Source organism: Pteronotus mesoamericanus, unplaced genomic scaffold (genome assembly GCF_021234165.1).
Source record: "Pteronotus mesoamericanus isolate MK-2021 breed Mesoamerican mustached bat unplaced genomic scaffold, CSHL_Meso_final scaffold_1186, whole genome shotgun sequence".
Taxonomy (NCBI): domain Eukaryota; kingdom Metazoa; phylum Chordata; class Mammalia; order Chiroptera; family Mormoopidae; genus Pteronotus; species Pteronotus mesoamericanus.
The window spans coordinates 12,411,601-12,555,779 of record NW_026555302.1 but is presented as its reverse complement, the minus strand read 5'-3'; the positions used below and the strand labels follow the sequence as shown (position 1 = coordinate 12,555,779).

General features: G+C 46.4%; 1 protein-coding gene across 4 annotated transcripts; it reads left to right on the top strand.

The window, feature by feature from the left end:
• The first annotated feature begins 34,763 nt into the window (after nucleotides 1-34,763).
• PRRX1 (paired related homeobox 1) lies at nucleotides 34,764-107,267 on the top strand. 4 transcript variants are annotated; one of them, XM_054587787.1, is made up of 5 exons: nucleotides 34,764-35,021; nucleotides 85,036-85,211; nucleotides 90,427-90,608; nucleotides 94,359-94,430; nucleotides 106,933-107,267. In XM_054587787.1, the coding sequence occupies exons 1-4, from the start codon at nucleotides 34,781-34,783 to the stop codon at nucleotides 94,411-94,413; spliced, it is 654 nt and encodes a 217-aa protein (XP_054443762.1). In that variant the 5' UTR covers nucleotides 34,764-34,780; the 3' UTR covers nucleotides 94,414-94,430; nucleotides 106,933-107,267. The 4 variants fall into 4 exon arrangements, with proteins under 4 accessions (XP_054443762.1, XP_054443763.1, XP_054443764.1 ...); XM_054587788.1 differs by lacking the exon at nucleotides 106,933-107,267 and adding an exon at nucleotides 99,767-99,818; XM_054587789.1 differs by lacking the exon at nucleotides 94,359-94,430.
• The last annotated feature ends 36,912 nt before the right edge of the window (nucleotides 107,268-144,179 follow it).

The following is a 144,179-nucleotide window of genomic DNA, read 5'->3' as shown; positions in this document are numbered from 1 at the left end:
TTCTCCCTTCAGGGTGAGATATCTGATATCCATCCTGAGACCAATCATAAGGCCACACTTCCATGCAAAGAGGGGAAAAAAAAATAAGTCTTCGGGTAAAATTCTCATCTAAACTTGCAGCAGATCTCTGGCTTCCGCTGGACAATAGTGGCTCTTTTTTACCATTTCTGATTGCAAAATACGTTGAATTCCCCCACCCCAAGTTATTCCTGATAACTTGAGGACCTTCGAAGCCTAGGCCCCTCCCCCAGCTTCCCTCCCTCCCCTGCGGATCTCTGTTCCTCATTTCTGTCTCTCTGTCTAGAAGTGCTATCCAGTGACCCCTGGTGCTGATTAAAGTTTCTCAGGTGACCCCTGAATGCATTTTATTACACTGGCTGGTCATAAAACCTGCCTAAACGGCTGGCTTATCCAAACTCCTGCATCTTCTGTGGAAAACCCCACAGTCAGCCTGACCTCAGGCAGGGAAAATACAGACAAGCAAACCAGGAAAGGGCAGAGGGCATGAACACATACCTGGGAGATGCCAGGCAGAGTGGAGGGGACCGCTTAGAATGAAGACTTACACTAGCCAGGGTTCCGGAGGGAATCAGCTTAGTACCCGTGTAGGTGGGATGTGAAGATGTACAAACATAAGGAAAGAGTAGGGAGAAACACTTCGGTGTTTTGTTCTTTTCCTAAAATGATACCACAGCACCGAGATGGCTCACACGGTGATAGCTAGGCACACTTAACACATGGCGTAAGGCATCTCTGCAACCAAGAGATCCCCTAAACGAATCCCAGAAGGATATTTATTTTGCTTTTGAAAGCAGCACAAGGTGGCTAGAAGCTGTTGTGTATTTATGTATTTCTACATCGAGGTAAAAATATATGTTGCTACCCTTACATGGCTCAGGAGGAACTGGCTTGCAGTTAGGCTCGGTTTAGGTGTTCGTCTTCCTGGCTGGCACGAGCCAAAGGGAGACAAGGTCTGCGACACCCCCCATGCTCCGTGGGTGGCATTTCTGTGGCCAGGGGGAGGTAGGGCAGCGCGAGCAGCAGAGACCAAACCAGTCAGTGTTTGAAAGCAGAACGGCGCTGCTGCAAACCGGCAGGGCCAGGCCCAGCCTTTCCCTGGCGCTACAACCGAGCGTCCACGTGCACATCACATCCAGTTTTAGCGCTTGGAAATAAAACTGTTTTCAATTGCATCCCCACTGACAAAGCTGGCAAGTGAACCAGCAGGGCCAGCGCTGGCCCTGGAGCCAGAGCAGGAGGGTATGATCTGGGACCTTGCCAGGCGGTGCCGTCTCCTCAGCTCTGTAGGGCGCTCCCGGTGGCCTGGTGCGCACCAGGAGCGCCTGGCGCACAGAGGGAGGCCCTGGCGGCTGTCCGGCCCACCATGCTAGAGAGCCACGGAGGCAAGAGAAGGACACACCCTGCCCACCTCACCCTGGGCAGGTCCCTGGCCAGCGACACTGACGCGGGGCCAGACCCAGACTCTTGCCAGGAGCCCTGGGCCTCCTACTCTCCAAGTGACAGACTCTCGGGGAGCCAGGCCGTGGCCCCTTGCGGCCGGGGCCCAGGGCTCCGGTCACACTCACGGGAGCTGAACTCCTCGCTGAGGTAAAGGCAAGGGCCCAAGTGAGCCGCTGATGACTGCTGACTCAGCATCTGATGACTAAGGAGTGATTCGTGACTCTTGGAATCATTCCCTTTGTTTCTGTGTTGTTGTTTTTTAATCCTTGGAACACTTACTGTGTTATTCTTCCTTTGAATAAGGAAGAACAAGGAAACATCAATTCAGCTCCGCTGTGGAAGAGCGATGGTCCCATTTGCCTGTTTTTCCTTTTCATGTCATCACTAAGCTGAAGTCAAGCACTCCTTCAAAGACACTGTTAGCAGAAGCCGGAGAATTTGTCCAAACCTAGAATGAGCTGGCGAGTTATGCTCCATTTATTTCAGCCTTGCCCTAATTAATTCCCTCCGATCCTTCAGAGACGATAATAAATCTGATAATCAGTGACACCCAACAAGATTTTTTAATTTCTTATTCGCAGCTATTCGCTATGGTTAGAGCACAGTTTACAGATGAGGATGCTTGGAAGGAGGCGCAGAGCACATGAAGCCCGAGAAAGCCCATTACACTGGGCTTAGCAATTCACAGATAGGAACAGTTTACTTCTTACTACGACTGTGTGAAGTACATATAGCTATTCCCACTTTGCAAATGAGCACATCTAGCTCACAGCAATTAGGAGATTGCCCACGTGCCCACAGCTAGAAATAGAGTCAGGAATTTAACCCTGGGTGATCTGACCCCCTGCACTGCGTTTGGGTCCTGAGGCACACCATAACAGGCGGAGCTTAGTCTGCTTCACTGAGGCCCAGGCAGGGCACATTGAAAGAAAAGACCTCAGGCAATAAACAGCTGTACCGCATTTTGCCACGTATAATCACAACTTTTGCCCGCATTTTTGAGGAAAAAATAAGGATGCACATTATACATGGGTATTACCTGAAATACTTTGTATCTGTTCTTATGTTTTGTAATTATTTCTTACATAAAATTTCTTGTACCATAATATATTCAAAAATAAATGCTAAAATTCCTTTATAATACAAAAAACAAGTATCTAAATACAAATGAATAAATAATTGAATTAAAAATTAAAACAAAAGATTATTTTTCTGAAAGTTTGGGCCAAAAATGTGGGTACGCATTACGCATGGGAGTGCATTATATACAGCAAAATATGGCACATTTGTTTTTTTTTTTTGTTTTTACTTTCTTTAAAATTATTTTTTAACATGTTAGGTTCAGGATATACGTACATTAAACCACACTCAAGGTTATTTTTTCAATGAAGACTTCCTGGGTAAACATCCCAGCTTCTTCTGCATCTAATAAACTTATCTCTTACCCCTCCTTTTCTTGGTGGAATATAACCTTCTTTTACAGTCTAGATATTTTAGTTGATTATATATTTCTTCTTAAAAGAAATGATACATTTTTTTCTAAATAGTGGAGAGTTGAATCATTATTTTCCAAAGGCTTGTTCCATGCCTTAGACAGAGGTTCTAAGATAGGAAAGCAGGTGTCAGATGTGCCAACATACCGAATAGGCTGGAGTTCAATTTGAAGCAGGGAAACAGAGGGCTGACGGGGCCAATTCAATCGTCAGCCTTCATGGACTTGACCCAAAAGATGGTGAGTAGATAAAATTGTGGCGTGACAGAATCTAGGAAGTTAAGACATAAAATAACCCAACACAGTTCTTGGAATCTAACCTAGAAAAATAATTTTGATGAGGGAAAGATTATATGCAGAAAGATATTCACAATAGCAAAATTTTGAGAATACTTAAGTAACCTAAAATTGGACAAATAAATAATTAAATTCTTACATATGCACTGTGAAATACTACTACAGCTATTAAAAGTGGTAATATAAAGTAAATAAAAAGTCTTTACACTGTTATTACTCTAGGTGAAATGTAGATGCATATGAATAAAGATTGGAAAGGAATGCGTAGAAACTTTCAAAGTTACTTTAACAGGAGTATTAATTTAGGAATATTTTTCCCTCAGCTGTCCAAAGTTTATATGGCATTGCTTTAGGGTGTTTATTATACAATATGATGTGCACAATATAATAGCAATAATATATTTACTCGACATACACAGTGACAAGCAGTTACGTTGCTTAGAATCGTTTGGGGTTTGTCTGTCAAGTATTTCTACAGTCCCACTACTATTTTAAAATAACATTTAATTTATGCCTTTTTTATCTAACAATCTCTTGCTTTACTGTCCAACTTGTCTCATATAACCACTCCTCTCTCTTATAATTGTGATTAGCCTGATACATTTTTCCATGTCTTAAGTTCAACCTTGAGCCTAAGGCATGTCTCCTTCAGACAACAAATATTTTTTATCAAATCTGACAGTTTTTGCCTCTTGATTGGATTTAGATCATTTTTACTTAATGTATTTTTTTCTGGTAAAAAATGCTATTGTTCTTATATTTGTTCCTCTGTTAATGTGTTTTTGTGGGGGGTTGCTTGTAAGAATTTCCTGTTTGTTATTGTTTTTAAGAAATTTGATTAAAATGTTCCTTGGTGTCATTATCTTCATTTATTTGTTGTTTGTGGAATGTCTGGGCTCTTGAAGATCTGGATTTATAGTTTTCATCAAATTTGAAATTGTTTGACCATTATTTCAGCATTATTTCTTCAAATTTTTTTTCTGTTCCTCCCCTTCTGTCCTTTGGGGACCAGAATTATGTGTGCAATCAAACCACAGCTTGGCGAAGATGCATTTTATTTTATTTTTCCCCCATACCTTTTCTTTCTCTCTCTGATTCATTTTGGGTAGTTTCTATAGCTATGTCTTCAAGTTCACTGATCTGTTCCCCTGCAATGTCTAATATGCCGTTAATCCTGTCCAGTGTGTTATTTATTTTTGACATTGTAATTTTCATTTTTTGGAAGTTTGATTTGGTTCTCTTTTATACCTTCCATGTCTCTACTTAACATATTTAATCTTTCCTTTAGCTTCTTGAACATATAGGATGCAGTTATAACTGTTTTAATGTCCTTGCCTATTTATTCTGTCTCACTATCATTTGTGATTTCACTTTGTTTCTATATTATCAATCATATTGATTGCATGCTTGATATTTTTTAATTGGATGCCAGACATTGTGCATTTCACCTGTTGGTGGCTAGGCAGTTTTGTTTGTTTTTTGTATTCCTATAAATATTCTTGAGCTTTATTCTGGGACACTGTTAGATTACTTGGAAAGAGTTTAATCCTTGGGCCTTGCTTTGAAGTTTTGTTAGACTAGAACACAGGAGCATTGAGTCAGGGACTAATTTTTCCTTAACCTTGAGACAAAATCCTTCTGAGCACTATAATCAATACTCCGTGTTTTATGAGGTTTTCCCCTCTGGCTGGTGGGGCTGTTCTCTCTAATCCTTTCAGGTGGTTTTCCTTACCAGCAGGCACTGATCAGTATTTAGCTGAATACTTGAGACGAGCCCTCTGCACATGTCTAGAACTCTCTGTGCAGCTCTCTTCTCTCTGGTACCCTCTCTTCGAAATCGAGCCGTGCTTGCACCCCAGGCTCCCAGCCCTGCCTCCCCAGCTCAGGGAGACCACCGTGCTCCCAAACGCCCCCTCCTGTGCACTGACTGGGAGCTTCCTCTGGGCTGTGAGCTTGAACAACAGCAGGCTCACCTTCTTTCCCTCTCATCTCTCAAGAATCCTTCATTGCTTATGTCTGTTGTGAAAAATGATTTTTTACACATTTTCTCTGGTTTTTTAGTTGCCTCTGCAGGATGGAAATTCATTTTGATGGGATATAGCTGTCTCCACGTCCTGAACAAAATCTCATGATGGTCTAAGCTACTAGTTTGTTTGACAGTGTAGTTCCTTAAAATCTTGGAAGGCTTTCCTCTGAAAAAAATGCATCAGGCTCCTCACTTATGTCCTCAGGGCTGTGTGCTGAGAACCACAGCCTAGATCATTGTGAAGCCCAGTGTTCAGATCTCTTTGTACCTTTGCTTTCTTACCTCTACACTTGTCTTTCTCCACTGAATGGTAGGCACCTGGAGGCTTTCAAGCCTGAAGGTGAGAGATCAAAATGTGATTGCTTTGGCCAACAGGAGGTTCGATGGGACCTTTGCCCTTACATTTTCTTTTGCTGTTGTTGCTATTTCATACTTTTTGAGATGGACAAACACTCAGTTTTTCCAGCCCTGTATGATCCCAAATTTCTCTTTTTTTTTCCTGTAGTTAAAAAAGTGCTGCTTGCAAATTGGCCCATTTTTTCCCTGAGTTTATTACTGCCTTATAATGTTTTGACAGAAGCAATCAGCAATAGACAATATTTACTTCTAATTGTTATCTTTTCTAACCTCTTCTTCTATGCAAGTGGTCTGGCCGAAAGCCCAACTGACTGCAAGTGGTGGCTTTTCTTTCCTCCTCAGCCACTGAATAGCAGCAACCTCATTCTTTCTTTCCTCTGATATCAATTTTATGACTGCCTGCTTCACATGAAAACAGGGCACATAATATAGGTTTTTAACTTAGGCAATACCTCATTGCAAAATATTAATCTCTGGATTAGGCTAATGTAGCTGACATAAGAGAAAATGCCAAAATCTCAAAGGCTTAACAAAATAAGTTTAATTTTCCTCATGCAAAGTATAATATAGATTGGCAATCTTCCTTAGACTTGTAGCAATGACATCTGGAAGCTGTCACCTCCAAGATTTCCAAGGCAGGGAATGGAGAAATGCAGAATGCACATTATTTCTTAACTATTACTCACAGGCCACTGGCCAGAACTTGTCGCATGGCCCCCACCTGACTGCAGTGATAGTTGGGAAATATCGGGAGACAAAAGAAAGAAAATGGGAGAAACAAGGAAGACACAACAGTTAACTGCCACACAATGCTAATAACTCGGTACGGTACTCGTCTATTTTCTGTACAGCCACATCCTTCTGCATAGAAACGTATAGATTCATAGACACCCATATATACTCCATTTTATAAAACAATAATAAGATACCATGTGAATTCTACCTATAAAACAACTGTTTATTCTTTTCATATATCACAAGATTCTATTAGCTTATATTTTATAAGGATTTTTTGGCATCATTATCTGCAGATGAGATGGTATTTTACTTTTCCTCTTTCACACTATTTTTGTTACATTTTAATATGAAAGCCAAGCAGGCTTTGAAGTGTAAGTTTCTATGGCCTGGGATAGTAAAACCAACATTGGAAATACCTATTTTAATACGATTAGGTAAAATTAGTTATGAGTTCACCTGTTTCTGGTACTGTTTTCATGGTAAATCTTTAGTCACTTGACAATCTCTTCTGTGATAACCGATCCATTGCTCGTTTCCTGTGTCATCTTTGGTAATTTTATTTTGCTAGCAAATTATTCCCTTTTGACTTCAAATTTGTTGTTAAAAGTTGCATTAAATACTCGTTTATAATTCTTTTCATCTTCTATGAGCCTTTCAAAAATCCTCATCATTATTTTTGCTTTATTTCTTTTTTCTTTAACAGTTTTGTAAAAAAAAATCATATTGCTATTTTTTTCTTTCAAAAATAGTCTTTTTTTTTTTGGTGTCTTTTCTCATCAGTTCCTTTTTTATTTGCAGATTGGACCTTTATTTGAATTTGAGAAAAATCTTCTATTATTTCCTTTTTATTGTGTCACCTCCTTTTGTGCCTTCTTCCAGAATTCCCATCATTCATGTGCAGGCTCCTATTCTAGCCTCAGTCTTGTGTGTGTGTGTGTGTGTGTGTGTGTGTGTGTGTGTAACTTCCATAGTTTTGATGAGGGCTGTGATAAACTGTACACTCTATCCAGTTACTGCCACATGGGAAGGAAGACCCTGTGTTGCAGAGCTTCTCATTTTTTAAGAGAAGTCATAAATTCAGAATTTTATGTTGCATCTTTCCATTTCAAAATATTGATGACTTTTTTTTTTAAGTATTGCATTTATTTATTTTTAGAGAGAGGGGAAGAGAGGTAGAAAGAGTAGGAGGGAAGCATCAACGTGTGGTTGCCTCTTGCATGCCGCCCACTGGGGACCTGGCCCACAACCCAGGCATGTGCCCTGACTGGGAATCGAACCAGCAACCCTTTGATTTGCAGGCCAGAGCTCAATCCACTGACCCACACCAGCCAGGGCCAAAATATTGAGGACTGGTTAAAAAATGCAGGTGAATACGACTCCAAGTTAAGATCTCTGGAGTCAATGGGACTCTGGGTTATAGATGGTCACTTCAACGTGCAGTTTCTGCTTCCAGGAGGGAAACCATCATGCTTTCTCTTTAGACAAACTCCTGGGAGGCAAAGCCGTATTCTCTACTTGCTTTTGTATTCCCCGAGGTTCCACGTACGGCACAAGTATACAAGGACATTCAGTGTATACACGTAGTCACGGAACAAAGAGAGGCAACCCCTGGGGCCGCTGTGAGACTGAAGGATCGCTGTCCTGGCGTTTGCAGATGCAGATCTTCAGGCCGCGAAGGAAGCTGCGCGGACATGTGGAGACTGAAATGTGAGGGGGAGGAGGTGTGGTGTCTTCAAAACCAAAAAATTCCCAGAATGCCTTGCAGTGGGGGTCAGTAGGCTGTACCATTAGGAGTTTGCTACAAGACCAGAAATTTTTCAGCATCTCAACTGTTCAGCTTTTCTGTGGCAAAGAGCCGAAAAATAAATACTGCTCAATGAGGAAGACAGGAAGTTTTGTCCCAACCATGTGGATTGAAGGATTTCAGTCTAACGACCACCTAAATACAAAGCTTTGGCTGATGAGGTAGAGCCTGAGGGTGAACTCAGCAATGATTTTTCATTTTTTCCTATTTGCCATGTTTCTCTAAGAGACTTTTGTAGGGAGAGAAAAACAAAGAAATCATTGTCCTATATTTTACAGGCACGGAGTCTGAATATTATAATGCTGAAGAAATGATTGTCTGAGATGATAACTCAAACCTGATTTCAAGATTTGAAGGAGAAAGGCCAAATATCCAGGTTTTGAATTGCAAACCTACTTAATCCTAGGCTGGGCTCTGACGGTCTGTTCGCCGTAGTGCTGCCTGCACTAGCCTGAGCCCCTCCCTGAGTACAGCCTGCTCTTCGTATTCCTGGATGGCGTCAGATGTGCGGGGTTCGCAGACAGTCCCAGGCACTCTGCGTGACAGTTGTGGAGAACCCCGTGTTCCCCCCAAGGCCTGGAGAGAGAGTGCCTTACTGGGCCAAAACATTGCTGTCTAGGCTTTCCAGGCTGCTGCTATTATTCTGAAGGAAAAAAAAAAAAAAAAAAAAGACAAACCAAAACAAACATCACTCTACGGAAACTCTCCTGGACATATCATTGAACTCATCTCATTTTACTCTCTCATTTTAAATTTCTTTGTTATTAAGTTTCTCTCCCAGAGAGTTTGAAACATGAGTTTCAAAACAATTATTAACCTCAAAAAAAGGCCCACTTCGACATGATAGAAATATAGAGAGGATACTAATACTGCGCATTTATTGATAACAGGCCTACCTTCAAAGAACGGATTTGAGGTGTGCTAGTCAGAATCACTGAGAGAGACTCAATCAGCCCGCTGTCCAGGAGTCTGAGAATCCAAGTACCTAAAGAAGGCCGAGCGTGGCGATTTCCTTCAGGACTGTCACATCAGCCTACTTCCCAGGGAGAGGACACCCAAAGAGCTCACGGCTGCACTGTCTTCACAGGCTTCAGTTTGACACGGGCGATACCCTGACCGTGGAAAAGAATTGTTTGAAAACACCGCAGCTGAGTTTTTAGATTCCATACATGGTCATAAGGAAGTGAGCTCCGCAGAGTGTGACAAAGAGTGCTGGCATTACGGGACACACCACGGTGTCACTCACCCTCCCTACAGTAGCTCCACTAACTACGTACCATTATCCTCACTCCGGACGTGGGCCCTCCCGAGATTGCTCAGCCGGTGAGAGGCCAGTGAGGACCAGGCCGTGCACCCAGGCTACCTGCTTCTGAAGCATGTCCACTTTCCGTTGAACCCGAATGTCTGGCCTTCAGATGAAGTTCTATGTGGCGTGGATGAAGGGCCTGCTCGGTGGTATCTCTCAGGAGTCGGATAAAATAAAGGCTAATGAAAGCAGCTGATTCGCCAGCCTGACACAGCAGAGCATCCCACAGCCCGAAGGAAGAGGGCCTCGTACTGGAGTAACAATCGTGCCTGGACGGATGCTCTCTGCTCGGCCACTTCCGCTTACCGGTGCCATGGCGTCTGAAAGTCTGTTCTGAGTGTCCCTTCCTTATACCCTCTTCAAAAAGTAAAGTAAAAAACAAAAGATTTCTCTGGAAGACAGGAAAGGTTTATACATAAAATAAATTCACACATCAGCATTTTGTGACTATTCAAAGATGCCTTCAGTACAAGAGAGACAAAGCAGGTGACACATTTCTGGCGGGTAGACGGTGGTGGGGCTGAAAAGAATGGCGACCCCAAAATGAGAGGACTCTATTTCATCTCCTGCGCAGGCCAAATCTTAGACACAGTAGTTGGGGAGAAAAAGAAGGACAGAAAATTCTGGTGTGTTGGCGGTGAGGTAACTGAGAAGCTGGTAGTGGGTCATAATTTGCAGCCCTGTTCTGGATTTGAGGACGTCAGCCTGAAGATAATCGTAATTTTATATACTTGTGGTCACCGATGATTTGTATCATTTTGAAGGTCAGATATTGGCACTAAGGTCTTTTTTGAATTACTTGTTTTTATAATTTCCAAAATGCTATACATGAAAGATACACTTTGAAAACTGGGGGGAAGATTTCTTCCCCTCATCCTGGTGAATTTGACCTTTGAACTATCATTAAGTTTGAAGCCCAAATCATGGGTTTACCTACAACAAGTATTAGACAGCAAATTGTGCAAAACCATAGGGAAAAAAATACTTAGTAATTCTGTCTCATTGATTTTCCCCTTCCACCTAATACTAGAGAGTGTGATGTAACTAAATATAGGCTGTGCCGCAGACCCTAAAGGTTAAAGAACAAGAGCCAAATGTCAAGCACCACCCATAGATGGCACAGCACAAAGTTCCATTTTGAAACAATTTTTTTCATGGCTGCTAAAACTTTACTCTGCTATCCCTGGCCAGGTGGCTGTTGGTTAGGGCGTCGTCCCGTGCGCCAAAAGACTGGGTTCGATCCCGGGTCAGGGCACACACGTAGGTTGTGGGTTTGATCCGATGTTTCTCTCACATCGATGCTTTTCTCCCTCTCCTCCCCTTCTTCTTTCTCAAAAATCAATCAACATATCCTCGGGTGAGGATTTTTTAAAAATTTACTTTGCTTTTCAGGAAAGGCCAGCGAGCCCTGTGGCGAGGACACAAGCCTATGGGCTCGGCAGCCATCTTGTGTTTGGCTCTAAGCCAACCAGAGTGATCAATATTGTGTTCTGAAAGCACCCGCGGGCCCTTTGTCCCAGCACTCCTGCCTCTGGGAGGTGTGCCAGAAGGTTCCCGTGTGCACACATGTGCACGCGCACAGGAACAGGATGATCCAGGAAATCTAGTCACATGGAAGATCAAAAGCACAGCAGGATATTGGCACTGGTCAGCAGCGCTTCAACGTCCACGTCCAAATATGAAGGCAGCTTAAAGAGGCCGCAGATGGAAGATAAACAGAAACATGAAAAAATGGACCCAGGCAGCTGACGCGTCTCCTGTTGCCCTTTCGCCTGCCATGAGCGGCCCTGGTGTGCTGTCAGTCACTCCCTTGCGCCACTTTGAAGTCTGACTCCGTCCCTGAGTCCTACAGAGTGGATGCCAGCCTGGCCTGGTCTCACCTCTCGCAGCCTCCTGCCCTCCAGCGCTCTCACAAGTGTTTGGAACGTACTTTGGAGATGGAGGGGAATATGATCCCAGACCCAGGCCCAGACGGCCACTAGAACATGTCATGTGCCTGGCACCGAACACGATCGCATTGCCAATGTAAAACCAACTAAATGACCACAGTTCTCCCGGGAAGGAAAAAAGAAAGACCATGTGCCTGATGAGAGAACAATGAAAAGCTATCTGTGCGCACACACACACACACACAGAGGTCATCTGTCTGAAAATCAAGGCCACAGTCAGGGCTGAAAAGCATATATTCGGTGGATGGCATTAACGGAAGGACCTAATAATGAGGCACTCTCGCTACTGTTGTCCTTACAAATAAACTTTAAGGCTACCCCGAGCCAGGGAGGAAATGAATATTCAATTTAGAACTTTTTCATACATTTCATATCTGCCTCTCCCATCATGTTTGCGATTTTTACAGTCTTTGTTATGAATAGCTTCTCATCACGTTTCTATGAGGGAGCTCATCATAATTACAACCTTATGTTATGGGAGAGCAGGAAGAAGTGACTTGGCAAAGGTCATGTGGCAATGCAATGTCCTAGACAGGAAGGGAACCGATGTATCTGGAAACCATTGTGAGCTGTGCATTCCAGTGGGCCTGGCAGACAGCGAGGCTCAGGCTGCCCCGGCCAGAGCTTCGGGCTCACTCAGAAACCCGAGTGCTTGCTTGATGAGGGCGTGATGTCACCAAGAAGAAGAAATTAAACTTGAGTAATAACTTGAGCAAAATCTTATTGCAAGCAATTTCCAAAATTATTGGTGCTATCGCGAGTGCTGGGAGTAAGACAGGATAAGGATGAACTGACTTTAATACTAGGACATTTGATCTGGCATTTAAATCGCTGTAGACTTTCAGTGAGCAACATGGCCTCCACAAAATCATCACACAACTCGTGCTACAGTGGTGTCTCCTCATGGTACCACAGGGGCTGCTTCCCTGTGTTTGTGTATTTTCTGGGGAGTTCATGTGGCTGTGGACTACACAGGACATACAGTTCACATAGTTCATCTGTATGGACTATACAGAACATGGATGAACCAATACTTCTGCGCCAGGACGCCGCCTAACTGTGGCAACTAGATGTTCAAATAATTTTAGAAATGAAATATCACGAAGTCCACAATTTCTGAACAATGAATGAGCCTTTTTTCAAATCTTACCAAAACTGATAGCTGTTCTTTTCCCACCAAAAAGGTAAAGAATTAAAAACCTGCACTTTCTGTATGAGCTTTGAGATATTTAAAGTGGAGAAATTGAGAATTTTCTGTAATGAATACTAAAATTGTGATGCATGGAAATAAATATAGACCTGAAAAGGCACAGGACAAAACCTCCACTGGACAAAGAAGAAGTCTACTAAAGGCGGCTGGACAAAGAGACACATCTCCCTCGGCCGGGTCTGAACAAGGACAGGGATTACTAAGACTCCAGAGCAAGAAGAAAGCAGAGGGAAAGCTTGGGTGTTTAATGTGCTGACAGAAAAGATATACGAATCTAGGATTCTTTACTCCATGAAATGGTCCCTCAGCAGGCCCGCCCCTTCGGGGTCCTTAGAACTGAGAGTGTTTAGAATGAGGGCTTCGGATGAACAAAGACCCGGCCGCTTTCAGGAACAGTGACTCTTCACGTGGCGGGTCGTCAAAAATGAGACTAAGGAGGATGGTGCTGCATGAATCAGACGTGTCTCCTCTTCAAGGAGTCCCAGTCCCATAGCGGAGGTGAGATGGCCCTCGAACCACACCGATGACACTAATGATAGGCTGCTTACAAATCACTAATGTGAAAGCTCAGAGGCCTTCTTCTGCACCCAGAAGAAACAAACACTGTGCACCTGCTTCTCTGTCCTTACGTAAGAGAAGGGAGAGCTGTGAGTCAGTGTGTTTTGTGGTTTCTTTGGCCTCCATCTGCCCCAAAGAAAACAAACACACACACACACAGCTGTTATAGCACTTGCCTTCTGCTCCAGAAGAGGGGAAGCATGGAATAGAAATCTCGGGGGCCTGCAGACATTGTCTAATAGCTAAAAAGTGACAAACACAGCAGGTCTCTCCTGCTTCCCAGGAAGGAGGCAGTCACTCATTATAAAGGCATTTCTGCACCTGCAGCGACGGCTGCTCTCTGCTCATCTGTGCACCAGAGGCTCCCTTTGCAGAGCTGCGCGAGGACTGGAGGCAGACAACACAACAAAGATCCTGCGACCAAAAGAGAAGAGGCATCCAGGCCCAGTGGGATAGAGCCGGTTGTCCAAGGCTTGGTCCCTTTGGGGCCACAAATGCCTCTGGCTCCGAGGTGGTGAGCCAAGATGGTCGGTGCAGGTTGTTTCTAATGAAATAGAAACTGAAGATTTGGGAATTCCAGGCAGTGCCCCATTTGAATCCTCTCAAAGGGCCATGCAGCTGCCGTCCAGTATGGTGCTTGGCTGAGGTTGGCCAATGGATTTTACCTTTCCTTTGATTGCTATTTCTCATTATAGTTATTGGTAGTATTCGTCAAGGACCATGTTTAATGTTTTAACAAATCCTGCTGATTACAGAGACACGGATTATCCTTCAAACTTTCCTCTGGAAAGCTCTTGCCCTTTCTTCCTACCATAAATTAAAAAATCCAGTGGTGATTTCTAATAGAAATCGTTTCAAATGAAATGATGTTATTAGTTACAAATGCTATGAAGCATTTGAGAAACTCATTGAGTCATTGTATCCAGCCAGCTCCCATTGGTCTCTGGGGGCCAGCAATGTGTTGTGCTAAATGTGGGGAAAACAGAGATGAACAAGGGCCAATCCCTGCCCAGGGGGAGCTTCCATTCCAGTCAGGAGAAATATTCCTGTGAACTAATAAAAGCAATAGAACATAGTAGGTCCTATGATAAGAGGGTGAGCTGTGTTTCCCCAGGGCCCGAAGCTAAGGGTGGTCAACCCCACCAACCTTTCCAGAGGAAGCAGTGCTTGCACTGAGTCAGGAAATAGGATCAGATAGTTACCAGACTTCCCAGAGAATGCTCCAGACAGGAAACTGAACATACGAAGGCAGAAGCTGAAATAGCTAGATATATTCAGAGGGCTGAAGCTGGCTGCATTTGGAATAAAGGTACTTTCATGTATACATCCATTAAATTCCTTAGAACAGTGAACAAGATGTGTTCAGCCCATGCCTGCATGAAGGCTAATTGACAGTGATGGAAGCAGATTTTGTTAGTACTATGTAAATACATTTATAAGGTAATTACAAACTGTAGGTGCTTATAAAGAGAGAAAGTGATGGCAGAGATGCGGCTAGGCGAAGAGGAGGGTGGGAAGGGAAGTCAGTGCAGCGAACGGAAGGAAGTGCAGCCACAGCGCTCCGAAGGCGCTCTTCCTCTCCCTCCTGGGCACTGAGGAACCTCTGCGTGGTGTCTAAAGAGACAAATATGATCATGACAGAGTAGAGAGTTATTATCCACAGGTTAGAAACTGCTGATCTAGGCAGTGGAGAGAGGGTTGGTACAAGTGATATCAAGAAAGGAAAACTGAGAGGACGTACATTCTTATAGCTACAGAATGATTTCTTTTTATTTGCTTTATTTGACTTTTATTTATTGGTTATAATATGGGATGCATGCAATTTTGGAAGCATACCACTAAAAATTCCAAAACTTACAGGTGATGACTCAGTATTTTGTGTGCATTCTTCTAGACTCGTTTCTATGCAAATACACCGTTTAGAAATAGCTTTGCCTAATTTTTCACAAAGCACCTACGTTATCAACATTTCCCAAACTAGTATATGCCAATGACTTCATTATTTTAATAGCTGCATTGTGTTTAATCATATTAATAATTTATTTGACCATTACCCTATTATTTGTTTTTTCACACTTTTGCATTATAAAAATGTTATGAATATTCTATTAAGATCATTGTGCTCCTGATTATGTTTTAGGGAGATATTCCTCAAAGATGAATTATGATGTCAAAGCATACAATTTTTTAAAGAATACTTTAGATACAATTTGCCAAAATACTCTTTTAAAAATTGAATTCTTCTTGTACCTTTGTTGTTCTGGCTAAACTCTGAAACCATTTTTGGCAAATTGCAAAAAAGAAAGTAATTTTAATTAGGACCACATTAAATTTACTGATTAAATTAGGGCTAATGACATTTTTAACATATTGAGTATTTTTATCTGGGGACTTGTTATGTTTCTTCACATCAAAACAAAATTCTTATTTCTTTCAGTAGTGGTTTGTATTGATAGTTTGCATTTTTGTAAGCCCTGAACAATCCTTTTTCATTTTATCATTAAGTATTTGACATTTTATCACCATTATGCTTGGAGTATTTTACTTAACATCATCTATTCTGACGACATTTGAAATATAGGAAAACTATGGAACTTTTAATATTTAATTTGTAACTGGCTACCTTATTAAACTCATTAGTTCTAAGGGCCTTTTTCTATTGATTTCCTCAGGCTGTCCAGGTGGAAAAATCATATCATTTCTTAACGTTTGATAAATCTGCTTTCTCTTTTTCAATGCTGTTAAGCCATCACATAGTTCTCCTATTTAATTGTGCAGCTGGCCTTTCCTGAGCAGGCTTACACATCCTTTGCCACCGCAGGCTGCCTTCCCTGCGCAGGCTTTAATGGGAATTTCTGGAGGGTTACATCATGGGGCACGGCATTGTTCAACTACTTTAAGCTATGCATCTTTCATGTTAAACAATCACTCTCTAGACCTATTTTTACAAGTGTGATTGAGAATAGAACCTGAATTTCATCAAACGCCTCTTCAGTATCTCTTCCAGTGCTTTTTCTCTGATGAAACACAGTGATACATATCCTAAATATCAAAGCACTCATGTCTTCCTAGAACAAATCTTATTTGGTCATTGTAGCTTAGTCTTTTAATAAATATTTTAGGTTATTCAGGGTTTTTTTGTTAGGAAATCGGTGAGTACTTTGTTTTTTGTTCTGTCTCCATAAGATTTTGGTATGGAGGGTGTGCTGGCTGTCCATGTGCACAAGGACACTGGAAACATCTCCTCTTTTTCTATGTCCTGGAACAATTCAGTCTCAATTAGATGCTCCATAAAGGTTTGAATGAGTGCATACCCATAAAATTACTTGCCTCTAGTTTCTTTTGAAGCAAAAATTATTTAATACATTTCTTTGAATTTTCTTCCATGAAATTTGATCTAGTAAATATTTCTTCCTCTTCTAGGATCAATATATTTTCTCTTTATTTTCCTGAAACATTGTCTATTTATTTTTTGTCATTAACATGGAATTGTTGGATGTATTCTTTTATTTTGTTTTTACATATTTCTATCAATAATTATAACCCCTTTTGAGGGTTCCCTTTTTTTCTTAAATAAAAGTAGTTAGTGTTTTATTTTTTATTATTCAAAGACATTAATTCCTAGATTTATTTATTAACTCTCTGTTCTGAATTATCGTTTTGCTTTTATTTTTGTGGTTTATTTCTTCTGTATTCCTTAGCTATGTTAGATTTTGTTTTTCTAGCTTCTTGCTGGCAACTGACTGTCAGTCTTCCTGGCTTAGTGACAAACATATTTAAAACTATAGATTTGTTCTGAATACTTTGGTTTCATCTCCAGGTTGAACTTTATATAAAATATTATACATTATTAACATATATACTATATAATATTACATATATTATTTATCTATATTTACCTCTGGCACATAGAATGTGTTCTTTAAGTGTACCTATTATTACTACTTCATTAAACAGTGTATTTATTATTATACTCCCTACATTTTTCTTCTTGCATGGCAAAAAAAAAATCTTTGTTTCTTATTCCATGACAAATTTTTTCCTTCCTTCCATAAGGCAACCACTATTATGAATTTGATATGAATCAGTAAATTCTATTACAAATCTACCAATTCATGAATAACATGCAGTATTGTTTTGTATGTTTTTATTATGTTTATTGATTTGAGAGAGAAACATTGATGTGAGAGAGAAACATGGATTGGCTGCCTCCCATCCACACCCCAACCAGGGATCAAACCCACAGCCTAGGTGTGTGCCCTGACCCAAAATCAAACTTCCAATCTCTTTTTTTAGGGGGGTGTACAGCAGGACAATACTCCAGTCCACTGAACCACACCTGCCAGGGCTTATACGTTTTTAAAGCATATAAATGCTGCCATACTGATGTATACTTCTACATCTTTTTAGTTCAATGTGTTTTTTAAAACTATGCTAATGGACCTATGGGTTGATTGATATATTTATACATATTAATGTGGAGGAATCATTTGTTTTTAGTTGCTGTATAGTATTCTATCATGTGACTAAACCAGAGTTTATTTAATTCCTCCTTTATTAATATTTCCATCCTCTTCATTTTTCAGTCATTGGGTGTAATTTACTTTTTTGGGATATAATTGACATAACAATGTATAAGTGTTAGGTATACAATATAATAATTTGATATATGTATATATTGATAAATGTTTATCACAATAAATTTAGTTAATATCCACCACTACTATTAGGTACAACTTTTTTCTTGTGATAAGAACTTTTAGGATCAACTCTCTCAGCAACTTTCAAATGTAAAACACAGTATTGTTAACTACAGTCACCAGGCTGTTCATTAATTACACCCCCAGGACTTATTTATTGTTATAATTTACTTTGTATGTTTTTTGTTGGTATTTTATCACTGGATTTTTTCTTTTAAATAGTATATGACCGATTCTGACTTTTAATGATGAGTCTCATCCATTTGTAATATGTGAGTACTGATATACTTGGGTTTGTATTTTATATCTACCATGCTCCTCTATATTTTCTCATATTCTGCTCTCTACTGATTTTATTGAATTTTCTTAATTCTTTATTTTTTTCATAGCGGTTTTGAAATTATACATTCTATTTATATTAATTAGTGGTTAACCTCAAATTTGTAACATATAAATTTAATTTCACTTTATTTAGCAAAGTCTAAAATTAATCATTATCTATATATCCCCCTGCCAACAATGCAAGAGCCTTACAATGATTTAACTCCACACTCTTATTTTCCATGCCATTTTTTTTGTTGTTTTTTAGATTTTTGGTCAAGCTTGACTTTTAATTATACCAGTTTAGTAATTTTTTATAGTTATTCATAAAAAAATCAAAAACAGCAAAAATGAATAAACCACTTTGAGGGAAAGGCAATGGATCCAGAAATGGGAAAATTTTTACCTTAAGAGAAAATAAAGGAGGGGGAGGGCTCTCGTCAAGATGGCAGTGTCGGTAAACACGGTGCTCAAATCCTCCCACGGCTGCATCCAAATTACAACTAAATGATAGAACAACCATCATTCAGACCATCATTCTGAAATCTAACTGAATAGAAGTACAGAAGTTCTACAACTAATGATATAAAGAAGCAGCCACATTAAGACTCGTAGGAGGGGCAGAGACATGGAATGGGCTGGTCACACACAACGTGTGGTGGATAAAAATCGGGAGTGATCTCTTGAAGGCAGAGGTCCCTCTGAGGAACAAGGGGTCCCAGCCTCACATCAGGCTGCCCAGCCCAGGGTTCCAGTGTCAGGAAAAGAAGTCTCCAACACTTCTAGCTGTAAAAACCAGTAGAGATTGTGGCTGAGGGAGAGATAGGCCGCTGGAGCCCCAGATGTTCCTTCTGTAGGGCCTATGAATGGACATATCCACTAAAGGACTCACTTTCTCTGAGCTCCAGTACTGGGGCAGCAGCTCAAAAGGCACTGGGGACATACATAATGGAACTGAATTGTCTGGCATTGGAGCAAGAATGGAGGGAGGGGGGAGCAGCTTTCCCCTAGAGAGAAATACTAGCAGAGACCATTGTTCCTTCTCTAAGCCTGCCTCTCACAGAGCCGGCAGGCGGAAACCATATCTGGGTCTCCATCAACCTGGTTACACTGTAGGCTCTGCCCTGGTGATTCCCTGAGGTCCTACCCACACAAATTGCCTGCCCTCCCAAGCTGTTTTCACTGGTTTTTCCATATGAATAGCCTGTCTTGGCTCATGGAAGTTCTTAAAATCTCTCCAACAAGCAGCATCTGGCCTCAGTGTGCCCTGTACCTCTCACTAAGTGGCTCAGGCCTAGAACTAGCAGCAGCAGCCTCCAATCACAGCTTTGTCTCTCCAGGGCACCTCCAAGTCCAGCACAAGTAGCAGCTATCCGCAGATCACTCTGTACCTCAGGCCAGGTGGCCCCTGACAGGGCACAGATAGTAGCAAACCTTGGCCTGCACCTCCTGAAAAACCCCAGAGCCAGTGCATCTAATGGACAGCTTAAGACCAAGTCAAAGCTCTACCCAACCACCTCCAAAAGAAACACACTCAAGGGGAGGATTCAGCAGGTACCAGAGCCCTCCTGAAGTAAGTCCTGCTCTGTGGGGAGGGGGCTTCACAGTGATCATCCACAGTGGTCACAGCCAGTCCTTGCAGGTGATGGGCCCAGGGGTCAATCCCTCCCACTAAGGTGCCAAGAGAAATCAAAGCTCAACTACAACAGGAAGGTGTACCCACAAAGGGGCACATCTCAAGTACCAAGCTGTGCCACTGGACCCTACAGAACACCTTCTACATAAGGCCACTCTACCAAGACCGGGAGACATAGCAGCTCTACCTAATACATAGAAACAAGCACAGGGAGTCAGCCAAAATGAGGAGACAAAGAAACTAGTCCAAAATTAAAGAACAGAACAAAACTAAAAAAAAAAAAGAAAGAAAGAAAAAAAGGAACTAAACGAAAAGGAGATAAGCAATCTACAATCAAATCACTGAGTATAAGGATGCTCAGTGAACTTAGGGGAAGAGTAGATGAACTGAGTGAGAACTGCAGAAAAGACAAGGAACAAAAACAGAAATAGAAAACGTAAAAAATGATTAGTCAGAAATGAAGAATACATTAACTGAAATGAAGAATACACTACAGGGAATCAGTAGTGCATTAGATGAAGCAGAGGATCAAATGAGAGATTTGGAAGATAAGGAAGAAGAAAACACCCAGTCAGAACAGCAAAAAGACAAAAGACTAAAAAAAGAATTAGGATGGTACAGGAGCCTCTGGGACAACTTTGAGTGTGCCAATATTTGCATCACAGGGCACCAGAAGATAAGAGAGGTCAAGGAATTGAAAATCTATGTGGAAAAAAGTCAGAAAACTTCTCTCACCTGGTGAAGGAAATAAATGTACAAGTCCAGGAAGCACAGAGTCCCAAACAAGATGTACCAAAGAGGCCCACACCAAGACACATCATAATTCAAATGCCAAAAGTTAAATAAAAAGAATCTTAAAAGCAGCAAGAGAAAAACAGTTATCTATAAGGGAGCTCCCATGAGACTGTCAGCGGATCTCTCAACAGAAACTTTGCAGACCAGAAAGGATTGGTAAGAACTATTCAAAGTGATGGAAAATGAGGACCTACAATCAAGATTACTCTACCTAGCAAAGTTATCATTTAGAATTGAAAGACATATAAAGAGCTCCACAGACAAGAAAAAGCAAAAAGGAGTTTATCACTACCAAACCAGTATTACAAAAAATGTTAAAGAGTCTTCTTTAAGAAGAGGAAAAAAAGAAAAAATATGAATAATAAAACAGCAATAAATATATATGTCAAAAATTACTTTATTTTTTAACAATTACTTTATATGCAAATGGTTAAGTGCCCCAATCAAAAGACATATGGTGGCAGAACGGATAACAAAACAAGACCTTTACATGTGCTGTCTACAAGAGACTCACTTCAGATCAAAATACACATGTAAACTAAAGGGATGGGAAAAGATATTCCATAAAAATGGAAACAAACAAAAAAGAGCTGGGGTAGCAATATTTATATCAGACAAAAGAGACTTTAAAACAAAGGCTATACAACAAGAGACAAGGAAGGAACTGATAATTCCATTTCTGGATATTTATCCAAAGAAACCCAAAAACTCTAAATTGAAAAGACATATACATCCATATGTCCACTGCAGCATTATTTACAATAGCCAAGATATTGAAGCAACCTAAGCGTCCATCAATAGATGGATAAAGAAGAAGCGGTGCATATACACAATGGAATATGAGTCAATCATAAAAAAGAATGAAATGTTGCCATCTGCAACAACATAAATGAAGCTAGAGGGTATTGTGCTGAGTGAAACAAGTCAGACAGAGAAGGCAAATACCATATGATTTCACTTATATGTGGAATCTAAAAAATAAAATAAATGAACAAGCTGAACAGAAACAGACTTACAGATACAGAGAATATTTTGATGGTTACCAGATGGGAGGGAGGCTGAAGGAATGGGTGAAAATGGTGAAGGGGATATGAATTGGTAGTTACAGAGTAGTCATGGGCATGTAAAGTACAGCCTAGGGAAAATAGTCAGTACTATTGTAATGGCGATATATAATGTCAGATGCATAGTAGTTTTATTGGGGAGATCAAGTAATTATATAAATGTCTAATCACTGGGTTGTACACCTAAAACTAATATAATATTGTGTGTCAACTGTAATTGAAAAATAAAAAATTATTTAAAGTTTAAAAATATAACAAATCAATCTGAAAAAATTAAATAAGTATGTTCAAAGTATTAAAAAGTAAAAGGTTATATTATAGAAATCATTAAGCAAGAACAGGAGAGAGTAGGAGTGGGGGTAAGTGGAGGACGGGAGTATGGGGGATAAATCATAATAAAAAAATACAATAAAAATGAAGTATAAAAAAAGAACAAAAGAGAGTAAAAAAGAATCAATTAATGTATATAGCCATTGAAATAAAGTAACTCAACAGATGGTTTGAAAAATATACCAGGCCCTGCTCAGGAGAGAACTAATAAATTGGAAAAATAGATCTGAGGAACACAGTACAGAGAAATTAAGAGACAATATACAGAGAAGTTAGAAAACATAAAGGATGGAATCACCAATTCCTATACATGTTTAAAAGAAATTCCAGAAAGAGGGCACAGAGAGAATTGGGGACAGACAATTATGGTAGAGATAGTAACTAAGAATTTTCCAGAGTTGAAAAAGACATGATGAAAAACATATCTAATCCTTACTAGGTGCGTAAAACAAGCCCACATCTAGTGAGATTGAGAAAATTTAAGGCAGGAAGAAGATTTAAAAAAAAAGAAAGAACAAAAACTCTGGAAGTTATTTTTCACGGGATCTCTTCAGGGCCTCCTTTCTGGCTCTAACGCTACCTCTCCCCTGGTTTTGGGTTTGCCTACTCCATCCACCATCTTTTTCCAAAGTCTACATAATTTCCTAAATATCTTGTAATTCTTATTTTAATCATACTTAGGTTCATATATTTTTACAAATTTAAAATTTTTTCATTAGTTGTAGTTTATTTTCATCCTTATTAAAGGTAAATTTCTAACTTTAGTGTTGTATTGTCAGAAAAGACCTATTTTATTTCTGCTTTTTGGTGGCTTTCTTTTTGGTATAAACTACAGTAATAAATGGCACCTGACTGTCATAGCCACAACCAGTTTGATCCCTCTTTCTTCAACCAACCACAGAAACCAACAGAACAGTCTTTGGCTGTCTAAGACTTATTTGTCTTCTGTTAAATAATGTTACACATTCATTAACAAGTTAGTTCACTTCTGCCTGAGATACAGAGACAACTAAACTCAAAGGATATAAAACTGTGGATCTTACTGGTCAATTCTGACTTCCTCTACCCGGCCTCTTTGAGACTTGAAACCTTTCCTTGATACACTCACATGCTATCCTGGAGGAAAGCCAACGGGGTGTAAACTAGCTGAAAGACTGAGCAGCAACACCCCCAAGGAGAAAGATTTATCTTTGGGAGACCATTCAATCCCCAGATTGAAAAATAGGAAGTCTGAATGTATAACTTCCCCCTTTGCTCCATCCCCAGGAGAAGGAAGCAAAGACAGGGTCCAACATTTAATGGTAAACCCTATTTTGGGATATGGGTCCTTGGTGAGATTAGCAAAGGGATCAGTGTTCTTTTCTTCCTCATGATTTTCTTCCTCTAGTTTTTTAATTGCCTCTATAACATAGGGTGACTCAAGACAGTCAAGCAAGAGTAAAGCAGAGACTAGGAGAAGAGAAACACACTGTTGGGCTAAATTTATAGTTTCATACCATTGAATTGGCTGTTTCTTTAAATCACAGATGCACACCAACACAATACACCACTTAGCACATGCCTGATTGTCAGAAGGGACCAGATTCTAATCATGGCTGCACGACCTCCCTGTCATAATTAAGTAAACTTGCTTTCTTTATCTGAGGTTATTTTGAAGATTAAATGACATAATGCATATAAAACACTTAGCACAGTGTTTAGCACATTATAAATACTAATTAAATGATAATAATTATTATTATTACAGTTCCAAGGTGATGTAACTTTATGAGAGTTTTAGCTCTTCTAACAGCTTCAAGGATTGTCTAGTTTCCTTTCATTCACCCTGCGGGATTCCTTTGAACATTTCTTACAGGGCAGTTCTAGTGGTAACAAACTCCCTCGGCTTTTATGTCTCTGGGAGTGTCTTAATTTCCCCCTCACTCTCTCAGGGAAATCATGCTGGATATAGGACTCCTGATGACAGTTTATTTTTCTTTGAGCAATTGGAATATATCAACCTACTGCTTTCTGGCTTCCAAGTTTCTGATTTTAAAAAAATCTGCTGATAATCTTATTGAGGATTTCTTGTATGTGATGAGTCTCCTCTCTTTCTGCTTTCTAGATTCTCTCTTTGGCTTTTGAAAGTTTGAGTATAATGTTGTAGGTCTCTTTGAGCTCAGCTTAGAGTTTGCTGACTGTTGTGGACATTTACGGTCATGTCTTTTATCAAATCTGGGAAGCTTTCTGTCATGATTTCTTCAAATAGCCTCTCTGCCCCTCACTCTTTCTCTTTTCCTCTGGGACTTTACAGTACATAGGTGGTGTTCCACTGATGTTTCCTTTTCTTCAGTCTTTTTTCCTTTCTGTTCCTCACACTTGATAATTTCCATTGTCATATACTCAAAATTGCTGATTCTTCCTTTTTCCTCCTCAAATCTGCCTTTGAATCACTCTGGTGCACTTTTGTTTTAATTATTGCACTTTTCAGCTCCAGGGTTGCTTTTCAACTTTTCTATCTCTTTATTGATATTTCCATTTTGTTCACAGATCGTTTCCTTGCCTTTGTCCATGTCTTCCTTAAGTTCTTCGGCACCTTGAAGGCATGTGTTTTAACATCTTTGTCTATTTATTTCTTACTCTGAAAAGGCCATACTTTTCTGTTTCTTTGTATGCCTTGTGATTTTTTTGTTGTTGTCGAAAACTGGACATTTGAATCTAGTAACGTGGTAACTCTAGAAATTGGCTTCTCCTCCTTTCCCAGTGTTTGCTGGTTTTCATAGTTACTTTTGAATTTTGGATTGTTGCGGACTGTCCCTACTCCAAGGATCAGCCTGAGGTATAAACTTGAGGTCTTTTTGGGTCTTTTCTGAGCCCATCCCTTTCCCTGGGTGTACATGCTCACTTTCTAATTGTCCTCATATATGCAGTTCCTTTAGAATGTTCTAGTCTTTAAAGGGTCTCCAAAACAGGCGGAAAGTTTAAAATGAAGGGGGAGGTAGGGTGCTGACCATTTAAATCCCACTTCAACTTGAGGGGAGGGGCTTGCAGCAATTGAGGAAGGGTAACAATTGCCACCGGCTTCTTGACTCACCTCTGTGCAGTTAAAGCCCAGGTCGCTGGGAGCTGAAGGTTAGGGTCCTCTTTTCCCGCTCTGGCTCCCACAGGTTGTGGGTAGCTGCTCCAGAAACATGTGCACAGCTGCTTGCCATGGGGCTGAGGGTGGAGGATGGGGAGCTGCTACTGTGCTAAGAGCTAAATTGACCAAAATTAACCTCAATTGACTGTCCGAGCCTTTCCCTGGAAGTTGCAAGCCTTCAATAGACTCCAGAGTTTTGAATTAATTACATTAGACAAATTCTGCCAGTGCAATTGTTGTCTAGGTAGGAAGACAGTTTCCTGGTGCTTCCTACTCTGTTGTCTTCCCAGAATCCTCTCCCCTTCCTGTTATTTTTTCCCTCCATGCTTCAGTCTAGATAGTTTCTTCTGATCTATTTTCAAGCTCACTAATCCCCTCCTGAGCTGTGCCAAATATCCAGTTAAACCCATCTACTGTGTCCTTAAGTTGTTATATTTCGCAGTTCTAGAAATTCTACTTGATTCTTATAGTTTCAACGTTGAAATCCTCATCTTATCATTTATTACTTTGATTATGTTAGTTATTGTTATTTTTTTTAAGCCCATGTCTGCTATTCCCAATATCTGGGCCACCTATTTCTGTGGTGTATTACTTCTCTTGGTCTTATTTCTTAATATGTATGGTTTTTTTAATCAAATATTTGATATTCTGTATGAAAATTATAGTGACCCTGAATGTTACACTCCTTCGGACAGGATCCAACCTATTGCAGAAGGCAACAGAGAGGAAAGTGAGATTAATTCGATCTGGGATTGAACTCAGTCTCAGCAGTTTCAGCCTACATCTAGCTGTGCGTGCATTCTTTGGTACAGCTTTCTAGATTTCCTGATAGGAAGCCTGAAGTGTTTCTTGTGCATTCTCCTCCATGATAAGTCATGCGCTTCAATTTTGGTCTTCCTGGTCCTGTCAGGTTGTCCGAATCTCTGACTGTTTATTTACAGTATGTTATCCTTCTTATCCTTTTACCACGTATGGCTTAATCAGCAGATACCTTGAGGGGGAAACCTGGTGTAAATGTTGGTCTCATTTGTCTTCTCCTCCCTTCTCCATGAAATCTCAGTCATCCCAAGCTTTAATTTGCCCTCCTGCAGACCATACAATTGCATAAAGCTGGGCCAGGTTCTCTGCTCTTAGCGGCTGTTCTCTCCTTGTTCAGCCTCTCGCCCTCTGCCAGAATGTGGCAGATGACGTAAGGATCAAGGCGGAATGGAGGAAGCTTGGTTCACCTCAGGCGTGTGTCCTTCTCTGGAAAATGACTCGTCAAGTCCTGGTTGCCTTGGAAGCTCTCTGATATCTGGGTGGAGGAGATGCAACACTTCAGATGTTCTAGTTGCTCTTGATGCGAGCATTTCCGGTCTGCTACAAACTACTACATCATAGCCAAACAGGGAAATTCTGAGCTTTTATTGATTATTTTGTTTGCCAGGCTCTCTGTGAGATCCTTACCTGTCTTATCTTACATTCTTCAGTAGTATTTTTTTTCCCCCAAGATGCTGAGGCTCAAAAAGTGAGGCTCAGAGGGACTAAGGAACTTGCTTCAAGGTTTTAAAAGGCAGAATCAAGGAACTTACTTCAAGGCCTCTGAAGCCTCTGCTTTTTCCATGATACTTGGCTCCAAGCGGGGAATAATAGACAACATATCTAGTAGTGGTTAACGATTAATGGCGAACTCCTCCTTTATGTCATTTGATCCAAAATAACATAAAGTTGGATATCTGAGATCCTGTCTAATCATATTTAAAGGAGAAAGTGAGACACCCAACAATAGTGAATATTAGAGCAATGATTGAGTCTCACTCTTCAAATTTGGAAGGAAAACATTCGGACTGCTGGTTTAAAGGAGAAGATGCTCAAAAGAAAAATTCCAGAAAGGGGAAAGGATAAAACAGCAAGTGAGGTTATTTTTTTTTAAGCATGTCTGCTGGAGAGAGGTGGTTCTGGTGCTTTGTATGCAGAGCCGGACAGCAGGTTCACAACAAGCAAAGGTATATATTGTATAAAAGAGGTGAACGGCGGCTTAACCAAGTGTTGAAGTAATAGATGCATGATCTGCAACGTGTTGAAATAAGACATTAGTTTAGACTTTTTAAAAAATCAGGTTTCTAAATTCCATTATGTAAATCCTTCCCTCTTATCTGTAGTGATGAAAAGCAAGAGAAGAATGGCAGGAAAATATGACAACTGGAGGTAACCTAACTGCAGCTGCTCTTTTAGAGAGTCACGCCTCTGTTCTGAGTGTTTCACGTGCGTGGGCTTGCAAGTACCCTTTTGAGACAAGCAAAAAAATTGTTGCTGAAATTTGTTACTGCAATTACTATGGAGCAACACTCTAAATGAGAGATCCAGGTGACAAAAAACAGGGTTAAATAGGGTAAACGACATACCCAACCTAACAAACAGTGTAACTGGACAACAGAAGATGGAGCCAGCGTGGTCGTTTGCCAGTGACCTGGTGTTCTAGGCAAATGGAGAGCTGCGGGGAGAGAAGAGAGATGCCTGTCTAGGAAATGAGAGATTCACACGCGGACCCAGGAGAGGAAGGCAAGTGGGCAGCGGGTTGTGCTCGGCTTCAGGGCTGCGACAGCAGCCACCCAGGAGGGCTGCCCAAAGCGCCCGCCCACGGGGCTTGCCATCCCTACGCGTGAAAGCCGGTGGAGGCACCTCTGGGCTTCAAACCGGCCAACTTACCCAGGCCCAAAGCAGCTGGTCCCTACTGTTAAAATCCCATCCCACTTTTGCTGGGCCTAGAAGCAGAGCTCTGGAGATCCACGGCTGGGGGGCTGCAGAGACAGAGAGCGCCCAGCCCGTGCCCTTGGCTCGCGGAGCTCACGTGGGGCCAAGCGTCCGGCAGCGGCAGGGGCACGTTCTCTCATTCTCCGAGCGCCACACGCGAGTCCGCCGGGCTTGAGCGCCTTCTCCGCGCACCGAAGGGTCAGCGCTGGTTTGCCCAGCAGCCCTGGCCACTGCCGCTTGCCCAGAACCATTCCCGCTTCTCAGCTTCTTGGTCATATGCACATGTCCATCCCTAAAGGATTTTTCTAAACTTGGATTATAGCAAGAATTTGGCCCCCTATTCTCCTGTGGAGGCCAGAGGCACCCGTGACCTGAGCGGAAGCAGAAGAGCAGAGGAAGGAATTAACATTTGTTGCATATTGACAGTGGTCAGGCTTTGCGATTTTGTTGCCTTTCTTATCCTCCCAACAGCCAGGTGGGGTCCCTCTAAATCTGCCTGGTGAGCAAGGCCTGAGCTCCTCAGGACAGAGAAGGTACAGCACACAGTGCTTACGTACATCCTCTGAGGGCATCCTGACTACTGGTTGTCATTGTCATTATATGATGTGAACACACTCTAACATCACAGCTACACACTCACATACACTGTTTGCTGCCTAGCTATTTGCTCCAGTATTGCTGAATCTCCAGTTCCAATTCGACAAGCACTTGTTGACTATTTAGAGGACTTGCTGACTAGATACAATAGGCAAGACCTTAGGGACTACCTAGATGAGCTGGGGGTAGCGCTGGAGAGGCAGGAAGTTGGGGTAATGCTTAGGTTCCTGCAGGGAGAAGGAGGAGCATGGGGGAGGTAGGGGAGTTCAGTTTGGGACACGTTGATGTGAACGTCCTGAGCGAATGTGCGAGTCCAGCAAGAAGAGAGCTGCCTCCCTCACCGCCCCACCCCGGCCTCACTGCGTGCTAAGCACTGTGCTGAATGACTTGCATCCATTCTGAGTTAATTCTCACACAAGTGCATTGTAGGGGCCATGATTAGCCTTCTTGGAAGGATGAGTAAACGGAGGCTTAGAAAGATGAGGAACTTGCCCAGTCTGCCAAAGGTGACTCAGACTTTAGACTCATTGACACGCAGGTGGTGGTTAAACCATGAAAATGTAGGAGATTGTCTAACAACAAAAACGCTGCTTATTGGAAAGGACAGCGAGGACGAAAGCAGCAGCGATCGGAAGAATAGAGCAGGAGAAATTTCAAAAAGCGAGGGTTCAATGTCAGTTCCAGCAGAGGCATTGAGCACAATCAGGTCTGAGAGTATTCACTGCATTTGCCAACGTGTGGGTCACCGGCGTCTTTAGCTAAAGCTGGCTCAGGGGTGGGTGCAAAGTCAATGTCCAGTGGTCCGAAGAGCAGACAGCCCCATGAACTTCACTAGGACCCAACTGAATAGGACAGGCTTCCCAGCCTGTTGCAGCACGGAGCCATTACCAGCTCACTACATGGAACTGTATTTTTAGTACTATATCATTTGATTATTGCAAAATATCAAAATAATTCAATAGGGCAACACTATTGGATGGAGATAGGTGTGTGTGGAGAGCATTCACCCGTACAGAGGGGGAATGTTCCTAAAATTTCAAGAACCACAAGTGGAAGGGCAAGGAGAGTTTCTTTTCAAGTCTGGCATATGGTCTCCTCAAAAACACTGAAATATGGCAACCCTGCAGAACGTTCCTTGCATTCCGCCCTTTTCAACCATGAGGGGAAACGTGTTTCTACCCCCACAGCATGTTATGTGCACAAGGGTGGTAGTGTCTTGTTTTTGTGTCATGGAACCTATGACCTGTCACATGCGATCATCATGTCAGTTTATTAACATGTCAGAGTGCAACTCCTGGCTTCCACCTCAGAGGGGAACCTGCTTAGGGTGGGGGGGGGCATTCTGCTAGCCAGATGGGCAGAGCTCTGCCAGCTCCCAGTGCCAGGGAAAGCCTGGGCAGTAATCAATACCAAACCTGACTGGGAAGAGGACCACCCAAGGACACGTGGCTGCGAACCAAACCTCCTCCCTACCTTGGTCCGATCTCTTGGCAAGTTTCCTTCCTAGTCCCAGCTTGGTTCCTACTTACGTGGGGAGGAATCCAAAAACAGGAATTATTTTAAAGAGAGTAAGGCAGAAAGAAGGTTGGGGCGCCACCAGCAGATGCTGAAAGGGTGAGGAGGAAGAGGGTTCTGGTGAGTGACATCACCCAGGGCTTCCCATTTGTAATAAAGACTGGTCCATCGCTGGAAGTCAAAGCGGATGCCAAGGGAAGATCTTCAGGCGTTCAGAGATTCTGAGTTAGAAATGCTCTCCTTCCAGCTCTTCCCAAAAGGAAGCCCCTTGGGGAACACAAAGTAGTGATTAAGGAACTAAACAGGCCACCGTTCTCTGGGCCTCATAAGTTCTCCCAGGCCAGGCCTGACCGGGGGACAAGCACGTGACCAGCCACGGCTTCTCCTCTCTCGATGTCTCCCTGCCAGATGACCCTTCTTGAATTCTAGAGGCGCTTGGCCCTCCTGTTTTCTGCCACCAGAGCAGAGAGAACGTGGGCCCACCGGTTTCCCTCCCCTTCCGCCCCTGCAGGGAGCAGGAGCAGGGCCTGGGACGGCCGGAGGAAAGGAAGGCCGGGCGCAGGGACCCCTGGCGCCCGGAGAGGGAGCCCCGGGCCGCCTCTGAGCACCTCGGCGGGAGCCTAGGAGCTGCCGGCTCCGGGGTTCGGAGTGTGTCTTCGCCCACCGGGCCAGCTGGCCGCGGAGCCGCCTTCCGCCAGTTGCCGCGTGACTACTCCCTCCGCCCAGTCTTAAATCTTCCTGTTCATAGGGTCGCCCGATGGTTTTTGAATCACAATCCAGAATCTCAACAAATTACAAATGTTGTGTGGAAACGTAATCAGGGTGTGGAGCCAACCCACTCGGAATTGCTAATTTTAAAAATGGAAAGGAAAGGAAAGGAAAGGAAAGGAAAGGAAAGGAAAGGAAAGGAAAGGAAAGGAAAAAAAAACCCCTGCAAATCAATTCTGCAGGGTCTGCGCGTGGAGTTTCTGAGTTCTTGGGGACCCTCCCAGCGCGTCCGGAGCTCCGCCGGCCTCGCCGACTCCCTGCGGCGACCTTGGGGCTGGAGGCCGGGACGCCAGGGCCTGTCCCCGCAGCTGAGGCCTCACGGACAGCCTGGGAAAGAGGCGACTTCTGGAAGGGTTAGGGTCCCTGCCTACCGCCGAGGCCCTGGCCCACCGTGGGCACTTCTCTTGCCCTGAGCGCCCAGGGAGTGTGCCCCCAGGTCCCAGCCTCTGGGCTGGGAGGACACCCTGTCCCCAGTCACCTCCGCCCCCACCCCCCGCCAAGTCCTCAGAGTCGACTCCGTGCCCTCCGAGTGGGGACGTGGGGCGCTTGAACTTTCGTACGAGAGAAGTGGAGGGAAAACACTGGGCACAGAAATGTATATATTAGATGTGCACCTATCCGATCGACAGTTATTAGCAGCTGTGCTTTTGTTGAAACCGCTGCATCCTAGGTGGTGTTGGTAAGACCAGGCTGGTACCGGCACGGGAGTGACAAGTGGATCCCTCTGGAGAACGCGGCGCGATTTAAGTGGTGACGTCTGGTTCTGTGCGCAACTGTGCGTCTCTGACCTGAGTTCCCTGGCGCTACCTCTCGGCCACCAACCCGACTGTACACCCAGAGCAGGGCGACCTCCCCGCAACTGGGAAGGCCACTGGATCTCCAGGGGAAGAACACGCCCGGTGTCAGGAGCTCGGCTCCCTACCCAGAACTTTGTCACAAAGGGCGTTCGGTGGGTGTTGGGGGCGAAAAGAAACGTTACAACACAACCATGTGGAGGAGGGTGGAGAAGGAGGGAGAAGCGAGGGCCTGCTCGGCTTCTGGGGACAAATCCAGCGGTGCCGGTACCTCGTGCGCGCGAGGGAAGAGAGGGGCGGCCCCCTCGGCCTTCCGCCTGGGCTCATCCCGAAGGGCGCTCCGCAGGATTCAGTCGGGACCCTTGGAGCCGGTGGCACTACCACGAGTGGCGCTCGGCTCAGGTTCCGTGGTGGAAATCCCCGCGGAAGCGCCCCCCCGCGCCACGTTCCCACTCGGCGGGGCCCACCCGGTGCGCGTCCGCCTCCCACCGGCATCCCGCTCGCCGGCCCTGCGGCGGACAGATGTTTATTGCTCGGAGCCCGACCGCTGGGGAGACGCGGCGACCGGCGCGGATCCGCGCACCGCGCGCGCTGGCGGGGCTCTGGGCTCCCGGTCGGGGGTGCGAGCGAGCAGAGGTCGAGGGTGGGGGGGGGGGGGACGGCGGCAGGGGGGGTAGGGGTGGAAGGAGGAGGGGGGAGTGGGTGGACTAATGATGAAAAAGTCTCCTCCATCCCGGCTCCTTAATTAAATGCATGGAAAGAACCGAGGCGAGCACATCTGGTTTCAATCTGCAGCCCTTTGATGGCATCAAATGTTCTTTTCCCAGATCAGGGCTGGAAGTTCTGGGCTAACTATGGCCGTTTGGAGCCCAGAAACCATTTACACACACTCGGACCCTTCTCTCTCTCCAGCAGAGCCCCTCGGCTGAAGGAGAGAGAGAAAGAGAGAGAAGTCTAGTCATCGAGGGAGAGACGGGATTGTGGATGCATGTGTGTGTACGCGTTCAGAGAACATAAAACGCCACAAATAAGCACTTAATATTTTACTGACTCGTCATATAGTAACTCATTTCTAATGAGACTGTTAAAGCTGTTACCAAATTCCAGCAGGTCATGAAAAAAATCGCTCAGCACCTCCCTGTCCTCTGTCAAGTTAGGGCTCAGCAGACAGGCGACAGAGCATTATCCGTGGCCTTAGGTGGGGGCCCCGCTCCCTTCCCCCATGCCCCGCGGCACCGGCGGGTCCTGCTCCGCGCGGGAGCCTCGCCCCGAGCGCCCTGCCTGCGCCGCATCTGGGCAGCGCGACCCTCTCGCCTGGTCGTCCCCGCCCGGGGAAGCGACCTTGGCCCCACCGAAAAGGTTACGGAATTGGCCAGATTGGGGGTTTGGGGGAGGGGGGAGCAGCGGTGGGTGAAGAGGAGTGATTATGAAGGACTCCTAGAGTCCTTTCCTCCGGCTAAGTAAGCATGTAAATTTCCTACCGCCCCGGCCCGGGGATTCCTATCCGCGCGCGGAGAGACTCGCTTCCATTCCACGCCTTCCCGACCGCCCCGATCTGCCCGCGTCCGCGGACAAGCGTGGGAGACACCCATTCCGGTCGCTCCTGCGACTCGATTACGTTCTTTCACGGGCTGTCTCTGCCGAGCCCCACGCAGCCTCCCTCTGTTTTGCTCTCCCCGCGTCCCCTCTCAGGCGCCCTCCACCCCCCACCCCCAAAACTGTTAGAACAGCAGGAAACGTTAAAAAAAGAAAAAAAAATTTAAGGCAGAGGGAGAAGAAAATTTGATTGAGATTGTCGTGGATTTTCTCCAACAAGCTTCCCGGCAGCTGTTATCAAAACATGCAAATGAGATTTCCAACAGGACCTTCAACAGATCTGGAGGAGTTAACGCCGCAGCAAAATAATCAGCCCGTTTGAAGTGACTGTGGGTTTCAGTTTGTCTTTTCTCCCTGTGATACTATTGCAGGGGAATGATAATTAGACCTTTACTTAAAAACTCCGAAGGGGCTCGCGGCTTTCCCTTCCCTCCCTCTTGGCTCCCTCCTCCCTTCCCTCTCTGCCTCTCTCGCTCCCTCCCTCCCTCCCTCTCTCTCTCTCCCTCTTGCTCAGATGTTGGCAAAGGGGGTTTTCTTAATCAGACTGTTTTTGGGTCCGAGGGAAAGGAGGAAGAAGGAGATTGTGATGGAGAAAGGGGGTCTGTAGAACGTCAGGCACCGCACAAAGGCTTTGCCACGTAATTACAGACTCCTATTAAGGCGAGCGCTGCCCTCCCAGGGGTCTCCAATTTTCTTGTATTCCCTACAAAGCCTCCTCTGCATGCCAGTTTGTGCCTTTTGAAGTGCCAGAGAGCTTCTTGATCCAACTGAGAAGGAAAAGGAGTCTCGGCAAGAAGAGGGGGAGAGAGAGAAGGGAAAGGGGGGAACCCACCACCACCCTCCTCCGGACTCTTGAAGCCCTTTTTTTTTTTTCCTTTCCCCCCCCCTCCTAACGAAAAGTAAAGTGAGAATCCGGCTCTCCAGTACATCTGCAAGACATCACCCTCTCCTCCTGAAACTTTAGTCACTCCTGAGAATCCGCAGGAGTGCAGAGAGGGGGAACACGTTTTCTTGAAGATGTTTTAAAGCTGGAACAAGCCTTCTTCTGTTGGTGCTTGAACTCTTGCCTGGGAATAACTTTTTTAACCTTAAAAAAACCCACTTTGATTCTTCTCTCCCACCCCTTCTCCTCTCTTCTTGTGTTTGCCTAACTCCCCCGCCCTGCTGGCCTCCCCTCTCCTCGCTCCCCCTTACTATTATTTTTAGTGTGTGCGTGTGGACGCTTTTGGAGAGGTGGAAGGGATTTTTTTCCTCCGGACTGGAGCGGAGGGTGACTTTTTGATTTTATTTTTTGGTGTGGATTATCTCTTTGGATCGCGCCGGACTTGGCCTCAGGACGCAGCCGGGGCTGTCAAAGGCTGGTGGTGGTGGAGAACGCACTGCTCTGCACAAGGGTCCCCCGCCCTCTTTCCACTTTTTTTTTTTTTTTTTTTGGTGCTTCCCCTCCTCTCTCTCTCTCTCTCTCTCTCACTCTCTCTCTCTCTCTCTCTCTCTCTCTCTCTCTCCACTCCCCCCTCTCTCTTCCCCACTCGGCTCCTCTCCCCCCTCGCGCCCACAGCGTTTGGTGTTGATTCGAGCGGGAAGAGGGGGGTGGGTGGGATCGGAGGGGGAGACCATGACCTCCAGCTACGGGCACGTTCTGGAGCGGCAACCGGCGCTGGGCAGCCGCTTGGACAGCCCGGGCAACCTCGACACTCTGCAGGCGAAAAAGAACTTCTCCGTCAGTCACCTGCTAGACCTGGAGGAAGCCGGGGACATGGTGGCGGCGCAGGCGGACGAGAGCGTGGGCGAGGCGGGCCGGAGCCTGCTGGAGTCGCCGGGACTCACCAGCGGCAGCGACACCCCGCAGCAGGACAGTGAGTAAGGGGCGCAGGCCCCCGGGGCTGCGTGTCCCGGACCAAGGGGGGGATCTGGGCTGGGCGGCTGGAGCCCGCTCGGGGCCGAGGGGAGAAAGTAGGGGACCCGGGGAGGTGGCAGCAGTGGCCGGAAGAAGGGCCGGTCACAGACGGGAGGGGGGATGAGAAAAGGAGGGCTCCGCTGAGGGCGTCGCCGGGGCAGGCGCTGGAGGGGGACTCCGAGGCCCCGCGGTCGGGGTCAGGGACGCTGCCCGCCGCGGACTCGGGCCGAGGCCGCCTGGGCTGTCCCTCCGCCCCGGGCGAGCACGGCGGCCGGATCCCCCGTGTGGAGGCGGCCGGGCTGGGAAGGGGGGTCAGAGGCATGCAGACTCGAGGGGCCCGCCCTGTTTGGGAAGGAAGCGGGTTAAAGACGCTGAGTCAGGGCGGCGTGTGCGGGTTCGGGGACAGAGGGGACCGAGGAGGCGAAGGGCGCCGCGCACAGGAAGCGGGACCGGCACGGCTCCGGGGGCGCAGGGCTGCGGGGGCGCAGGGCGCGCGGGCTCCCGGGCCGGACGTGCGGGATGGGCTGCGCGGGGGCGCCAGGCCAGCCTCCGAGCGGCCCTCTGCCCCCTGCTGTCGCCTCCACCTGCGGGTGGGTCGGAGACCCAAGCCGAGTCAAGGGCCCGAATGACCCCTACGGGGTGAAGCCCAGCTTCCGACCCGCAAGATCCCGCGCAATAAAGATGCGCGGGGGAAGCGTGGGCTCCATTGTTGAGCCCGGTGTCACTTTGGAGGAGCTTTCCCTGTCGGCCCCAAACCTCCAGAAAACTCCACCCAGGGGCTCCCTTCGCTGTTCTCCCCGCCTGGTAGCGCGCCCCCAGGGATGTCGCCTTGAGTTATTAACCGTGCCCTCAAAACGTGACTCCAAGTGTCCCGACAGTCCCCGAGGCTGTAACCAGACCTGTCACCTCGCTCATCCCCTGCGACACGGGGTTGGATATTTCCTCCTTGGGGTCTGCAAGAGCCTGAACTTGGCTGGAACTTTTCAAAACAAGGCTGATCTCTTTCCCTGTCACTATTTGCCAAAAGCTCTTTTGTGTTTGAATTTGAAACTTGTGGAACCAGGTATTCTGTGATTAAAAAAAAACCAAAAAACAAAAACAAAAATATAGCCACTGTCAGACTCTCTGAAAGTAGACAAAGCAACCGGACCCAGAAACAGCGGGAAGCGAGGCCGGCGCTAGGGGTGGGAGCCCGGGCCGCGCCAGAGCCGGCCCTAGCCCTCTTCCTTGGTCCAGGCCTGGGCTCCCTCACTGTATTTTAACCAAAGTCAAACTGGGACCTCTTCCTCCTACCTACGTGCTGAGGCAGAGGGCGATGGGGAGTCTGGCCTAACCTGTCACTAGGGAAAGATCGACCACTCTGAGGAATTAAGACCCGGTGTCCCCAAGTGTCCCAAAGGGCTAGGCACACACCACGCCAGCAGGGGCTTTCCTGTGGAGGATACTGGTGCTTCACGCACCGGCAGCGTTGTTTGTGTGAACACTTTGAGCTCCAAGAAAATGCACTGCAAAGTAATACCATGATTTTTTTAAAAGGTTTGGGTTTTTTGTTTGTTTTTTACTAGAGAAAATTTAAACATACAAAGAGTAGGGAGAATAGTATTCCGCATTTCCATTTGCCTGTTGCCCTGCTTCACCAGTTCTGCACTCTCTGTCCTGGTGTCGCCACAGCTAGTGATCAATTGCAACATATATAACTATTCTGAGCCCTGTAGGCTGGACTCACGGCAGAAAACAGAGCCGTGAAGAAACTGCTGCGTAGGAGAGCAGGGTGGGGCAGGCGCGAACAGCCAGCCCCAGGAGCAAGCAGAGGGCACTGAAAAGCAGACCCGAGGCCCAGGCCGCAGCAAGCCCAGGGCCCAGGCAGGCTGCGGAGGGCGCAGGGCACTGCGGGGCTGCAGAGCCATTCCCCTGGTTTGGCTCCCAGTGGGCGCCACTAGAAGGGAGCTCGGGTTAGTGGTGGCCTCCTGGTGGGTGCTGAGCTAGGATGGGCCGAGGGGGCTGGCAGGGAAGCGCCCCAAGCCGAGGTGGCGGCAAGGCCCCCCGCGGATCAGGAGGCGCCCAGAGAAGGCTCCTGAAACCCAGCACTTTCGGGGCTCAGGCTTCGCTACGCATATGGCATCTGCAAGCGCGCAAGGACACGAAAAGGGCAGCAGCAGCGGGTGGAGTTGGGGGCCTTGTTCTGAGGCAAAGGGATAAGAACCGCGAGAACCTGCCTGTTTTATCACTGAGCACGACCCGAGAGTTTCAGGGGGTAAGAGGCCTAGTGGGGAGTAGACCCTGGAAAGGAAAGGGAAGCTCAGAGCCCACTCAGAGAGAGGAGGACGCTGAGGAAGGATGGTCAACAGTTATAGAAGGAGGTTAGAAGGAGGTCGCAGAATGCAGAGCTAGGTGATGGGGACAAAGTGACGGCCGCCTGCCTCTGGGAAAGTAGCCGAGAAAACACACACACACACACACACACATACACGGCCAGGGGCCTAATCTAACAGATAGTGGTTGCTTTTAGAAATAAGGTTCCCTCGTCCTTCTCCCCACCTCTGTAATGGAGAATAGGAGGGTTCAGTAAGTTGCAGGACAGCAAGTGTCCAGGAAGACTTTTGTCCTTGGTGCTAGTCCTCCAGCAGGCGTTGCCCAGGAAGCTGCGGTGGGCCTCCTATGGGCTGGCGACGCTGAGTTAGAGAAGAGCGGAGCCTCCAGACAGGGGACGCGAGCTTGGGTCTGAGCCGCCAGGGGCAGAGGCCTCCCCGAGGGCCGGGCACGCCCTGCAGCCTGCTGGGCGCCCACTCCCGAGCGGGAAAGGGAGATGGCCTCTTTTGGAGAGATAGGGGAACCTTCGGAGACAACTTTTACTCTCCCAGCTATACAGAAACATGTCCTTCCTAAATTTTATTTTGGGCTGAAATTAGTAAAACAGACTCCATTTACACCTGCAATTTTCAATCATTAATGTTGCAAATTTTCAAATGAAAACCTGGGTCAACCTTGGCAAAGAGGAGCTCCGCATCCTGTCCCGGGTGAGGGCTTCCCGCCGATCTCCCACACCCTCAGCCCCGGAAATTCTGTTTCCACCGTTGGCTGAGATTCACTCCGCTTCTCTGTAGAACGACTTCTTTCCTCTATTACTGATTCTCCCATCCCGCGAGTTTCTCAAACTTCTAGGTTCAAATACCTTAAGAGTTTAAAGAAACGGTTCTGTAACACTGTCAGGAATGCAGTGGCTCGTGGGGGAGTGCGGTGCGCGAAGGGGGGTAGTGGTAGGTGGGGGCAGCCGTCCGGGAGAGGAAAGAGGAACAGGTCATAAACCAGGCAGACCTACTCCTGGGAGGACGGTGCATCCCGCTGTCATTTCTTAATCTGCACTTCTGCAAACTCTTAAAAAAAAAAAAAAGAAAAAGAAAAAAAAAAAAGCCTGCCTTCCACGTTCCCAGCCTCTAAATTAGTGAAACCAGATTGTCCTAATAAGACCTTTTGTTGGAAACACATGTAGTCATAAAAAGGTAGACGGAAAGTCAATTAGACACGCGCGCACACACGCACACACTCACAGGCCGGCGCTAAGTGTGTACGGGGTGCAGCTGGGGCCCGGCAGCGAAGGGTTGCAAATGCGGCGCAGAGGCCCAAGAAATTGGTTTGTCACAAAGGCAGAGGTGTAAACTGGGCGCAAAGGAATCGCTGGCCAGTGCCTCGGCCACACACTCCGGGGCCCACCTCCACTAGCTGCTCCTGGAGAAAGATATGCCCCGGGGGACTGGGAACACTCTCTAGGCGCTCCCCAGTCGGAATTCGCACCAGAATATCAATTTCCCTGGAGGCTCGGCATTTGCAACGCCCATAGCGCCAGAAACTTTCTTATGGGACGCCACCCTGGGACCCTGGAGCCAGTGCCGGCCCTCAGAATTTGGCCTTCAATTATCTAGACTCAAGGGGGAGTCAAAATGTATCGTTCTAAGGGTAGCCTGGGGGAAAGACCACCTTAAGGGAGGCAGTGAAATCCAGGATGAAAGAGGATCACTGAGTCCCCAAAGTCCAAGATCAAGCGCAGACAAGAGGTAGCGAACTCTGTGTATCTTACATGCAGGGGCAAGGGCTGGATGGCCTCGATCTCTTAATCAATTTTGGAGACACTGACAGTCTAGTGTTTCCCACCGCTTTGGAGCCAGAGACCGTTTGGAGCTGGAGTGTCAGGAAGGTGAGCCTCTAAAGCCGGAGGTCCCCAGCTGCCAATACTCTCGGCTCCAGGTCCCCCACATTTAAAAGACAGTCGGCGCCTCCACCTTCGTTTCTCTGCGGAGGCCCCTTCCGAGACTCTGGAGCGCCTCTCGCATAGCTCAGACGTCGCCCGAAGCCACCAGCCTTGTGGTTCCGCGACCTCGTACTTCCCGGCGCGCTCGGGTCAGAGAGGAGCGGCGTCAGACGGGCAGTAGAGGGTCACACGGGTCCTTGCAGTTTCTTCGCCTTCCCAGGGCCTCATTTTAAATTTTACAACCACAGTGAATAAATCATCTCCAAACCAACAAGAGGTCACCCACCCACTCCACCCCTCTCCGCCTAAAACACCCCCCAGCAACTTCAGAACCAAGGGTACCTTCCTGCCCCACTGGCTCCGAACCGAGTTTTGAAAGTCGTTCCCGGCCAGCAGCCACCTCCTTTTTCACATTTAAGTGGCATCAGTAGATTGTCAAACAGGACGATTCCTAGACCAATTTGATTCCCACTTTAAAAGACGTGTTTCTTTGACAATTCCTCCGCTCCTTCAGCGCCCCACCGAGACAGACCCCCAGTCCCGGAGAACCTCCGCCGCAGGGGCGCGCGGGCCGCGGGTATCGCGCCGCCGCAAGTCGGAGCGCGCGCGCCGACCCGCGCCGGCCTCCCGCTCCAGGCCGAACGGTTCGCAAAATGCGTATTTCTTTTCTACCCTGTCGGAGAGATGGAGTCAGCGGAAGACTCGGGAGGTACAAGGTTTACAAACCCAGGGAATCTCTGGAGAGGAGAGAAGACTTGCTTTTTGCTTTTGTTGTTGTTGTTTTTCCCCCGTTGCAAGGGGTGAAAGAGGGTTTTAGGAAGGAATTTCCCCGCAAGAAAAAGTGAAACGGGGGATCAGCACCCTCTATCCGAGCCATTCTTAAAGTCACCAACAGCGTCCTCGGAGTATTCCCCGAGCTAGAGATCCGAGGCATTTACAGGAACTATTTGATAAAGGGGCAATGCCGGGCGGCCTCGCCGTCCAAACTTTTACCTGTGCGCGCAAGCTACTGTGATCGCTGCGCGCTCTCTGTGTGTCCCGCGTTTTAATTTGATGCGGGGCCGAGCCCACTCCCACAGCGTGGGTGTCCTTTACCTCCCTTTCCCACAGTACTGGGAGGATGCATATGTCAACAGCATTATTATTTGTCCTCAAGGATTTGGATTCTTGTAAAATCGAATAGCTTGGTGAGCAAGCTAACAAACACCGGACAACCAGCAGACTCAAACAGCAATAACAATATCAACGAAGTGCCACGGCCTCCTTTTCTCTCCATACGCTGTTTCTTATTAAATCAATCCATGCGGGGATTCATTGACGAGCCATCTAAGGAGGGACAGGCGTTGGTGTTCGTGATCGGGGTCAGTGGTTTGTTTTCCTACTGCAGAAGCTTTTGAACAAGAAAACTTCACAATAGTCTGAGTCTTAGTTGACTCTTCCTGTCATTTGCCTCATTTAGTGGGGCAGCCGCAAGGAAGTCATCGAACAGAGAATTATGGGCTATCGATTTTAGGTGTAAGACTTAAAAAAAAAAAACAAAAATAAAACGACATTTCACTTGCCCTAGAACCACTTTTCTTGATGGGAAAGTATCTGGGAAGCCGATCAGAGGGGCAATGGCCACGCAAGGGACAGGAGGGGATGACAGCACAAAGCACGGTTGTAGGGGGGAGTTTTATGCAAGAAAATAAAGAAAACATGTCAGAACAGATCCATCACACACCCGTGTGGCTTCTCAGAAGAGTCTGAGGACACTCAGGCTCAAGGATTCCGCGGCCCTCAAAGCTCTCACACACAGGATTAGGGGGCTGAGTCCTGCGCAGAACGCAGACCTACCCTTCACTGCAAAGTAAGGGGGGACTGTGATTCCCAAGAACTGTGGGGCCTAATTTACCATTCGTGATTTCCCCAGACTCAACTCCAAATTAGAAATATATTGGCAAACTATGTACTCATTTGAATCCCCAAGACCTGAGTTATGAGAGAGGACAGGGACAGGTTCTATGTTGTCTGCTTTCATGCAGTTACTGGCAAGTGACTGGAAATCTCCTTCAGGGAGCTAGTGGCACCAGGCAGAGAGACTCCAGGGGAACTCCGGAGGGTCACGGAGCTCCCTGGGGCCTGAAGAGCCGGCGCTCTTAGCCTCTCACCTTAGGAGTAAAATAGGGCAAGGGAAAATTAATTCAGTAATTTAGCGAATTTAACTTTTAAAACAGAGCTCATAGTATCTTACATTTGAATGATCCCCATGTAGGGGTGGGAAAAGACGCAAATATCCCCAGACTGCTCTGTGCTTGGTCTCCCAGTTCTAAGAGCTCTGAGGCACAGCTCTAGGGTGGGGTGTATGTGAACTGACCAGGCAGGCCTCTCCTTACCTTCTCCAGCCTAAAGGGGGCGCATTCCTCCCAGGCTGGGCTGGGACCTACCCTGCCTTCCAAAACCCCTGGACTCCTGCAGGAAAGACAGGCCTGCTAGGAGACCCCTCCTCGCCATCAGCAAAAGATGAGAAATATCAATATCGTGAAGACGCCCCAGCATGAATAAACACTACAGAGACATGGAGATCGCTGGTAGGCAGTCTGCCTTTCTCTTTGAAATGACGGCGGTCTGGATTGCAGGGTGAGCTGGAAAGGACCGGAGGGGAGTGGCGTTAGATGACCGCAGTCCGCTGGTGCCTGGGTGCTATGGGGAAGGAGAGGCTTTGTCCCAAGGAGGCAGGCAAGACATTTCCGCTCACGAATGAATGCCCAGTGTTTGAGCAAGTGAGGCAGGTGAGGGACAGAGAGCTGGCAGTGTTGGGGAGGTGCTGCCAGGCCTCGAGGGGAACCCTCACAGCCCCTACAGCCTCAGATAAGGCGGAGCACCAGCCCCACCCCACCCCCTAGAGATACACCCTGGGGTTAGGGTAACCCTGGTCCCTCAAGCGAAGAACAGTAACCGCCCCAGTCTTGGGTGTGCCTGCAACTTGGACACCCAAACCTACTTCCAAACCCAAAATCAGACTCCTGGCCTCCGCCAATCCTCCCTTTTGGGGAGTTTCAGAAGACCCAAAAGACATACAAGGGTAAATTCTTAGCCCCTCTCTGGAAATCTTGGAACTTTCTACTCCTCTCTTTACCACTCTTTGACACTGGAGGTCAGCAAGGCAAGGCATTTCTGGGAGCAGCACAGTTGCAGAGCAAAAATTTTGTCTTCCTGGTGGAGGTGGTGGTTACTACATACCTTCCAAGATCATCTGAACTTGGGTGCTCACTACAAACAGAAGCGCAAGGCCAGGAAATTGCCTTCCCACAAACATTTGTCTGGGAGTGAAAACATTCACCTCATTCACTTAATTTCTCATCATTAGTCATGTCATTATATGTTAAAGGACCTCACAGTGCTGGAAGGTGGTGTAGTTATAAATAAGCATAAAAACAGACTGGCACTCTCCCAGTACTCTAAATATACATGGGAAGGCCAAATCTTTTCAAAGGGGATTCAGATATATGGCTTCAAGGCTAAAGGGCCCAAGTCAATCAAAATTTGAGCCAGGATATGCTAAGTTTAATCAGCTTGACTATGGGCAACGCAAAAGGCCTGGCCAGCACTTCTGAAAGAGAGAGAGAACCCCATTTTCTCAGTTTCCATTGTATTTATCCACCCAAATTCAGGCTAGTCTGCAAAGGGCTAGGTAGAGTTGGCTTGGGTACGGCAAATGGTGGGGGACTCTGTGCCCCAGCCTCCCGTCCGTTTCTTCTCTGCGTTCCCCATGCCCCAGCTGGCTGTCTGAGACCTCTGTGTCTGTCGCACAGAAATTGGTACCTGGAGGCCAAAGAGGCCCCCTGAGTGCGGCCCTGCAGGGCCCTTCCGAAAGGAGAGGGCTGTCGAGCTCAAGGCCATGTCAGGTACCGTCTTTTTATGCACTTTTCCTCTCTGACAATTCATTTTGTAACAGCCTGGAGTGGCTTCGTGGGAAATGAGATTTGGGGACCTGGTTACCTCTATCTGTTTTCCGGGAAACTTGTAAATACATGAAGTTGAAAGTTCCAAAGGAGGTACATGTTGAATCTCAACCTTTATAACTTTATGGGCACCGACATAAATCACCACTAATCCAACCTGGAGGGGACATCAAATAACCATGTACACTGTGACTTTCCCTTCCATTTTTACCACTGCTATTTCCCTAAATCCCCGTCTGGATCACAGCAGTCCCATCCCGCTGGGACAGCGGCCCACCGCTCGCCTGTGCTCTGTCCATGCCCACCTAGCGACAGCATGAGCTCCCATCTTGCGCGGACCCCCTTTCCCAGCTGGCCTGAGTTCCAGGCCCCTCCCCTCCCCTTCCCACTCCACACCCCCCGCCTTGCACATCTCCTCTAGGCCGCCCATTGCATCAGCCTTCTCTCTGGCGAGGCTCCCAGGGCATAGCTTCAAGGTCCTCTTACCATTGCAGACCCAGATAGACAGCTACCTTCCCACGTGGCATTTCCATTTGAACATCATAAAAGTGCTTCAACATCAAAAACAAGAAAACATGCCACGAATGAGCTCTCTTTCCCCAACCTGATCCTCTACAGCTTTTCCTATTTTCCTGCACAGCAACATGCAGGCGTCAAACTCAGACATTTCATCCTTGGCTTCTTCCCTTACACTGCTGTCCAGTCTGTCCCGGGTCCGGAGTTTACTTTTGACAATTGCTAGACTCCATCTCCCTCTTAAACCTCCAGGCAGCTGCCCACTGCTGCCCCAGCCTCTGAGGCGGCTGCTCTCCCTGCACTCGTGCCGGTCCTCCTCCGAGTGCGGGTGAGGAGCAGGGCGGAAGAGTATTTGTGGAACGAGTGAATGATGAACCTAGTATGTTCTTCCACAAATGCCCTTTTTAAAAAAATCCATGGCTCTTGCCTTCTTTAGAACTCACAGTTGCTTTTCATTTTTTTCTACATCAACACCAAATTATTTGTCCTGTTCTTTTTTCTCTTATCCCCCTTCATCATCTGCATTTCCATCCCTGCCCCGGTACCTGCCCGACACACACGTGTAGATCCCACTATTTCCCTAGAATGCGGGGCCGGGGGGCTGTAGCCTCCTATCTGCTCTTCTGACTTCACATCTGACAGGTCCCTGCTCCCTGCCCCTTCTGCAAGCTTACCCAAAACGCCCCCTCATGTGACACCTTCCTTGACTGCTTCCTCTCAGGCCCAGCCAAGTCCCGTTCTCAATGTGCTCTGTAGAGATACTCAACACCTCGACAAGCATTGCTTAGCTATTTCATAAATATCTGTGCTTATTCATTTATCCTGAGAATTTCTTAAGATTAGAGATTTTTGTTGGGGAGGGCTGTTCCACAGTGTAAATAGCTGAGCTGCCGTAAGCAAATAGGTAACTTTTTGGTATAACCTGGTTGTGCTGTTCTTAAACTCTTCAGCTTCAAATAAGTTTTTTTTTTAATATAAAAGTAACTTCAAAGTGCAATACTACTCATTTTAGGAATTTTTATGTTATTTTACATTGAAAAGTTTAAATAGGAAAGTCGTCTATATTTCAACTGTAGTAGACACAGTTAATAATTTGATGCTAAAACATTTCCTCTTGATTTTTACCAATTTTTTAATTAACATTCTTGATTATTGGTTTTTCTTTAATCAGTGGGGGGATTTTTAATCCCGTGTTCAAAGGTTGTGTTTCCCCCAAATTAAGAAAACACTCGAACATTTAACCGCACACTTTCCTCTGTTCCCGGGAGAATGGTGATCAGGAGGGACAGCAACAGAGTCCAGGGCACAGAAGCATGTTTTCACAGAGGAAGGGGCACTTATCGCAATCAGGAGCAGCGCATTTCTCTAGAGACCAAAGTATGTAGCACCTCAGCCCTTAGGTAACATGATGATTACAGATAAGATATAAATTGTTATTTCGAAGTCTGTTTAAAAATCGTTCTCAGGCAGGCTGAGGTTAAAACATTTGCCTGATGAGTGCAAATATTTTCTTGAGGGAAAAGTATTAACAAGTGATATGATATCTTGTAGAAAAAATTTCTTAAAGAGATGAATTAGGTGTATCATAATAATTCCTCTTTCCCCTGCTCATGAGAAAGGGGGAGCAGAGAGAGTAATCATCATTTCTGAGGATTCAAAACCACCCCTGCCCAGTCGCAGCTCCCGCCGGCCAGTCCTCACACCACCTGTTTCTAAGGCAAGAAAGAAGAACCGCCCAGCCAGCTCCCTGCTTATACCCAGATGTGCCGTTCAGCACCTCTAATCCTCAAGTTCAAGTTCAAGGAAAGACCACAGGGTGAATCCTCAACACATTTGAGAAATAAAACGTAATTTAGTTCATTAATAACAAAAACTGAAATCTGCAGTTTTGCTATACATATTTCAAAGGCTGACTCCCTTCTGACAAGAGAAACAGAATAATCTCACTGCACGTTTGGCTGTTAAGTGTCTGTTCTCAGCTTCCCTCGGAGAAAGAGACTTTTCCGGGTGTGGTCGTTTTTACTCAGAATGTATGGAACGCTACTTAAATTTCTATCTTTTTTTAATTTCTTTACTCCAACATCCTTCTTTCCCAGGGTGGTAAGAATATGTGTTGCCTGCACTGTTTCGGGGGTTTTCGGTTTTTGTTTTTTTAGTTTGGAGATTCTGGGCTACCTTGAATAGCCAGGAAATTGCAGCGGCATTTGGGTAGGCCTTAAAGTACCATCACTTCAGCTGAATTAATATAGTCACTGCTGGTTTCATTCTTTTCTCTGATTTTTTTTTTTTTTTGTATAAATGGCTGCATTACTTTGCCTTAAAGGATCAATAACAATAATACAAATGACAAAGTGAAATTAAATATGAAATTGCTTCATGAACTCTAAGAACATCTACCGATGGTATTATGTTTTAAAGAGCCAATTCTCAGAAGTCAGGAGGAATGGCATGATTATTTTCACTTTACAGATAAGAAAACTGTGGCTTGTAGGATTATATGGAGCTACCGTTAGGGGACTTGAATCTTTCTCTCCTGAGCCCATTTTAACTTTTTTTATTGTACCCCATGGCCTTCGATGTCAGTCCAGCTCTCTGAGATGCCCTATCATCCAGCAAAACAATATTAAGTTCAGCAGAGGGAGCCCGCCCGCCACTTGACAACGCCTGGCCAACATGTCACACAGCCTTTTACTCCCCCTGGTTTGAATTCTCCATTTTGAAGTGGTCACATCACTGCTCCACCGGGCACAGGGATGTAGGAGGCTGAAAAGATAGTGCATTTCTGAAAATATTTAGGAAATAACGGGCAGAACTTGCGTGCTTAGCATAAGGAAGCAAACGGAGACTTTTCTAAGTTATCATATCAAGTTCAAAACCTAAGAATACGTTTCAATACATGTATGCCCGGCCCACCAAAAGCAAGGCTCTTTAGTTTAGAGTTAAGGACATTAGGAGTTTCGAAGCATTTCACTTTCTATTCAGAGACCTCTGTGTTCATCTATGTTTGCACAGTATGCAGTGGACTGCCTTATCCGCGGTTTCAGTTTTAATTTCAGTTCACCGTGGTCAACTGTGGTCTGAAAATGCTAAATGGAAAATCCCAGGAATAAACAATGTGAGCCTTTTACATCGCATGCCGTGCTAAGTAGCGGGAGGATATCTCACGAGTACTGCCCTATGCCCTGGGATGTGAATTATCTCTTTGTTCAGCATCCACAGTGTTGATGTCACTGTCAGTCCCCCAGTAGCTGTCCAGGTGATCTGATCGATGGCCTGTGTATCACAGGGCTTGTGTGCAAGTCACCCTTACTTTATTTAACCATGGCTACAAGGTACAAGAATAGTGATGCCAGCAATTCAGATATGCCAAAGAGGAGCCAGAAAGCGCTTCCTTTAAGTGACAAGGTATGTATGTGTAGAGAAAAACAGAGTTTACATAGGGTTCAGTATTATCTATGGCTTCAGGCACCCACGGGGGTCTTGGAAAGCAACCCCCGTGGACAAGCGGGGACTACTATTCTTGCTGGTTGATGTCAGACAAATCTGTTGTTTGGAATAATGAGACAATGTAAACAAAGACCTCAGAACCCTACTTCCCTTCCCCTGGAGGCCCTCAGACAGAGGCATGTCCTTGGCCTGCCCCCACTGCCACACCATCTGTGACAAGGGTCGCTTATTCCAGGCTCAGATAGATATTCAATGTGGTTTCCCAACTGATGTTTAATGCCATTTAATGTCACTAAAATAGGGACAACTCCCATACTCCAAAAGTCACATTTTTCTGGCCTGCCATTACAGAGTGACTGAGTAGACATCCAGCCAGAGACTCAGGCCTTGTGATATTCAGTGACACTTCTAAGGCCACGCCTCAGTGCCTGGCAGAGCCGGGAGTCTGGCCCAGAGGGTCCTGGCTGTGATCACCTCTCTCTGGTCACCCTTCCCCTTGTTAGCATGAAAAGCAAGTGATACAAATCTACTTAAACTTTGAGATGGCACCAACCTTCCCTATTTCCAATTGCTTCATCCATTACCGCGAACTTCACACGGAATGAAAAAAGGCCTCCCCCAAGTTAGCCATGGAATTGAGTGGAGAAGATGGGGCCAGGTGTCGGGGCTTCTTATCATACACCTGACACAGTAGCCAGCCAGTCTCCAGGAGACCAACGCCATCCAACTTCCTCTGCAGCAGATTCTAACACAGCCCTGTCTTACCACCCCTCGGGGACTTCTGTGGAGTTTACTTAACTTTATAATGAATAATACTCACCATATTAACTGTGATTATACAGAAAGTCGCCATTGTTTTGCCAACTCAGACTTCCTAATCAGTTGAGTAAGATAAACATTCTGTCCTCAGTTTGACACATGACCCGCTTTGAAATCTGATAAACCTGGGAGATGTAGAGACTGCATTTCTATATCATGAACCTTCTGGGGCTCTTTATCATTATTATTTTTATTTATTTATTTATTTTTTTGCCACACACTTAACATTTAAATCTCCCTGGCACTCTTCAGCAATAGGTCAGCATGGCTAACACGTGCAGGGCGCGAAGGAAATGGATCACGTGGGTGGGGCATTTAGACACTGGTTCACTGCACCATCACATGCGCTCGCGTCTAGAGAAGCAGTTTACCATGGTCTTGTGTGCCTCATGCCAGAAAGAGGGGTCCGGTTCTGTCTTAAACACAATCTGTGGACATTAATCGGGGATTAGGGGTGCAGCTCTGCGGGGAGGATGAACTCTCACATAGGGAAAAGGGTACGTTTGCTAAAAATGCTGTGTGCGCTTTAGGATACTAGGTAGAGTCTCTAAATTGGGGGTGTAGGTAACTCTGGGTTACTCTTCTTTACAAAACTTGGTCCTTATTTTCTTCATCTCTTTCTCCTATGCCTCTCCCACATCTGGTTCATTTTTAATGATTGAGAAGAAAAGGGGTAAAAAAATGACAGACAAGCTGACTCTCTAATGTGCTTACAATCTGATCTTGTGTATCTTAAAGTGCGATGCCTGCTCCCCTGCATCGGAGTGAACGGAAGTGCCTTAAAATGCAGACTCTAGGCCCATGCCCCGTGAACACGAATCTCCTGAGCCCCCGCGCACATGGAATGCCCCAGACGATTTTTACATACTGGAAAGCTGGAAAACATTCACACCGGCCACATTCTCGCATGGCGATTGGTATGGAGGGGTGCATTTCCTTGTGCCCTCCGCGGTACCTCACGTGGTGCACTGTTAACTCCCCCACAAGCATTAGTCTTTTCAACCAGATGCATAAAGTTTTGAAGACAAGGGCAGAGAGGCAGACATTTGATACTTCAGAGTGCTTATCATGGTGCTATTTATGTTGCAGGCGGCTCAAGGAGCAGTTATTGGATAAAATAAATTCATGAACACACACGTGGGAGATAAAACCAGGGCCTGCACAAACCACTTACTAGGTGCCAGGCCCTGTTTTAAGTTTTCCACATAAAACAAAGAGAAAAGGATTGAGGCAATTATCAGGGATTGTAAAAATCTTACATCTAATTTTAGGTAATCATTATATCAGCTCTTATTCTAGAAGAAAAAGCACATGTCAAAGAAGAGGCAATCTATCACACAGACACGAATATTTGCAATTTAACTTGAGTTTTGAGTAAGTTTTCAGATGAAAGTATGCCACATTTAGGAAGCGATATAGTTCAGTATTTTGTATGGTCCTTTCTTACAAAGTCCTTCCTTACTTCCTGATGGCTGATAAAGCAGTTTTTCTGATATTTCTGCAATTTTATTGATTAATCTTCTATGTGGTTTGAAAAAGCCAAGTTTTAATTTCCCCCGCTTTCAGACATTGACTGGGGGGAAGGTTGTATTTGAAATCTCAACCTAACTTTTCCACATTGGCCATGTTTCAAGATACATTTATTCCACAAGTGGGGTACTAGGCTTGGCACACGCTGAAGTTCCGTCGCAAATATCTCCTTTTAAGGTATGTTCCAGGGGCTTTGTCCTAAATGGGTTTTCTATTAAATATCAGGCTTTGCTTTTTTTCTAACGAAGTATATGCAATTCCTAGATTGCTGTCCAAAGGGTGTGTGGGGCTGGGGCTGGGGCTGGCCTCTTAAATACAGAACCACTGAACTCATTAGAAAGGAACTCCATGTAAGAAAGCAGGGTTAGTGTGATTCAGGAAAGCCCAGAGCGGGAGAGCAGGAAAGGAGGACCCTGCTGGCATGAGAAGGGGCCAGAGCCAAGCGAGAGGCTTTGCTGGAGCCACGTCTCAGCAGAGACCACGGCTGAGTTCAGGCCTCCAGTCCATCCGGGATCCTTTTGCGCGTCACAAAACACCGTCTTTGCTCAAGGGGCTTATGATGTCACCTGGACCCCCTTGATGGAATTACACCTGCACAGTTCACAGTTAGCTGTTGTGTAGTTTGTAGGTAACCATTTGTGGCGCGCACCGGCGGCGCGCCCAGGGGAGCTGTGTGGCTATGCTCCTGTGAATCTTGTCGTTGCAAAACTGAGTGCGTCAGTAGTAATTCGCCAAGTGTCATAACCCCCTACTTGCAGAGGCCGGCCTTGGCTGTGATGGTCCCAAAGCTCTCCCTGCCAACTCCCCTCCTCAATGAGTTTTCCTTTGAAGAAACATTTACCAAGGACAGCGGGGCTTCCTGGTTTAAATACAATTTTCTGAGTAGCAAGCTTAGCACTTCCTTAGAAAGATCATTCCCCAGGTGGTAGCGACTTCTGTAATGTAACTGTGAAGTGTGATTCTATTCCCATTAACCCAGAGGAATGCCAAAATGTTTGTCAGTGAGGTAACAAAGAAGGCTTCTGGGTTAGCAAAGGGACCAGGGATTAGTTTCTGTATTTTTTTGTGTTTGGCCCTGAGGCTCAAAGATGACGATCCGTACTCATCTAGTGCCCCTGAATCTCAATGGGGAAAGGTGCTCAAGAAAGAAATTAAGACGTACTGAGCGCCTGTCACGACCAGGCACTGTGCTGGGTGATGTACACTACTTATGTTGTGCGGATTTTCACAGTGACGTTCAGGGCAGGCTGTTGTCTCCCCTCCCATTTACAAACTGGGCTTTGAGATTCAGAGGAGGCTTAGTTAGCCCCTTGCCTGAAGCTTCAATGCCGGTCCGACATGTTCCGTTGCCCTTTCGTTGACCCTCCAGTGGCAGGAAAATTGGAAGGAGATGATCGAGTGAAATGGTTTTTCTGTGACGTTTATTCGGTGGAACACAGAGCTCCTGTAACTGTAGTATTGGGATTACAAATAAAAACATGCAAATAATCTTTCAGAAAATTTTACCTTCACCAAGAATAGGCCTGATGGCACTGGCTACTTCAATGACGGCTGAGCAGCAAATTACAGGGCTCAGTGAACTTGAACGAGGGAGTGAGAAGACGGTGCTGGAGATGAAAGTAGGTGAGCCAGAGAGCTTTCCTGATGCTGAGGAGTTCAATTTCATCATAGCCCTGACCTTGAACATGCCACCCAGCTCCCTACGCAATATTCCTATGAAATTGGAAAAATAGCAATACGTTTTTGACAAGTCCATTGAAGAGTATTTCTGACAAGTCTGATCTGGTTGTTTGGAACTGGAAATTTATTTTTCCCAATGCAATGTTGTAAGTGGCAATTAAGTTCCCAGGAAGCTTCCAAAAGGCTATTCAACGTATGACCTAGGTGAACTCTAGTGACAATGGAAGCGGCCAGAGCGCCGCAGTAGCAAACAGCTGTAGCGGCTCAGTAGTGAGGAGTATAAGGATGTCGTCCACTCTTTGTTAGTGTAGGCCCAGTGCTGGGGAAAGTTAGAACTAGATGAACTTAGTCTCTGGACAGCCTCCTTCAACACCCGCCCTGGCCCCTGCGCTCCTCCCTGTGTCCTCACGTCCTTCTGTGGCATGGTCACGTGGCACGGTTCCTTCTCGAATGCCACTGAGGTTTTGGCGCCTTGAGCATTCTCCTCAGCCCCTTCCTAGAGGCCCCAGGGAGGAAGAGGAATGCCTAGAACAAGAGCTCAATGGGAAACACTGTATGGAATGGCTGTCAACTGGGTGTTTATAAACACTCAGTAAACCCTGGACCTGCCATGGTCCCATCTTCTGGGATTTGCTAATAAGACAGAGTTGGAGATTTAAGTCTAAATCTGTTATGATTGCAGGACAGACCCCATTCCATTCCCTTTCCCCCACTCATTGTTTTCATGTTTGACAAACAAGCATCAAATACCCAGGCAGCAGCCACTACCCTAGCTTCTGGGAAAAATACAAATGGCTGCTGCTTTCCACCATACATACCTCTGGGAAAGAGAGGCCATCAACATGGAAGGTACCAACAGCTCGATAAACAATTTAATTAGAAACAACGATGAGTTCCAGCGAGGAAACAGAACAGGCTCATTGAAGCAGGACAGAGCTTCCCAGGCAGCAGCAAGAAGGGCAAGTGCAAAGGCCCAGACATACGAACAAACAAGATGTGTCTGAGGAAGAAGGTCAGTGTGACTGGAAGATAGAGAGTGAATGCAGCTTCGGAGATGAGGTCAGAGACCTACGGAGGGGCCAGGTGACAGGGACCTCGAAGGGCACAGTGAGGAGCTGGGCTTATGTTCTAAGTGTGATGGCAGGGGACAGGAGCCCGCTAGAATAGGGGGTGAAAGAGGCCTTGCCCGGAGGACTGGCCCAGGACCCACACTCTCTGAGCCTCATCTTTTCTGTGTTCCTCACCCAAGTTTTCTCTTAAACTCACAGCCTTCCCATGGCCGGGTCCCGGGTCCCTGGGAGCAGTCGCCACAGAGGAGAAGGAGTTGGGTGGATGTAGTGGGGTGTGAATGGGAGCAATTTTTTTTTCTCGAGTTTGTTATTTGAAAAGATAGAGCCTGTAATTCAGGTACTGTCTATAATTTGCCCAGAAAGGAAGGGTTCCGTTTTAAGTTCTGCAAAAGCAGCCTCTTTGTAATTTAGCAAAACATCAGGAGGCAGCATTGCTACCAACCACAGTTCAGCTCTGTGAAGACTTGGCGACTGCCAGGCCTCCAGAAGTGATGTGTGTGTTTCCTGGGTCACAGTGCCTCACATATATGTGCCTGCAGGACACAGCCAAACAATCACATAGTCGTCACACCTCTGGTGAGCTGAAATCGGAACTTTGTACCCACCACTGGCCATTCCACAGACAAATACTGTTTACAGCGCTGTGCCAGGCATTCCAGCAGGTACTAAAGAGGCCGGGAGAACCAACTGCCAAATTCGTGAGCGGAGTCCCATCGGGCCCTCACAGAGCTCACCTCCAGTGTGATTCTAACATGCCCGACCCTGAAATCATCAACCCTCCAAGCCTGTCATTCAATGGTACCCCAAGCCACAGGTGGAACCAGCTGAGTTGTGACAGCAACCCCAACCCATTCTGCCTTCCCTCCTGCCAGCCTGTTTCTTGGGACATTTTGTCTCACAGGAGCTTGGTAGGCCTGGCCTTGTAGTTCCTCACAAACAGAACTTTCTATGACCCGAAAGTGATTCCAGACTGCAGGAAGAATTTCTAACCTGTAAGAAGCCAGTAGTTGGAGGACCATCAGGAGGAACTTTGAATAGGCACCTCTTGCTTTCAAAGATTTCCAGCCCCAAATTCCTGAAGCTTGTAGCACCGTGAGAGTTAAGAAATTCCTTACTAGCTCATCTTAGTGTTCTAAATCTTCCAACATTTTCCATGATAGTTCAAGTGATTTGGCAAATGATAAGTAACAGTCAGCACAAACTGAGAATTATGCAATTGAATAAGCAGATTGTACAGAAAACTGCAGTATTCCACAAGAAAAACCGGACTTCATGTAAACCAGATCTGGGACCAACACGGCAGTCCCCTGACTTCCAGGCGCCAAGTCACAGACAGTCAGTTTATTACTGTCTTCGCACAGGGAAATTAATCCTTATTTTCCCTGAGGCTGAAATATTGGCTTTACCATAGGACTTACTTGAGGTTTTATTGGGTTTACTTGTCTTTTCTTCTGAGCTTCCACTAATGTCTTCGTTGAGAATCTGAAAAAAGGAGCAGAGGAATCGGGTCGGGATAAACCAGTTCACACCAACTGAGGGGGGTGCCACCAGGCCGGTGCACATCTGGACACAGAGGACACGGAGGCAGGTGTGGCTGGCCAAGGTCGGCTGCGGCCTGGGGCCCCTGTCAAAGGGGACTGCGGCGGGGCAGCGGCCACAGCGGGCGGGCCCGAGCCAGGGGAGCCATGCAGACCAGTTCGCGGGAAGGTAATCTGGGGATCACAGAGCTTTGACCCAGACTAGGATGTCCAAAGAACATTTGTTTTCATAGATGAAAAAAAACACTGGACTTCGGAATCAAAATCACAGAATTCCATTCTGTGCCTATGTCTGCCTACGTGTGCCGCTCTGAGCCTGTTCTCTGCCCGCAAAGGAGAACAACATCGTCTGCCTGGCTGTTGCTTTATCACGGAGTTGAGGGGGCACAGTACGGAAAAAGGGTGTCCATGGTTGGAGGTCTGCACACCGTGACCATAAAACTCTACCAGAGGGTAATAAGGCCATGGGGATCCGGAGGGGAAAGTTTCCATCCAGAGCAGGAGGACAGGAGGGAAGACTTCGTGGAAGAGGCTGCCTTCTGCCTTTGAGCCAGACATGACATTTTTTGTTGGTTTTCTTTTTTTTTTTTTGACAAGACAGAATATTGTGAGCTAACAAAAATATAGATAATCAGCAAGCAAACGTCACATGGACATGTGCCTGCTGAGTCCCGCAGGAGCCCTGCCGAGCGGGGGCGGAGGCCAGCGTACTGCCGCGGCCGCACCTGACTCGCTTCACTCGCAGCAGTTAGAAACACGGACCTGCGCGTCCGTCCTGAAAATCTGGCACCTTTCACCAGCATTCAGCTCGCTTAAAAATCATCTGAAACAACATGACTTACTAAAAAAATAAAACTGGTAGAATTTTAGGTAAGCAAGGGTTCAAAAAAACAAGTTGCTGTTTGTGATCCAGATATTTTTTTAAAATATGGTCTGGTGGGGGGAGAGTGGCAACTTGGGAAAAGGGCTGGATGGGGACCAAACATCCGGGGGGGCGGAAGCGGGTGGGGCTGTACTTTACAACCCAGCTTTTCTCTCGGAGGGGCCAAGGTGGCGTGGCCAGGGGCAGGGGGGTGGGGTGGGCAGAGGGGAAGGAAGAGAACTCCTCCTTCAAACAACCCCATGGTTTTCAGCAGGGTCAAAAGTCTGAGGGTCCTGTGGTGCCTTGGGGACAGGACTAAGGAAAATGTGACTCGCCAAGGTCAGCGATTTCTGACACTTGTTCGGATCCTAGCCTTCGGGGCGTAGCTCTCTGATGAAAACAGAGGCAGAGGTGGCCTGAATAGATGACATTTAACATCGGGAGGGGTGGGGGTTGTGGGGGAGGGGGGACTGTGGCTGCAGCAGCTCGCGTGGTCCATTTCATGGGAAACATTTCCAGAACAAACAGAGTCACCTCTTAATTGCCTGCATGTGAATTGCCCACTGGGTGGGTTATTCAACAATCTGCAGTGGACGTGTCTAGCTCATACACCCTAGAACTCCCTCGCTCCCTGCTCAGAGGGAAGACACTTTCCAAAGTCACCTGGAAGGCAAGCCTAGATAAAATGCGTCAGAAATGTCTACCTCCTGGGTAAGAGCGAGTGAAGAAGCTGTGTGGCACTCCACGCAGAGACACAGGAGGCCTTTGACGACCGTGTGTTTTGGGGAACGGGACTCACATTCGCTGAGTACCTTGGCAATGGTCAGGGCTCGCCTGTCTCCATTAGTTAGACTTATCAAGAAGCGGTTGGACTCTTCCTCATCTACACCCCCAATGCAAGCCATTGACATTTTCTGATCACTGGTGGCCTCTTCTCTGAGTGACACAGCATTAAACAAAAGCATGATTCCTATGCTATTAAGAGCTCTTTGTAGGAAAAGGCCACCTTGACCATGTAGAATGTTGTGAGTGAGGAACAGTGCAAACCCTAAACAGGCAAATTTCAAACACCGTATGTGAAAGCTGGTTTCTCAGAACATTTTGGCATTGGACATTTCCAGTCTGTTGAAGTCCCCACTTGGTGAGCGCGACCGTTGGAGGGACGAGGTGAGACTGCGCACGTCCCTCTCTAGTCTCCTAAAGGAAATGTCTTTGGATGCTCAGGGGTACCTCATGACTTCGCTGCGTTCTTTCCTTTCTTGGCTGTTCTAAGCCAACATAGGAGACTCTTGCTCTGAGTCAGCAACTGAGAATAATGTGGACTTGGCATAGCCACCCCTTCCCTGCCTTGCTTGTCCTGTGAAGCCTCACCTTCCTTCCCTCTAAAATTAGGGTCACAGTACCGACCATCCAGGGTGGTTGCAAGCGTTCGATGAGACAATGCATCCAACATGGCTAGCCCTGGGCCTGGCATGTAGCAAATACCAAGTGGAAGCTGCTTTATAATAAGTGCTTGATCCTTATTTTACAATGGACCAGACACTGTGGAGTCCTTCATCACTCAGCCATAAAGACTGGATGGCTGTGTCCCTGAAATATTTGTAAACATCTGGAAGCAATTTAAGCTGAGGACACTTTAGGTAACTAAAGGGACTCATTCTTAAAATGAATATATAGTCTCAGGAGATTCTGGGGTCAAAGAGCAAGTGACCAAATACTTCTCAGTCCAGAAAGCTTTGTGAGGAGAGAGAGGGAAAAGAAAGAGGGAAAAAGGGAAGGGGCAGGAGAGAAAAAGATTTTGCTTAAAGCTGAAGACTATTTTGTTTGAGCAGCAACGCGTTGCTGACGGTTCAGAAGTCAACGCAGCCAGGCTCTAAAGCCAGTTCTTTGTGGGGTGACTTCTGTATTCCTCGTGATACCTCTCTAAAAATTATTCATTATAGTTTAATAACAATCATTAAATTTATTAACCTAGAGATCTTGGGAGATAAAACCTAAAACCCCCCCACTGACCTTGGATCGAGAAAGCAGCGTAAATTAAGAATTAAAGGAAACACTAACATTCTAAGTGCAATGCGGGTCAGAAAAATGTAATGTTACCCAGTGTTGATAGATATCTCTGGAAGTGGGCGATCCTTGTGGCAAAATTAAAGTTTCTGATTCTTTCTTTTTTTCTTTAAAATTGCTCTTATTTAACCAATCCATCTGACAGAGCAATTGGATTTTTAAATTTGATTTTAAAGGTAGCATAAAGACAGATATGTTTCAAGGATTTCCAACTTGAGCGCTTCAAAATTAATTTCAGAGTCACGCTCAGGGTTGTCCAGACTTAAGAAATTTATTTGCTAGTAAAATTTTATTTTAAAAAAATCTGAGTGCCCTTATTTATTTAACCAGGTAAGAACATTTAAAGAAACCTCCTACTGTTTTCTGACTTTATCATTTCGTAAGAGAAAGGACACTATAGCACCAAAATAATAAAATGACTATAATCTCAAATTAATCAAAGGGGTGCATTTAAGTCATGAAAACTTCACTGTGTGGTACCCCTTTTCCCCATGTTATGCTGAAACCCTGAAAACTTCGCCTTTGTTCTGAGGGCTGCTGACTGGGAGGGAGTCTTTGTCATCAAGGTTGTTCTGCCTCCCCTGTAGTCACTGTATTATGCCGATTTTGTTATTCAAACGATTCTGATGACTTTGCGGTGACTCAGGTCCAAGTAAAACCCATAGCATCCTTCAGCTTTGTGGCTCTTGGCCCTTAGTCCTGTGACAATACAGTGCTCATCGGTAAACGCAGGCAGCCAATTGCACACCGAAAGCCAGACGGACAATACCACTCGGCCAGGTGTAGCCACGTGAGGGCTCTGGTACGGAGCCTTTGCTAATTTTTCTGCTGTTTCGAAAGTCTAAGGAAAATATAAATTTACTGTCTACCAACAAAGAAGCTTTAAAACACTCTAACTGAGTCAATATTAATTTGGGGTCACTCTAGAGCTCTTAGGACACAGGCGGAACTTGCTACAGAGCAGAATGAACGCACCAAGGAATAATGCCATTCCTGGCCGTCAGAGACCACATGATTCCGCAGAATGGCAATGTTGAGTTTACTTATTGCAAATGGAAAATATAGTTTATTTGGTAAGGAAGGTGTTTTGTTCTGTTTTTTTCAGAGAGAGAGAGAGAGAGAGACAGGAATATCAATTTGTTGTTCCACTTATGTCTGCACTCACTGCTTAATTCTTATGCACACATGTGGTACCCCGACCAGGAATCAAACCCTCAACCTCGGCGTATCAGGATGACGCTCTAACCAACTGAGCTACCCAGCCACAGTGGTAGGAAAGGTCTTAAAAATGGAATCTAAGGGGGAAGGTGGTCCATGGAGCTACGAAGATCGACACGTTGTCAAGATGTGAGGGGAAACAGGGCTGTGCTTTGAAGAAGGTTTGTACATTTCGCCTTCATGTTTGTGACCAGAAATCTACACCAAGAAGCATGTGACTAAAAAAAAACCTTTCAGCATATGGCTCCAGGGTCCTGCTCTTTATTAGCTTAAAAAGGTAAAGGGATGAAGAAGTAAAAATTGGCAGCTATAACAGTCACAGGGACTAAAGTACAGGATCGGGAACGCAGCCACTGGCACTGAAATAACTGCGTGCGGTGCTGGGTGGGTACCAGGCTTTTTGGGGTGCACACTTCGTAAGCTGTACGAAGGTCTAATCGCTATGGTGCACACCTGAAACTAACATAACATTGTGTGTCAACGCTAATTAAAATATTTTTAAAATACAGAAAAAATCGTTCTCACTTCGTAGGTACTTTTCTTGCTTTTGGACACCAGGTGGCGATATGGGGTGAGGTGCGGGGAGCTCGCGGCACTGGGGTGTGATCACATCCCAGCAAAAGAGGAACATGTGCAGATCTGGAGAGCAAAGTGATTACATTTAATACTGTGTGTGTGTGTGTGTGTGTGTGTGTGTGTGTGTGAGAGAGAGAGAGAGAGAGAGAGAGAGACACACACACAGAGAGAGAGAGAGAGAGAGAGAGAGAGAGAGAGAGAGAGAGAGAGGGAGAGAAACAGACACATTCAGGGAGGAGAAGCTGTAGTGACATTTGGCTGAGAAAGAGTAGGTTGATGTTCGTCACCGCTATGAAATACTTGGCTCACCAGATACCAGACAATACTCCACTTGGAAAATTCAGGAGCTACCAGAAGGTCTCTAGCTCCTGCTACCCATTTTTAGTTAGTATTTCATTATATATAATATTCTTCCACATCTCGTTCCTTCTACTCATTCAGCATTTGCAGAAAACCTAGTGTTCTGTGTACTATGACAAGCCCCAGAAATCCTGGGTCATATAAGGCCTGGCCGCTGCCCCGGAAGAGCTCGGAGTGCAGCAGAGGCAGACCCATGAGCCCTAAATCAGCAACGCGCCAGGGGTTCCCGAGTGGAGTCCTGAACAGGGCAAGGTAAGGAAGAGTCACAGAGGATGGCATTGTCACGCCAATGGAGGCCGTGAACTTGGAACTGAACAGCGAAAGATAAGTAGCTGTTCATCACTTACTGCAAAAGGGGAATTATTATAAGAGCAGATTTTGTCACCGAGAGCAGTTCAAGTGTGTGTGGTGTGGATGAGAAAGGTCAGTTGGGTCTTAGCTTTTGTTTATAGTCACACATAATCAAAAGCCCACTCAGAAGTTACCATTTGTTGCCTCTTGTTTGAATGTGAAAATGTGAGAGAATATGCACTTGGCAAAACTTGACTTCCTCTCTACTCCTTATATATAAGAATTTGTGCGATGAGTAATTGTAGTATAAATTGGACTTTAAATTTTCAAATGTTTTTATTGGGTCAAGATTAGATATGGGCCACCTGGATCGCCTTCCCGAGAGGTCCTGGAAGTGTGATTCTGGGAAGAGTGTGAATAAAATAAAACTTAGAAACTATTCAGAGAGGAGGAAATTTCAGAAAGTTTAAGAGCCTCGGGAGAGAACAGAAGGCTGGCTGGGTGCAGGCGCGGATACCGCCATCGGGACAAGGGGCTGCGTGTGTGCATCCGAGCTTGTCCCTTGGCAGAGGCTTGGCTTCAGGGAGAGAGGACAGATCGTTTTGTTTAGGCACACCGTCGCAAGAGGATAATGTGACGAAAAGGGGCCTCGTGACAAGGTTCGGGGATGGATGACAGCACCAGCTTGGTGTTCAGGTGGCTGTGGAGAGAGGAGGGTAAGCCCTTCGCGTGAGAGATATGTTGTCTGGAGCACTGTTTTTCTAGTGCCAGTCACAAATCTGGAAAGTTGTTGCTCCAAAAGCATTTGTTGAATGACTAAATGAAATAAAGCAGATGGGCTGGGTGCCAGCCAACCAGCAAAACTGGGTCAAAATGTTTATTAGCCAACCATGGAATGAAATATAAGGTAATGTCTTTTAGGGACTACTGATGGATTTAATCAGGCCACGCTCACGTACGTCGTGAGAACCAATTAGTTTTTATAGAGCTGCCCCTCAAGTGGATTCTGACGTCACCGAGAAGACCTACCTTTCCTTCCCTCCTTCTTTCCCTCCTTCTTTCCTTCCTTTTTCCCCACCCTCCTTCCTCCCTGCCTTCTTTCTTTCCTCCTTTTCTTCTTTTGCATGCTTTTGCTTTTATTTCAGAAACACAGAACCATGATGTTTTCCTCTTTGCCCTTCTTTCCCTCTCTTTTCTCCCTTTCCTCCACCTCCCCTTCTTCCTTCCCCCTCTCTTTTTCCTCCTCCTCGGTCCCCTTCTTTTTCCTCCCCTATTTTTGTGTGAGTGACAAACATAGTCCCAAGGGGTCAATGTAAAGAGGGAAAATTAAAACCCTTGTCTCCTGGGTGACATATAGAGTTCCGGCAGCAGCAGGGTCAGGAGACTCTGGCACCTTCTGCTGGGGTGGGGGACACTGAAGGCTGCTTTATTGCAACATTTATTCAACACGTGTGCGTGGTATTGTGTTAAGCGCTCTGATAGACACAAAGTTCCCTGTCCTTCAAGAAAGGTGGAGTTGATCAACAGGCCTAGAATCTGGGCTCTAGATTACATATACACACAAATAAATATAATGTCAAGTGGAAAGTGATGCTGTGACCAAGGAATAAAGGACATGATGCAGCAGTTACTTTTATCTTGGTGGTCCCAGGCTGGAGTGGGATCTACTCAGCTTTACATTTCTAGGAAAGAGTGTGCATTTACATCAACGGTTGTCTGGGATTAGGAAGTCCTTCCTAATAACGAACATTAACCCTTACAGATTAAGAATCTATTTCTTGTTTTTCCATAGTTTCAATAATTTTAAATAAATTTACTGAAGTGACATTAATAGGATCATACTGGTTTCAAGAGTACAGTTCTATGATACATGATCTGTATATTTCATTGTGTGCCCAATTTAATCAACAATTTTGATTGAATTCTTAATTTGAAAGGTTTTTCTCAAGAGAAGAGCCTTAAAAATTCCAATAAAGGGGGTTAGTAAGCCTGTTGGTATCCTTCCTTCATTCACTATTGAATTAAGTATTAGAATGTAGCTGCCTTTCTAGAATGCAGTTAAAAGATAACCTTCTACTGTTAAGTATAACATTACATTTTCGTAAGCACTATAAACTAACATTATTATTAAGTTGCTGTGTTACATGTATTTGATGGAAACTTGAAGCTGTTTTTATCAGGCCACTAGTATTCTCTTATTTAAAAGAATCAGATTTGTCTTAGGTGTAGAATTTTTTTTTCCAAGATAAGAAATTATAATCTACAATTATTGAGGATTCAAATGGGCCTAAAAGAGAAGCCTCATGGAACTTAACTCTTTCTATTTCTCTCTCTCTCTCTCTCTCTCTCTCTCACACACACACACACACACACACACTACCTCCCTTGCATTTTTCTGTCTCCGGGGCTATTGGAATTTTTTTATCATCAGAGAGGCTTTCCTTCTGCAGAAAGCCCTTGACCCTGAGGCACCTTGGAAAATTTTAGGAGCTGGCCTAATCCCATACATATTCCAGGCAAATTTTGACAGCCTTATTGCTTTTCATCATTAAGCAACCCTGGAACTTTTCCTGAATAGCCAGGCATATTAACACCGGCATCTTGATTCAGGTCCAACCCAACCTTCAATTTACTCCACTTAGCTAGTCATTGCATTCCTCCCCACTCCTTCTGTGACCTAAGTTGTGCCGGGACACCGCTGTGTGCTGTTAATAATTGCAGCGTTCTCAAGAGACAGAAAGTATAGAAAAGCCAAGTACCCTGGTTTTGTTATTATTACTAATCACAGGGCTCTACCTCAAAGGAGTAAAGGTGAGAAGAGATGAATTAGCATTGATAAATGACTTGCAAAATGGAATATGCTGTAGAAAGGTTCTAAATATTACTAAAAAAAAAAGTGGAGACAGCATGCAAATGTGATTAAGGAGTTGGGGTTAGAGGGCAAACGCTGGAATATCGGTGCACCTAGGGTCAGTGTGAACGGGTTCTGCGGCGGTGTAATTTCCTGAGCATTCCGATCTCAGAGGCGAGCTTTCAGGAAGCAGGATATTCGATACGCTGGAGCTGCCTTCCCTCTGAAGGGGACCAGGAAAGACCAGGAGGGACCCACAGTGGACTTTCTTGCTGGGCTGCAATCGCCTCTTTCCCTATCTCCAGTCCCCACTAAACTCCACGTTCACCGTCGTAAACAAGGTGAAAATCTGGGTTGCTGGGTAAAACTTGCTCAGCCAGGTTCTCAAAAGGAAAACTTAGAGGAATAAGAAGTTTGACACTACGCATAGTAGGATGGAGGAGGGACAACAGTGTTGATGGGGCAATTTATTACTTGCAATTTCTTGGAAATTGAATAAAAATGATGAAGAACACAAATCCCAAATTGGACTAAAAGTTGGGATGAGACAAGGGATCAAGGAAAATCAGTTCTCTCAGAAACGTGATCTTACTGCAGGGAAGGCAGGAATTAGTGACTAACCAATGAGTCTACAACAGTATAAAACTCAGGTGGGACCTGGCCAGGTGGCTCAGTTGGTTGGAACATCATCCACTACGTCAAAAGGGTATGGGTTGGATCCCCAGTCAGGGCACATACCTAGGTTTTGAGTCCGATACCCGCATCGGGGCGCCTATGGGAGGCAACCGGTTGATGTCTGCCTGTGTCTCTCTCAAATCAGTAAATGTATCCTCAGGTGAGGATTAAAAAACAGAACTCAGGTGGGGTTTTGCCCACCAAGTAAAATGGTTGGGCGCCATCATTGCACCTTATTTACAAACAGCTGATTGCTAGTTTCCATGTGTCTGTCTGTGAGAAGTGCGAACAGTGCTGCTCCCCACACGGAGATTCCGTGAGGCAAGAGTTTTAGTTTTCCAAAGCGTTTGCACTTCTCTAGCAGAACAGTTGCTGCCATGAAGGATTTTATTACCACTGACCTTGGTTTCCAGGTGCACGCGTGTCCGACTCCCAGGTGCAAGCGTATCCCAATGTCAGCACTGCAGACCTTCTAACTTGTCACTCAGTTTCTCTTTCGTGTTGGTTCAAGTACCTGCCAACACATGAAATAGTAGAAACGTTGAGTCAATTTTTTAAATGAATTTAGGGAAAAAAATAGTTACCTCCAGAATCGTTGAATTCAGAGTTGAAAGACAGCTTCTAAGTGGTCGCCTCAAACCTATCCTGGGATCTGGAATTCCTCCTCCTGTGTTCCTGGCAGCTGGAATCCAGGCTTGCTTAAAGATGTTCGCAGATAGGGAGTGGGCTGTCTCACAGAACAGCTGTTTTTCTCACAGGGTGGAAGTTATCCTTCCAAAATGTATCTGAAAATTCTGTGTATGTGTATGCTTATGTGCATGTCTAATACACATGCCCGTTAGAAGAGGCCTCGTCCCTGTATAGTTGCATGTCTAGTCACGTGAGTTAGGAGGAGTATATGTACGGAGAAAATAAGAAAATTGGAATAGTACTTAAAATCTGGGAAATGTGCCCACCATATTTACCACTAGATTATGAAAGCATCTTTATGCTTTTAGTACCACGCACATCTTTTTATTGATTCAGGGGCTTCTTCTATTTCACAACGAAAGTTGACCGTAAATAAAACTTTACTCATTTTTTTCCCTTTCCTGTAGTACTGGAGTCTAATGAGTAACAGCTGTGCCCAAAGTGTTCCTATAGATACAAATTAAAGCATGATAGCATCTAAGGATGTTTTGCTGGAAGAATAGCAATGCCTGCGGCAACTAAGGGGTCGCTAAAGGCATCAGTCGTTCCACTCTACCATTCAGCCTCTTCATGCAGTAAATTAGGGAACTGGCAGGAGCCGGCACCGGGGGAACCGCCCCGACGCTTGGCCCTTGGTGTAGCTGAAGGAACTCGGCAAGGGAAGGCCCAGTTCACACAACGGGTTGTCCTGGAGGCCCGAGTGACCCCGTAGCTGATATCTGGATGGCTCGATGTGATAACTGCACCCGACGGACTGTTAGCTGGAAAGGGCTAGAGGGGTGTCCTCTGGAAACTCGTATTTGCAAAATGAGGAAACTGAGGCAATTTGCACGAGGCCAGCCCGCTGGCTGCACAGCTGTGACTAGAACGTGAGCTCCTGTCGATTGCCCACTGCCTTCCGCCGGCGGCTCCCGCATCCCCGCGTCACAGTTGTCACCGCCCAAATGTAGGCGCTCCGTGAAGACTGCCCACCTAGCGTTCCATCAGCTGTTCTTCCCCCCGCCCTCCTTTTTAGCAAAACCTTTATGGAACACATCCGATGCTCGTGTCACCTGTCTGGTCGCATTTCCCTGGGTGGAGCGGTCACTCCTTCACGATGGGACCATTGTACATGCGTGACATTGGCAGCTGCAGTTAGAGGCGGTGCTTTCTTCTTCAGAGTCAGCAGCAGAGCCTTTATTCTGCCAGCGGTGCTTGAGTTCTCTGCCCTTGGACAAGCCAACTCTCTGTCACTTATATTTCCTAGTTGTTCACATCACTTCTCAGTCAACGAGAAACGTATAAAAGGCAGGAACAACATCTTGCCCCTGACCCCCTGACCCCTTCTTCTCTTTTCACTGTTTGTTTCTGAGTGCACTGTACTCGGCCTTGGCTCTGTTCTCCGGGGCTCTGCTGGGGCCTCCGCTGAAGCAGCAGCACAGCTCAGAGGAACCTAGGATGATTTTTCTGGGACCTTCTTCATGTTCAGAGTCAGGAAATAGAACATGGACGGACTTGCCTCTAGACTTGGGTGCTTGAGTTTCCTGTCTCTGCGGTGGTGTATAAAATCCAGTACAAATGAGACACAGAGAGGACCAGCACCTCACCCCTGCCCTGGTCACTCGCTCAAGGCGCCAGGTAGGCCGGAGCCAGGGAGAGAGTGACGCATGAAATCCCAGGGTCCAGGGCAGGAAGACATGCTTGTCTGTGGCTTTCTGAAAACTCAGTGGAGGTTACTCCCACACTGAAGGAATGGTGGTAAAAGTATCATTAGCCATGACCAGCGGTGACATGTCACAGAAAGAGAAGCCACCGTCGATCTCAAGTTCATATTTTATGGTTTACATCTCCTCTCTGCCGGTGGCAGCTCCTGGAGAGCCATGCAGCACGGTGTGGCTGTAGCGAGGGAAAGATAGCATGAGGTGGGGCTGGCGGTCCAGAGGGGATGTGGTTAGGATTTGCCAAGCTATTAGAAATCCTTTATAAGGAAAATTACCTCACCCAATGACTTATGAATCCAAATTTTCCAGTTAAAAAAAAGAGCAAAGAACACATTTGGCCATTTGCACTAGAGATTAGCATCTCTTTACTTAAATGCAAATCACTTTAAAAGCTAGGAAAACCTATAAAAATTTTAAATGTTCCACACCGGGGAATTAAACTGAGAGTCTTTGTCAAATAAAGTGAATTCTGGGAGATCTGCTTCATGCGCTTTCCTTGCATCTAAGCACAGCCTCTCTCTGAGGAAGGAAGCTGTAAAGTTCTCACGGGGGAGAGAGCAGTCCCCACTCCGTAAAAATCCCCGGGCCTGGCGGCCTGAACGCTCTGATTTAGCTCGGCTCACTCCTCCACAAGTTAATTTGGAGCGCCAGTAAAAGGAGATTATTTTTGGACTGAGGATCTGCCTGGCACATTCTTTGAATCTAGCGGAGCTAAATAAAGCTTTCTGAACTCCTAGCGCTTCTGGAGGAGGGCACCCGCACGCGATAGCCCTGGGAACCAGAGTAGACCCAGTGTGCAGGAGCACCCTCCGATTTGGAGAGGCGGGAGCCTCCTGCGTGAACGGACCCACTTCTTAAATGTGCATTAACCACAGCTGCACACGCACACGCACTCATCGGAGAGCGTGAAGGCAAAGCAGAGGCCTAGAAGTTAAATAAGCTGTGCCGTCCTGAAGCCTGTGTACTTCTATTAACCAGTGTCACCCCAATCAGGTCGATGAGAAAGGAAAGAAAGAAGCTGTGTCTTGGTCTGTGCGGTGGCAGCCACACTCGCTTCCATTCCAACCACTTGATCTCTCTGAACTTCAGTGACTTTCTTGGAAAATGGAAACGATTGTCTCCTTGGATGGGTTATCATATAGGATGAGAGAAAGTTTGCACATTCGGTATCTGCGTACATGTACAATATTGCAGTTTTGGTTTTTTTCCTTGCTTGTACCTTTTCTACTTTTTTTTCCTCGGAATGATGGAGGACAAGCTCATCAGGGAAAGTTAGAGAAGAGTCTAGAAAAATCAGTAAGAGGAAAAATACTCCATTATTGCATCCCTCACAGGTGAACACTCCTAACAATTTGATTTATTTCCTTCAGGCCTTTTTCTGGTCAATCTTGTTTCATATAAGTAAGAATATACCATATGTATAACTTGCATTCATATAAATGGATATATATATTCGTAAGTGTTCTTTCACATCATTAAAAAGCCTTTATAAAACATAACTTTTAATAACCATATTTCCCCCATCATCTTTATCAACAGTATAGCCAAAGTTATCATCATGTATTGAACACTATGAACCCTGTATAAGTGGTGTACATATATTTGTTATTTTACTTCATTCTCATGAAAGATGTTTCTATACAGCCAATAAAACCAAAATACTGAAGAGACTAATAATACTAATCTGTAAGCTTCTGAGAGAAATTCCAGGATCATTTAAACTAATTTAACTGGCAATGAGGTGACAGTAACACAGGTAAGGGCCTCATGCTTCCTCAAAAAGTTAAAGCTAAATGAGGATATATATAAACACACATATATATGGGGGAGAGAGAGAGGTCTTCTCACTTACATAAGCACTGGAAAGTACTTTTTAAAAAATTTTATTTTAATGTCTGGAAAACAAAGCATCTCTTTGTTTCTCTGTTCCCAAGGAATGAAATCATTTAAAGATGGGTTAAGGCCTCCGTGACAGTGAAAAGGCTTCTTCCAGAACACACAGGCACCATTCAGGGCTCGGGCGGGTGTTTTACAATCAAAGGAGAGGCCTTTGGCTTATTAAAATCACTATTTTTCTGACCATTTAGCCTCTAAATGAAGCAGCTGAGAGAAATAACACCGTACTATTTCTTCAGCTTTCAGAAATCAATCTTGTAATTTCCACTTTCATCAACAGAACACATTCAGAGCAGAACTGGGGCAAAGTTGCCGCTGACTTGATTCGGCCAATGATTCTTAAGCACTGACTTTCACGACCGAGGCCTTTTTCTGCTGAGAGCTGGCTGGCCTACCAGCCTCTGCTATCCTAGGTGGACGGAGGGAGAGCGCTAGACGGAAGAGTTGGTCTGCACAGGGGACGAGGGTGGACAGAGAAGAATGGAGGGGGTCCCTGGAGAAGGGGCTCCAGGCTGCTAAGTTTCTAATCCTCCCTCCAGAGAGGCGCGCTGGCCGCCAAGACTGTTGTTATCCTGCGTGCGGCGTTGATGTCTGTAATCCTTTGTCAGAGTAATTGACGGCGAAGTCTGAACTTTTGCAGCTAATGATAAATAGGGCTTTTAAAGGTTGTAATTTCTTGTTTAACCGATGCCAGTTGCAAATACTTTGTGCTGAGGAATAATTCCTCGGTGCCAAATAAAATACAGTGGAAGTCTGTGGTGTGTTTTTCAGCGTATTGTTAGTCACAGCTTGCCTGACAGAGCACTTTCTATGCAGGAGATAAATGCTCAGGCCGACTGGCTGCCAAGTTTACTACAGAAAGGACTTTTCTGGTGGAAAAAGCTTGCCTGTTTCTCCAGCAAACATTAATACATTTTTTTTTTTTATGTTGTACTCACAATTTTTATTCTTTTACAAAGCTCTCAAAGAGGTCAATGTTTGGTTCCTTGACGTGCAAGGGAGTTTGAAACGTCTCACTTCTTTATCTATTTCATTCTGGAGCTCTGGCTCCAGGTACGTGGCGAGAAGGGGGACTCTGGTCCGTTCACAGACAACTGTATAGTGAGCAGTAGGGCAGGGAAGAAGGTCGGGGGGCCTCCTTACTTTACGACTGAAGGGAAAGTTATAGTGAAAGGGGCTGGAGAATGGCCGACAGGGGAGAAATACGGGTCCCCGCGGGCTCTGAGAGGGGCAGGCTGGCTTGGATTTGAGCTGGGACGGCTGCCTTTCAAAATGCAACAAAGCAACGCAGAAATACGATGGGAAATACCAGGTTGGCTCCAAGTCCAAATGGACGTGTTTCCGGAGTTTTGTGTATATGTAATTATATTTTAAATATACCCGTGGAGTGAGCAATTTAAAAATATCCTAAGGTTAGTGTTTTGGCCCTAGCTAGTATTATGTTTTTGGAAATTTTCATTTTTTACGAATCAAGTTGCTTAAAGTGAGGCTCCCCGGAGCTGGAGAAGTTCAGTCGAGAGCCTTTGGTAGGTCGATGACCGCAGGGTCCTTACAGAGGGGTGCGTGGACTTTTCAGCTGCGTATTTAACCCATTTCACAAGTCCTTCAGAGCTTTCCCATACATTAAAAATATTTTCCTTTTTCATGTTCTGAATTGGCACTTTGTATCTTTAGTAACTTGGATACACAGATTCTTCATAGGCTGAAAGAAAGATGAGCAGGAGAGTTAAAAACAGGCCCAGAGAGGGGAGAGTGGGGGAGGACGGACAATAGGCATGACAGGGAGGTCGAAGCACCGGAGAGGCCCCGGGCACCCTGACCTGACCAGAAGTGGCAGGCAGGGCCACATTGTTAGCACTGGCCTTCCGAGTCTCAGCATCGACGTTTGTCTCATGCCCAGCCGAAACCACGCTCCATGCAATTACTGGGATGCTATCTGAAAGGCACAACTGTTCTCGTCACCCACTCCCCAGCCGAAAAAAATTCATTCCTGACCCCCCTGCATGGAAGGATGAAGTCCAAGTGCAAGCTGTAAGAGGCCCTTCACCATCTGGCCCTGCTTTCCCCACGGCTTCGTCTTTCCTCTCTTCTCAAAGCTCCCAAATACTCAGCTGTGGCCACACAGGAGAGTCAAGATCATATCACTTAGCAGCCCTGTGTTCTTGAGCCATCTACTTCTCCAAACCTTTAAAATTAGCACAATGGCAGGCCCGATGGGGCTGGAATGAGGTGAAAATCCCCTCTTAGCAAAAAGGGACTCTGCTTTCTGTCACTCTGCTCCTTCCACTACAAACAATCTTTTCTCCTGGTCAAAATGTATTATTTTGTCTTTCAAAATCCAGAACAGTGAGGTCTTCCTTGTCTGTGACTCTTTTTCTCCTATTTGAAGATACAGTTGATTCCTCCTTTGTGCCATGACTTTACAGTGTTTGCCCTCAGTTACTTTCCTTAGCTCCTTTTGTTGGAAATTACTGATTTATGTACCTGCTTTTCTCACTGGACAGTGAGCTCCTGGGGAAGGTGGGGACCATCAATCACCCTTCCATGCCCACCAACCAGTGGGTGTTCAAAACAAACACATGTTATACGAATAGAAAGAAAACACAAGACAGGAGACCTGAGCCGATTTGTCATTGCAACTTAATTTGAAGTCCGTGGTTGAAAGGCTCGTGCAAGCCTTGGGCATGAACTCAGTTAGCCTGTGGGCCCCTGACTAGTCCTTGTCCACTCCGGCCAAATGCTGTGCTTGGTGTGTTCGAGCGTTACACATTAGGCAGACTCCCCCCACGGAGTTGGGGGGGTGGTGTGTGTGAGGAGCAGACGCATGTTTCTGCTAACAAATGTAATTTCCATCACAAAAGGACTAAAACGAGAACTGCCCACGTTGATTTCTCAATGGGACTAACCAGTTCCTTACATTGAGGTGCTCACCCCTGTTCATGTCACAGATAGTGAATTTTCACTTGTTTTCTCGTATTTTCCATTGTTCTATCACATAAACATCCCCTGAAGGGTAAACACATGAATTTAAATTCCATTTTGATAGCACTGAAAGCAAAGGCAGTCTAATATGGCCCTTCCATAAATGGCAGTCGTAGAGTATTTTACACAACTTGGATATTCCAGAAAGCTGGGGCGGTGGCAGCTCAGTGATTGAGGACGCTGAGCGTTAGGGAAGGGGCCTGGGTCCACACGGTCATCATCATCCTGTTCCCTTCGGCCTTGCGCATCATCAGATTTATGTCCCCGCCCTTCTGGGAGAGTCTTATAATTAGTTGATCCAGAGAAGAATAGAAATGTCTTGCAGGCTCTAAGTTCACATCTCAATTTTTTTGTCAGATCGAATGCTCAGAAGCATTTCTCTGAACTAAATACCTCTTATGAAAATCACATGACTGCAATTCCATCCTATCGAGAAGCTGGTCTCTTTACCTGTTTCAATATCTGGGTTAAAATTATACCCAATGCGCTCTCACAAATTCCTACCCACATCTTAAAAGTTCTTTCACTGTTTCCTAGTTTGAGGAAGGAGATGTCATGACCTCAGCACTTTCCCAGGAGCCCTGGTTCTCTGAGGGGCAGCAGAGTTCAAGCTGTGCAGAACTCGGGCCCAGGGGCCCAATGACCAGGAGTCAGGCGTTAGCTCCGGGCCCTTGGCCAGGCTGCCAACCTGGGCCTCAGTTTCCCCACCTGCGTCATGGGGGTGGCAATCACGTGACCTCGTAGGGTAGTGGAACATGAAATAGACACCTAACAGTGGTTTCTGGAAAATAGTAAGTACTCAAAAATTATTTGGTTTATTAAGAAATATTTATGAAGTGCTTCCTTGGGAAATCACATCGACTTAACAGCACATTAGGTGGAAAGTATGTAAGAAAGGTACAAAACACTGTCTCTGCCTTCACAGAGCTATGACATTATATAATTACATAACCACAGAATTAAAATTATGTAACAGAAGTCTGTAATAATTATCTAATGATGTCTTATTTATATGCATAGGGTTTTTAGAAAATCATCTTACCTGTACCTCACAATAATCCTATAAAACATTTGTGACTTTTTTTCCCCTTTGTTGGTAAAGAAACTGGAGCTCAGGAAGGATGCGTGAGCTTGCTGGCAATGAATGACAAAGGTGGGACTGTCTCAGGGCTCTGTCACCTACTTAGTGTCATTTCTGATACATGCCAGTCTCTCCCTCTGAGTAGCCACTGAGACTGAAACACATAGAAAACAAAGATGACAACATGACCAGGTAAAACAATGTGCTCAGGGGTATGTGATCTAGAGAAGTTGGGAAAAGGAAAACAAAATTTTAATTAAAGGTAAAATGCTACTAAACTTTGGTTTCCCCATACAGTAAACTAGATAAATGCTGCTTCCCTTATTTTGCTAAACTGTGTTACAGTATTAATACTTTTTGAGTTAAAATTGTATTACGTGCTCTTTTCTTCCACCACAAAGACATTTGGAATATAAATGAAATAGCATATGTGAGGTGTTTTATGATCTTTGGAAGAAAGGCACCATAGAAATGCAACCGCTCAGCCCTCAGAAGTTATGAACTCAATTACATTGTCTCTGACTAATGGAATTCAGTTCCCTCCATCTGCACTGAGAATAAAGTAGAGAACGTAGGTTTCTAGTTCTTTCCCTGAGGTTCAAAAATCTCTAGGCTGTGGTTAACGTTTGGCTTGAAACCACTAAAAACACACACCAAATATTCATCATATGCAAAGGTTAAGTAGGGTCCACAAGATGTAACTGATTTATTGGCCATTGGTCACTGCAGTCATTGTATAGGACTGGATGCTAACTTGCCTTCTCAGCTGTGCTCTCTCCTTAAAAGAACCTCGAGAAGCAAGAGAGACTTCAGAAAGCCCGTGACATACATCTTCCTGTCTCCTGTCCTGCGCCCCCACAAGGAGGGATCTTGGAGACACCCACCTTTGTGATGTCTTTGTTGAAACAAATGGTAGACAGATTTGCCCCAGCAGACCTGTCGCTTGTGTCTAATAGACTGTACACCGAATTTTTCTCCATCCGTTATATTAAGACTTTCTCTCTCGGTCTGGGGAATAAATTGTTTTTCTGGATGTTCTCCTTTTGGAAGAGGCATCAGCTTGGAATCTAACTAACAGGCTTAGATTCTGTTGTTACTGGATCCTTGGTAACATTATTTTTCCAGGCCTGACAAGAAGCTGCCTTTGTAGAGGGACCCATAAAATTTACCTAGTGGCTTTGCTCTGGACTTTGAAACACTTACTGCAATGGTTCCAAAGTCTTGCCTATCATTTGAGTCCTAGCGGGACGGTGTCAATGTATGCATTCTTAGAGTTTAATGGAAGACCATCCTTGGTGATTCATCTTTCATGCCTCCCCTCCTTTTTTATTGGCTGCTTTTCCTCCTCCCTGTCAGCATGATGCTGCAATTTAAGGCCTCATTGATATAGTGCTCGGTTGTACCAATCAGCACAACCTGGCAATCGGCTTCACTTGGATCCTTACACTCTTGGCCTTGGTTTATTTAAATTTTAAACATCTGAAATATCTATTTAAAATACTTTTTCTCCTGTACAGCCGAGTCCAGCTGGCACTGATATCACATGAGCCATTGTCTGGGAGCTCCTACCTAGAAGCTAATATGTCAAAGTGAGTTACCAGACACAGTTGGCATGAGACTAGGTAATGATGATACGTCTTAGCACTTTTAGTGGGCTCTACAGAAAGCCCAAACAAGTAAAGCATTTCCCAATGCCACAGGCTGGTCTTTTCCACTGTGGGCAACTGGATCTGCTTCTGGTTCTCATGTTTACAGCACTGTTATGGTTCAACCCAGGATTCTCTGAGCTGAGTCACGCGTACACCCACAGAGACCCACATCCACACCCACACGCACGCATACACCCACACACGGACATTTTAGGAGAAATGTGTCTCCCATCTTTAAATGTTAGATATTTTAAAATTCCAGAACTTTATAAAACTGCGTTTCATTTTTGCCATCTTCTCCATTGTTTGAATACCCACTAAGTCTCAGCATTTTCTTTAAATATTATCTAAAAGAAAATAAGCATCCATGCAATGTTGAAATAACCTTGCTATCCACAAAGATAATCAGTAATGTTACTTAAAATGTCGAGAACACTGCAGATTTGACTACAGAAATAACCATGGAATTACATAATATCTACTCCATCCGTTGGTAAATCCATATATTCCAAAATTAGAGATGAGCAAATAAATATATTACTTTTTTACTATATCTCTCTTTGAGTGCACAGATTTATTCATTGGTCAAGTATTTGAAGAGGATATTATAATTGAAAATCAGAAAATGATATTGAAAATCAGAAAATGATATTAAAAACAGTCTAATACCATGCCCCATTTGACAGCAACAGCAATGGAAATCCAGATTGGCAGAGTAATACTCTTGAAATCACATTACTGGGGGTGGGGGGCAGGGAACCACATGACTTTTTAGGGCCAGACAGAGTGAGAACCCAAGTTATTTGACTTCTGATCCACTGGAGCTTTTTTTTTTCCCCTACCAGTAAAAAAAGTTGTCTTTGTAATAAAATTCTATGAAACAACTTTTATAAAAATTGGATTGCTGAAAATATGGGAAAGGGAATAAAATTACTATTATGTAAATCTGATCTGTGGCCTATGACCAATTAGAGATAATTTTTTATATAAAAAACGGGTTCTCCCAAGTCAGGATGTTAACCATGCTGATTTGCCTTGGTGACCGACCACCCAGGCTCCGTGGCCACCGAGCTAAGTGCCCTGTTGGTTTTGAGAAGAGCTGGAAGTGGTGCTGAAGCTGGAAGTCTCCAGGAAAGAAAATCATAATAACCCTCTAGCCAAGGAGATTTTCCGCAAACCAACAGATCTGTAGTAGAGAAAGAAGTTTGATGATGCTATCAAGGGGGAGGCTTGACTATTGCTCCCAGAAAACCTTCATAAGGGAATAACCAAGCAAACAAAGCGAAGGACCCTGGCAGGGGTCTTCAAAATCCATCTGAACAGCTACAAGGGGGCAGATTTCCTTCTGGGTAACTCTCTCTCTTTGGTGAGATAAAAAATTTTAAACCCCAGCTTACCATGTCCCCACTTTTGCCCAAATCAGTTACCATATACTTTCTTTAAGGGATTTATAGCAACATTATATATATAAAATCTGACTACCTCTTCTTCCCACCTCCACACCTAATCCGCCTATGTTTTTCACAAGGCCCCTGAGTTTGGAAGATCTTCTCGGGTATACCTAAGACCCTTTGTTTAAAGGTGCTCACTCCTAGGGAGTTAGCCAGGCCACGGAATCCTGGGCCACTTTACACGGAGTTGCAGAGGAAGAGAGGAAACGGGAAGAAGGCTGGCAAGGGAGAGAGCCTCCCAACGGCCGGGGAATGCGGGTGGTGGAGTCGCACACTGGCTTGTCCCGGTTGGTTCCTCCTCCTGGTTCAACTTGTTACCATACAAGTCGCTTCTTAAAGTAATTTAGAAGTTGGAAAACACTTAAAATAGTGGACATCTGAGAAAAGCTCTGAGAATGTGGTGGGAAGAACACTTGGACTGGCGTTGCAGGCAAGTTAGAAACAGATGCAAAGGGAGAGGATGATTTAGGTGGTGACTAAAAAGTCCTTGTTCTTGTCTTTGGTTAACTTTTCTAGTTAAATCCTCTTTTTAATCAATAAAACTTGTTAGGTCTTTCCTCCCTCCTGGCTTCTTCCTGTTTTGAGCTGAGCAGCATGAGCTCCCCTTGCCAAGTCTCGGATGACAGGGAGTCGGAAGTGGCAGCCCTGCCGTGCGTCACAGTGACACAGGGATTACTCACAGGCTTCCACTGCAGGCAGGCAGAGCCACCTACTAACAAGGAGCTCTGTGGGGCCGTTCAGCAACAGCGGACATGATTCAGTGGCATAAGATTATTCCCCATGGACTTTGGGGTGTTTTGCCCAAATACTTTTTTTCTCATGTAACCTTAGTGCATCATCTTCCTTTCTATTTAAAACAGTCACATATCCCTGGAGAGGAAATCACCGTATAATTAAGGTTTAGGTGTGGTTGACAGCCCATAATGCTCCTGCATGTCAGAGAATGGATTAGCCAGGCTTTTGCCCAAGCCCCTTTGCCAGTGAAAGGGGCTAGAAGACACAGAGACTAGAAACGACTAACTAGAAGAGACTACAATCTAAAGCTAAACATATAATTTTGGGAACAGAAATAACTGTACTAGGTCATGTCTAAACCATTGATAAAATTCCCCATGCATCATCATCAAAGTCAAAGATGTCTTGGGTGCTACTAAGATGAACAGGATTCTGTTCCACACTCTCTGCTCACCTGCCTTCAAGGCTTACCTTCTCATTGGGGAGATAATTGCTGATGCCAAGCCACGCCCAGGGGAGGGCACCAGAGACCTGGGTCCCATATGCACGGAGCTTCCATGCCTTAGAGAGACTGCATAGCAGGTGTGCAGAGTGGGAACTCTTGTGTGCCAAGCCTCTACAGGAAGGCAGCCCTGAAAGGACCACCAGGTTCGGGGGCTGGGTGCGAGCTGACCAGAGTGGGGACCACAGGTGTTTTCCTCAAGCACAGTTAACATGTTCATTTTGCCCTTCACAGAAAGGTACCCGGAGGAGGCCAGGCACTACCACTAGATGCCGGATACCACCGCTAGCAAGTCAGAAAAGGTCCCTGCCCTCATGAAGTACACGCTCTAGCGTGAGACAGTATCTAATTAACTCCCGGTTCACACGCACTTACAAGCAGGTGGTTCAGCTGCTGGGAGGAGAAGAGCAAAGGGAAGGCTACTTCTGGGGGGTGACGAGGGAAGGCCCCAATGAGGAGCTGACAGGCAAATGGAGGAGCCACCAATATAAGGGGTCGGTGGATGCGGTGAGACCTAGGGTGTGTTGTGCGGCAAAAAGAGACAAGGTCAAAGAAGAATATAAGTGAAAGACAAGGAAAATGTGTAGCACAAGTAGGCAAGGGCGATTAGAGAGACAAGTCAAAGTGCAGCTGAGAAATGGATGTTGAGTTTCAAATAAGACAGAGAGGCACTGGCTGACCATGACTTCCGACCTGCCACCCCCTGTGGTGTCTCTGTCCCCCTCCCTCTCCCACTGATGCTGGGGGCCACCACATATACTGGAATATCCCTTCTCTGTTGCTACTTGGCTTTTCCTGCACTGTAACTTCAACCCTCGAATCAGTTATAAAGTCCCTTGAAGGTGGACTCCAGGTAAGGTTTCTCTGTATTTCTCAGAGCGACTACTTGCTTGGCATGTAGTATATGCTCAATAAATATTTGCTCAAATGAATGAATAAGGTGTTAGAGAGAGGGTATAAAGGTCAAGGCTGAATGTGACCATTGTTTGTCACACCCATGGAATTGGGGATTAGCCTACGGTTGATATAGACAGTGTCCTCAGTGAGGCTACTGTCACTCAACTTATGGTTAGCAGGTCAAGGCTGGTAGAAGAAGGAGAATAAAGAGCAGTTATTCCTATTTCTGTTTAGCACGTTTAAAAGTTAGAATGACTGTCTCTTAGAAACCGCTCTGGTGTCCTCATTCTTTGGATTGTGCTTTAGGTAAACTAATTTAAAATAAAGATTTATATCAACTTCCACTTGGAGACATCCCTGCAGAGTGATCTGAACACAGGGGAGCAGGCCACTCGCTGCCTTGTCTCTGGGCCTGTGTCATTAGGGTATATCTCTCATCCAATGTATTTTCTAGCCAAAGGTTTTCCAGGGCAAGACAAAAACAAAACAAAGCAAAACCGAAAACATAGCAACAGAAGGGCGTGATTCAGTCATTTCGTTAAACAAATAATTACTGGAAGTTTTCTACTGAAAACATAAAAACAACCCCCAAACCCGTGATGCTGGGTGGGCAGGAGATCTCAGGCCCCGGCCTCCACTACCATGTCTGCCAGCCAGGACACTGGCCCTCACCTTGCTGATTTGCTCTGACATCCTCTGAACCAGAACCAGAGCCTCCTGAGGGCCAGCCCAAAGCTCCTCCCACCATTGTTCCACAACTGAATTTAGAGCAAAACATAAGAACATGTGTATACCTAGTCATTACACCTTTCAAAACCTGTATCATTCTTATCTTAAAGCAAATCATTTTACAGACGAGAGAGGTGAAACCCAGAGATGTTACCAGGTGGCACAGTCCTCAAAAAATGTGCAGCTTTCAACCACTGTGGACACTGGCTTCTCTTACTCTTGAAAATTTAAATTTCTTTTTACTTAAACATTATTTTAAAATGCCAAGCTTCTTACGTTGATCGTTTAACACATTTTTGTGGGTTTTTAAAAAGATTTTATTTATTTTTAGAGAGAAGGGACGGGAGGGAGAAAAGGAGGTAGAGAAATATCTATGCGAGAGAGAAACATCGGTCAGTTGCCTCTCATACGCACCCCCAACCAGGGACTGGGAATCGAACCAGCAACAGTTTGCTTTGCAGGAGGATGCCCAACCCACTGAGCCACCTCGGTCAGGGCATGTCCCTGTCTTCCCGTTAGTTTGCTATAGGAAACTGGAATACCACCTGAGGCAGGCTTCAATTTCCTCTTCACTCTCCTTATCTACTCCATACAGTGTTAGAGAATTACCCTTGGCTCCTCCTCTTCTTGTGAGAAAGAGCTGATTTCCTCTTCCCTGTGGCTTTCTCGGCTCCAGGCATCTCACCCTTTTTAACTGAGAGGGAGAAGTCTGAGGACGCAGCCAGGCTTCTATTCTCAAGCATCGGATGCCGCCTCCTCGTCTTCATGCTCAAGGAGGAGGCTGCAATCATGTCTCGACTGCCCTTCCAAAAGCTGAGCTCACTCATTCATCGTGTCCCTCTCCTTTGTAGCTGTCTGCTTTCAGTTTTGTTTTTTAAAGAAGAAATCTGGTTTTTATCGGATTTTTCCTTAGGACATTAAAATTTATTACTTAGAAAATGAATCATTAAAAAATGGCTGAGGGCACTTGCCGCCCATGAAGACACCAGTTTCCACTACTAATGTCAAGACTGGCGTTGTGTCTTTACAAGATGACAACAGCCTCACTACAAGGGAACGCCACCACCAGGAGAAGACCGCCCCGGACGGCTCGTCCAGAGCTGTGTGTGCAGTCTTAGTCAAAGCCCAGGCCCTTCCAAGGCGACCACACACCTAGAATTCAGCGAGTGTAGAAAGCTTTTAAAGTCCCGGTCAGAACGCACTCTTTTCCCAGAACTTTGCCTTCCTGGGTTTCTTTTTATCCCTTTGGAATTTATCAAAGCACTCCGACAGTGAGGGGGAAAAACTCACTGAGCAAATATTGAGTAATATGACCCAACTTTTGTGTTTTTTTAGACATGTGGCAACCAAATTAGTCAACCCAAGGCAAATCGGCTGGGAAATCATTGGGTTTTCAAAGCCTGGCTTTAGCCCTCGGCCTTCTCTCTTTTGCCTGCCTTTTTTAAAAAAAAACTTATTTCTCATGAGATTAATTGTTCAAGGCACCAATTGCTTACCTGTTTTCGAGTGCTAGAATCTGCCTGATTTCTGAATGTTTCTTTTCAAAACCTAAATTGAGAAAGAAAAATTGGCTTGTCAGAAAGCCAGGAATTGACTAGCAGCAGCAAAGTGTCCCAAATGGGGCTTTTTGGACAAACTTCTAGGCATAACTTCCATGTGCAATTTTCCATGTCTCAGTTCTCAATTTTAAAGCTTTTTTTCCCCCCATTTTTTAAGCTCCCCAGATCTCAATTATGCTCTCCATCAAAACTAAGTCATATCAACATGATTCAATGGTTGTCCTACATTCTCCCAGTTATGTTGCGGTAGAAATCTCACTGAACACTTAAATAACAACAGCGGGAACAGAAAGACAGGGAACAGTGGATTTTGACTGGTCCCTGTCTCAGGGGGACTAGCACCTCTGACCAAATGCCTAGGACAATGCGTCAGACTATCTGCCTGCAACATGTTCATCAAATTTTCAAATATTGCTCGAAAATGGAGGCCCAGAGAGGGGACGTGTCTTATGCAGACCCCACGGTGACACAAGCGGCAGGTCTGCAGGGCAACACAGGCTGTCCTGGTTTTGAAGCCGGTGAACTCTGTCCTCTGCTCACTGCATCCCCTCCCCAGTTACAGTTCAGTTGGGTCTGATGAAAACATTCTTATTTTCCACTTTTTCTGACATCCAGAAGTGAATTGAAAAGTGAGTCAATAAATGATTCATCCGTAGAGAAACTGGGAGTAGGGTACACGTCTAAAGCCAGAATTTTATGTTTATCAAAAAGAGAAGACACTCTGTTTAGTGACTGGACTCCTGTAATAATAATCTCAATATGTGAACAATGCTGATTGTTAATTTGTGTTTCCTGAGCATTCCTAAGAGCTCCAGTTAAATCCAAGCACAAACTTCATCTCTAAAGTCACTGTCTAACACAGACTCAGAGGCACATGGGAAATGTGAGCAGGGGGCGGGCAGGCGATCAGCACAGCCCCAGAAGAGGGCTAGGGCTCCCGCAGAGGGCTGCGTGAGAGGCTCGCTGGGTGGCACTGGGTGGCCTGCGGGTTCTGGTCAGGAATCCCTTCAGGAAAATGTCTCCAGACAGTGAAAGGGGCTATGGGGACACGGATTGGGCTGGCACCCTGGGTCTGTGGAACTCGTAGGTGCCGGAGAGCTGGAAGGAGCTGTGAGAGGAAGTCAGGCCCAGACTGCATCTGTCGCTCGGCACGCCTCAGTGTCTACTGTTTGGGGGGGCGGGGGGCGGCTGCGCTGAGCCCCCCTTGGAGCTGTATCTGCATAGACCTGCTCCAGCAGCAGCCAGAGCCGCTGACCCAGCTTTTTGGTTGAAACCCTTCGGCCTGCTGTTGTTAGGCACTTTTTAGAGCGCTGTGTTCTCCAAAGAAAATAAGTCCCCCAAATTACATTTAAGGTGTTTTTATGCTATTTTATAAGGTTTAGGACCAATACTTGATGAAAAATAACCCTGTCTATGCAAAGTGGACAGTGAAAAGAAAAAAAAAAGATGTACATCAGAGACCATCCTGTAACATTCAGGGTCTGGCCGTTGGGCATTTGTGTAGGTGGAGACCGGGCCCCTTTTTGACAGATGCTAGGACTCAGGGGCGGAGGACGCCTGCCAGGCTGTTGAGAAAGTGGAGACATGCCGCTAAACTCGGCATTGTTCCTTGTGACGCACTAAGCCCGGTCTACGCTGCCACAGACAGCCCAGTTAGGTGACCCTGTACCACTCATGGGGGCCTCTATTAAGAGGACGCTGTTCTCACTGTAGCTGGAACCCAGTGTAACCAAAGAAACGCAAGTGGCCGCCGCAGCTCCATCTCGCTGCTTTTCATAGGCCTTGCAATAAAAGCTAAAACAGTTTTTAGTGGCTTTTGCAATTATACCTCCCTTCAATTTTCTTAAGGTTACAGGGCCTGAACCACACAAATCCCATTAAAGTAAGTAGTTGTTGTGCAATGTAGGGCCTTTGAAAACATTCTTCCAAGCCCATAAAATGATCGGCGGGCTGCCCTTCAGATCCGCTTGCCTTCCATGTTTTCAACCAAAAGGCAGGCAGCCGGCTTTGATGTGGCAGGTTGGTTTCTGCTACTGAAGCTGGCGTTTTACCTTCTTGCATCAGAATTCTTCCCAAATTGATGTGACTCGGGCACGCAAAACACATTTCTCTTCAGATTTCATTCCTAAAATATGTTTTTGCTGTACCTTGAAATTACCCTTGGCGTCCTGATGTGGACTTGCCAAGGCCCCTGCTCAGGGCAGAGAGCGGAGGAGGGCCAGGGTCCGGGCGTTAAGGGACGGCGGCGGGCGAGCGCCCGGGACTCTGAGCAGGGATCATGGCTTGCTGCTCGGTCTTCCGTCCGGAGGATGGCACTGTCCTCTCCACCAACGCCGGCGGGTCCAGGTGGAGTCCGGAGCGAATTAGCTGCCGGAGCTAAGGTCAGGGCTAGCGCACTCTTCACCTGTAAACGAAAGCACCAGGGCACCCTTCCCAGGACCTACGGCCTCTCCCCTGGGGAAGTGCCTCATGCGCATGCTCGCACCCTGGTCCATTGGAAAGCATCTCTTTCTCAAGGGTGTTTCTACTTGCTTCAATCAGTCCTTTGCTTCAGGACTGCTTTCTTGGGAAGGAATAAATATAAAGGACCGATTCCTGCATTTGCAAATGGATCAGAACCACCACCATTTCGCCCATCTCGAGATCTGATGACTAATGTATTTGAAAAAAGAAACACAGTAAAAGGCGTTCCCTTCCACCCCCCACCCGAGGTAAAATTACCAACAGACAAAAGATAACGTTAGCCTCATTACTGGCTATATATTGTTAAAAAGAGTGATTGGAACTTAGAAATTATTCCAATGAGTCACCAGGGTTCTATAGGAATATCTGACTGCATTGAGGTGACAAGTCTTTTACACAGAATTCAACCACAATTTTAACCACGTGTTTGATTCTATATTAAACTATATATAGGAATTTGGAGAATGGAGTTATCGGCGAGGTTTTAGAGGGGAGGTAAGATCTGAGAGGCATCACGGGAAACAGACTCTGAACCGGGTCCTGCAACGACAGAGAGCGCCCCCGGGGGTGCGGGGAGAAGAGGGGCCGCTCTGCTGTGCTGAGCACGCCCGCACGTGTTTAACGGAGGCCGTTGGAAAGGGAAATTCAAGAACGCCTGGGTCAAAGTAGCTATTCTGGATGGCAGTGGTTGCATTTTCAAACTGCTGTTCGCGTAGGAACGACAACAGGTGATCCACATGGACTCTCTTTCCTAGACACTCCTTCTATAACTAGGAAGGAAAAACCTGCCTTTCCAGTAAAATTTCCCCAGGGCCATGTTCTTTCTTTCTGTCTCTAATGCTCCACGTTCCTGCCACGCACAGCACGTGCAGCGTCGTCTGCTCCTGGCACTGGGGTGGCATGAGGGGTCCTGCCTCGCCACGTCTTGTATTGTTATTTGGTGCAAATCACTTTATTCTTCTAGGTCGCAGTCACTGCATCCATCAAATAACAGGGTGGATTGGATTAGACACTTTCTCTGAATTCATGTGGTACTAATCTTTTATAATTCATGATCTCCCCCTCCCCCCCGTTAATTAAGGTCATTGTGCTCGTTTTTATTAGAATGCTTGTTGAGAACTCCATGCTTGCGATTCATTGTCATCCATGAAGTCCGTAAGCACCCTGGATTTGAAGCATTACGGTCTTAGTAAAACTGCAGCCGTGTCCCTGTGCTTATCTTGCAGCTCGGTGAATTCCACCCACTTCAGATTCCCAAAGAATGAGATGCTCCCTGATGTCCTCTTGGACATCAGTATCCTTGAAGAGCATGTTTCAAGGTCAGCCTTCACTGTGGCTGTTTTCACAGAAAAAGATTGTCTTCTGGCAACAATAGCAACATCCTGCTCTGTCTCCCTTGTATTCAGTCTAGAATCAGATGCGCTTATCACAGGTCCTTCTGCTGCCCCCCCGCCTCCGTGAGCCACTATAGCGGTCCCTCTCCTGTCCTGCTGCGGATGCTGTGCGGGGGCTGTGCTTACGTGTTCACGGGGGAAACCGGGGACTCGCGCTGGGTGATGGTGAGCAAAGACAGACGCGCCGAGGGCTGCCGCTCAAGCTGTCGCTGTTCCTTCCTGTCTCTTTCTGTTATACTCACACTTGGAAGGACACTGGCCAGACCCAGCCTCCCTGGACCCCTGTCCCTCATACGTCTCTTCTCGCCTTCAACATGATCTGGACTGGTGTTTTCATTTGTTAAAAATAACAAGAACATTGGCTGGGAAACTCTTGCCGGAATGGTCTCAGGTCATAGCAATTTATTCTGTCAGAAACCGTAATTCCCCGTCTCCCCGACTCCCGCGTCAGGGGAGCCACGGGTGGCGGTGGACAGGCAGTGGGGTTCACATGAACAATGGGAGATGGCACAGGACTGCTGGGAGGTTCTGTAGCGGCTTGTAGAGCTAAGGACAGAACATAAAATACCCTTGTTCACGGTCCCAGTTGGGCAGCCCATGAAGTCACAGGCTCACACAACTGCACCGGGGGTTGAGCCTTCGTGGTTATTCCGGAGAAGGCAAATCATGACATTGACTTAATAAGGCATTTCCTTTATATGATTAAAAATAATAGCCTACAGCCTAATTGGTCTCAGTCTGGGGTAGGTACGGAAGCGAAGGGTTTTGTGCAGACTTCTGTCTGATAGGAATATGACATGGTGTTGTCCTTAAGGCCTGGATGGCCCAAAGGGGCCTGAAGGACAAGACATAGAGAGCTGTAGACAAGAAATTTGGGAAAGAGAATAGAAATACCAGGAATGGCTCCAAATATGCAACTAGGTGCTTGCTTCCAGCATTGGTGGTGTTGTAAACACATTTCACTAATAACTTAATAGTGGTGTAATCGGGGACGCTGGTTAGAACATTCCAGGCCTTGAGAGGTCTCAGAAAGCGTGATAATTAAACTGGCTCCATTCTCGAGATGCCACCGATCTGACCCTGTTATTGAGTGTCACGGCGGTGCCTTTGAAGCTGAGCTCCTGGCTGAGGTACAACAGAGCCGGTCAGGGGCTGGGCCACGACCCACCGTAGAGCTGAGAGGACGACCCGCAAGGGCCTCTGAGCTCAAGGAATGTGGTTGAGATCATACAGGGTTTTTTCCCCTTAAGAAACAGTGTTTAAAGGCAAGAAACGTCACCCATTTTCCCTGAAAACAGATTCAACCAGCACTTAGGTTTCTAGGTGCTTTAAGAAACGTGCAGTCTCTAGTCCCAGTGTGTTGTGTTCAGGGTCAGAGAACTCCAGAAGACTTCGCACGTGGGGAAAGCAGTCGAGAGCTACCTGTTGAATGTGGAGTAAGGAGCCGTCTCTCGATCCTCTCTCATCCCTCGTTCTCTCTTTGGGCTGATGTCTTCGGGGAGAGGGAGCTGTGCGAAGTGCGCATCCAGGCTGTCAGGCCGGGCGTGGGATTTGGGCCTCAGCAGCTGGTGCTGTAAATCTCTGCCGCTCAGCTCGGCGGTGGCATGGGCCTCACGTGGCAGCTCAACAGGGTGCCAGCAGAGCTGGCATTGCACTCAGCACACGCGTCCACATTCCTGCGCTGGGCGGGGTGGGAGGCCTGCATGGACAGGCTGCACGATCAGCTGGCCGGGGGAATATTTGGGGGGAACTCAGAGGAAATCAGGGAGGGAACTGGACAGGGGAGGACTTGGGGTCATGATTGTCTGGATGTCCCTGAGGTGTCCGTACCCTAGAGTGCAGTGTTGGGGGGAAACTGTCAGAGGTCCTGCAGTGCAGACCCCTGTTCTTGAGTTCTCACAGGATGGCAGGCTGAGTCCCCTGCCACGGTCCCCGAGGCCGATGGTCCTGTACGTACAGCACTTACCGGGGCAGAGGCCTGGGCATCAGCATGGAGCCTGCAGCAAATGCAGGAGAGCACCCAGCACAGTGGGAATCCCTCTAACGGGTGAGGGGGTGCCCTTCCCTCGGTGAGCCTGCGCCGGTGTTTAGGTGGATAGGTCGAGGAGAGGGGGCCAGGGGTAGCTGGTTTCCTCGGCTATGAAACGATGTGAATGAACATAATCTTGTCTGAGACAAATAAGGTCCAAAGCAACCCTCTTGTCTTCTCCCCGCTCCAGAGAAGTCCATAGAGCAGGGCAGCAGCAAAACTGTCCTTTGGCCTCTGACAAAGCAGGCTTTAGGGAGCATGCAGGAACTGCCCCCTGACCGCTCAGGTCTGGCCCCGGATTTCAAAGCAACCGCCAAGCCCCGGAGCTGCTGGGGCGCCAGGTGCAGGGTCTTCCGAGAACCTCTGCCCACATTTGCACACTAAAAGTGGTGTTTGGCCACGGCCATGCTTTGGTAACAATGGGAGCAAAGGAAATAATACCTCGCTGTAGCTACACAGTGAAGAAGTGTGAGTGGGGGCCCCCAAAATGACTTTGGCTCCTTATCCTCAGTGTCTTCTATTCCAGATGACCAGCTGAACTCAGAGGAGAAGAAGAAGAGGAAGCAGCGGAGGAACCGGACCACCTTCAACAGCAGCCAGCTGCAGGCTCTGGAGCGCGTCTTCGAGCGGACCCACTACCCCGACGCCTTCGTGCGAGAAGACCTGGCCCGCCGCGTGAACCTCACCGAAGCCAGAGTGCAGGTAACCCCGGGCTCCCCTCCGAGGCCCGTCTCTGAGGACTGTCTGAGCACACGGTTGGAGGTGTCAGCTGGAGCTTGTGCTGATTAATTAGGATTATAAATGGACCACAGGAGGACAGAATCAGTTTCTCTTTGTTTCTTTTTTCCAGTAGTTCATTTTTTATTGTAATTCTTTTCATCGCCAGTTATCCCGCCCATATCGTCTTCCACCTCCACGCACCCCTCCCTCCTACCATCAGCACACTGTTGACGGGTCCACGAGTCCTTTTTACTTTTTCACTTGATCCCTTCACCCCTCTAACCGGCCCGTACCCCCACTCCCCCGCCCCCAGCTGTCAGCCTGCTCCCTGAGTCTGTCTCTATTTTGCTTGTTAGGTTATTTTGTTCATTGGATTCCACATATGAGTGAGATCATATGTTATTTGTCTTTCTCTGACTGGCTTATTTCACTTAGCATAATGCTCTCCAGGTCCATCCATGCTGTCGCAAAAGGTAAAATTTTTCTTCCTTTTTTATCGCCAAGTAGAATTCCATTGTGTAAATGTCCCATGGTTGTTTTATCCACTTATCTACTGATGGATACTTGGGCTGCTTCCAAATCTTGGCTATTGTAAATGACACTGAAATGAACATAGGGGTGCATACAGTCTTTTGAATCGGTGTTTTGGGTTTCTTGGGATACATTTCCAGAAGTTGAATCGCTGGGTCATAAAGCAATTCAATTTTTAGTTTCTTGAGGCCTCTCCATTCTGCTTTCCACAGTGGCTGCACCACCTGCATTTCCGCCAACAGTGCCCAAGGGCTCCCCTTTCTCCACATCCTCGCCGGCACTTGTTTGCTGACGTACTAATGGTAGCCATTCTGACAGGCGCAGGCTGGTATCTCATTGTGGTTTAATTTGCGTTTCCCTGATGATCAGCGATGTTGAGCACCTTTTCATCTGACTATCGGCCACCTGTGTGTCCTCTTTGGATCGCTGTGTTTCTTTAGGCAGTGAAGTATTTTTAAAAACCAACCTGAATGCCTTTGGGAGTGGGAGACTATATACCTCACTACAAACCTTCCTCCTCCTCATGTCCCAGACTTTTAGATTCATGACATAAACACCATCCAGTTCGGCACTTGACTCTACACCCCCCAGAGTTCGATTTGAACTCCCAAGGTGGACAGAAACATGACCCTTCTGACCCCACCTCAGTTTTCCTCCCCAGACGCTGGGAATGTGCAAATCTTCAGGGAACGTGTTTTGAGTACACATGGTTGTGGGCACTGTGGGAATGGGAAGTGAACACATTAAGACCATGCACTTAGGAAACTGCATGAAGAACAGGCTCAGCTGGAGGATTCGGGGTTTCTGTGGCCGCGTCAGACAGGGCAAGAGAGAATGATTCTGACATTAATGCCATGACATATCCATGACAAGCAATAACACAGTCTGTGATTAGCACTAATTATGGCCATGGAACTCACACTACTCAAGAACTTACACGCTAAGCCCTGTTCTGAATTCTTTACACAAGCAAATCTGTTTGATCCTCACAAAAGTTTAGTGCCGCGGCTAGTGTTCCTCATCTGATCGAGGCGGAAACTGAGGCACAGCGCAGGGAAAGTATTTTGCCCAACGTCACACAGCTAGGAAGAAGCTGAACCAGGGTTGGAGCACAGATGCGCAGACACAGAATTCCCGCTTCTTGGCGCCACGGGGGACTCGGCGCGCCCTTCCAGGTGGCACTTTGTTCTCTCCGTGAACACCACCATCTCATGGCCTTCCGTGTTGCCCGTGGCCGGCTGCTGTTTTGGTCAGGGTGGTGGGCCCAGTCTGCCTCGTCTTCCTGAAGAAATTACTGTTTGTACATCTGTGTTCAGTTTGGCTGGAAGGATTTCTTTCTGAAAATAACAACCCTCTAGCCCGCCAGGACCTTGGGTGACCCTACAGGCCTTGAGGTGGGAGCTCCGTCTGTGCCATGAATGCACATGGGGCCGTGGGAGGGACGTTTGGTGAGTTGAGGGAAAGGGGCCGGGTGGTCCCTCAGGCTGAAGAGAAAACATGCAAGAGGTGTCCCCACGGGAAACAGGGACCTCACCTAGAAGAGCTCTCCAGGAGAAAAACAATGTCGGTGACAGGAGGGGACAGTTGCCGGGTGCCGTGGGGGCCCCAAGGATAGGTGGTGGGAGGCATGCACATTGCTGCTCAGGGATCCCCCTCGCTCGGGTGAGAGTCGAGTCGTCCTGGGGCCAGAGCTCTGCGTCAGTCTCTCCACCCTCCCACCGCAAGCAGCCTCGGAGCTGGGCCCGCCCCCCCTCCCCCACCCCCTCACCACAGCTCTCCCCTCACGCTGGGTTTCTACTCTCAAGTCCCTTTTCTCCTCCCATCCCCACCATCTTCTATGCCCCCGGCTTGGCCTGCAGTGTATGAGGAATAACTTTAGCCCAATAGTACCTGAATAACTTTTTTTAGTAATGAATAACTTTCACCCACAGTACCTGAAAGTACCACTTGTCCTGGGGTGATCTGAATTTTAAATAAGGAAACCCAGCCAGGGCAATCCTGGAAATGGAAAAAAAGAATGTGAAAGAACAATTTTGGGGTTGGGAGCCATTTTGGCCCCATCATAGCCACAAATAAATGGCTTTCTTCTCTGTCAAAACTATTCTTTCTTCCCCCTTTCTCACCCTACCACATTCCAATGGCTTTTGGGGCTGTGAAAGTTTCCTGTGCGAAAAGGTCAGATACTCCTCTCGTGACTTGATTCCTCCTCGGTGAAGGCTCACCCCTTCCTGTCTGAACCACACCCTCCCTACTCTGGTCTTCTTTAGACGCAAAGCATGTATCACAAAATGACGTGCGTTATATTGAGTTGTATGTGGGCCAACTTCCCCAACTAGACAGTGAAGTTCCCTTGGCTGGAAGCCATATCTTATCATCTTTGCACAATTCATCTCTCTACTTCTTCGACTGACTTTCCCCCTCAAACATTTATCAAGTACCCATTATGCTCTTGGAGCTGTCTCTGGGTTTCCGGGGGTGACTAAGACATGGCCCTCCCTTAGGGATGTCACAGACTGGGGTCAGACATGACAGATGTGCATATCATACTGTTATGATATAGTAAGATAATTCCTACACTAAAGGAATGTTCAAGAATTGGTGATTAAACAAATAATACAACAAGAGAATCAGTCATAGACCAGAGGAAGGAATGACTAAATCCACCTGGGAAAAAAGAGAGCGAATCCACGTACAGTCAGCGCTGAAACCGTGCCAACTGTCACAACAACCCTGAGAGGGGGTATCATTATCGTCATTAGATTGGGAGACAAAGGGTCAGAGAAATTAAATAAATATCTAAGGACACATCTTTAAAGTCTTGTAGCCAATACTTTTATCCTACTCTGTTAGACTTGTAAGTCCTGTTCTTTCCATGACCATTTCACAGAGGAGGAGATGTTAAAGTGGAAACTTGAAAGCTATGTCTTTTGGCACCTGGACAAAAGGGACGAATGGCACGGGCAGAAGGGGCATTGGGTGTGACACACGTAGGTGGGACAGAACTGACTACGTCGACAGACTTGAGCCTGGGCTGGAGCTGGAAAGAGGGAGGGCCAGGTGCACGGGGCATGCATCGCGCAGGCTGTGGCTGGACTGGGAGACAGACAGCTCATTCCTGAGCGGTCTTTGTTCAATGAAAAGGCATTTCGATATGATTCTGTGAGTGATGGGGAACCAGGGGATGAGATCGAGCAGGGCACTAACAGGATTACACTTGCATTTAGAATGACACCTCTATTAGCAAGGTGAAGGGCCCATGCACACAAAAGGGCTGGGAGTCTGCAGAGCCAGGAAAGCTGTGCCCAGATTGCCTCTGCTGACCTCCGTGGGCACCGGTCTCAGGGTACTTTCTGTGAATGCCACTCCATAGAGTTTGGCAAGAGTCCACTCTACGCCATAGGATGTCCTTCTCCCATACCTTGTCGTGCATTTCTATAATTGCAACTAAAATGCTTGTTTTGCGTATTTCAAATTTACACATTTGCCTTCTAATAGATTGTGAGCTGCCCAAGAGCAAGCAGAGCCCAAGTCTCTTCTCTGTGTCCCCAGTGTTTGGCACAGAGCTGCAACACAGCAGGCCCTCCATAAAGGTTTCTTGAATGAGTAACTGAATGAATAAAACTCTATGGCCGCCTGGATCATGAGTCAGATGTCCTTGAGCTCAGAAACTCGGCTATTTATTATCTGAACTCCAACAGATGGCTCAATCTCATTGAACCTGCCTCCTCAACTCAGAAATAGCCATAAGAAAGCCTAGTATAAGGAACTATTGTGATAGCTAGAAATGGTGGGCTCACTGTGCTTGTACGAGCTCCTGGCCCTGGCAGCCCATAGCAAACAGGAGGCAGATCACAATGCCGCCGGCACTGCTCATTCCCCTCAGCCCTACGACTGAACATGGTCCACTGAGCTTTCAGCCTGCTGTGTCTCTGTTTCTGTTCCACAAGTTTCTTCCTAGAAGTTCAGGTGCTGCCCTGCCTGTGTCCAGCGTGTCGGAAGTGCCAGAACATTGATAAGCAATGACGACCGGGGCCAGTGTGCAAATCCTTAGCTCTCTCGCCCCTCCGTGGCAGGGCGTGCCCCTCGGTGGGAGCCGGGGTCCTGTGGTAGCCCTGCCATCCAGGGGAACGGAGCACACCCTTTAGTGGCCGCTCTTCTCTGCTGCTCCTTCACCCTCCAACTATTTCCTTCTTAAAGCCTCATTACAGGGTCCACTTTGGGGATGACAAAGAATTTTCTTTAAATGGCCCCCTAAGTATTATGAAAGCAGATGAAGTTTTTGCATTTTGAAGGAAGTTTAAAAATGTCATCATCTCTGTGGCAGTCATGTGTGAGATTTTTCTTCTTTCTCTTGGTCGTAATTATAACAGGGATCCTAAGCCCTGTTTTGCTAGCTCGTGGGTCAGTCATGGGTCTCGCGCTGGCATCCGGATGACCGGAAGCACCTCGAGGGCCTGTCACGTTGCGTCCTCGCCCCCAAGCGCTCGCTGACACGGCCCACCAGGGGAGGGCTCCAGCACGTCTCCGTGGCTCTCGGGAGCATGCCATACCCACGCGGTGTCCCCCTCAGGAGCGCGTTGTCTAGGAACACCTCCCAGGCCTTCATTGGTGTAACTGCTCTTCTTTCTCCCTCCTGTGCCCTTCTCTCCTCCCAACGACCTTCCAGGTGTGGTTTCAGAACCGAAGAGCCAAGTTCCGCAGGAATGAGAGAGCCATGCTGGCCAATAAAAACGCTTCCCTGCTCAAATCCTACTCAGGAGACGTGACTGCCGTGGAGCAGCCCATCGTACCTCGTCCTGCTCCAAGGCCCACCGATTATTTCTCCTGGGGGACGGCCTCTCCGTACAGGTGAATGACTGGCCCACTCCCCCTTGCTCCACTTCCACACGTTTCTCAGCGCTCGGGCACGTTCAAGGCTGCTCGGGCAGCTGGCTGGCATTTCTTACTGGGTTAACCTCTTCAGAGACATTCAACTTGCTGACACCCCCAGATTTCCACAGGAGATTACTAGTTGCCCCCAGGAGCGGGGTGTGGGGCAGAAGAGAGGGGGCAGGCCATCCACAATCTCCTCTTGGACTCAGGAACTCTTGCAAAGGTTTCAAAGATGGGAAAGAATCTAAAAGAAAAGATCACTAAAGCTATGCTCAGAGTCCCTCTTGCAACCATTCTGGAACACGACTTTACTCCATTTCCAAATTTAAGCTAGATCCATTTTACTATGCTCAAGTAGGATTTGAATTTGTAAGGCTTTAAGTGTAGGCCCAAGGGCAAACCTCAGAGTAAAACTGATTTTGAATTAAGATAAAAAAGGAAGGAAGGAAGGAACTAAGGAAGGAAGGAAGGAAGGGGGGGAGGGAGGGAGGGAGGGAAGGAAGAGAGAGAGAAGGAAAGAAAATCAAAGATTGTTTTGATAGCCACAGTTTTTTGTTAGTAGGTGGGAAGTCTTATCCCAAGCTTCCTAGTCTATTGCTAATTCTTATTTACTTATCTGAGGTCCTTTCGGGATCAGTTTGTTTGCGTGGGCTTTTCTAAAGTATAAAAACAATGTATAATGTACACTAAGCTTTTATATTAAAAAGGTAAATATTTTTAAAGAAGCAAATAACAGAGTACTATGTCAATGTCTTGGAGAGGCTCTAAAGCCCCATTTACTGCACTGTTCAAAGCTCCAGGCTAATGCCAGAGGGAAGATGAGCCGCAAGGGCCCAGCACGTGGTCATCAGTGCAGGCGCCTTTCTTTGAACCTGAACCTGGGTTCTCTCAGAAACCAGATCAGGGCCACCTCTGGCTGATGGCAGTGGAGAAAAAACTATTTACAAATTTGTTTATTATGCTTTGGTTACCTTTTTATTGTTAAAGCTAACTAATGGTTTAAGGAGATGTTTTAAATTAATTACAGGAGATTACCCCCCCCAGTCCACGCTGAACTCCTGGGGTAAAAGGCCAAGTTGGTGAAATACAAACATTTTTCAAAAGTTGATGGCTCTAATCAAAGCAAAAGGCCTCACCTAAATGTTCTCTCTGTCCCAAATCAGTTCCTTGAAAGAAGCACTGTAAATGCATTTAGAAATCTCTTTTCAATCCCTCATTGTGCAATTAGGCTGAATCACTTGGTCTTTGTGCATTGAGACCTCCTGCATAGGAAACTGGAAATTCTTCTTGCTCTCAGACATGGTCTGCCTTGCTGATTTCAAAAGATGAGTCGTATCTTTGTGTCCCATTTAAAATGTAGACTCCTCTCCCATAGAATTTACTAAAGACACATTTTGAAGACCATTGTGAAATCACCTGCTCTAGTATTTTAAATACGTGGAAGACGGCTTTGTTTTTCTGATATATATCCATAGCTCAGAGACCCGCTAAGTGGCTTGGGAAATGGCTGCGGTTCCAAGCTTGACATTTCAAGTCTCTGGTTTGAATCTGGTCACAACCAGGAATGCTTGCTCCCTCTCCTGCCCAAGTCCTAGGTAGGAACTTTTCACACCCGCTGTAAACAATCCAGGTGGCTGTCCCGTGGTCTGTACCAGAGAGAGGCTGAGGGCAGTCCCTGGCGTGAGAGAGGACGAGATCCATCCTGAATTTCTATCAGTTAGATGCCTGGACCTGGGCAGAAATTCAAGCCCCGGGGCCAGTACCATATGTGTTACATATATGGGCATCTCACTGACATTATTAACATGCAACTTATCTGTGCCTTTTTGGGAAATGTTCTATTTTAATTTGAAAGATTATGTAGAGATATTAGATACATTTTTAAAATACTCATAATTCCACCATCTTGACATAACTAGTTTGCTTACTTTTGCAATTAGAGTTCAATATTTTATATAGTGTAGACCTAGTGTACATATTATTTTGTATTCTGCTCTTTTCACTTAAAATTATATAACCTAGTACTTTTTGCTCATTTCATGGTATACTTTTATATCATTTCTCTCTTAGATACAGAGTTTGTAAAAAATAATTCATTAAAAAGTTCATAGAATGTGATTGTTCATATTCTGTATGAAGAGTAAGTTAATCTCCAGATATAAGTAGAAAAAATGATGGTTTAAAGCAGTAATTTAATCAATAATAATGTTTTTGACCCAATGTTGACTGAAGTGTTTCTATTTTGATTAATTTCTAAAAGTGGCAAAAAGCTATTCTGTTACTTGGAGATTTTTCTGCTATGTTTAGACCCAAAATATTTTATGATTATACATTCTGAAGCTTGGTAGGAAATGTAAGTCTTGTTAAGGAACTATACCAGAGAAACAAGTGATGAAAAGCAAAGGAAATGATAGAGCTTTCGCGTTATGGAAAATTCCCTCGCTCCTTCTGATGGTACTGTTATGCCAAGCTAGTCACCCCACCTGGGACATTCATTAAAAGGTACCTCTTGGTCACCCCTTGGAACGATCCTGTGGGCTAGCTCTGTCCTTGCTGTGGCTCCAGAGAAGAGGCTGAGCACTCGCCCAAGGCTAAGCCTTCAGTGGGCACAGCCAGACCCAGTGCCCGGGACCCCTGTCCAGCGTGTGAGGACAGCTGGCCATAATTTTGTTTAAATGAAACCTGACATTATACTGAAAATAGTGGGAAGGAGAAGACTGGGAACCTATGGAAACATGCCCTTTAGAGCGGGGTCTGTCCCCGATGGGTTGGGGCATGCCTGCAGCTAAGGCCCACCTTCTGAGGTATGTGGATGTCCATCCCCTGGGGAAGACAGATGAGGCTGGGCCACGCCACCCAAGATGGCAAGTGGACAGTTTTGTCAGGCAGGGTAGTTTGCTGACTTCCATGGCTTTTCCCTTGAAAAGAGAGGAAAAAACCAAGACTCAAAGCCATTGCATGCTTACGGTCGGGATCACGGGATGGGAAATAGTCAACGTATTTTTTTCTGGGTCTAGAGTGGTGGTTGTAGAATTTATCATCCAAACTGGGACACTTTGGAGTGTGAAAGGAGAATGCTATTAACACTAGAAAAACAGGCATTAAACTGGGATCATCCCTGGCAAACTGGGACATAGGATTCACACTATTTTTAGCACGTCATGGCCTTGTTCGGTCCCTTGAGCTTGTCAGAGGTGATGATGTCAGGCAGGGAACTGGGTTCCCAGAAGGAGCAAAGCATCCCCCCTTCAGGGGCCCCGTCCCGGCAGGTGTCTCCATTATCTCCCTGCAGCCAGTTGAAGAAAGCTTGTTTTTGGCACACACGCCAGCTGTGGAGCTCAGAACTGTTCCTTAGGTGAAAAGCCACCCAGCACCAGAATCACCAAGACTCGCTATCTTGCAGTGCTTGGCCCCTGGGCCGGCACCGAGGACCCAGGTCCTGGACCTTGGACTGTTGTCAAGGCGGCCGTCTAGCGCCTTTCCCCAGAGACACCCCTCCTGCGAGGGGCACAGAGCGGCCTGGCCTGGCAGCCCAGGTCTGCAGGGCCCAGCTGGGGGGCTGGGCTTCGAGGAGAACTCATGACAAGTGAGAGGGAAGCCGGCCATCCCTGTCCACAGTCTCCCTCCTCTCCCCTCCTCCTCCTCCACCCCCCACCTTGGGTCGTGGTCACGGACACCTGCTGAACGCACTTGGCTCATTTCTCCCTTTCACGCTTTCAAAACTAGATCCTCGTCCCTCCCAAGATGTTGTTTACACGAGGGGCTTCATAACGGATTCTAACAGAAGACACTGCAAAGGTAACTTGTCAGAGGGGAGGAGGGTGGCTGCGGGCAGGGCTTACGTGGGAAATAAGCCTTTCAGAAAGTGGGGCTCGCAGTCCTAGAAATGAAAGCAGGGAGGTCCTCAAGTGGGGAGTCCCTTTGGGAACCGACCGGAGCTGCAAGGAAATGCGGCCCTAGCTAAGGGAGCACTGAAAGCCTAGAGCAGGGTTCCTCAAAAGTTATGAGCTGTGAGGATCACCAAGGCCCGCGCTACAACGCAGGCCTGGCCTCTGCGGCTCTAACGCATGCTCAGGGATGCCGTGCTGTGGACGCCTGGGACATACATGGCATAGCAAGGCTTTATGTGACTGCAGGGGTGCGGGGCAGAGGTCGGGAGAGCTACGTGTTTGTCCTCAGGCCAGTTGGAGCATCTATTTATTACATAACCTTGTCTCTAAGATTGAGCTGCTAAAGTTCTCCTATTAACTGTCTCCCCAGGGCTTTGGAACGGATAGGTAAGCAATGTGCATTTCAAAAAGGATGTAGGAAAATCATTGAGACAATGGATGGATGCAAGGCTCCAGACAGAACACCCCAGAAAGAAAAGTTAAAAATGGCAAAAGGGTCCCTGAACACCCAGTGCAAGCTGAAGGCTTACCAACGAAATAGCGTCCAAGTGTGTCTACTTTAAGAGCTGAATATACATTTTTAAAAGTCATTTTTTTAATTTTAAAATCCTGAATTTTAAAAGTGGTTATTTGACTCACAAAAGATCACTTCCACGAGGATCTAGGGGGGTCCCTCTCTAACAGTAAATTTCCCTAGGAAAACTCATACTGAATTTTCTTAGATGGAGCAAGTATATCTCTGTTGTTCCTGCACTGACAAATGAACAAAACTACGAGACAATCCCCAATGCCCACATGTCACAGACAGAGTTGTGAACACCTCCAGCTCCTTAGCCTTCAGGACAATCCTGAGCTGGGAAATGCTAGATCTCAGAAAGCACACAGGCGTCTTGGGCTAACAGATCTGTCTTGGGTGGGGGAATCTTGCCACCGTTTGTCCAAAAGGGCCTAATAGAACAACATGATTAGAGTTGAAAACCAAGTCTGGTGTTATTGTTCCCCCCATTGTCCTTGATTGTTTTGTGACTCATGGGACTAACACTCAGGGGGATCAGCCAGGGGCAGATTCCTGGCTGTGAAACCATATCATGTATCATATTTCCCATACCTTCTTGGTGTGTGGCAGCCATTGTAACACATTCTTTCTCACGACAACCTTTCAGAGTAGGTTGAAATCGTCAAAAATGGTTTGTCCCCAGTGAAAACAGAACTCTGCCCCCGCTGGTGGTTAGCACACGGCTATGTAGGGCTGAGTCCCTCTGTTTGGCAGCCCCAAATAAGGGGATGGGAAACGTTCGCTCTCACTTCCATGGGTCCGCTCGCTGCGAGGCGTTGGGTAGATTTGCGGAGCGGACATAAGGGATATGAGCGCTTCTTTTTCACCTCTAATTCTTCAGTGCACTTTATTCGGCAACAGAGTCTCTTGGTGGTGGACACAAAGAATTTGACATTCTTAAAAACTAAATGGAAGTGTTGGCACATCCTGTTAGAGGAGTACGTGCTCCTGACTCCTGAAGCTGAGACCAGGGGCGGGTTCTCTGGGTGCTGGGCAGCAGGCCCTTGCCGTGGTCCTGTGCTTAATCCAGGCACGTCATGAGTTTCCACCTCAGCTGTTTGTCCCAGTAGGCTTAACCCTGCAGAGGAAGCTGTGGCCACTTTACAGGTTAGAATGGTCCTATGAGTTCAGCCGCAATCAGCCTGCTGCCCTCCTTGGCTTCTGTCCTGTGAGGAGGCAAGTCAGGGTGTCGTTTCTTTGCCTACCACAGGGCATCAGCTTTGACGACAGGGAAAACAGGTGGTTGGGAGCAGTCTGACTGGCAGCCGCTCAAGGCTCTGTGGCACCTGTTGTCCTTTTGCAAGCGGGTCCCCTCCATCTCACTCCTCATGCCGCTTTTAAAGCATGACAAAACCGCGCTCGGAGGACCCACTCACTGACAAGTCCTGCTTGTCACCAGCGCATCAATGGACTGCTCCCTGCTTGCCTACCTGGTGCTTCTAGTTCAAGTTGAGAAACTAAAACCACGTCCAAGTACTCAGGGAAAACCAATTTGTGATTCTTTAGTATGTGCACAAAATCTCGCAGCAGTATCTACTTGTACAGTTAGATATTTGAAGCATTTGTTAAGAGGCTGCGACTTCAGACTTTCTTAGTTGACTTCTTATGGCTATGCAATACTGGAATAGGTTAGATCAATTTTTGAAAGTTTCTAACTTTCCTGAACATGTATCAAGGGAAAATGGTGTCATTTGCCAAGCTCCAAGCAAACTGCAAACCTCACTCATGAACATCAACCCCTTTTATACGCTGTGGCCCCACTAGTTTGAGGTCTCACTCAGCCGGTGGCGCCCTGACAATAGCCTGCCGCACAAGCGGACAGGGGGCTGTCCTCAACTCTGCTAACCAGCTGCCGCTTGAGGGAAAGTAACCTCCACGAAAATGTGACCTCCTGTGCAAGACAGAACGTTGACAGCCACCAATGTGGTTGTGAGGGGGAAGTGGAGCAGCGTTTTTCTCATTCAGAGTGTGATTATCTGGCCCACGTTAAAGAGAGGATTTCAGTGCTTTCAAGACACGCGTTACCATGCTCAGTCTTCAGACTAGAATGGCAGGTGATATTCGTAAACTGCGTAGAAACTCCAGCAACAATGGTTCCGTGAAAGATCAAACTGAAACTGCAACTGCAGTGATTTCAGTTTTATAGTGCTCTTGCCAGAAGTTTTAGTCTTCTGTTTTAGGAAGCTGTCCAATTTCATTCTCGGTACTTGACAAATAAGGCAGACAACTCGCAACTCCAGCCTCTCTCCTGTGCATTTCAATGGCTCTGTGTCCACGCTCTGGGCTTCACCCTCTCACCGAGACCTGGCTGCGAGAGCCTGATTTGGTCCATTTTGTGATCTGTGACGTAGGTGCATTTCCCAAATCCAGTGATCTCTTTTCTTACCAACTTACATCTTTGATTACTTTGAAAACTTAGATTTTAGTGTATCCTAGAACTTCCTTGAGTAGAAGACTTACGGATTCGCACATATTTCTGGCAGGTTCTCGAATGGAAGTGTGCAATTCATATAGGAATTAAGTGATTATTAGAGTATGTGAGTTTAGAAAACAAATGAAATTTCTTGGTATACTGTAAAGAAAAAAAGAACTTGTTCCATTTTAATGGCTTGTTCTGGTCATTTCTCTCACTCCTAATTGAAATCTACCTTAACTGGGATCTCTTTTTCTGCCTCTGTCTTTGGTAGACAGTGGTAGAAGCAATAGTCTATTCTGTAAGTCTAACTTTCATTCATATTTGTTCAATTTTTTTTTATGTTAAAAGCAATTGTTGATGGGTTTAAGGCTATGCAATCACCTGCCCCTGTTTTTGCCATACCCTTTCTGATTTTGTACATTCTGTTAAGTCAGCAAAATTAACAGGCAGGAATCGTTCCTAAGAATAAAAGCATATTGGTGAAATATTTTTAGAAATCATTACTCACAGTGGGATGACAGAGAAAAGTGACATGGAGCTGGAATCAGTTTAATCATACTTCTTGTACATATTTCTCAGTTACTTATCTATTCATTAAATACATTATTAAATGCCAAGTGTGTGGTGGACAGGAAGTTAACTCTACCCAGGGAGACAGAGGTGAATAGGGCAGATGTGGTGTCAGATCTGTGGAGCTTACAGTTGAGGAATGAAAATAAGTGCTAAAAGGAAAAGCACAGGGAGCTATCGGGGAACCTAACTTTGCGTAGATAGTTAAGATCACCAGTCCTTAGATGAGTAAGAATGAAGCAGGCAATGATGCAATACAAGGACTTAAGAACCTTTTACAGCCCTTCTGAGTCTTCTTCCTTCTGCTTTAAGATACATACACACACACACACACACACACACACACACCCCCAGTGCTATAAGATTTTAAATTAAGAATGCGTATTCCTGGAAAGATCAAGTGATCTGGGACTCATTATATTTCTTCAAGCTAATTTTGCTGAGTTAATTGCTAGTAACTGAACTGAAATAGGCTGCTGAGGGCCTTGACTACAAGTCTGACGCTGCGGTGTCCCAAATAAGTATTAATGATACAGTCGCTTTACGTGTACAGTAGCGTTAGTTTTCTCCCTTTCTGGTCTGTCACCCGATCCCCAGAACCACAAACTCCTGTGCGGCTGACAAAATTGCATTGGCACGCAGGCCATGGAAGAGCATGCGTCATTCCCTTTGTAAGTCTATCTCAGTTGAAAGGGATTTTGCTAATCTTAGAAACAACTAGAAACATTTTCACTTAATTAAAATGATTTCCCTTGTAACTGTTTATATAAAGTAATGAATAATTTGCATCCAAGTCTCAGAAACCATTACTTTTTCCTTTAAAAAAATATATGGATGCAAGTAACAGAAAACCACCAATTACAAATTTCTTCCCGGCGGTATTCCTAGGTCTTAATTACAATCTCCAACAACAACACACAAAACTCCAGGTTTTTCTCACCAATATGGACAGTGAGAAACAGGCCAGGAATCCTGAAACCAAAACCTTTGCTAGTTTATCCCAGAGACTGAAACATTTCCAAAGTAACTGACCCAAAAGGCAGCACCCAGAGCTACTCAAGTCCTTTTGGGAAGTTAGCAGATCAAGGCCAGTTGGGATGGGAACCTCTGGATTTGGCGACGCTCAGTGCTACCAACCAGGGAATCAAGAGCGGCAGAGAGGTTATCTTGGGCTGTTGAACTGATCCACTAAGCACAGTATTTAAGACGGTATTTATCGATCATCTAAAATGTGTTAGAATGGAAGTCAGCTTCCTAGAGCGAGAATGGCAAAATGCCTGTTTTCAAACGCTGCTTCTTCTCCCTCGTGGCTCCCGCAGGCCAGGGATGGAGGCAGGAAGAGGGACTGCACAGTTTTAATTGGTCAGCTGATCATACACCTGCTATTCCACATAAGCAGCTTTCTCCTTTCCCCCCAGAAATAAATCATGACTCACTGTATCCGACACAGAGAATGCCTCTCCCAAGCCCACCCCTCGGCCCACTCTCCCCTGCTTTCCCCTGCTCTTCAAAACATGGCCACCTTTTCCCAAGAGCCCTAGACAAATGGACACCTGGGGCTGTGAGGGACCTCAGAGGTCACCTAGGCCCTGCCTGCCCTGCCGGCCCCCATCCTGAGAGCCGCACCCCCCTGGGGCACAGACTTGCAGCTTCATGAAACTAATGCCTGTTATTCTCCCTGCTCTCTCCTTTGTCCCTACAGTGCCATGGCTACTTATTCTGCCACATGTGCCAACAATAGCCCTGCACAGGGCATCAACATGGCCAACAGCATTGCCAACCTGAGACTGAAGGCCAAGGAATATAGTTTACAGAGGAACCAGGTGCCAACAGTCAACTGAGGAAAAAAATAATTAAACAGGCCTAAGAAGAAATCCAAAAAACCATAAGACACCTATCCTGTTCTGTCATTTCTTCATCTGCTGGAAAAAAAAAAGTAAAAACAAACAAACCAAAAAACAGAACTAAAATATTGGGACCATGGCAGAGAAGAGCAGGCGAGGAGACAAATGAAAATTAGTTAACACATGCTCCTCCTCCCCTGGGAGTCCAGCGCCACTTGTTCCTGGGCATGTTCATTTTGTCCTTCCTTCTATCCGTGCTTTGCTTCATATACTCCGAGCTTCTTCAGTTGGGTTCAGCCCGCCCACCCCCATGGTTGTATGGGTTTTTAAAAAGTCTACAGCAGCCCAAGAAATCATACATATATATATATATATTCCGAGTAATTGCCTACAGCCTCCTCTCTGGTGTGTTTAAACCTCAGTGCCTTAAGCCGCCCTCCTTCCCAGCCCCCTGTACAGAGAAGCTCTAGGAACTTCTGAAAAACCAAAGTCTCTCTAAAGAATCTGTGCCAGACACGATTCCTTCCTCCCTGTCTCCATCTCTGTTGGTTATGGGAAGGTTTTTCCCGGCAGCTGCTGTGGAGGAAAAAGCAACTGTGCACATCATCTCGTCACTGGCCTGTCTGGCCGATTCTAAGCAATAAGCTCTAGACCGAATCTCTAGGTGTACGCTCTAAGCTATCAATCACATCACTTTCACCCCCATCCTAGCAATCAGCCATCTTCAGTTAATGATATTTGTTGCTTTTGAAAGGGTTGCTGTCATGGGCTATTTGCTACAAGGAATATTTTTCATTTGAATGAGGGAGAGAAATGTCTCTCAGAAAACAAAGACGAGTCGTGAAAGGCGTGCCCTAACCCTTGGTGCCCTAGGGTCATCGGGCACACACTTATATATATGCTGTACATATTTATATATTATATATCTATATAAAATATTCTTGCAAGCTTGAGTTTACAGGCTCTCACACACAACAGAACGTGACTTTCACACCGTCTCCACCGTCACTAGCTCTACAGCGATGAGACGGTCGATCGGGGATCTTGTTTCCTTTCTTCTTCTGCACAGAACTCTCCTGAAGGCCACAGAGCAATGGCCAGGGCAGCTCTTCAAGAACAGGTCTCCTGTTCGCAGTAGGGCTTTCAGTAAGCTGGGAGCGAAGTGAGGCTGCAAGCGCGCCCCCGAGCTGGCTGCCTGAACTTGGGTGCCACGCCCCTCTGTCCTGGCCAGTCCTGCACGTAGAGGGGGAGGGAACGCTGCCGTTTGGTGGCTGCCCTTTTCCTACTCAACAGGAATCTGAAAGACACATGTTGAAGTGGAATACTTAAAGGGTTATCTACATTTCAAAAAAGGCAATTATGGGCTCTTTTTATTTTCTACTTTTTTGAAATACAGTGTGGTGGCCAGGGCTGGGAGCCAGGGCTGACCTCTCTTTGTTTCTTTCTCTTAATTTCCAGCTGTGCTTTTGTAACTTGTCAGGTGGACTTGACCAAATCATATTACCATGCGGTGCCTCAGTTTACCTTTTTGTAAAATGGGTTTAACAATGCTTACCTACCTCACAGGGGTGTTGTGAGGCCCTATTCATTTGCTTCTTCATTCTTTCCTGTACTCTCTGCATGTCCAGCACTTTGTAGCCATGGGAGGAAGGGGATCTATGAAAGTATTCAAGGCTAATGGAAGGATACGGTACCTGGAAGCCTTGTTTTCTAGCAAGGAAATGCTACCTTGCTGTAAATACTTAGAACTTTCGCATTTGGAAATGAGAAATAGGTTTATATTTACAGGCCTCTCAGAAATCACATCATCTGTGATTTCTAAAGAATAATTTAAGATACACAGAGCAGACACATTTTCAACTTAATATCTTCATCCTGACCAGATTGGTTCTAATAATTTTAGTTATCTTAGTTAGATTAAAAAACTTGAGATCGATTTTGGCCAATATGTCAACTTTGAGTGACAGGCAAGGAACCTGGGGTTAAAGATGCACTTTGAGCACGTATTTGTCATTTGCCTTGGCATAGTAGATCGAGTTAACGGTAGTATTTTTTTCAGTCAAACAGCCATCAACCTGAAAATGTATTTTGAATGTTGATTCTGTACTTTTTTCTGTAACAAGAAGGAAGCCCATTTTGCTCTTGCCAACTGACTCCCTGTTCTTTTCACCTGCTGTTCAAACATTTCTTACTGAACGGTTCATGCAGGCTGTCTGAACAACACACATAACACGCTTCCCAAAGGGTCCCCAGACTAATTCTTTTGTCCCATTATCTGCTGTAAATCATTGAGGTTCAAAGGAACGGTGCATCCTCACAGGTTAAAATGTTCTTTGCAAAATCAGTGCAATCCAAGAAGCTGGTGAACTTTTGGAGTTTAGGGCCTGGCAGAACAACTAAAGAGGCTTTGTATTATAGTGCAGGGAACAGGAATCACACAGGAAAAAATTTTTTATAGGGGGCGTGCAGCCTTAGAAGAGGGAGTCAAGAGATAGAGGGTCATGCGAACCAAAGTGATCTAAAGCTTCTATCCTGACATCCATTTCAGTGGTGAACAGAAAAGCCTGAACCCATAGCCCCAGTGGTAGGTGGAGCTGGGCAGTTTTATCCACGGCCTCGGCAAGAATGCCTGGGAAGACTGTGGAGGAGCCAGTGCTGGGTGCCCGGAGGAGCTGGCATTGTAGGGGAATGTACAACACAAGCTTTCATTATCTAAGCACTTGATCAAGAAGTATGCCCGTGGTATAAGCACTCAGTGTTGCTCATTTATTGCTGACTTGATATAAGCAGAAGTTTCATGTATGATTTGGAGGAGTAGCCTTCTGGCTCCTGAGCTAGGTGTCAACAGAGGGCCTCAGGGCCACAGAGTTCAAAGGCAAACCCCTGTCCCTCACCATCGTTACACGCAGATGAAGCAGCATACAATCGGTCTGTGTGTGTCCCCAGTCCCTCCCAAACAAGATGCTGATTTCTGGGGTACATTGCAGGTTAAATGGAACCAGAAGAAGTGACCGAATAAAAAAGGGAATGACTTTTTAGGGTATAAAGATCTCATAAGAAATGTAATATGTAAATTATATCTTGCTTTATGATGTAAAATATACATTGTTTGCGCTAGAATAGAAATGATTCCTTTTCAATAAAAAGAAAGAAGGATTACCACATGTTGTCTTTTCTTATATGCAGTTGAGTCTGCTGATTTTTTGCTCTTTGAACTTCAAAAACAGATCTGCCAGGATCTAAAATTACGTTCAGAGAAAAGTGAAGGTGAGAGAGATTTGTAGACAAGAGGACTTTTTATCAGAATGTAATACTGTTTCCTAAAAAGGAAAATAATCTACCATTCCTCAAAAGCAAAGACAGTGGATAGAGGAAGGGGTCACACTTTTTAGTGTGATGGGGAGGGGCAGAGAGAAACTCACGCGTGTTTAGTTGTCTTCCACCAATGTCTTTATCCTCCACAATACCAGTATCATATGGCAAAACAGAGTTCAGAGCAAAGAAATAACAAAGTAAAATCTCTGAAGCATCTCATCATGCATAGCACTGGGTGTGTGAGAATGCAGAGAATGGAAAATCCAAAGTGAGAGGCTTGGATTCTGCTTTCACACCAACCAAAGTCTGTTGAAAGGCAACTCTGGCATGAACAAATGCAGGCCACAGCTCGAGACAGTAAACGTGTTCAACAAATACCACAGACAGGTGCAGATGAGGAAGGTAGCACTGCGGGCTGGTGTGGGCACAGGGACTGGATCTTCATCGGCCGGGGTCAGGGAGGGGGAAGAGGTGGGGGTGGCCTTCAAGTGGGAAAGTGGAGAAGAAGGGAAGAAGGCAGAGATACAGGAATGGAGAGTTTGTGTTTGGGAACCATGGCTGATGGGACAAAGAGCTCATTTTGAAGCAGAGTGGACAAAAGCAATGGAAATTAAGGTAGAGGCTTCATCTTGCAGGAACTAGGTGTCAGACCAAGAAGTGTGGACTTTTCCTTAGGCCATAGTGATACACTGAAAATTACTGAGCAGGAAAAAAAAAGTCATGCAAAAAATAATTTTAGTAGAACTACTGCGGTCATAGAATGAAGATAAATTAGATCAGAACAGGAACTGGAAGCAGAAGAACATAGAAGGGGCTCTGAAAACAAAGGATGAGTAGGAAGCATCTTGCAAAGAAAGGACCACTAAGACTTCGTGGCAGGAAAAGGAGGACAGAATCCAGGGCACCACTGGTTTGGAACCTGGGGCCTAGGAGAATGAGTCACTGACAAAACTAAAGAAAATCAGCAAAAAGAGGAGAGACCCAGTTACAGGGGATGATCATTTCAGTCTTAGATGTATTACTGAACTGGAAAACCAAATTGGAAATAGCCAGTGAGCGAAGATATGGACGTCAGGCTCGGAACCAAGGTTAGGGAGGAAGCTAGAAATCGGGTCCATCTTTAAGGGGGGGACGCTGAGAGGGTATGAGTTCTTCCGGAAGAGTAAGCGTCATTGTGACTCAGGTAATGACTCTGGTGAGTGGCTTTCGGATGCAGTTTCCGCCCAGGGAGGAAGACTGGAGTTGGAAGGACACCTGCAGCTGGGAACGGGGCAGCCACAGGCCATTGACAGGGGGCCGTTTGAAACCGAGGAGGACGGATGTCTCGTCCGTTATCCCAGAGTTAACATGAGAGAAGGTTTCAAAAAGAAGGGCAAGTTGGATATACTCGGACGCTGTAGAGTAGACCAATAGCTGGGGACAGAGGACAGGCCATCAGACTCATGACTTTCTACAGTACGGTCTGCCTGAGTGCTGGGGGGACAAGGTCAGTGATAGGCAGTGATGGTGAGAATTAGCACTTTAAAATGGAAGCGCTGACTACGGACCACTTGCCCCAGACTTTGGCCATTGAAAGCTTATTAATAGGGATTCTTTCAGTTGCAGGCGGCAGAGACCTGTCAAACTGGTTTCAGTCACTAGGGGCTTCGTTGAAAGGACATAAGGGTTGCCCACTGAACACGGCAAAGCACTCCTGGTCCCAGAGCCGCTCTAGGGGGGGAGTCCCAGAGCCTGGCATGAGGCCAACACCCTCAGCTCAGGCAAGGTGCGCATGCCCTGCCCTGGGTCCCTCCCCCCACGCCTTTGACTGGGCCCCTCCCCTGGGCAAAGGGTCCGCGGGACCAGCGGGGTATGCCTTCCTGGAACTTGCGCCCCTCATAGCAGATGGTCTTTCAGGTCCTTGGGACTTGGGGTTTCCTATCCAAATGATCTGGAGCCCACTTGAGGGACCCGCACAGACCTCTCTTCCAGAGGCCACTGTTTGTGGGGGCCAGAGATGTAAATGGACCTATGCGTGATGTGGCCGCCTCCTGTGCATGCACCGCTGGTGTAGAGTGGCGTTGGGCGAGAAGCGTGCAGGCCACAGGCTTGGGGGCGGGGCTGAGATCCTGGAGGGCTAGGCCGGCCCCTCCTGCACTGCCCTGTTCTGCACAGGAACTCCAAATAGCCTGAGAATTCCCAGTGTCAAGCTGACTTTTCAGATTCTTATGAAGGCATATTCATTGAGGGAGGAGGGTAGGATATAACTCACTTAGCAGTTTGCTAACTTGATTTAGACACAAATGCATGGATGAAGCTCTGCTGACTGTCACCAGGACTGTCACCCAGGCCCTGACTGGCCGCTCGGGGCACGAGGGCACACGCCTCCTCGAGGACCTGGCTCGGCGGCCCTGTTAGCCAGAATCCAGCGCCAGAAATCCTGCCGAGTCATACTTCTTGGACCGGATTGTATCTGGCCCCACTTTTCTCTTAGAAGCGGGACTCACAGGGCGGCCTCTGCCGAGGGGCCCAGCGTAACGGCTTCCTCTAGCCTCCTGCCTGGGGCACGGTGACCAAAGAGTTTTGAGCGGAGTTCACCTGCCCCCAATCGCAGGCTGTATTTCAGTATATTGTGACTTACGGTAGATGAGGGCTGAATGCCAGACGTCAGGCCTGGGGGGAGAGGCACAGCAGGGAGCATGAGAAGGGGCTCAGAAAGGAGGCTTGCAGTCATCTCTCTAGGTCCCCTTAAGCCCCAGCACGTCCCACTGGGTCTCAAAGCTCTTGCCTTTGCTTGAGAAGGGGAAATCCTTTCACATTTCACGGAGTTTGCTACCATCTGACCCTCAGAGCCTGGTGATCTGGCACTGGGCTGAGATCCCCCCGACCCACAAAACACCTCCAGTCACCTCATTGTGGATATAAAGGCCAATGATAGCTACCACTCCACTTTTATCTAGCAAGTTCTGTATTTCCATGGGGCCAGGTACATTTCAGTGGCAACCGGCAGCAACACAACTCAAATCGGGTTGAGATGGTTTAATTGGGGGGCGCATTAGATGGGCAGGAGGGAGGCCACAGCACGAGAGGAGGAGCATTGGATCGGCGCAGCTCAGGGACCTCAGGTGCCGGAGGCGAGCCCTGGCACCGGCAGGTGCTCTGCCGGCCCCTTGCGTCTACCGGCAGGTTTTCTCCACACACACTGACATCCGCTCGGCTTTGGAAGGAGCTGAGAAACAAGCTCCTGCGACAGCGGCGCTGAGAGGGAACGCCAGCATCCTGGCCTGGCTGGTGCACACCTGTGCCCAGGCACTGTGCCCTGTGGGTGGAGGGGTGCTGAGCAGCCAGGCCAGGGCTGCCTGCCCGTGTCAGGCACCACTTCAGCACAAATGCCACTCCTCTTGTCCCCACCTCTGACTCTAGTCACTATTGCAGCGCTCAGTCCTCAGGCTATTTCCGCCAGCCTTACAGACAGAACCTCAGCGAACCAACGGATAGGGGCTCCCCAGTCCCATCTACAGGCACAACACCACAGTCCCCACAGCGGGGTGTCTGCCATGGTACCACATCCTCGAGTGGGCTTCCCCTTTTCACCTCATTATTCCCCTGGCTCCTCGTTCCTCTTGCGTGGGCTCATTACCCATATAAACTACCTGCATGTCAGCCATTAGCACCGACCACGCTTTCTTTGGGGCCCAGGCTAAGTTAAAGCTCTATTCTCTTTTGCCAGGGGCGTCCTCACCAAAACTGTGTGGATTGAGTAGAGGGGACCTCTTCTGCCCAGAAGAAGGAGAAGAAGGAAATGCAATGATGGCAGACAAAGATAGCACAGATGCAACAGAGCAAGGAGGAAGAGCAAAATCACTTTTAACTGTAAATTGTTTTCCATCTCAATTGGCATTAACTACTTTTTTCTTATAAATGTTGGCTGCTAATACTTCAATTAACGCCATACTGACTCCGTTCCCCATTCTCGTGGAAGAGAGAATGAGCATTCAGACAAAGCCTGTTTACTCTCCCTCTGAGCGCACAGGTACACTTCGTTGCCCAGCATCCCCGACAGTGAGATGTGGTCTTGTGACTCATTTCTGGCCAATGGGATGCAAGCAGAAGTGGCACTTGACCACCTCAGCCCTGGCCCTGGCTCGCATTGGAACTCTTCCTCATTTCCTGCACCTGCCCGACTGATCTAACAACCTCTGGTCCACTTTGGGAGCCACGTGTTAAAGGCAGAAAAGTGGCAGACAACCTGGGACCCTGAAAGGTGACTACAGAAAGCAAAGCTGCAACTGTTGCTGTCCTGGAAACACCTTTGAGTGTTAGATGACAGAAATAGAGTTCTATTCTGACAAATCATCACATGACAATGTCTATTTGTTATTGCAATGCAGCCCAAGCTAATACATCTCCTTTTCTTCTTCTTCCTCCTCTTTGTCCCTTCCCTTGCTCCCTTCCATACTACCTGCATTTCAAGATCCTTGTTGCAGTTCATGGACTTATAGCTCCCAGTGACCACACATTCTTATTTTCCCACACTGAACATTTAAATATTATAATATATACTTAATTGGCATCTTGTGCCCTTTGGGTGTTATAATTGAATGTTATTGCCAATAAATAAACTACATAATATTTCAATAAATTGATGCCTGACACCCTAGAGTTCCTGGAAAATAACTTAAAATGTTATTCTGGTTATAAAAAGAGAGAATTCTTAAAACAAAGAAAGCCAGGTCATCTACAAATTGAAGGCATCTGAGAACCATTTCGTGCAGCCACGTATTTATCTGCTTAGTGTCACTCAGGGCAGCAGAGGTAAAATAAGGCGAGCAGAGCTGGGCAGCAGGAAATCTCACTCATGTGCACAGGAAAGCGCGACCAGAAACGATCGTCGCAGATTGGTTTGCAATAACAAAATATTGGAAAGAAATGAAAGGTCCATCGGCTGGAGAATAAACACACTGGGATACATTCATACTAATGGAATATGATTCAGAAATTTTAAAAATGAATAAACGAACCATGGCTACACACATGTACTTTGATGCCTTTTAGAAACATAACTTGGAGGGGGGAATAAACAAGTTGCAAAAGGATATATGCCACTTGATATAAAATGTAAACATGCACACTGGTATATAGGGTCTGGCACAAATAGCCTCCTTTCTTATTACAGAACCATAAGCAGGTCATTCTGTAACATAGCAGTATCACAGGCAAGAGACACTGTATGACATTTTAGGTGAAATGTTCAAATTAAAACTAGGGATTATTACACCCATACTATTACCCTACCAAGCACACTCAAGCAGGCGTTACCTCTGCCAGACCCTGTATATTGTTTGTAAACATATACATACCTGGTACAAATACTAAAAAGATGCATAGGAACTAAAACAATCTCATAATAACAATTTCAGGAAAAACAATTCCTGAGTGAAGAGGTGAGGGACAGGTTTGGGAGGGACGCACTGGGCGCTTCAAATACAACTGAAATGTTTTATTTCTTAAAAAAAAAAAATATGGGCAGCAATGATGACAAATATTTGACAAAAGCTAGGTGGTGAGTACAGCATGTTCCTGATAGTCATCTCAGTGCTTTTCTATGCTTATTATGTTTCAAAGTTCATTAAATGTGGGGGGGAGGGGAAAGATCAGCATGTGCATCGTACAGTCATAGCAGAGGGAGGCGTGAGGCAGGGGGAAGCACGCTGAACCGATTTTTAAGACGACTAAAAATATGAAAGCAGCCCTCATGGACCCTAACTCTCCCAAACACGCTGGAGGCAGAGAAGCAGCAGCGTCTCTGACAAATGTCCACCACAAACCTCCCCTACGTTTAACCACCGTGCCGGAATTCCTGCCTTCGCAGCACGAGGAGCCTGGAGTCTCCCACTGCCTGGGCTGCACGGGGCCACCCCTACCTTGGAGTTATTACTGGCCGTCATCACTCCCGCGTGGTCCTACAGGAACAGGACATAGTCGTGAAGGGTGGGCTAGGGGCACACGGAAGCGCGCGTTGGGACCGGGAGTCCTGCTGCGGAGCAGCGAGTGTGGCAGGCCCCTACGGGGCACCAGCGGTGACGCGATGCGACGGGAGAGCCTGGCCCCCCACCCCGTCCCTGCTTGCTCACCCTGGAAGCTGCTCCGCCCGTATGAGTGTGTCGTGTTCTTGTGTAAAATGATGTCTCCACTGCAGATCGGCAGGGGGTTCGGCGACACTGCAGACACAAAGCATAAAGGAACTACACAAATCCCATTGTGGGTTTTCTTTTTGGTCCACACCCTGAAGGGACAACGCAGAGGCAGCGGCGGGAAGAGTCCTGGAACGGAGGCAGGGGCCCGGCTCTGTGTGGCATCAGAGCAGAAGGAACTCAAAGGCAAGGGAAGTGTGGTGGCAAGGGGAGGAAAGGCGCAGAAGGAAAGGAGGAACGTACAGGAAGTGCATGACAGCCCCGCTTCCCCCAAGCAGCACCCACGAGACGACTCCTCCTGTTGCCTAGCTACTCTTAAACTTAATGGTGGTTTTTTTCTCTTGGACACAAAAGTGGCCCTTGGCACTTTAGAAGCCCCTCCCCCGCCCCGATGGAAACTGTACAGAACAGTGACTCAGTGATTAAGGACCCTTATCCTTGTCCCACAGTGCTGAGTTCAGCAGCGCACGTGGACCAAACGCACGTGGAGCTCTGGAGGCTGAGGGAGATGCCTCCATGCTCTGCACTGAACTGCACCCAATGCTAACAAAGCACGTTGTGCAGCAGTGAGTGTGAGGATCCCAGGCAGATGTTCAGGCCAGCCTGTGCGCAGGCCTGCTCTTGTCTACAGAAGACTGAACCTTTGGGAGCAGAGCAGCGGGGCTTCCAGAAGGCTGTGGTCCTCATGCATCATGACCCATGACCGGGCAGAATCTGAGGGTGTGGGGATGCGTCCCTCCATCTGTCCCAGAAAACGTGCTGTGTATCCTGATGGCACCACCTTCCTTAAGGAGCCTCTAGAAGAGTGAACCCCGCTCAGTTTACTGAAGCCACACCTGGGGTCTTTGGGTCAATCCAAGCCCCTGCTGCAACTCACTAAGTCCTGTGTGACTTTGCTTCCCAGAAAACTGTTGAAAGGATGTTTTTGGAGGGAGGAAAAGAAGAAGAAGAGAGAGAAATAGAACACGGCCCTAAGAGGATCGGATGTGTTTATTATGCCTTTTTAAATTACCAGGATTGGCAAACAGGTGGATTAGAATATTCTTTTTGTTTTTAATTTTATTTTTAAATCATGTTTATTTTATTACAGTTGTCTCAATTTTAACCCTTTTGCCCTCCTCCACCCATCCCACCCTGCCCCCCTCTTCCACAGCCAATTCCCACTCTGTTGTCCATGTTCATGAGTCATTCATACATGTTTTTTGTCTAGTCCCTTCCCCTTCTTTCCACCATTGTCCTCCTTCCCCATTCCCTCTGGTCACTTTCAGTCTGCTCCGTGTTTCCTTGCCTGTGGTTTATTTTGTTAATTAGTTTATTTTGTTGAATAGATTCCACTTATAGGTGAGATCATACGGTATCTGTCTTTCACCAACTGGCTTATTTCACTTAGCATAATATTCTCCAGTTCCATCCATGATGTCGCAAAAGGTAGGAGTTCCTTCTTTCTTTCTCTTTTTTTAAAATTCAGATTTATTTTATTTATTTATTTTTTAAAAATGTCAAGATCCATTATAAAATATTTAAAAATTTAAATCCATTATAAAGTCTCCACAATTAAAACATGACACCAGCACTGAAATAATCAAGTAGATCAATGAAATAAAATGAGCATTCTAGAAACAAATGTATATATCTGTCTAACAATGTAATATATGATTAAATTGATATTTCAAATCAATGGAAAAATAAGGCTTATTCAACAAATAAGGTGCATGGACCACTATTACTTGAAATAAAACAAATATAGAGCTCTATTTCATACATTATACAAAAAATATTCAGGTGAGCTAAAAATCAATATGTAAAATCTAAGGAGTTTTAGGAGAAAATGCAAACTAATATTTTTCTTACCCTGAAGTAAAATATTCAAACCCAGAAGCTATAAAGTAAAATATTGACAATATGACTATAATAAACTTTTAAGACTATATTGTAATATACATATAATGAAAGCTAAAGGACAAGTAATTGAATAGAAAAGTATTTGCAACACATATAAAAAAAGGGATAACATTTTTGGATTTTTTTGTTTTTTTAGGGCAATAATTCTATATTTAATTAAAAAATTGATAAATACCAAAAAAGTCATTTACAGCTTTTTAAAAATAATAGAAATAAGCAAGAAATCTATAAAAACAGATTTAGTTTCAACAAATAATAAAGTAACAATTAAAATAACACATCATTGTCACAATCAGATTAGTAAGTATTAAAAATATTGATAATGTCAAGTATTGGTGACTGTGAAAGGAACTGGGTATTCATAGACTCTTTTCCTTCATCTTCTTAAAGCAGTCCCTTTAGCGTATTTGGCAATGCTGGTGTGGTGGAAGTATATTCTTTTAGCCTTATTTTGTCAGGGAAACCCCTTATTTCACCTTCTGTTTTCACTGAGAGCCTTGCTGGGTAGAGCAGTCTTGGTTGCAGGCCTTTGCTTTCATTACTTGGAATATTTCTTGCCATTCCCTTCTGGCTTGTAGTGCTTCTGTTGAGAAGTCAGCTGCTAGCTTTACTGGGGCTCCCTTATATGTTACTACCTCTTTCTCCTTTGCTTCCTTTAGTATTTGGTTTGTCTTTGATATTTGACATTTTAATGATGATGTGTCTTGGAGTGAGCTTCATGGGGTTCCTCTTGAATGGGACCCTCTGTGCTTCCTGGACTTGTGTGACTTTTTCTCTCCTCCCATGAGGGAAGTTTTCCATCATTACTTTTTCAAACAGGTTCTCTATCCCTTGCTCCTCTTCTCTTTCTGGTATCCCTATTATATGGATATTATTACATTTCAGGTTGTCCTGAATTTCCCTCAACACTTCTTCATTCTTTTTGAGTCTTCTTTCATTTTATTGCTCACTGATTCGATCTTCTGCTTCATCTAGCCTGCTCTTGATTCCTTCTACTGTGTTTCAATTCAGAAACTGTATTCTTCATTTCCTCTTCTCTCTTCTTGATAGTTTCTATGTCCTTTTCCATTCTGACACAGTTTGCAGTAAGTTCCTCGTATTTTCCCTGTAGTTTTTGGCAATTATCTCTGAGCTCACTGAGCTCATTGAGTTTCCTTAGAACCGTTGTTTGGAACTCAGTATCTGATAGTTTACTTGCCTCTATTTCATTTAGTTCTCTTTCTAAGGATTTCTCCCTTGTCTTCAACTGGGTGGTGTTTCTTTGTCTTCCCATTATTTGTGAGACTCTTCTCTTTTGCTTCTGCTTCTTAAATTGATCTGTCTTGATTTCCTGACTTCGTGGTGTGAACTTTTACGGTAGGAGACTGCTGTTTTTTTCTTTCTGGATCTGCCTCTGATGATGTCAGATGTTGACCCTGTCTGACCTTAGGCAGTCTGTTCGAGACTTCCAGGAATCTACTGTCTGTGGCTGTCTCCTTCAGCTGTTAATCTAGTCACTCTGCACTGAGCAGGACGGCTTAGAGATACCACAGGGTGGGGCTATTGGGTCCTCTCACCACTGCTGCCATTCAGGGGAGTGGTCTGCCTGAGCCAGATGGCTGCTGCCGCATGGGGGATAAGTCAGCACCAGGATCCCGTGGGCTACTCTCTCTGTTCTCTCTCCAAAGCCTCCATCTCCAGTCTCTCCTCAAGTGTCTCTACACCACTCTGCGCCCCCTTTAGCCAGGGGTCTACTATCTGTGTCTGCCACTCTGCACTCAGCAGGCGGCTTAGACACACCATAGGGCGGGGCCAAGGCCCTTCTGGCGGTGGGGCTATTGTGTCCTCTCACTTGCTCCCGTTCAGGTGCGTGATCTGCCTGAGCAAGACGGCTGCTGCCACATGGGGGATGACTCAGCACCAAGATCCCACCGGCTATTCTCTCAGTTCTCTCCCCAAAGCCTCCTTCCCCAGTCTCTCCTCAGGCGTCTCCAGCCCCCTCTGCTCTTGCCTTTGCTGGAGATTCGGGGAAGTGGCTGCAAATGAAATTTATGCATTGGCCCTTTAAACAGCTCTTTGCACCTCCAGCCACCTGACTCTGGCAGAGAGCAACCCTGCCGCTTTTTGCAGCTGGCTGTTATTTGTGTATTTGGGGGGCTCTGGTGCTGCAGGCTGGAGGTCCCCACTTATGGTTTAGACCCCGCTCTTCTCAGGGGGATCCAACTGGCCGTTTCAATATCCTTCTGGTGCTGCTGCCCATGGGCACCCCGTCTGCCTTCTTGAGTCTCTAACCACACTCCTTACCAGTCAGGTTGTGCTAAAGCTGATTCTTCTGCCAGTCCAAGGTTATAAGGCTCCTCTCTCACTATTGCTCAGTTGTTTGTTCCAGGTGAATTCTCCACAATTTAGTTGTAACTCCAGGTTGGTCCTGGGAGGAGGTCAGCGTGACCTCCACTCACTCCTCTGCCATCTTGATTCTCCAGATTAGAATACTCTGAAGCACTTATTCACCTTCATTTTTGGAAGCCTTTTACAAATTAGGAAACCGTGATGACAGGACTTCTGTAGTCTGCTTGGTGCGCCATCCCCTCCCTGGTGGGAAGCTAGAACATTGAAAATGTCCAAGAGGATACTTGAGTAAATTTCTCTTTTCTCAATAGTGGACCCTGAGGTATATAATGATACAGTATCATCGGATATAATTTTTGACTGGCTGAATAACCAGAGCCAAAGATTGTCTTTCTTCATTAGCATACTTCAGGACTTTATTGTAGGTCCACTTTTCTCAATAGTTTAATCAATTACTTGTTCAAAGGGAAAGGGAAAAAAAAAAAAAACTACATTTGTTAAAATTTCAAACGGCCAAGCCTTGAGAGAACAGCTAGTGTTCTTGAGAATGTGCTTCCACTTCACGTGAATGCCAATCATTGTGTTGAGTGAGGTCTCACTTTTACATCGTAGAACGACAACTGTGAGGAAAGCTACGGTCTTACTTTAAACAATTAAAATGCAAAAGGGCAGATACCATACCATGGCCTATGAAAGCTAGAATATAACGCACATGGAGCTCCAGACTAATAATGGTTCTGCTAAAGTGTCCGATGCTCGGAGGCCCAGGCTGGTGGTAGGCCAAGCCTAAAACCGGCAGCCTGGGGTTCTGTACTCCTCCCAGAGGGAGGCTCACCGACTTGAGTGACAGAGAAGCAACGTCTACTTTTCATCCTAGACCTGAATTAGTTATCTCTATGAGGCTAATTTCTAAATATACTTTCCCCACTGTCCCGACAGCTTTTCAGCGCCTGAGCGTCGGGGCAGCCGAGGAAGGGAGAGGCCGGCTTCCGGGCAGCGGGCTGTTCTCTGAGTGCCCTGCGGAGTTCGCGAGCTCTCCAGGTCTTTTGAGTCTCCAAACATTTTATGGCAAAATCAAACAAAAGAAAAACCAATATATTTTGCTCATTGGGCATTCTTACCCATAGATTTCAGTATAAAACCGTCAGTGTTGGTGAATTTTCCTAATTACGCTTCAGTCTCTGACATGCGGTTCTGAGAGGAGCTTCATGCTGTGCTGCCCGGCCTGACCTCGCAAAGTCGTCCAATTGCTAAACCAAACACGCTCTGGAGAGCCAAGGAAAATAATCCATTGGCCTATTTCCTGTGCTCCATCGGGGCACAAAACATAAAATAAGCCAAAAGTCCTCCACAGTGGGCTTGCAGTCTTAAGGAGACCATTATTTTCTCTGCAGAGAGTCGAATGTTTTTTCCAGAACCAATTTTCTCGCTGACCACATTGAACATTGAGAAATCAGGGAGAGCCTTCTTGGGAAAGGCTGAACCGAGGGAGGAACTTGGCTTTGGAAAACAGGAAGTGGGTTTCTGTTGCTGAATACAGCCAGGAGAGAGCGGAGTGCTAGGCGCGCCGTTCGAGGTGGGTGAGCAGCCCCCAGAGACAGCGACCACTCCTTCTGAGGATTGCCTAAGCCAAGGCAAGGCTTGTCCATCACTCCTCATGCAAGGGCCAAGCCAGGGCAACACTAACGGGCTTTCCTGCCGTTGAAGGAAGAGGCGATCGCGCTGGGCAAGACCCATTCAACACTTTTAAGAAACCTTTAGTACAAACATATTTCATCCATTAGGGTAATGTTTTCCTCAGGCTTGTCCAGGAATAAATCCCAACCTTCTCCCCTTAAGATCCCAGAGACACAGCTGATTTGTTTTCAGTTGGGGCAATGAAATGTTTAAATGGGAAACACATGTCCGTTTGGTCCGGGGAGGACAGGCTAGGAAGCTTCTTGTTTATGAGTGGGCACTCGGCAGCAACCTGACAGCCACAGAAAGACTAAACAAGCAGCTAGCAATTACCTCCTAAATAACAGCCCTTCCTGGGAAGACAGTGAATTGAAAATCCATGCAGAACACTCATTACCTAATAGAAGGCTTAAATGGCTCTTTATTTCAAAAAGGAGGAAGTTAAAAATCGTGCTTCCTTGTTTCTCCTCTCTCCACTGGAACACAAATAATTTGACCTGACTGCTCCATCCACACGCTTACGACCCGGGGTTGCTGCCTGTCCTAGGTAGAGATTCCGCGTGGAAATTTCTTCCCAGCGCTTCTGTTACCTTTGTACTCCCTTCTAAATCCTGAATCCCACGCAAAATAGGCTGAGACGTCAGGAAAATGGGAAGAAAAGTATTATCTCCTGAGAGAATCAAAATTAACAGACAACAGAGAGAAGATGCTGAGTGAGAAGAATCTCGGGGAATGGCGATGGGTGGCGTGGGAGTTCGAGGCGGGCCTTGTGGGACCGGGACGGGGGGCGCCTGGGGGGACGGCGGCCTCATCCGCGCCGCTGGTCGCTGCGTCCAAGCCAAGCCTGCACTCTCGGCCTTGTGTGCTGCTAACAGTGAGTCATTCTTGTAGATAAAATAAATAATAGCAGCTCTCGTCACGTGGAATTATACAAACTCTGGGAGTAGGGTTTCTAAAAATAACAGGTTTGAGCAGCAGAGTAAGTCTTTAAATTGATAGTATTGATGTGTGACTTTCGTGTATTGTTGCTAACCTTATTAGGAGATATAATGTTGCCTTATTTAAATATTACCCATGTATGCTTTCTGGTATTGTCCAGTGTTGGAATATTTGCCATAGGCTACAATTCTTTTTAGTACCACCAAACTTAGTATCTATTGCTTGTTAATAAAAAGCATTAATATGCCCAATTACGTTTTGTGGTATTTTCCAGTGTTTAAATATTTGCCATAGGCTACAGTTCTTTTTAGTACTACCAAGCTTAATATCTATTAGTTTTAATAATAAATTCATAATTGGTAATAAATATATTTACTAAACACTTTTTAGGTATCCATAATAATGAGTAGAGAGCATAAAGAATGCTGAAAATACTTTAGGAATACCATGACGTGGGGAATTCCCCAGTTTCCCAGGAATCCTGATTTCTTGTTTCTAAATTCCTAAGATTAATACCTGCTAGGAATTTGGAGCACTAGTCCTAGGTGAACTTAACAGAAACATCGTTCCAGGATGCAATCGCGGGGCCCTGGTGTTCAGAGCCCGACAAAGCAGGGTGAAAACGTCGGGGGCTGGGCAAGGAGGAGAGCGAGGTGGGAGCCCGCCTTCAGGGACTGGCCCCCGTGGCCCCGGGCAAACCGCCTGGCGATGCGAGCGCACTGATGCTTCGCTGGACTGCTGATCAAATCAAATACAGCTAGGAATTTCACTATGTTTCACTGAAGAGTGGTCTAAATTCAGGCAATTATCTCAAATAATCTTTGCTGAATTTTGCATGCACATATATAAAACTGGGGTGGAGGGCTTACTGGGAAACGGGTGGAAAGAGCTTTGTGGCCAGTGTTGAATATTCTGCTCCTGGTCAAGGGTCTTTTGCACCTGCAAAACCGGGGCCGGGAAAGGGTGCAGAGGAGCCCTGCGGGGCTGGGAGGCCCTGCGGGTCTCCGGCCACTGCCCTCCCGCAAGCCTGAGACTCAGCAGCCTTCCCTTTTCAATACTAAAAACATTCTACCAGCCTAATGGCACACACGAAAAAGGGATCAGCCAGAACAGAAAACCAAAGGTCAGATGCGGCCCAGCATGCCACGCAAACGCTGAAGGTCATGGGGCCACAGTAACGTCCAGTTTTTCCACTGTTTCCAAACTTCAGTGCTCCAAGCAGCATACTCCTCTTCCTACAACATCTGCGTACCATTTGTACTCTTATTTCCTTTCTATTTTTCTTTACTTCAGTCCATTTTTTTTAACTTAGCCCTGTCCCAAACAATAATAAACATGAAATTATTGACTGATGTGCAAATTCTATTTCCCCAGAGCACATTTGCATAACTATTACACAGATCATGACACACTAGTACATAACCATGACACTAAACAAATGTACCATCTGAAATCGCCTCGCCTCCTGCTGGACCACCCTTTGGGAAAGGCTGACAAAGATCATGTCCACTGAGTTTACTAACAAAGCCGACAGGAAAGGCATCTTGTCTTCACAGTGTGAGGGGAACAGACCTGAGCAGTCGGGCACATCGGGGGCCCTCTCTCAGAAGTGCCCCCGGCTTGGTTTAATGATCTACTATCACCTTGATAATTTCTAATAATTTTTGGACAGAAGCCCCATGTTTTCATTTTGCACCAGGTGCTGCAAATTATATAGCCTGTCCTGAAGGGATAAGGGAATATAATAGGGTTGGCATCGGGACATTGCTTTGTTGTGACCCTGAAATTTGTTTTTCATTAACCACTTTTTGCAATGAATTGTTAAGCAGCTGTTAGCAAAACCACCACCCTGAAACTATGCAAGACATTCACGGAAGATAAAACATGTCAGATATTTCTCTTCTACCAGCGCTTAGAGCCAGGCTGGAGAGTTAAGATGATACCCATTCATCCATTCGATATTCCCTAGTTAGGAACTACCCTGTACAGCGTGGTAATAACTATAACAGTAGTGTAGAGAAGAAAGCGTCTCTGAGGCAGGAGCAGCTGAAGGGAACGTGAGGGGAAAGATCTGAGCCATGTAATGTCTCACGTCCCTAGTTTTAGAAACGTCTATGCTAAGTCTATCCTGTAAAACCCTTCACAGGCTAGTCCCAACATCTCTCCCCAGCCTCTTCATTAACGAGTTTCCCCAAATACAAAGCTGACCCTAAAATTTACAAGACCCAGGTCAAGAGTATCAATGGAGGCTCCCATATTATGTATTTAGATAGTGAGAGGTTATGAAGCAAGGTTACAAAATGTTAAATAAGACACAGGATACAATCTTATGCTGACTATCCCACCCTCAGAACCACCTGCAAGGCTAGGTTCTAATCTCCCTTTCCTGGGCCCCGGGCATTCCACTCTCGCAGTAAGTGCGGGGAGTGGGGGGGCGCGGCAATGGCTGGCTCCACCCCTCCCCTCACCGTGCCCAGCTCCAGCCCGTCGGGAGGCGGGGGGTTCGGACACCACTCAGACCCCAGCGCACCCATCCAAGCTCGTTCACCACTCTCAACTCTGGGTAGCCGAAGCAACCACCAGCAGCACGATCTAGCTTTGGAAGAGGGATTTGGGACAAGAACTGGGTAGGTCCTCAAGCATATTTGGGAGGTCACTTGACAAGCATTCTGGACCCTAAGAAACCAGGTTGTGGTCTGCAAAGGGAGGGAGAAGGGAGCGGGGTTGAGGAAAAGAGCTCTTGGTGAGCATGTCCTCCTGTCCGGGGACCTCCTGTTTCATGGAAGGTAAGTAGGTAGAAGAGGGCTGGAGCCTGGCCCTGTGACACCCAGGACCGCAAGCAGGTACACCCTGTGCTCTGCCCACCTCCTATTTCTCCGTTTCCCTAGGAGGTGTTTTTAAGCCTCTCTTTGTCTCCAGTCCATCACTCTCCGCTTTCCTCTTCACCTGGAACACTCCTGCCTCCTCTGTTTAGTATCACATGACCTTGGTCAAATGCTGCCCCATCTTCGAAGCTTTGCAGACTCTCTTAGGCACAGCTAGTTCATTTCTGCTTCGCATTCCCATGGCACTTTGTTCATGCCTCTGCAACAGCCGTCACTGCCTTGTACTGGGATCACTGCCTTCCTCCACTGGACCGGGAGCGCTTTGTGCACGCTTGGTCGCTGGTACCAACAGAGCGACTGGTGACACAGACACGCCCTCTTGCAAACTTGACTACTGAGGAATGAATGAATGAATGAGGTGTACTCTTGTGGCCCCAAACGTGCCATGCCATGTAAATGTTTATTTATCTAGGAGCATTACGGGCCTCCAAGAGTGGATGTTGGCATCTACAGGACGCCATCCCGGTGAAAACTGGAAACACTCAGTCATCCAGATGTTCAGCATCACGTGGCTGAAACCCCAGATGACTGACTGAATTTTTCAGCTTTCATTGGAATGATTGGCGTTGTGCGTATATGGCCTTGTGTTATCAGCCCTCGGACCCCCACCACAGTGGGTTCAAAAAGTGCCTCTTGCAGACCCAAACGCTCAGCAAGCTGTTAATGGGACGCAGCGTCCTTCCTCATGTGCTACTCATGGGAAAGCTGACAAGTTTAGTGCCAAAGGTGACTTCAGTGCATCAGTCTTCGTTGTCATTAGCAACTAGCATTTATTAGGCACTCACATGTGCAAAGCACATTTTCAAATGAAAGACATCATGACAAACGTTAGTGGACGAGAGTTTTCTTTTAAGCCGCAGAACCAACTTGCCTGCCGCCTACTAAGCTTTTTTTTTTTTTTCCTGTAAGAATTCTGCCTAAAGGAAGTTCAAAGCATGTACAACATTTCGATTATTAAAATCTCACTCATTTCATGGAAGTCTGTTTCCCTAATTTCCCACCCCTTGTTATGTCTTCGTCTTTGATCCCATACTCTATTTACTGAATGTGCATCTGTTCGTTATCTGAAATACTGTGAGTTTTGTTTGTAACACTCTGCCTGTTGGCTCAGTGTAGCTGAGGGACACAGGCACTTGGAAGCCCAGGTCCCAACTTCTCTCTGTCACTGGGCAAACTGAGAAAAATCACTCAACCTCTCAGAAGCTCAGATTCCTGGTTTGTAATTAGCAATGCCTTTCTTACAGCGTTGCTGTGAGGATGCATGAGACGCCCTTGGAAAACTAAGAAAAACCAGAGACTAGAGGCCATTATTGTTCGCCTTGGTGCCAAGGATGCGCTCTCTTCACAAACAAGCTGAGATGCCACCCGAGCAATTATCTTCTAGGTGTCCAGATGTATCAGCAAAATAATACATCAGTAAAGCTTAATAAACAGTAACGATAGTGGTTGTGGTGGGTAGGAAACGAGTCGCCTTTTGAGCACAGATAAGAAATTCAAGGCCTGAAATATTCCAGACGTTTCCAAGGAGACGCCATGACTTTTGATGCAAGTTGGAAAACTCCGGGTACTCCTTTTACTGCACCTCCCCAGCAGCTGTCCTGCCATACGGGGTTATCACGTGAGACCTTGTTTTCCACGTGCTGTTACCGGGCCCCCACGAAGGAGGAGCTGAGAGCACCTGCAAAGCAGCTTGTCCATGCATCCATGTGGTGCTACCCAGCCCGGCCACTGGGGGGCACTCCACTGGGGCCACGGGCCAGGCACTGCTGTCCGCAGGGGGCTGGGATGAAAGGTGGCTGGCCAACAAACACAGAACTGCCCCCACTCCTTGGAGCAGTGACATGGCAAATGTGCCCGCATGGCTTTGTCCAAAGACACACATTGGGTCAGCCATGTCCCTCAGCGTCCAGGGAAATCTGAGAACATGGAGATTTTAGAAGATCCACTTCGAGGAGGAATAGAGACACCTATAGAGAACTGACAGATAAGTGCGGAAAAGATACTCCCTAGACTGGCACCAGGCCGGGAAAGGCCAGATGGCTAAAAGAAGCAGATGTTTGGGTTGAACAACAATACCACATGGTGGCTCCGGAGAGAACTGCACGGAGCAACAAAGCATCCAGATCAGCTCCCTGGGGCCGCGCCTGTCTCACCAGTGGCTGTGAGAGCTTCACAAAAGCAGGTGCTGCTGCCACTGAAACTGTGCTGAATAGCAGAAACAGCTCCTTAAATATTTCTAAGAAATATGCTGAGCGATTTTATTTTCTAGAGCCTCCTCAGAGGGTCCCCAGGCGACAGTGGCTCCCAGTACTGGGGGTGGATGGGAATTGCCAGCTTGTCTTCCTTGCCCAGGGGGTGAGAGCCCACTGGGAACAGAGCTGTTGTCCTTCACCCCTGGAACGGCCAGCTGGCTCAGTGGAAAGCACTCCTGGGAGACACCAGCCGGCTTCAGGGTTACCTGTGTGACCTCAGGGAAGTCATATACAGTGGTCCCGCATGTTCATGCTCATCCTGAGACCCCCTCATGGATGCCTGAAACTACAGACAGCGCCAGACCCTGTATCCACTATGTCTTTTCCTACACATACATACCTTTACGTTTCCGTATGAGGCACAGTAAGAGGTTGACACCAATCATAAGAACAACTATAACACTGGACTCTGACAAAAGTTGTATGAATGGAGCCTCACTCCCTCTCTCTCAAAGTATCTGGTATTTTCCATTTAAGATTTCCAGATCACAATTGACTGGGGGTAACTGAAACTTCAGAAAGCAAAAGCACGGATAAGATTTACAACTTAAAAATATTTTAACTTAAATTAACTTAAAAGTGTGCATCTTCATCAAGAAGATCCTCTGGGACCCAGTTTGTACCCTCTTGCTCCCCGCTTTCATAGCAGCCATGGCTGTTTGTCCCACAGCCAGAATGGAATTCCAGTGCCGGAGCTTTGCCGGCCGCTAAGGGGACGGGGAGCCAGGTGCTCTGGAAGGCGGCTTCGTGCCCACACTTGGAGGGCCCACCAGCCCCCTCCACCGCTCTGATGCCATAAACACACATGGGCAGGGCAGGGCCGGAATCTGGGAAGTGAGTGCACGTTCCTGGCGTGCTCAGAGATGACGGGTAAACACATATACAGTGCACACGTGATCTATGTACACACGTTCATGAACGCCGACCTGCTAGATGAGGAGGCAGGTCAGAGCCCGTGGAAACGGTTTGAGATTTAAGAAAGAAAGCAGTTTTCAGTTACTTTAGAAAGGATAGCTGTATAATAACAATACCTTATTTACGAACTTATATATTTCTATATTAACAGTAGCACGCTAATTAAAATAGACCACGGGAGGATCAGTGTTTGACACCTTTTAAACTTAGTTTTTGCTACCGCCTGAGTTTAACAATCTGTTAAAAATAGTTTATTATTCTGAGCAGCCCCGTCCCTCACTCCTGGGTCACAGCAAATTATTCACGTTCTTACGATGCCTTCTTGCAGTGGCCAGTTTTAGTTTAAAGAGTGGCGGCTCTGTTTTCTACAGAAAGACAGGGAAGAAAGGGCACCAGATTAGAATGGGGCGTACAGTGACCCTCGGCCGGTGTCACATCAGAGCTGCTTTTGAGCCAGGTGAGGTCACCCTGGTCCCCGCGGTGCAGCCTCTCATCTTCCAGGGCCCCAGGACACCACGTGACATTCAGGCCCTCGCCTCTGTCCGCGGTGCTCCTGTTGGCAGGGCTGTTCTCCCATCTCATTCTCTTGGAACTGCACTCGACTCCATAGGCCGCTTACTCAATAAAGCATTTGCCAAGTTCAGCCTTCTTTCTGTAGTGTTTGTATTGTGCCTTGGGCATTAAATATCTGTTCATGAAATTATTAAGCAATTATTAATTGTTTATTTTCTGTCCCACCGGACTGTAAGCTCCTTTAAGGCATGGATCATGTCTTAGCTTCTTAGAACAAACAATGAATTGCATCCTCATAAGTACCTGTTACGGCTTTTTAAAAATTTTTTAAATTTTTTTAAAATTGATTCCAGAGAGAGCGGAAGGGAATGAGAAAAAGAGGGAAAGAAACATTGATATGAGAAATACTGATCAGTTGCATTCTGCGTGCACTCAGATGGAGGACCCAACCCATGACCTGTTATGGTCTTTTTATGCTCAGTAAGTATTTGTTGACTGAATACACACATAAAAGAATGGTTGAAGGCTCTCTATGAGCAAGACGCCATAATGAGTGCTCCATTAATAGTAAAAAAATAAGCACATGCTCGATAAAGCTAGATTCATTTACGTGCTCTTACTTCAAAGTGTTTCCCTGCTACACTGGAAATTGCTGGCAGAGGCAAAGCAAATGGAGCTTGACATCTCAGCTACACACAGCGAGGCAGCTGTGGGGCGATGGACCGAGGACTCAACCAGGACCAGAGCCTCTGATTTCCAGGCCCAGCTCTGACGCTGGCTTTATGGCTTCAGCCACCTTGAAACATCTCCGAACATCAGCGTCCTCATCTGTACAATGAGGTATTTAGATTATGTGGTCATCAAGGTCCTTTCCAATGTCAAAACGTCATGATTCTAAAACGCTATGAAGTCATCAGAGCCGCCGTCAGCCTCCCAATCAGGTTGTGCCGAGGAGAGCCACGTCTGAATTTCTGGATGGCTAGTGACCTTAACTGGACAATGTAACCGTTCACAAGTGAGAATAACAAATCACAATTACTTTTTTCCATTGTCTAAGGCCAGCTGATTGGTTCTGCACACTATGCACTGTTCTCAGCTCAACGTCCCAACAAGCTTTATGCCTGGCTGTGGTTTAGAGGGCGGGCATACACACATACTTTCTTCACTTTGAATGGAAACTGCGTGCCCAGCGTTGTTGTAGAGGACGCGAGGAAATGCGTATCTTCTTCAATCTAGATGAGAACTATGACATACTTCAGGTTAAGCTTCCACCAATGTGCAGAGGATCAGTTCTGGAACCATGAGAAACAGAAGAAAAAAATAATAACCCTGCACAACTTCAAGCAAATTGGAATTGATATTTGTTGCAGAGCCTGGAGACTTGCCTCTTGGCAGAAGTCGATTTTTTCCCAGTTGGTCTCAACAGCCTAATGATATAACACAACAGCTGGCCTTGTAATTCCTAATCGTCTGCATTTGCCCCTGATGTTTGAGTGACCGTGACAGGACTCCAGTAGGGTTCTCGCCAAGCCTCAGAGGACAGCCCTGTTCTTTTAAAAAGTCACACATTGTCTTGTGCATACACGCCCATGACCAAAGAAGCCGGGATACACAGGGAAAATACACAGAGTGAATAAAAGGAAGGTTTTATTTGCTCAGGGCAAAAACTCATGTTTCAGAATCCAAGTGCTCCATCCATGACTGAGTGTGCATTTTTTTTTCCACCGCCACAAAAGGACCTAGGATGATGGAAAAACCATGGTCTTTGCAGGCAGGTGACTCTAGGCTTCCCTGGCTTCCCTGGATTCCCAAATTCAACAGCTAAGTGGCCTTGCAGAAACTACTTAATCTCTGCCTGCTTCCTCGTCTGTAAGACGGGAACATATAGCTGTGACACGGCGCTTTGGTGGGTAGGGCACATAGATGGCACATACGTTCCCAGCGTGATTGACCAAGTTCTGTGCTGTGGGATGGTAGAGAGAGCTGCTGTCTCCGCAACTCAAGGGTGTCCTTTTAGAGTGCAGGAGAGTATGTTCAGCATAGGAACAGGAAAGCTAAGCAGCATTGTTAAGAGACTGTCACTTGCAGGTAGGGGCTCGCTGTACACTGTGTCTTAGGAAGGAGACTCCCGGGGCTGGCTTTGTGGGTGTGCTTCCCGCGTAGCCACAGAGGGCCCCACGCTGGTTTCATGCTGGCTGTCCACACCCTGAAGTGCTTAATAATTTTGTTTAACAGCAGGCCCTGCATTTTCATTTTGCACTGGTCCCTGCAAATTATGTCGTTGGTCCTGAGCCTCAGGAAGGAAATTCAGCGCTGTGTGCGTGCTGACTCAGATTTATGGAAAAGGATGTGGAGGCAACACTCTGCCTTATGCTAAGAATAGGTATTAGCCTTTGTGCTTGTGGTTTCAAAGGATAAAGTTCATTCTGAGTTGGTTTTATAGAGACTCAATGGAATAGGGTTCCCATTTACATATGTAAATATATCAAAGATTAAAAGATAAATCAAAGGATGGTGAGAACATTCCCATAATAAATTCAATAAAAAAAAAATAAGAGCTCTCAAATCAAAAGCATTTTTCACCTAGGCCGCCTGGGTTCGAATCCCAGCTCTGCTCACTAACTGTGTCACTTTGGGGAAGTTGCTGAATGTAACTATGCCTCAGGTTATCAGCAATATAATGGTATAGCAGCAACCTCATGGGGTTGTTGCGAGGATTCAATAACTTGTTACTGGTAAAGTGCTAAGAGCACTGACCGAAACAGTGTTGAATAAGTATCACCTACTATTATCATCTAAAAAGTAGAACTTAGCAGAATTCCACTTTTATTTGAAAATAATATCTGCCTGCAAGGGATTTGAAAAACTTTCAGTCCAAAATAACAAAGATAACTTTGAATTTTTCAACATTTTGAGTTTTTAATAGATGAAGGAAAGTACCAATAGATAGCTTAACAACTGGGGATGACCTTTTAAGGATAAGTCATTCATTTGTATATGAATGCATGCATTTATTTATTTATTCATTTAACAGTTATTCACTGAGTGCTTGTCATAAGTCAGGTTCTGTGCTAGGTGCTAGGAAATTGGTGAAGCCATCACTCTTCTCCAATAATTCATCATCTAATAGAGTGTGGAAAAAGTCTATGAGAGGGATAAATACCAGGTATAATGAAATCCACAGAAAGTGTCCCAGAAAGTCATTCTTGAGACAGAGGGGATGAGAAAGGATTTTAACAACAAAGGAAGATCGAAGATGAGACCTAAAAGGTCCTAAGGAGTTAACTACGTGAAAAAGGCAGACCAACATGAACAAAGTCCTGGAATTGTTCATAAAAACTGCACAAGGTTCAGTATGGCCGGGATGTGAGGAAGGAGAGCAGTAAATTAGAGAGGGGCTAAACTGTCGACTTCATGAGTCCTGTTCAGGAGGTTGGGCCTTATCCTGAGGGCATGTTGAGTCATTACAATTGTTAGCAGTTAAGGGACCTGATTAAATCATGGTTTAGGAAATTTACTGGGACTACAGCAGAGTGACCAGTGACCCACCTGGAAGCGGGAAATGATTGTAGGCAGGAAGATGAAGGGCAGTGGCATAATTCAGGTGAACAGTGATAGAGGCATGTCCTCAGGTAACAGTAAGAGTAATTTTAATGAGTGGACAAAGTCAACAGATACGGAAGAGGGAGAATCAGGGCGTAGGGAGGGAGCTGCAGGAGGGGTAGGAATGAATGCTAACAGGGTTTTGGGCTTGGATAGTTGTATGACTGAGAACAGTGCTTAGGAGAATGAGCAGGACTGGGAAGGGTGAAGGCTGAGAGAGCGATGAATTTAGTTGGGCCTTGATGAGTTTGAGGTGTCTTTGGAACATAAAGCGGAAATGTTCCATAGGCAGTAAAGTAAATGACTGAAGATTTAGGTAAGAGATCTTGGTTTAGGGAATTGTTTGAGAATCATTAGCATAGACATGAAAAGTGAAGCTGTAAAATAAAGGAAACATGTTTAGAGTGGTAAGATTACAACACCCAGAAAAAACATAGGAAGTGATTTCCTTAAAATGCATCTTGACAATGATCTTTCGCATTTGACGACCAAAGCAAAGGCACCAAAAGCAAAATAAACAAGTGGGACTACATTAAACTCAAACATTTCTGCACAGCAAAAGTGGGCAAAGAATGAGCACAGGCATTTTTCTAAAGAAGAAATTCAAATGGCCAAGAAGTACATGCCAGTGTGTTTAACATTACTAATCATCAGGGAAATGCAAATTAAAAACCACAATGAGATATCACCTCACACCTGTTAAGATGACTTATCAAAAGACAAGAGATTACAAACACTGGAGAGAGTGTGGAGAAAAGGCGCCCTTAGGCACTGCTGGGTGGGACTATAGAGTGGCGCACCACTGCAGAAAACAGCAGGGAGGTCTCTCAAGCAGTGAAAAATGGAACTGCCATATGATCCAGCAATCCACTTCAGGGTGTAAATCCACAGAAATACAATCGCCTTCACATGGGAGACATTTGTACTCCAGGTTTGTTGCGGTATTATTCATAATAGCCAACACATGGAAACAACGTAAATGGCCATCAACACATGAACGAATTAAAAAATGTGGCCTATAAATATACAACGGAATATTACTCAGCCTTTAAAAAAGAAAAAAAAACCCTGCCATTTATGACAACATGGATGAATCTGGAGGGCATGATGATAAATAAAGCAAGCCAGAGAAAAACAAATACTGCAAGATATCACTTTGGTCAAACCTTAAAAAAAAAAAAAAAAAAAAGGTCAAACAGAAACAGAGCGTAGAATGGTTATTGTTAAGGGCTTGGTGGTGGGGGAAATAAAGAGACTGATAAAAGGGTAAAAACATTCAGTTATAAAATGAATAAGGAGTGAAAATTTAATGTATAACATGGTGACTGTAGATAATACTGTGTTGTTTAATGAAAATTTGCTAAGAGGGCAGAACTTGTGTTTTCACCAAAAAGTAAGTAAATATGTAAAATTGTGAAGTGACTTGATAATGGGAATCCTTTGACACTATATATATGTATATGAAACCATAAAGTTGTATACCTTAAATAGCTTACAATTTTACTTGTCAGTTATACATCAATAAAGCTAAAAGAAGAGAAGCTATTCCCACACGGAGCCAAACTATCTCCAGCATTTAACTTCCTACTTGTAATAATAAAAAAAAAAAATAACTCTATGATTTAGGTTGGGACAACTTCTCTGAGGAACACGGGTGTATCTGTGACCCTGCTGTCGGCCCGTCTTAGGGGTCTGCAGCATGTGGATCACACAATCACACAGCGATAAGAATCGTGGCTTTCCATTACACAGAAGTGCTCATCTCCCTGTGTCTCAGAGTCCCCCAAAGGACAGCAGTGAAAATGGCGTCCATGGGGCCCTGATATGTATCCAAAGCCACCAATGACTGACCACTTAAGCCAGGGCGAGCATCCAGGTTTGTCCAACTCCAAAGCCTCTGCTTTCCTTCCCATCGTGGGAGGGTTAGAGCACCATGAAGTAAAGGCCCTCCATGGAGGATTTTAACAGGAAGGAAAGCTTGCGGGGGCGGGGGGAAGGGAGGTCTGAGGGGAGTTTCAGGCTGAGAAAGGCAGAGGACGAAAGTTTTAGGGTCATAGGTACAAGCATACGGGATGAGAAGTATATTTAACAGAGAGAGGACAAGGAATAGGGCCTTCCTAATTTTTAAAACTATTTCACAGTAACGTAACACTTTATACTTTATAAGGGGCTCAAATGACTATTTTTCAACCTGCCTGTGCCAATGGGTAGTCGTTTAGATTATTAATAAAGTCCTTGATTAACAGAAGTTAGTAGGTCACTTCAAAATCTGATTACTCAGCTCTTGATTTTTTAAAATCTCTATACCTATAAAATAAAAATAGTATTCATTCAGGGGTAGGGTGGTGTTTTTAAAAAGGACCATAAGGAAAAAAAAAAACTTCGAAAAAACACTGGAGCTATCTGGGAATGGAAAAAGCCTTCTAGAGTATGAGGGCAACAGAATGTCCCTGCCCACTGGGGACAGGAACGCTCCGGCATTGCTCAACCCTGAGTGATTCGGAGCTAGTGACGGTGTAGGTACCCAAGAGGTGGCAAGGCTGTCGGTGTCCAAGACAATTAATCCCCTTTAAAATCTTCTGAGAGAACACCCCCACCCCGTCCTCTGTACCCCCAGCAAAGAACAGTGCCAGGCATTTTATCCTGCGGAGATTTATTCCCAATTTAAATCTTGGAAACTGCACACAGGCATAATTATTTTGGTCAATCAGGAGAAAGCTTACTGTGTTTCAAAACAAGTCATGCAAGGAAGGATTTAAGGAATTCCATTTTAGCCTGGAGATGTGAAATTGAAGCTCCCACTAAAGGATGCTTGGAGGAAATGTTTAGAGAAAGTCATGGCGTTGGCTAGACTCCTTCTGAGTGACTTATTCTGATGTCAGGTATGTGGTAAGGTTCGTAAGAATCTCCTATTTGGCACAATCTGGGTTCCCATGGTCTCAAATAACATTCTGTTCATACACAGATTTTATTTTCCCTGGGTGTTTAGATTTCATTCCACTGTTGGCTTCGTTGCTATTATTCAACTTACACATTTAAAATGAACATTTATCTGTTGGTAAGCAAAGAAGACCACAGAGAATATCTTTTTTTCTTTGTTTTCAAGTTTTTGGTCAGAATATTTAGAACTACACGAATTCCAAGAGAAACAAAGATCTAAGCTAACGGCTGTAGTCGCTGCTACAGAATTCAAATCCTTGCGTGTCATCTCGGACTGTAATTTTTAAATTGGTGATCATATGGTGTCAAATCATGGGAGAGCTCCTGCCAAGCAAAGCAAAACCAAGGGATAATGTAACAGTGAGGAGAGTTGCCAACCAAATGAACGAGCTCTGAGCAGTAAGGGCCACATTTTAAGTAAGGAAAGTCACAGTTGGTAGAATTTCAAGAATACTGGGGAACTGATAAACTGTCAAGTGTCTGCCCCAGTCAGTATGGCTTAGTCTTGAAGATGAAGTTGAACTTGGCCACGACGCTTGACGCAGCCTGAAGCTGGGCTGCAGAACCGAGTAACAGGCGCCAGCTGCACTGCTCAGGGCTGCGTGTTAGGGCAGTCTCTGCGCGAGAGGCGCGAGCAGGAGCCTCGCGGAGTAAATGAACAAAGCAGAGCTGAGAAAGGGCCAGGTGGCCAGGGCAGAAGCTCCTCCCCTCCTGCACGACAGGAATCAGGCTCCCCTGCATCCTGTTACCCACCAAGAAACTGGAGTCACGGAAACCACCGAGCGTGCATTAGGCGGCAACTGAGGTCAGCGTCTGCTCAGGAAGGGCACCGCTGAGTTTCAGGAAAGACGCAGGGGCTTGCGGGTGAGGCCCCGCAGCTGCGAGGGTTAAATGCCGGGGCCCTCGACGGCGCTGAGATGCTGGGGGTTGATGCAGAAGGTGTAGAAACACAGGGGTGATTTGAAGGTCTGGGCACAGGGCTGAGGAAGTAACGAGGGATTCCACTCTGCGTGGTTAGGCCGTAATTCAGGAGGGCTGTGGGTAATGTGCATGGACGTTTTCCAGTTCCCAATGTCTGTGAAGGAGAACGATTTCGTGCTTTGAGAGCAATAAATCCAAGCTAATTATTAGGGTAAACTTTCTGACAGTGTTATTTGTTTTCTTTAGGAGATAAACTGCGCCTAGCGTGGAGAAATGGGAAAGGTTAAGCCAAATACCAGCTGAGAGAAGCACATTTTATAAAGGGATAGGGGTGTGGAGGCTAGCATACCACCTAATGGCATGCATGTGACTACGACACCCACGTTTACTTTGGGGCTGGGTTTCACATGATCCCCTGGGCATGATCAGGTTTAGGAGGAAGTCAGGTAAATTGTACAATGTCCTCTCTGAGTGAGGCCCCATCTGTAGAGAAGGAGGAGTAGGTTCTTCTCTGACGTGTCACGGGAAGATCCCCCAGGGAGACATGAGCTAGGAATGAACGTGGGTGACCGTGGAAGGAATCCATGAGGCAGGAAGAACTTCTTTGGAGGCCCAAGGGTTGTGGTTGCTTGTGCTTCCAGGTGACTCTTTGGTGGCACCTGGATCTCCAAATTTCATGAGGATATCGCATGTTTCCTGTTAGTGCCTTATTTTTAGATCTGCTTATCAGGTGGTCCTCCTGAGTAGCAGCAGACAGATTTCTGAATATTTCTTGGATTTATTTGTCCCTAGTAGTAGTCACAAGTCCAAATCTTCAGATTTTGTACCCACTGTTATATTTTCAGCATCTATGGCTTTTTCTTGATTCTTTGTGTTTATAAGAATCTTGGGTTACCAGTATTGCCTTATTTAGTGTGATATTTTTCTTACCTTCTCTTGGGATCTTCCTTTAAGAGACAGACCTTTAATTCCTTTTCTGTATCATCCAAGCCCAACTATTCAGGGTCCCCATAACAATCTCATGTGTTTCCTCCTAAGGTTCCTTTTATTCAGGCAAATCAGGTAAAAAATAGCCTAGATTTGCAACAATGCCCAGAGTGAGAACTAGCCATTTAAAGAGTGACAGGTGCTTTGGGGAGGCAGGGAAATAGGAGACATGCAGTTTTCTTATACTGTGATATGGATAAAATGATATATCAGTAATGTAAAAATGAGCTGCAATTAGACTGTGTCTATTTAAGTCAACAACTTCTTGTTCGTTAATATACAGGGTGGAGGAAAAGTAGTTACAGTTGTTAGTATGGAAAAATAATACAATAATAAATAATAATAACACTGTGTTTTGCATACTCATGATTGTAAAGCTACTTTTGCCCCGTCCCATATGCACAGCCCTGGGTGAGAAAATTCAGAATATGTGTGAAGAGGAATGAAATATAAATCTGGATGTTAAAGAACTTCACATTCATTGAGGGGAATTGGACACACATATTTGGTGTAAACTGGGAGTGATGTGACCCTTCTGTGCCTAAGACTAGGGTAAACGGATGACAAGACAACAAATGGCAGGTCACTCTTTCAAGGTCTTCTTGGCGTCCCTGGCTTACACGGGCGCAGCCCTCACCTGCCAGAGACATGATTCTGTAGCTTTAACTGAAATAATAACATTCTTTATTGCTCCTTAATACTTCTCCACTCTTCTGATTTTACCATCCTATTTATTAGAATGATTTATGAACAATCATTTCTATTTTTTCCTTAGTTTTTGTTGGGTTCAGTCTGGTATTAACCTCAGACCCCCAGAAATATGTATCTTACCACCACTTCCGCCTTTGTATATCCCAAACAAGGTTTACCTTCTTCCCTGAGGGCACCCATTCCTCCAGTCTTCACGGAACCTTTCACATGTCTGTCACACAGGCTTTACTTCTTATCATGATCTTTGGTTCTGTGTCTGGGCACCAACATGTGTTAATTACTCATGTGTCCAACAAATTGTCATCCTTCCTCAAGTTGCCATCAGCTTTCCCTCCGAGCACTGCAATTACCTTCTCTTTTGCTCACATATAACCCGTGCTCCACCTTTCGGCCAGCGCCATCTCTTGAAAATATCCCTAATAGCAGGGCATTGCCTGCTGCCCAGTGCCTCATCACATTCAGGATAATCTATTCCTTCGGCCGAGAAGAGCCTGGCGACCTGGCCCTGCTCCACCTCCAGCTCCCCTTCCTGTTATTCCTCGCTCTGCGAGTTAAGTCTGCAGTGGCTTTTGCTCTGCTCCACCACCGCACCAGACTCGGGCCCTGTCTGGGCCATTGCGTGGTTGTTCACATGGCCGTTCGGGAGGCCTGTTGCACTTTTCCAGACCCTCAGTTGGTTGGCATCGTCTGTCATTCAGGTCTCAGCGGAGACACTGTCACCTGCTTGGAGCAGGTACTGTCTTCCTCCCCTGCGGTTTTTATTTTTTTTAAGGACACGGCCCTTCGCAGCATTTGCCACTGTCTGATACAGTCTCTGTTTATATGCGCTCCGGGAGAGGTTGGGGCCCATCTGTCGGGTTCGGCGCTGCACCCTGAAGGCCTCTACGGTGCCTGGAAGAGGCGTCTTCCCAGGGCCAGCACCGCACCACGCACGGGGGATACAGATGTGAACGTGGCAAGATGTCATTACTGGAAATGTACCTGTCACCCAGGTGGCATTGTTGCCTGACCACTGAGCCTGTGCAACCCGCTGTCCCTTCAGACTTCTGCAACTGACCGACTGCCCCTAAGGAGACTTACATCTCCTCCCTTTAGAAACACAGCGCCGAGCATGCCTCTTGTGACACCTGGTCAGGGAGCGGTTCTGCCTCCTTGACTGAGCCCCATGGAGGGCTGCTGCCAGCACTTGGTGCTACTTTTGTGTCTAGCCTTCCGTGAATAATTATAAAACCTGTTATTATCGCTCTGTGAGTTTCAGTCTTGTCTCAACTAGATGAGGAACGCTCTGCATTCTGTTTACAATTCACCATACTGCTCAACACAGAATAAGTACACCTGATATAGTCTTTTCAGGTTGATTTCCAACATTATCTTTCTCTAATGATTATAGTCACTAAAGGTGACCATTGCGGGGGTGGGGGGGAGGAAGGGGGTATTTTGTTTCTTCGTCTATTATTTTCTTCCAGAAAATAGAAAAGAAAAGCGTTCCTTGGGGAGAGCCATCACTCACGGCATTTACCGAAAGAGGGCAGCGGCGGATTCTGACGAACAGGGCTGAGCGCCTTCTGCACTTTCTGGCGGCAAACGGGGTGAGAAGGCTAATAACGAAATTTTTAAAATTATCCCTTGAAATGAAAATGCATCTCCAATTAACTTTTGCTTCATATATTTCTTTAGAGTAAGGATGGCTGAAATTTAATCCTCTATCATTTCCAATACACCCTGAATGGCATAAATCCTAACCAGGTTTTAATTCACTTCTTTGAGGAAACTTTCTTCTTTATGTCTCATTTCCTGAACCCAACCCTGCAGTCCAATTTGGAGCTATCCCGAGCGCTGTTTTCAAAATGTATTTAATTGCAAATGTTGGAGACCCTGTGAGCTGTGGAAACTTATTACCCAAAATGATGTGTTCTTGCTCATAAAAGAGAAGATATATTGACTACAACTCATCTGATATGCTCAAATATATACTTATTACCCGATATGTTCAAAATACAACGATAACTAATTAATAAATCAATAGCGATGGCCATTTATTAAGGGAGCATTGTATTTTTGGGGGTGGGATTAAACACTGTGTGCCGATTCCTTTCCCATTCTTCACGATTCAATGGGGCAGCTCTTATCCCTATTTTGTACATGAAAAAAGTGAGGCTTAGCAAATTTAAGGAATCCATCAAAGTAAGTGAAAGAGGTAGAGTTCCAGCAGGGCTCTTTGCGGCTGCAGAGCCTCCGGCCTTCCCTTCTTTGCTCTGTGAGAATGCGTTGAGACTGGGGTTCCGCAGGCTGTTCTGCCAACCCGCTCTCACTCTGCCACAGGCCTGCATGTGGGGGGCTCGGTGGAGTGGTGAGACCTGCGGGCACGGTAGCCCGGCCGGCAGGTGGTCACAGGGAACGGCTTTCACGCCTGGTTTGTGGTTTGATGGTAAGAGTAATAATACTCAGAGTCACGAAGTCTGCTCTAGGAACCCCTTGGGCAAGTTACTTAATAAGGATGAGCCCTAGCCTTCTTGCCCATGAGTTGACAGTATTGATATTTTCTCTGAAACACTTCAGGCATTAAGTCACATGAAATTGGTGGGAGGATAGGTATCCCACCTTGAGTTTAAGTGGAAGTCCAAAATGATGTGCAAACTGATGGAGGGATTTACCCGAACGCTGCTTGCATGGGTACTATGGAATCTCCTGGCATGTCTGGGGCAGCGGGTGGGATGATCTCAGTATGTTTTTTTGCAGGCAAAGGAGGAGACTTTAAGGAAGAAAATGCGTCCTCAGGGAAGAAAGGTCCAAGAGTGATAAACTGGATCCAATGATAAAAACTTAGTTCTTGTAAAGGAAAAAAAAATTCTAAATAGAGTGTGCTGTCCATCAGGAGAAATTATCTGCCAAACTAATCTCCACTGAACTTTAGACCAAAAGCTAGGCAGAGCAGAAAAACTGGAAGAGCAGTTTACCAAATTCCTTACCGGGCTTTGCCACACAGGAAAAAGTGGCTTTAGGATCCAACAGAGGAGAACACGAGATAGGCAACGCCCTTCCTCTGCCACAGAGCACCTCAGAGCTCTGAAAACTGCCAACTTGGGGCTTTTAAAAAACTGTGTCAAAGGCCCCGGGAACACTGGTGGCACCAGAAGGCGACGGCCGATCGTGTGTGACGCCCAAACAGCTGGCAGGTGCACGCCTGGCTGTGCTGGTGGCAGTGTTTCCTGAAGAGATGAGCCTTTACATGGGAGAAGGTGGACGAGCAGGGGCCCTCCCCAGCGGGTGGCCATCACCCAGGCCCCTGAGAGCCCACATCACACAAACAGGTGGCAGAAGGGCGAGCTTGCCTTCGCTGCTTGAGCTGAGGCCTCCCCTCCTGCCCTCGGACGTTGGCGCTCCTGCTTCTTGGGCTCCTGGGCTCAAGTGCAATGACAATCCAACAGAGGAAAGGACAGCCTTTTCCATAACTGAACATCCATATGCAAAAAGTAATGAACTTCAGTGTTAGCCTCACACACCTTCTACAGAAATTACCTCGAACTGCTCCGTAGATCTAAATGGAAAGGGTAAAACTTTCAGAAGCAAATCTTTGTGCTCTGAGGCTAAGGAAAGAATTCTTTGACCTTGCACTTAAGGCATGATCTGTTAAAGGAAAAAAGCTGATAAACTGGACTTCATCAAAATGTACAATATTTGCAAAAAAACATGCAAAGAGAATGAAAACACAAGCTACAGATTGGAAGAAAACATTTGCAATCACATATTTGACAAAGAAAATTGTATCCCGAATATACAAAGAACTCTAAAAACTCAACAGTCAAAACACAAACCACCCAATTTAAAAAAGGACAAATGGTTTGAATAGACACCTCATTAAAGAGGACACACTGATGCCAAAGAAGCACATGAGAAAAGCTTTCACATCCTTAGTCACTGGATTAATGTAAATTAAAACTATGATGAGCCAACACTAACAATACTGGTAGCAAGGATACAGAACAAATGAAACTCCTTCATTGCTGCTGGTAATGCACAGTGGTACAGCCCCTCTAATTGTTACTTACAGATTAGCAATTATTACAAAGTTAAACATACACACTTCACGTATGACCCGACAATCTCATTCCTAGATTTTACTTTAGAGAAATGGAAACATGTTCACACAAAAACCTGTACATAAACAGCTCTATTCATAATCTCCCTCAAACTGGAAACAGCTCAATTGTTTTCTAACAGCCGAATGGATGGACAAACAGACACACCCAGGCAGCGGAACACTGCTCAGCAATGAAAAGGAATAAAACTACCGATACACGCATTGGATGAATCTCAAGGACGGGATGCTGATGCGAGAAGCCAGCCTCAGAAGGTTCATACCGTGTGAGCCCATTGCTATGATATTCTCGGGAAGGCAAAGGCACAGTGAGGAACAGGTCTGTGTGGCCGGGGACTATGGGCAAGAAGAGGGAGTTGGCGCGGGGCGTCTCACATGGAGTCAACAGTTCTGCGTCTGACTGTGGGGGGAGTTACATGAACTTACACATGTGTGAACACTCGTAGAACTGTGCGTGGAAAAAGTCAGTTTTACTGCATGCCAACAGTTGAAAAACTGTGAGGGCCAGCACCGTCCCAGGCACGCTGTGTCACCAAATGCTACCTTGTTTTTATATTTTGTTGCTACATTGCCATTCTTTCCGAAAGTGATCCACACCCACGTCTTCGACCCACCCCCTAAGAGTTGGCCTGCTGCTCTCTGCCTCACTGCACGGCTCCCCAAAGGCACTGGGATCCCTCGCCTCCTGCCCAGGAGGACTTCCCTAACAGCTCCGGCTCGCTGCCCGGCCATGTCTGGACTCTATAGCTCTTCTGTATCCTTCTCCTTGGCACCTAGGCTAACACTTCGATTATTCAAAAACTGTTTCAGGTGCGTACATTGGTCTGTCATGACCAGAAAGCTTTGTCCTCGAAAAGCATGCGGATAGAGGACAAACCCCAGACTTGCTGGAGCCAGAGTAATCAAAACGTTATGTCGAAAAAAAGAGCCAAAATTATTTCTATGAGTGTGAGACTTTCGGGAGAATAGCTTAGGACAAAAATACCAGTGTGCGTGAAATTCCAATTGTCTACAAAATGATTAATCACAAAATTTCACAGAGGAATACACAAACACACCACCTCATGTGTACCCATGCATGTACCCAGGCATGCAAACATGCACACGCACGCACACACACACACCTGCACTCAGCTTATAATTCCCGCTGTCTGTTCAAAATGACTGGCTGCAATCACAGTGAGGTGAGGTGGTAGTTTTCTTTTCTTTTCTTTTCTTTTCTTTTAGATTAAACATGGTCATAAACCCTCCTTTTCATATCTTTTTTATATGCCCCCGAACTTTGCCTTGGCCTGCCCTCTAATTTAATTGTCTTGGTTGTCTATATTTTTGCAATCTACTTCTGGAAGGGACCACGATATTTTGACATTGGTGAAGTTGCAAAATATTTTTACTCCAAACAGTCTCTCTTCAGCCAGATTTGTCTGTGTGGTTTTCTCTGCCGGGGACTTCATTCCACACTCGGCCAATAAACACCGACTGACAGTTTACCACGGGCCAGGTACTGAGTTAGATGTTGTGAGGAGAGAGATCACTAAGAGAGACGTGGTCCCTGCATTTGCAGAGCCCACAGACTAGTGACTGCGATCAGACAAATGAGCCTACACCCGCAGGACATGTGGGCAGGGCTCTATAAGTCACAGACGGGTGAACCTAGAAGAGGTGTCTGACCCAGTCAGTGCAAGTCAGAGCTTTTCTGGAGCAGGTGCTACTTGGCTGAGTTTTCAGAATAAATAAGATTTGCATAGACCAAGGAAGGTGGGAAGGAACCAATGGCAGGGACAATGCATGACAGCAGGGTGTCCATTGGCCTGGGGCTCTGGTATCACCGTGATCTGGAGCCACAGAGACGTGGCCTCTTCCCACAGACTCAGCAGGACGGGTCACCTGCATCTGCAGTTTGGCCCTTCCGTGCAATCCTTGAAAAGCAAAGCAACTGTCCTACGGGTGAGCCAGCCAGTGGCCCGGGCCCTGGGGTCCGAGGCCCTGGGTTGGCCCTGGGTTTGCATTCCCCGTGTGTGATGTTTCACTATTTCTTATCCTCTCTAGAAACTTTAGTTTCTTCAACTATCAGACATGAGCACTAATGTCTGCTTTACAGGGTCACTGCCAGGGTGAGGGGAGCCAGTAAACACAACTGTGTGAAACCCTGTTAGGCACCAATACCGATGTCACCTATTATTAATACGTAGGCCTGCCATGGTTTCCCAACTAAATTTTAAGTTCCTGACAGTCAGAGCCAAGTTTTAATCAAAAAAGGCCAAGCGTCTTTCACGTAACATTTCATTTGATTCCGCCAATAACTCTGGGAGCTTGAGGCTGCTCTGCCCTTGTTTCAGGTGGGAAGGGTGGGGCTCGGGGAGGCTACCTGAATCGTCCGAGGTGGCCACCAAGTAAGAGGGAGAACCTGATCCCACACCCCTCACTGTAATGACCCTGCCATTTCCATGACATAATGAAATAAGAAGTAAAATGTGTCACTCTGGGGTTTTTTAGTTACAAACCAAAGAAATGGAGACGTAAGCCAATAGAAGATGACTGGAAGGTGCCTGGTCGTTCTCAGGCGGATGGAATGACCGGAGGGCAAGGTCTGGGGGCGGGGAGCTGGGCGGCCAGAAGATGCTGCTGTGACCCCCACCCTGGGACGCTGGATTCTGCCATCACGGCCACCAAAGCAGATCTGAACAGCCCCTGCGTCTCCAAGACAAGGCTGTAGTTTTGTGCTATAAACATGGCTGTTCCCCTAGAAAGGAGAGGCCAGAATAAACAGGTGTCTGGCCTTCGGGGGAGAAACCTACATAATGCCAAACTCCCCAAGGCAGGGGCGACCAAAACCAATCCATAACTGACACACATCCACGCGTCACCCTAGAGGGTTCCTTTTGGAAATCGGGCTGACTTCCCTGCGATATAAAGCACTAGACAGACTCTCGATCCAGGGGATGGTGAAGCCGGCTTTCTGTCCTGCCTGGATTCTGGGCCACGCTGCCGGCCGAAGTGCCAACGGGAAGGTCAAGCTCTGGGTATTTCCATGTGGACTTCTGGGAAACTGCGATGACAGAGAACGAGCACAAAGAAGGGTGGGGGCTGGGCTTCCAGGTACATGAGGGATGCAAGGAAGGGCTCAGGGTGAGGCAAAGTGAGAAAGAAAAGGAAACACAAACATTAAAAGTCCAGGGAAGGATCTCAGTGAGGGTTAAGAAAACAAGGCTAGTTTCGGGTACTGTTTGGAGATAAGAAGAAAGCAGAATTAGTATCTGCTGGCGTGGGAGGCCCTAGTTTAGAGATCATGGTGGGAACAATAGGGCTAGTTACAGGTAGAGCTTAGAAGGGACCAAAGGAAGAGACTTTGGGGTACAGTGTCAGAAAGAGTTATTCTAAAAGGAAATTGGAAGCTCCAGTTTCCTATCCTTCTCCCTAAAATTAAAAAGTTGTTTGGGCCTCAGTTTGCAGCAAGACCGCAGATGCCTAACTGGGTCACGTGAACAGTAAGCCCGTTCTTTTTCCTTTGATGTGTGTGTAATGGGGTGTCTGGCTTCCCCGAGAGCCCATAGCTTCATGGACACACACTTAGAGATGGGGAGGGGAGAGGACAGGCACCCAGCCAACTCTGGGGGTGCAGATTTAATACAGGGCTTGGCAAAAGGAGGGGTACACTTGTGATACACAAAACAGAGTTTATTTTTGTATTGTTACTTATGAATGTTTGTATTCTTTTCCATACGAACAACTGCACACCTACTTTTGCCCGCCCCTGTGTTAGCGATCGGTGACATTTTCACCCATTCCCTCCCCGGTGAGCTGTGTCTGGATCAGGACGTATGATCAGGGTTTTCCGTGTGTGAACTGGGAGAACTGCTGAAGTCATTTTAACTCTTATTTGCTGGGGGTTTCACATCATCAGGCATTATTCTATGCGCATTTATTGAATCCTCATGCCAGTCCACAGGGCGGGTAAAATTCCCGTCTCCATGACACAGAACAGGACGGTGAGGCGTGCGGCTCAGGTAGCTTGCCTGAGCTCACGCTTAGACAGCAGGGCTTTAGCTTGCGTTGTGGAGAATGCGTCGGCAGTGAGCTGACTTAGAACACAGGCCCCAAGCACCCGCGACCCTGAGGCCTGTTATGTAACAGAGCGGGGCACCTGGAGGGGTGCTCCGCAGCCCAGCAATGCCCTTGAGGTCGAGGTGTCCGTCTTTCTGCTCCACCATATGTGTGGACACCTCATGCTCAAGGGCATAGACGTAGCCCTTTCAGACATCCCATGAATACATAACTGTGTTTGTTTAAAAGGAGGAGGGGGATGTTCTCCATAAATCTCTTTTTTATTAGTGAGCAACACCACCCGCCCCATGTCCCCCATGCTTTCTCCGCACGTCCTGTTGACTAGTGTTGAGCTATACGTCTTACCTAAGTCGAATTGCCTTCCACGGTTATGGAATTACTGTGACTGGCTCCTATCAGCCATGAGTGGCTGCCTGAGGCTGCCGTAGGGGCCCGTGGCCCTTAGCAAGAGAAAGGAGAGGGTTGGTGGAAGCCGGGGGCGGGGGGCAGGGGGCAGTGATGGCAGCGGGGAAGGCAAGCGAGTCTGTCTGCCATGACAAACATATTGTTCTAGAAACCAATTTAGTTCTAATACGACTGATAGAAATAGAGGAGAGAAGAGAAAAGGAAAGCAAAAAGTGGGGACAAAGGTAACACTGAGTATTTAGGATGTAAATCCTCTGAGCTCCACTCACATACTTCACCATAGTTCTTCACGTGGCACTTAGTGACGTTACACCTATTTTCTAGAAACTCTGTAAGGGCCTTCAAATCACAGGGCCCCAAAATGGCCAAGTGACGATGCAAATCCAAATTGATTAGAAAGTACAGAGTCTTTTGCTCTAAAGGAAAGATGATAGGCAGTTACTCATTTTCAATACAAGTATAAAGGCAACTGATATCAAAGGAAAGCTGCCATCTTCTGGTAAACTAGCCTGACGCCTCTGCACTTTCAACCCTCCCCACACCTCTGATGAAACTACGGCATTAATTTATTAATTTATGCATTGTGTGCACAGCCTGCCCTGCGCATTCTAGGTTTAGTCCTTGGCATTAGAGCCAGAGGAGGCTCCCCCAGCCCTGTACTGGATCCTTGTTTCCATGTATCAGAGTTGCTGGCGATCGTAGACAGGCCTGGTGGGAAACCGGACCGGGGAGGAGGAGGAGGGAGCGGGGGTGGGGGGGGGAGCAGAAGAAACCCAGGCAGGAGTGGAACAAGGAAGTCCAAGAGGGGTTTCTAATATTTCATTGTTATTGAAAATTACACTTCATAAAAAGTCTTGTTCATTTAAAGCTCAAAGAGCGACAGAAAAATGGCTTTCCTACTTAGCTCTGCTGAGTGTATGACAAATCAAAAAAGATGGGGCAAGGAGAAACTTCCAGCAAAACAAAACAGAAAATCAGTGTGTAGTATAAATAACACTTCATTAGTGCCGCAGGGCCTTACAGAACAGCCTCGGAAATTCCACAGAGTAATCGCCGTACACGGCACAGGGGAGAATAATTTACTATCATTAGGGGTTTGTAATCCCTGCGATGGAAAGGGGAATGTATGCGCATAACTCTCTAATGACAGTGGACTCGCAGGCATAAATCCTTAAATGATGAGATGTGAATACATTTCAGAAAGTCGAGGTTCTGCTGGGCAGGGAAACGTCGGGCTGTCTGGTTCGCGGCGGCCTGACCCCCTGACCCCGGCTGAGCCGACAGCCCGGGCCCCCAGCGCAGTCCTGTCCTTACAGGGGCCCCGCTCGGGGAGGGGGTGCAGCGCGGGGGGTGCTCTCCCACTGCTCAGGCTCAGGAAAGCGCCCTTCCCCACGGTGTTTGTCGGGGCCAGCGGGCCACGCGTCCCGCACACTGGCACCGTGGTCCCGGTGTTTCCTGTCAGGAAACCCCTTTCTGTACTAAACTTGAGACATTCAGCTCCGGCGGGTCCAAAGCAAAAATGAGAAAGAGAAAGAAATGAGTAATTTCACACTCCACCGCTACCAAACTCCTCTTTTCTCTCTGACCAGAGTTTCTTCCCTCAACGCTATTTAATTCTCACATTCACTTCCACAAAATCTTCTCTGAAGCAAAGACCTGAAGCTTATTAACGGGGAAATGCAACTGAAAGATGAGTTTAAGAGTTACCTCTCCCGCGGGCATTTTTTTATTTTTAACTTGGACCCAATCCTCAAGCGAAGCAAGACTTAGAAACATTCTTGTAGGGGTGCTCTGTGGACAAGGATGCCTGCACCCTGGGTGGGAGCAGGGGTCCACAAGGTCTGGATGAGACTCTGGGAGGCAGACGATTAGCATCTGAGGAAGCAGAGTTGAGGAGGGGAAAGGGGCAAACCAAGTCCGGGAGGGAGGGAGTGGAGTGAAAGGAACAGTGCCCCAGGCCAGGCAGCGGGCGGGGGTGGGGGGGGGGATGGGGGGCGGGCACTGGCAGCGTGAGGCAGGGCCCCAGGCCCCACGGGTCATGGTTCGGGGGAGGCCCTGGACCACACAGAGAACGCCAGAGCCTGCTGTTCCCTGGTGCTGCTGCACGGGGAGAGCCTGGCCCGAGCGGGGGCTCCCCACCCGGGGGCACCAGCGGCAGAGGAGGATGAAGGGCGGCCCACAGCCAGCCTTCAACGTCTGGAAGCCCGAACTCTTACTGCAAATGCGTGCAGGAAGCCTGAGAGCTGTGAGGAAATCCTCAAGCAGCATGCTGCCCAGAAGTGGCCCGGGGCAGCAATCGCTCGAGAGGGCTCTCTGGGGGTCGTCCCCCGCCCCCCGGGAGTCCAACTGGGGCGGAAGTGGTCTATGACCAGCTGTGCAGTTCGCCTGGTCCCCGCCCTCGGAGCCCACCTTCTCTCAGCGCCTGCAGCGGGGCTGAGACCCGTATTCCCTTTGTCTCTGCTTGGGGGCGGGCCAGCGGTTGCTGCAGGCCTGTCTGGTGTGGACCCTCAGGTATGAGGCAGGTACCCCTCTACAGCCCCAGCCCCAGGGCGCTCAGCTCACTCTCTCCAAAATGCCCTCTCCCCCAGGGTGGCAGTAGGGGCTGGGGTGAGAACCGAACACACAGAACAGCCATAGCTCATATGGAAAACCCTGTCTCAGTTCACGCTCTCTGGGCACGTTAACTGCCCCAGCATGCTGTGCTCTCACATGCTGCCTGGCCGAGGCTTTGGGACCTGCACTCAGGCATCTTCTTTGCCCCCCGGGCTGGGTTATCCTACTTTGGGGAGTGGGCAGAGTTGGAGTCTCTGTGCTTCGCGCCGGGGCAAAACCAAGACTCAGGCGGTTTCGTTTCGACTGCCTGTCACCGCTGGGTGTGGCAAGGGGCAGGCGGGGGTCCCACGACCAGCAGCGGCAGTGTCCAGCGGAGACAAACAGCAGCCTGTCCAGGCAAGAGGCGTCCGGGGGGGCTGGTTCTGGAGGAACCACGGCTTCCGGTGGTCCCGTGAAAAGCAGGCAAACGCTCCGTTCGCACCCAAAGGGGAGGTTCTCCCCGTCTGAGTCTTCTGTTTCGCGCTGGTCAACCGGGTGCTTCAGGGGACAGCTGCTTTCTTCGGTGGACGCCAAGGGTGACGCGTTCTTGTGATGGGGTACACAGGGCGGGAAGGCGCGGGTGAGGACTCAGACGGGGACAGCGGCGGGGGGGTCCCCAGGTACTTCTCTTTGGGAAACGTTTCTGCCAGCCGCCGGCGGCGGCGGCAGGGCGGCTGTCCCGCGGGGCGGGCTCAGGTTTCCGTCCGCCATCCAGAGGGGTCTCCACGCTCCTGCCCGCAGCAGGCGTGGCCGGCGCTGGTCCCGGCATCGCCAGGGAAGCCCAGAGGATTCCTTAGAGGGCCCCAGTTGTGTTCTTCATAGAACAGAATCGGACACGGAGGTAGCTCACTGGTCCAGCCTCCTGCGGACAGGCCATTCCACAGAAATGAATTTTTCCGATGTTCAGGTTTGTGCTATGACTTAATAAAGTACGGAAAAGTCGTTGCCGTTGGGTTTTCCTGTCCTCCCTATTTCACTCTGGTCCTTCCAACACCCCATACCCTGAGGCACGGGAGGCTTCACCAACCCCATTCACAGCTTGCCTTGCC

Bases quoted from the DNA above. Each gene is read 5' to 3' on its own strand.
- PRRX1 (XM_054587790.1), top strand. From the start codon at position 34,781: ATGACCTCCAGCTACGGGCACGTTCTGGAGCGGCAACCGGCGCTGGGC. The intron at 35,022-85,035 runs GTGAGTAAGGGG...CTTCTATTCCAG, and splicing joins CGACACCCCGCAGCAGGACA to ATGACCAGCTGAACTCAGAG. The intron at 90,609-99,766 runs GTGAATGACTGG...TTGTCCCTACAG, and splicing joins GGGACGGCCTCTCCGTACAG to TGCCATGGCTACTTATTCTG.